The sequence below is a fragment of the Sus scrofa genome, chromosome 12, assembly GCF_054392235.1.
Source record: "Sus scrofa isolate SSC_HxYL_T2T_F1_AM1 chromosome 12, Sscrofa_HxYL_maternal_Yorkshire_Landrace_v2.0, whole genome shotgun sequence".
In the NCBI taxonomy this organism is placed as follows: Eukaryota; Metazoa; Chordata; class Mammalia; order Artiodactyla; family Suidae; genus Sus; species Sus scrofa.
The window spans coordinates 23,338,243-23,447,935 of NC_139394.1; the positions used below are offsets into that span (position 1 = coordinate 23,338,243).

The following is a 109,693-nucleotide window of genomic DNA, read 5'->3' on the forward strand; positions in this document are numbered from 1 at the left end:
TCACTGTCTTAGAGGCAGGGGCTTGTTTTTCTGCTCCTGCGGCCTCATCTGCGCCCTCCAAGCCTTGGGAGAGGGAGGGGATGAGCTTCCGGCTTCCTCCTCTGAGGCCCCCATAGACACCCCAGCGCTTGTAGGAGGGGAAGCGGTCTATTGCAGGGGTGGGAAGAGAATCGGGAACTCTTCCCTGTCCCAGGCAGAGAAAGGTCAAGAGAGAGAAGAAAGGTGGCCGTGCCTTCTGATGGTTATTACTGCTGTTGCCTGTACCCTGCCTCACACAGCACACACAAACCATTTCTCCACTCTCCTGGATCTTGTTTTTGGGGTGGTAAACCTGGAGGACTAGAGCGCCTGCCCAAAGTATGTGTGTGTGTGTGAGAGAGAGAGAGAAAGTTCCTGCTGTGGCTCAGTGGTAACAAACCCGGACTAGTGGGTTCTATTCTTGGCCTCTCTCAGGGAGAGAGAGATCTGGTGTTGCCGTGAGCTCCAATTCAATTGCTAGCCTGGGAACTTCCATATGTCACACCCCTAAAACAAACAAACAAAAACCCTAAAGTGTGTGTGTGTGTGTAGAGGGCAATAGACATCCAGACCCCCCCACAGAAGGGGTTAGTGAGCCCAGGAAAGAGGAACTGGGCAGGCCCACAAGTCAAGCGCCTGGCACCATCCATAGGGCGGTGATGGCAAAGCTAGCTCTGCTGGGACTGGAGCCCTGTCTGCCTCCCATTATAGTGCTCTTCCTACTGCCTTTCTGTCTGGTTTTTTTTTTTTTTTTTTTTTTTTTTGCCTTTTTAGGGCTGCACCCTTGGCATGTGGAAGTTCCCAGGTGAGGGGTCTAATCGGAGCTGTAGCCACCGGCCTACGCCACAGCCACAGCAACGCAGAATCCAAGCCTCGTCTGTGACCCACACCACAGCTCACGGCAACGCCGGATCCTTAACCCAGTGAGCAAGGCCAGGGATCGAACCTGCAACCTCATGGTTCCTAGTCGGATTCGATTGCCGCTGCGCCATCATGGGAACTCCCCTACTGCCTTTCAATGGAGTCAGTCCTTCTTTTCCTTCTTTCCCATGTTTGTTCATTGAACAAATATTTAGGAGTTCCCGTCGTGGCTCAGTGGTTAACGAATCTGACTAGGAACCATGAGGTTTCGGGTTCGGTCCCTGCCCTTGCTCAGTGGGTTAAGGATCCGGCGTTGCCGTGAGCTGTGGTGTGGGTTGCAGACGCGGCTCGGATCCTGCATTGCAGTGGCTCTGGCTTAGGCCGGTGGCTACAGCTCCGATTGGACCCCTAGCCTGGGAACCTCCATATGCCGCGGGAGCGGCCCAAGAAGTGGCAAAAAAAAAAAAAAAAAAAAAATATATATATATATATATATATATATATATAGAGAGAGAGAGAGAGAGAGAGAGAGAGAGAGAGCGCACCTACTATATACTAGACACAAATCTAAGTGGAGCAATTCAGTACAGCATACCAAGCTCTCTGATGGGGGAAGCACTGGGTCCTAGGAGAACCTGGAAGATCAGGAGAGGCTTCCTGGAGGAGGTGAGGCGTGAGTGGAGCCTAGAAAGCTGGTTAGGAGTTAACCTGGGTGGGGAAGGAGGGGAATTGCTTCAGGCAGAGGTAGTAGGTGACATGACTGACACCACTGGGCAAAGTGTGCCAAGTGGTAAGAGAGGGGTCAGCAGGAGCAGGTCACGGTGGGCCCTGAGTCACATTAAGGAGTCTGGGCTTTGTTCTGAAGCTGGCGTGTAGAAATTGAAGGATTGCAGGCAGCGATGGCAAGAGTGCCTCGGTTGCAGTCTGGAGCTTAGATCTGAGAGTGGTCCAGCGTGGAAATGGCTGCTATACTCCAGGTGAGAGGTGAGGAGGGTTGCAGTGGGATGGGGAAGGAGGTGATTTTTTTTTTTTTGGTCTTTTTTTTTTAGGGCCACACCGGCGACACATGGGGGTTCCCAGGTTAGGGGTCTAATCAGAGCTGTAGCCGCCGGCCTACACCACAGCCACAGCCACAGCAATGCCAGATCTGAGTCTCATCTACAACCTACACCATGGCTCACGCAATGTGGGATCCTTAACCCACTGAGCGAGGCCAGGGATCCAACCCACAACCTCATGGTTCCTAGTCGGGTTTGTTTCCACTTTGCCAGGACGGGAACTCCTTTCTTTCTTTTTTTTTTTTTTTTTCCCAAAACTTTTTTCTTAAAGTGTAGTTGATTTACAATGTTCCTTTAGTTTCCGCTGTACAGCAAAGTGACCCAGTCAGACATATATACACATTCTTTTTTTTTTTTTGTCTTTTTGCTATTTCTTGGGCCACTCCCGCGGCATATGGAGGTTCCCAGGCTAGGGGTTAAATCGGAGCTGTAGCCACCGGCCTACGCCAGAGCCACAGCAACTGGGGATCCGAGCCACGTCTGCAACCTACACCACAGCTCACGGCGACACCGGATCCTTAACCCACTGAGCGAGGCCAGGGAAGGAACCCGCAACCTCATGGTTCCTAGTTGGATTCGTTAACCACTGAGCCACAACGGGAACTCCTACATTCTTTTTTTTATACTATCTTCCATCATGTTCTCATGTCCAATAGATTGGACATAATTCCCTGTGCTGTACAGTAGGACCCCACTGCTTATCCTTGCTTATCTTTGTGTGTGTGTGTGTGTGTGTGTGTGTGTGTGTGTTTAGGGCCACACCCAGGGCATATGGAGGTTCCCAGGCTAGGGGTTCAATCAGAGCTGTAGCTGCCGGCCTACACCACAGCCACAGCAACACCGGAACCAAACAGCATCTGTGACCTACGCCACAGCTGGTGGCAACGCCAGATCCTTAACCCACTGAGCGAAGCCAGGGATTGAACCCGCGTCCTCATGGATACTCATGGGGTTCATTAACCACTGAGCCACGACAGGAACTCCTGCTTATCCATTCTAAATGTAATCGTTCGCATCTACCCACCCCAACCTCCCCACCCTTCCCCCGACATTTGCCCAGAACTTGCAGGCAGAGGCAAATCTAGGTGGGCTGGAGATGCTGAGAGATGAGGAGAGAGGTTTTCTTCCTCTTGGTAACAGAGACACAAGCCCTCAACCAACACACAGTGAACCCTTTGGTGGTTGGCAACAGGTGAAGATTTCAACAACCATGAAGTCTGCTGGGCCCAGGCTCAGAGAGGCTGTGGTGCTACCGCAGCTGCCTCAGGGACTCAGGAACTGAGATGCTGGGGACCCCTCCTATCTGGTATCCTTCATCTCCCTCCCCAACCAGCTGCTTCTGTCTTTACAGTAGGTCCCATCCCAGAGTAAACTGAGGTCAGAGAGGCCCTAAAAGAAATCAGGAGTTCCTGTTGTGGGTCGGCAGAAATGAATCCGACTGGTGTCTGTGAGGATGTGGGTTCGATCCCTGGCCTCGCTGAGGGGGTTGAGGACCTGGCATTGCCGTGAGCTGTGGTGTAGGTCACAGACACAGCTCGGATCCTGCGTTGCTGTGGCTGTGGCTGGCAGCTGCAGCTCGGATTCAACCCCTAGCCTGGGAACTTCCATATGTTGCAGGTGTGGCCCTAAAAAGCAAAAAAAAAAAAAAAAAAAGTCAGCTGAGTTGAGACCACCAGCGGGGGGTGGGGGGGAGTGGGAAGGGGGGGGAGGCGTGTCTGGGATGGGGTGCCAGCTCGTACCTTTGAGAAAAATCTTGTCTTAGGCCAATAATCACATCCTCGAGAAGGGAGCCTTGGCTCCCTTCTAAATCAGGCCTTCCCACCCACTGTCTCTCAGGGGTTTTTTGTTTTTGTTTGTTTTGATGTATTTGTCTCCCTAATTAGATAGCAAGCTCCATAAGATCCCAACAGGGTCTGTTGTGTCTGCTTGGCATGTTACCTAATTCCTGACTCACGTTTGTCAAATGAATGAGTGCCCCTTAAGATGCAGGCTCTGGGTCTCACAGCAGAGGCAGCTCTTGTGTGTTTACTGAGTGTGCTAACAGAACATTGCTTTCAATTCTGCAATTGCTGTTGGGGGCAGGAGGCACTACGTAGTGCCTCCTGCTCCCCGCCCCCCCAAAACAGATGGTGAAAATGCTTAAAATACTGCTGCTTCCCCCAGCACCTTTCTGCACCCTGACCTTCCCCACCTGGCACAGCCCCAGATCCTTTTTCCCTAGGGCTGAGATGGAAGATGGACTCTGTTACTCAATTCTCCTACCTTTCTTTCTTTCTTTTGCTTTTTTAGGGCTGCACCTGAGGCATATGGAGGTTCCTGGGCTAGGGGGTCAAGTCAGAGCCACAGCTGCTGGCTTATAGCACAGCCGCAGCAACGCAGGATCTGAGCTACATCTGTGACCTACACCGCAGCTCATGGCAACGCCAGGTCCTTAACCCACTGAGCGAGACCAGGAATTGAACCTGTGTCCTCATGGTTCCTAGTCAACACAGTGGGTCCTGGCAGGCTCACTGGGGCTGGGCTCCTCTGTCCACAGGCTCTACGAGATGCCTCGGTCCTGATCTTTGCCAACGAGCAGGATATAAAGGACTCCATGACCCCGACAGAGATCTCTCAACTCCTCACGCTTAGTGCCATCAAAGACCACCCATGGCACACACAGGGCTGCTGTGCCCTCACCGAGGAAGGGTTAGTGGCTGTCCCACCTGGACCTCCAGGGCCTGCGGTGACCATCAGAACCTTCTCCTGTCTCTCCCCTGTCAGAATCTGGCTCACAGTTAGCTCCTGGGTCAAGACAGCCGCGGTTGGTTAAGATGCCCATGGTTAAGATGCCATGGGTGAGCGGTGAGCAAGACAGGGTCCCTGCTCTCCAGGGGCTTGTTTTAGTGGGGATTCCATCTCTTTTAGGTATTGAAAAGTGCTATGAAGAAAGTGAATTTAAGTACCAGGAACGGGGGCGTTCCTGTTGTGGGTCAGTGAGCCTGACTAGTATCCCTGAGGATGCAGGTTCGATCTCTGGCCTGGATCAGTGGGTTAAGGATCCGGCATTGCCGTGACCTGCGGTGTAGGTCGAAGATGAGGCTTGGGTCCCGTGTTGCTGTGCCTGTGGTGTAGGCTGGCGGCTACAGCTCTGATTTGACTCCTAGCCTGGGAAGCTGCGTAAGGCAGCGGGTGCGGCCCTAGAAAGACAAAAGACCAAAACCAAACAAACAAACACACAAACCAGGAATGGCTTGGATTTAGCTCTGGTGATCAGGGACAGCCTCTGCTAGGAGGTGACATTTGAGCTGAGACTTGGATGAAGAGACAGCCAAGGGAAGACAACCTGGGGGACACACCTTCCAGGCAGAAACCACCGACTCGGTCTGGCTTTGAGTTTCCTGATGTGTCACGGGGAGAGAATGATTGTACCTGCTCCCTCCCAGCGTTTCTCCAGAGAAGAAATTGTACCATTCATTTAACAGTCATCGAGCACCTACAGTCAGTCCTCCATATCCATGGGTTCCACGGCCTCAGGGCAGATCAAAAATATTACAAAGAAATGCCAGAAGATTCCAAAAAGGAAAATTTGCATTTGCCAAGGGTCAGCAATAATTTACATAATCTTTATAGTGTAGGCACAACTATTTACATAGCATTTACATGGCAGTAGGTATTATAAGTTATTTAGTTATTTATTTAGCTTTTTAGGGCTGCACCTGAGACACATGGATGTTCCCAGGCTAGGGGCTGAATCAGAGCTACACCTGTCGGCCTACACCACAGCCACAGCAACACTGGATCCAAGCCGCATCTGAGACCTGTACCATGGCTCACAGCAACAAGGGATCCTTAACCCACTGAGCAAGGCCAGGGATTGAACCCTCATGGATCCTCGCCAGGTTTGTAAACCACTGTTCCACTGAAGGGAACTCCCTGTAAGTAATTTAGAGTTGATTTAAAGTATATGGAAGGAGTTCCCCCGTGGTTCAGGGGGTTAAAGATTTGGCATTGTCGCTACTGTGGCTTTGGTTATAGCTGTGACACAGGTCTGATCCCTGGCCTGGGAACTTCTGCCATGGGCATCACCCCCTGAAAAAAAAAAGTATAAAGGGAGTTCTCATTGTGTTTCAGTGGGTTAAGAACCCAACTAGTATACATGAGGATCCCTGACCTCGCTCAGTGAGTTAAGGATCCTGTGTTATAGCAAGCTGCAGTGTTGGAAATCACCCGTGGTGTAGGCTTGCAGCTACAGCTCCAATTTGACCCCTAGCCTGGGACCTTCCATATGCTGCAGGTGCAGCTATAAAAGGAAAAAATAAAATTTAAATAAAAAAATTAAAAAATATGTATAAGAGACTTAATTCCCATTTTGCTGCAATGGGATCAGCAGTGTCTTGGGAGTGGTGGGACGCAGGTTCCATCCCAGGCCTGGCACAGTGGATTAAATCTCTGGCATTGCTGCAGGTGGGGCTTAGGTTGAGACTGCAGCTCAGATCTAATCCCTGGCCCCAGAGCTCCACATGCTGCAGGATGGCCAAAAAAAGAAAAAAAAAAAAAAAAAAAGCGTTCTTGCCGTGGTTTAGCTGTAATGAACCGGACTAGTATCCACGAGGACATGAGTTTGATCCCTGGCCTCGCTCAGTGGGTTAAGGATCCGATGTTTCTGTGAGCTGTGGTGCAGATTACAGACATGGCTCGGATCCCGTGTTGCTGTGGCTGTGGTGTAGGCCGGCAGCTGCAGCTCTGATTCCACCCCTAGCCTGGGAACTTCCATATGCTGCAGGTATAGCCCTTTTTTTAAAAAAAAAAAAAAGTATATGGAAGAGACTCCAGTACTGGAGAATATTGGTGTCTGTGGGCATCCTGGAACCAATCACTCATGGATATGGAGAAATGACTGTACTTTGTGCCAGGCACTGTTCTAGGCATCTGAACAACAGCAGTGAACAAAATAGACAAAAATCTCTACACTCATAGAGCTTACTTTCCACTGGTGGGGAAACAGACAGCAAACAATAAAAATAAGAAAAGTATACAGGAATTCCCGTCGTGGCGCAGTGGTTAACGAATCTGACTAGGAACCATGAGGTTGCGGGTTTGAACCCTGGCCTTGCTCAGTGGGTTAAGGCTCTGGCGTTGCTGTGGCTCTGGTGTAGGCCGGCAACTTCAGTTCCGGTTCGACCCCTAGCCTGGGAACCTCCATATGTGGAGGGAAGCAGCCCTAGAAAAGGCAAAAAGACAAAAAAAAAAAAAAAAAAAGGTGTGGGGGGGATCAATAGGGAAGCTGGAGGTATGTTGGGGGGAATGTCGCAATTTTAGATGAGGTATCCAGGAGGAGCTACTGAAACGGTAGCTGCTGAATAAACACCTGAAGGATATGAAGTTGCTACGTCACAGTCACACAGAAAGAACCATGAATCAGGCCTCTACCCCCTCCAATGGAATCGCTGCAGGCTAGGGGCGTGGATGCCCAGTTGAAAAAGGGGAGACTTCAGGCAGGTCAGCCCCAGGAACCACACATTACTGGTGGTGTCCTTACCAACTCCTGGGTCAGGAGGACCCTCCCCTCCCACAACTCACAGTCAGTTCAATTCAATCAGCACTGCCTACGTGACTCCCATGTGCCATGTCCTGTGCCAACGGATACAGGCATGACCAAGGCTCCACACTTGCTCTTGGAAAAGAGATGGGAGAACTTGCTTATGGAACCTCTTCCCAGGCCTTTGAAGCCATCCATCCTGGCGCTGACCCAGTGATGGAACAGGTGGAAAGGGGGCATTGGAGTCTGGCCCAAAGATATTGCTATGGCGGGGCTCCAGGCCTCTTCCTCAAGGAAGCCCTCCCTGACTGCCAGACGGCCAGAGGCCTCTGTACATCTTCCTAACCTTTATCACAGTGTGTAGTTATAGAATTATGCACTTGATCATTTGTTCTTTTTTTTTTTTTTTTTTTTTTCCTGCTGCTGCAACCCAAGGTATGTGGAATTTCCTGGGCCAGGGATCGAACCCCTGCCACAACTGTAACCAGAGCCACAGCAGTGACAACTCCAGATCCTTAACCCACTGAGCCCCAAGAGAACTCCCTGATCATTTGTTTAAAATCTGTCTCCTCTGCTAGACTGTAAGCCCTAGAGGGCGTGTCTGTTTTTCCACCAGTTAAGTCCTAGCACAGTGCCTGATACATAGTAGGTACATGGTCCGTTTGTATGTAACTGAACATAAATTTGGATCTAAACTTGCTCATCCCCTCAGTCAGCTCCAGGAAGGGGCTGGGGGCTGGGAAGTCATCATTCTCATGGGATATGCTGATCCTTGCCCTGTTCCCCTCCCTGTTCCCCCCCGCCCTGCCCCGCAGGCTGTGGGCTGGGCTCCTGTAGATACAATCTTGGACCACTGCCAACTGATGTCCCAGCCTCAGGCCAACCAGAAACGAGGATTTTGTATGGACTATGTGGGTGCAAAACCCAAGGGACTCTTTATTGCTTTGCTGTGATTCTCTGGGGAGACCAGGGGCCGCTATGGACAGGGAGATACAATGATTCACAACCTCCCACTGGGGAGCTAGACTGAGCACCCTGAATTGCTGCAGACAGCACAGCAGAAAAAGCTGCTCCAGGGAAGCAGGTATCCTTGGAGACCCCAGGGAGGCTGCTGGATGTCGGGGGATTAAGAAGTGGAGCTCCCGCCCCTTAGCCCTCAACTAAGAGTAATGGAGGAGGAATAGAGGGCAGGGTAAGAGACCCCTGAACTGTTGTTTATTTCCTAGAACCCTACCCCTCCTCATCCCCTCACCCCCATCCCAGCTTTCTGCTCCTTCAGCCATCTTGGTCTCTTACCCTTTGGGCAAAGGAGATTCCAGAAAGGTGAAGGGGTGGGCTCAGGGGAAAGAGGGCAGAGCCAAAAGGCGGGAGGGCGAGAGGGTAGAGAACAGGCCGTCCCAGGGAGACAGACCCTCACACTGAGAGAGTTCCACTCCTTCCTCACCCTTCCCTTCCCTCTGAGTCGCTGCCTCTGACCACAGCTTTTAAGCTTTAAGCCACCCCTTCCCTCCCAGTGTCCTTCCAGTCTGAGGCCTGCTCCCCCTACATGTCCCAGATTCCTACAGCGCCCGCTTCGCTTCTCTTTTTGTAAAGATTTTGTTTTCACACTGTATTAGGGTTTAAAAAGGTTTTTTTAATTATAGTTGATTTACAATGTTCTGTCCATTGCTGCTGTATTAGGATTTTTATGAAGGTGGAATAAATGCCATTGAAAATTGTTTACCTCTTATTTCTGCTTGCTCCTTCTGCCTGTGCAGCAAACTGGCTTTTGGTTTTCACACCAAGCTCTCAGGCAGGAGGGATCCACTTTAGAAATGGACGGAGGCTGCCTCTAGGGTCTGCTTGGCTAGGGCACTGGCTCCTTGGCTCTGGGCTCTACAGCCCTCTGCCAGGTGAGTGACTCGGGACTTGACAGGACTCAGCGCTCTGGGCTCTGCCTGGGCCTAGGGGAAGGAGTGACTGATGCTAACTCATGGGGCGGGGGGCTTAGGGGTTGGAAGAGCCCAGGAGTCCTGTCTAGGTAGAGCTGGAAACAGCGTGGAAACCCATCTCCAGGGAGCAGCGGTGTTACCCCAGAAGACCCCAGAAAACCTGCGATGGGTCTCTTCCGTTCTCAAATCAGGTAGGGGACATCTCTGTGAGTCTGAACACAGATATACAGGGCTCAGGATTTCTTAACCTTGTGGTTTCCACGAGGCGTGATTGTGGAGGAAGAATTCAGGAATTCTAAACATTCCTGATCAGATTCTTTATTCTTTCCATTAGGTTTTCATCAAATGGAAACACAAGAAACATCATTCCTTATACCACAGAAACCTATCCTCAGCGCGTCGAGGTTGCGCGGAGGGGGTATAGCTCAGTGGTAGAGCATTTGACTGCAGATCAAGAGGTCCCCGGTTCAAATCCGGGTGCCCCCTTGGCGATCGAGACTTTTCCCGTTTTCTTAGCCCTGCAGTGCAGCTGCTGAAGTTCCCTTACAGGCGAAGAGGGGAAGGGGTTCTCCCGCACTGTTGCTGTCTTTTGCAGGCGGTTGATGGTGGAGTCCCAGGTCTTGCCAGAACACGCCCTCAGCCTCCCAAGGGATTGTTCGAAGGCCCACTTTGGTAGCGCAGAGGCGGGAACATTCGCAGATCGGCCTGCCTCGGAACCTCGACTGCTGTTGGGAGGAAGGGAGGCCGAGTTTCTAAGAGCTGGAGAGTTCTGCGTGAGCGTGTCGGAAGGAGAGATGGGCGCCGAGAGAAACGCTAAGGGGGTCTAGCAGGGCAGGGGAGGGGGACCGGGGCCCATAGGAACGCCCCTGAGGAGAAGAATCTCGAGAGACTTACCCTCCCACTTCCCCAAACTGCATTTTTCTTACATCATTAGAATCCTTTAGTTCAGAGCTTCAGAGAACAAATTGCATCCAGATGAATAATACCTCCAGATTTGTATCTTTTCCATCTTCAGTTTTGTTCTTGAACACGTCACAGCGCCTACGTCGCAGTAGCACTAAGGAGTTATCCGCGCGCTTTGGCCAGCAGAGGGGGTATAGCTCAGTGGTAGAGCATTTGACTGCAGATCAAGAGGTCCCCGGTTCAAATCCGGGTGCCCCCTGGCGCGATACTTTTCTGCCCAGCAAATCCCGATTCTCCAACAATAATGTTCGTTGAAGCTTTTCCTTTTCCTTTTCCTTCCACAGTTTTCGTTGGCATTTCCTTCGCCACCTCTATTTGGGGCAGATGAGGATTGAGAGTGCAAAACATGGAAATTCTAGAGCAGTGGCTCTCAAAATGTGGTACTGGGAACAGCACCACCAACTGGGAACCTGTTAGAAACGCGGATTCTCGGCCTCAGCTCAACTATTGAGCGTGGGGGTGGCGCCTAGAAACCTGTGTTTTAATAAGCCCTCCAGGTGATTCTGATGTACACTCAAGTTCTGGAAGTTTACACTTTTAAACATTTGATGCGTCATTTTCTCCTAATTATTTGCAAGCTGCTGTTTCAGACTGAGTCCTCATAAGAGACCTTTTAAAACAGACCGCGGGGCACCCGGTACGAAGAGATCAGTGCCGGAGCCGGAATTCCATCCTGGGACCTCTCACCTTGACCCCTAGGAGTAGGAGCGAAGATCTGTAAAACTGCCTGCCTGGCATCGGACCTCGTGGGCAGGGTCGGGGCAGGGCTGGAAAAGTGAGGAAAACCGCAAAACACGCGCGTTGCGGCTCGTCACGCGGCCACTAGAGGGCAGCAAGAAGCCACAGCTGGGGGCAGCAGCCTTTTTGAACCTGTGTCTGCAAAATCTCAATTTAAATTAGACAACAAGAAGAACTTACAGACAGACCTCGTGTTGTCCCATTGTGAATGCATAAGGGCTTAGGGCTGGAGGAGGTCGCTTCTGGGACCCTGGGTCCTGAGGAAGGAGGAACTGGCATTCTGAACTTTTAGGGAGTCTAGTTCTCGTTTCCTTCTCTGGTCCCCTCTTTGTCTCAATGCCAGGCAACCCGCCTCTTCCAGCCCACGCTGTTCCTCCTCCAGACCCCGGGCACACCCTTTTCCTGGGGGAATTCCCTCAATGGCGCTCACCTCTGCGTTGTCCAGTCCCTGGGCCCCAGCCTCATATATGTCAGGGTGCCCCCCTCACCGCTCACTCTCTCACCATCCAGCGCCTGAGTTCCATGCCATCGCCCGAAGTAGGTCGGGGAGCGAACAGGTACCTCCGTGTCCTGACCTGATTCCCTGCTGTCTATTAAATCTCCTAAGTTGTGGGTATTTTTATTCTGCTCTGGAAGGGAAAAAAAAAAAAAAAAGTGATCTATCCCTAGAGCCTGTTATAAGTGGTGGCAGTTGGAGTGAGACGTTTCCTTGCTCTGGGGCAGGCTTTGGAGAGTGACTGTGTTGGGCCGTAAGGAGGCCTGGGGTCCCTGAGAGGAGGGTGGCTTCGGTCCCCTTCTGGGTGTGGGGAGAAGTCCAGGTTATTTCAAAGTAGGGATGAGCCAGGCCCCGTCCATCCCCGTGTCTGCTGGCCTGGGGGACCAGAGGTTGCTGGCAGTGGGAGATGGGGGGTGGGGGTGGCGGATAAAGTGGAGAGGAGCCATGGGAGGGCGTGGACTCCAGGCCTCTGCAGCAAGGGGAGATTCCTGGGGCGGGGATGGGTGTCTCCGAGGAACAGCCCAGAAAGTCGGGAAATCTGGTAGAGCTGGGTCGGGGGTGGATGATAGCAGCCCGTGGTCCGAGGAAGGGGCGCGCGGGTTCCTTCCTCGGATTTGGCCCCCTCCAACCTTTGCTTTGCCGCCCGCTCCCCGAGGAGTGGAGGAGGGGAAGGGAGGCAGGAGCTAAGGTGCAGTGTGGGGGCGACCGATGCTCTTTGCGGGGGGTTCTCCCAGCCCAGGGGGCTCCCGCCCGGTCCCCCTCCTCCTCCCTCCGCACCTCCCCACCCCCGCCTCGGGTGCAGCGGCAGGAGCTCTCGGGGCGCGCTGGGCAGAGCTGGGAGGACCCGGGGCGACCGGGCGAGCTCCGGAGGCGCCCCGCCCCCGCCCCGCCCCCTCCCGGGTCCCGGCCCCGCGAGGCTGCTGCGCCCGCTCTCCGCCCGCTGGCTGGCGCTCGGCGGCTCTCGCTGCTCGCGGGCCCCGCGATCCGCCGCCGCTCCGCCACCCACCCCTCCGCCTGCCAGCCCCGGGGACCGCGCTCCCTAGCCCGGGCCGGGGGCAGCTGCGGGCCGGGGGCGGGTCCTGGCCCCCACCATGCGGGCCGAGCTCTGGCTCCTCGTGCTGGTGTTCAGGGAGGCTGCCCGGGCGCTGAGCCCCCCGCCTGGAGCAGGTAGGACTGGCCGGAGTTGGCCCGGGTGGGCCAGGGGGTCGGGGGCGCTGGCAGGCAGGCAGGCGGGGGCATGGGCAAGACCGGGCAGGCTGGCGATGTCCGGGACGCGGGGGATAGTGTCTGCGGGAGGCGAAGAGCCCTGTGGACTGTGGCAGGTGGACAGGGACCCCACTTTCCTAAACACACGGGGTGTATGTATGAGTGAGGGTGGAGGCGCCAGACACTGATGCCCCGATCTCTCCTTCCCTCCTGGAGGGACCCCAGGAGCGGGGGAGCCATAAGGCAGTGAGTGGGCTCTGGCTCCAAAGGGGACAGCGGGAGAGTCCTAGGGACCCCCGGTCACACAGGGTGAGGCTGAATTCTGATGAGTTATGGAGTCTGGGGGTGCCTCCTGACCCAGTTTTGCCTCCTTTTCCTCTTCCCTGCCCCCACTCGCCGGCTGACCCAGGCTGGGGGCTGGGTGGGAGCAGCCAGAGGGATGGAGGAGACCCAGCATCTCTCCTCCAACAAGGGCAGCAGGAGCCTAATGCCTTCCTCTCTCTGGTACTTGGAGAGCAGCCCTGGGCCCAGAAAGAAGCAAGTTGCTTCTTTCCCATCCCCTGGCCTCCAGGGTCCTCCTGTCACTCCTGCTTTGCTCTGCCCTGGTGGCTCTTGGCCTTTAGCTACCCTGGCTCTAACCTGGGGTTGAGGGTGAGCAATCCTATCTTGCACACTCCCTCTTCTCCACCGCAGTTCACTGCAATCATCGCTCCCACTTGGAAGTCCTTTCTGAGCTCTGCCTTGAGTCTCTCCAGTTATAAAAGGAGAACTGTTTTTTTAACAAATAATTTTACATTCTCTTCTTTTCTCCTCATGCACCCAGACCTTCTTTGGGGATGGGGAGGTGGGTTACTGGGGAGCCCCTTGGCATAGATATTCCTGGAATGGGATGCAGGAGGTGAAGGGCTTGGCAAGGGGGTTGCTGGGGTTGGGCTATTGTGTCTCGGGTGTGCTGGCATCAGACACAGTGTCAGTGACAGAGTGCTTAACTTTAAAGGTCCCTGAAGGTAGCTGAGACACGCCTGGGTCCCTGTTGAGAGGGAGGGTGTGGGTAGAGGGCAGTGGAAGCTGATGAGGCTGCTGGTGCAGAGCCACCAGTTTTCAGAGACCACACAGAGAGTGGCCAGAGACTTGGCTTCTAGTCCCAGCATCTCACTTGCTGTGCGACCTTGAGCCAGTTACTTTCCTTCTCTGGGCCTATTTCCTCTCTTACAAAGTGAGACTGTGGGCAAAATCTTTGCCTCTGGGTGGTGGGATTATGAGAGATCCTTTCTCCTTTTTATGATTGGCTTTCCTTTTCAGAACTGTTACGATGTGTTTGGAGTAACTGAAAAAAAATTAAAATCGGTATAGAAAGGAATGGGTGGGGTAGGTCAATTTTTGAGGTTCTTTGCAGCCCCAACCTGGTGGGAATCTTCTGAACTCAGAACGTGATCGGGTTGATGAGAGAGGGCTTTGACTCTGACTGAGTGGGGAGAATCATGGAGAGAGTCGGGGAAGAGGGTCTTGGGGGGGAATGGAGATATGCTGAGAGCAAGGGAACAAGGTATGCAGGCCTGGCTGAGGGCTGCCTGTTCAGAGCTGGGTTGGAAATAGCAGATACCTGGGGAGGCCAAAACGAGGGCGCAGGCAGACACTTGAATCCCATCTCTTAGCAGAGGACAGCCTGTTGTCTCGGTTTGGACAGAGATTCAGCCAGGAGAATTGGACTTTCTCTGCAGCAGCAGAGGTTGCTTAGACCTAAGGAAGCTCTAGGAAGCCAGAGGGGGCAGCTTTGACTCTCTGTGCAGTGCTTTTTTTTTTTTTTTTTTTTTGCATTTTAGGGCCGAATCCACAGCATATGCAAGTTCCCAGGCCAGGAGTCAAATCTGAGCTACTGCTGCCAACCTACACCACAGCCACAGCCACAGCAACACTGGGTCCGAGCCACGTCTGCGACCTACATCACAGCTCATGGCAACATGGGATCTTTAACCAATGAGCGAGGCCGGGGATCGAACCTGTGTCCTCATGGATAGGAGTTGGGTTCGTTACCACTGAGCCACAATGGGAGCCCCTCTGTACCGTGCTTTTTTTTTTTCACAAGGACAGGCTGGATTTGAGGGGGACCCCTGTGTGGAGGTAAGAGGGTGTCCTCCGAGGAGAACAGAAGTGGGGGTGGGACATTCTGGGGGTGGGGTGCAGCTGCTAAGAAGGGACAGCCTGGCTCTGATGGGTGGTGGAGCCCTGGTGACTGGTGAAAGGGCAGTTGGGAGCTGATGGCAGGAGGCTGCCATCCAGCCCCAAGGCTCTGAGTCCTTTGCCCTGTGGGGGTGGGGGAGGGGGCTCAAGAGGGAGCTGAGATCCCCCTTACTCTTGATGAATTCGCTTTTTTTTTTTTTTTGTCTTTTAGGGCCCCATTCCCTCGGCATATGGAGGTTCCCAGGCTAGGGGTCAAATTGGAGCTGTAGCTGCTGGCCTACACCACAGCCACAGCAACGCCAGATCCTTAACCCACTGGGCAAGGCCAGGGATCAAACCTGCATCCTCGTGAATACTAGTCAGGTTCATTACCGCTAAGCCCCAGTGAGAACTTCCCCCTTAGTCTTGATGAATTGGCTTGTTTAGTGGAGCCTTGAAATGTCATTTATCTTAAAACGGGAGCAGGAGAAAGATGAGTGACGCAGACAGAGTCAGGTGGTGGAGGAGAGCAGCAGAGGCTGACAGACAGACAGATGGACAGACAGGAAGATACCAGCGTGCACAGGGAGAGCAGGGGGCCCTCAGGGTCCGGCAGGGATGAACCGAGAAGTGCCTCAAACAAACAGAGAAGGAAGAGGCAGCCGGAGGTGACGTCTGCGCTTGGGAGTCAGGAGACTCGGCCCAGCACCAGCTCCTGGCGAGCCTGGCAACTTCCTCCTCTCTCTGATCCTTGGTTTCCCCGTCTGTGAAGTGGGGTTGGGACTTGATTGCCTCTAGGGTCCCTCAGTGGTTAACGAATCTGACTAGGAGCCATGAAATTGCGGGTCCGATCCCTGGCCTTGCTCAGTGGGTTAAGGATCTGGTGTTGCCATGAGCTGTGGTGTAGGTTGCAGATGAAGCTTGGATCCCGCGTTGCTGTGGCCGTGGTGTAGACCGGCAGCTGTAGCTCCGATTCGTCGCCTCACCTGGGAACCTCCAGATGCCGTGGGCGCGGCCCTGGAAAAAGCAAAAAGAAAAAAAGGCGACTAAAATCCAAACTTCTCACAGTGGCCCTCAGACAGCCCGGCCCCACTCCCACCCCTGCTCTCGCTCTGCCTCCCCCCGCCCCGTCCCCCAATAACACACTCAGGATGCTCTTCCATCGGATCTTCAGGTACCTGACTTCTCTTCATCCAGGTCTCAGTAGGCTCAGGGGCCACAGCTCGAGGACGCTGACCCGACGGCTCTCCAGAGCAGCAACGACCCCACCCTCTCGTCCCTCTGTCTCCCTCCTAGCCCTTCTCACTGTCTCCTATTGTCTCCCCGGCCGAGTTACTCATTCTGTATGTGTCTTTTCCGACTGGAATCTTCATGGGGACAGGGGTTGTGCCTGCTCCTTTCCCGTTGTTGCCCCAGCACCCAGCTTGGGGCCCGGCACACAGCAGGGTCTCAAGAAACTCAAATGGGCGATGAATCAGAGGGGATCACAGACCCCAGTCTGTCCCTTTGAGAGAAACGTGGAGGCAGATGCTTCTCTTTTCCTCTTTTCTTCTGAGCTGCCAGCCCTCCCTCCCTGCCTCTTCTTCGTGCCTCCCCCTCTCTCCCCAGGCCTGGGTCCTCAGTGGGTTCCTGCCTGCCAGCAGGAGGGCAGAGGGTGCCAGCGGGGGCTTTGTAACACAGAGGCAGGATTGCAGCTCCGAGTCTGGAGCCTTCCCCGGGCCCTTCAGAGTGCAATCCAGGGAAGTCAGGAGAACTCTGATGGGTGCTTTGTGGACAATATTATTTTTGCCTTTTTAGGGCCGCACCCATGGCGTATGGAGGTTCCCAGGCTAGGAGACGAATCCAAGCCGCAGCTGCCAGCCTACCCCACAGCCCACGGCAATGCCAGGTCCTTAACCTACTGAGTGGGGCCAGGGATCGAACCCATAATCTCATGGTTCCTAGTTGGATTCGTTTCCGCTGAGCCATGACGGGAACTCCTGTGGGCATTATTTTTGTTAAAGACTCAAAATGACTCGCCAGTTGTAGGGTTTATCATTTCCATTTTACAGATGAGGAAACTGAGGCTTGGCATGATTGTGCAATAGGTCTAATGTCCATTTGTCCAATGTTACAGTCAGGAAACAGTAGATTCAGGGTTCAATCTCAAGCTTGTCTGATTCCAGACCTGTGCTTTTCTTGCTCTGACACGACAGGGAGAGTCAGTGAGGGTTTCTGGTGAGGCTGTGCCCCAAAGGGACCATCTCCTCAGCCCCATGGGCATTCCCCCCCTTTTTTTGGCTGCTCCTCGACATATGGGCATTTGAAGTTCCCTGGCCAGGCATCAGATATGAGTCACAGCTGCAACCTAGGTGAACACTGGATCCTTAACCCACTATGCCAGGCTTGGAATTGAACCTGTGTCCCAGTGCTGCTGATCTTGTGGCGCCAGCAGGAACCCCTACTCGGGGCAATTAAAGATGCCTTCCTTGGAGTTCCTGTTGTGGCTCAGGGGAAACGAACCTGACTAATATGCATGAGGATGGGGGTTCGATCCCTGGCCTCGCTCAGTGAGCTGTGGCGTAGGTCACAGACATGGCTTGGATCTGGCACTGCTGTGGTTGTGGTGTAGGCCGGCAGCTATGGCTCCGATTGGACGCCTAGCCCGGGAACTTTCATACGCTGCAAGTGTGTCCCCCCCCCCAAAAAAAAAAATTCCTTCCTCCCTCCGTCTCTCCTCCCTCCCTCCTTTCCTTCCCCCATCCATCGTCCCTGTGTGCCCGACGAGCATTTGCTCTGAGTCAGGCACCTAGATCCTGTGGCTGCCACAGGTAGCAGTGATATGGCAGGATCAGGGCTGGGACAGGTAGCGTTTGGGGTGAGGGGCAGAAATGTCAGAGGAGGCTCTGAGAAGGGACATCTCGGGAGACTTGAAGGAGGAGCAAGAGCTCATTGGGAGGACGATTTATTCATGGAGCAGAGAAGACTGCATGTGTGAAGCCCTGTGGCCAGAGAGAGTAGGGCTGGGTCCTGGGGAGCGAGCACTTCAGGGAGAGAGGAGGCTGGAGAGGCCAGCATGGATCCAGGCACAAAGGGGCTCTGATGCTGAGTGGAGGAGCTGGGCTTCCAGCTGAAGGGTCGTGGTGAGAGATGGAATGAAGTTTGTTTTCTGGACAGGAGGCTCTGGCAGGCAAGGGGGAGATGGGTCCAAGAGCATTGAGGGTGGAGGCTAAAGAAGCCACCAGGAAAGAGGCGACAGTGGCCAGGACGGAGTGGTGGCCATGGGGCTGCAAAGGCAAGCTTGGGTGATGGGTGGGATGAAGGTGGCTTGGCCCTGGGCTGGGGTGGCATGGCCAGGCCTCCTGAGGTCAGCCCGTTGCTCCCTGCCCTGAAGCAGGGCAGTGGCTCGTGAACAGGGTTGGGGCACAACCACTGGGCCAACCCCCTATATTCCAGGGATTCCAGTCTGCTGGGAAAGCTCCCCAGTTCTGGCCCAGTGACACCCAGTGTGTCCTGCCCTGGGGCTGCCCCTGCCCCTTAGGAAACAGCCTGGCCTTGCCGTCACCTCTTGTACTTTCCGTGGTCTGAGCAGAGCCTGGAGCCAGGCTGCCTGAGTGCAAACCCACTTGCGTGACCTGGAGAGAGTCCTTAGTGTCCTCATGCCTCAGTTTCCCAATTTGTAAAATAGATCTAAAACCAGCACCTCTCGGAGGTCCCGCTGTGGCTCAGCAGTAATGAACTCGACTAGGGTCCATGAGGACATAGGTTCGATCCCTGGCTTCACTCAGTGGGTTAAGGATCCGTCATTGCCGTGAGCTGTGGTGTAGGTTGCAGATGTGGCTTGGATCCCGCGTTGCAGTGGCTGTGCTGTAGGCCGGCAGCTGTAGCTCCAATTTGACCCCTAGCCTGGGGACCTCCATATGCTGCATGTGCCGCCCTAAAAAAAGCACACACAATCCCCCCCAAAACCCCCAAACTAGCACCTCTCTCACGGGGTGATTGTGGGGAATTAAACAAGTTAGTGGCTTTAAAGCAGTCGGAGAAGTGCCAGCACAGAGAGCATTCTCTCAACGTTAGCTGTTATTTTTATTATTACTCTTCCTATTGTGACAGCCCACTAGACCGTATGCTCCTGGGAGCCAGGGGCGGGGGTGGAGTTTGACTGGATGAATACACGAGTAGAGTGTGTTCTGGAAGCTTCTTGCCATCCCTCACAGGCAGGTACATGCACATGTGGAGGCGTGGAGTGGGTGTTGGGAAGAGGGAGCTCACTACCCAGGGCAGCAGGTCGAGCCACGAGTGGGATAGGTGTGTCACACGCGTGTGAGCCGCCGGGAGGAGGGCCCAGGCCTTCAGGCACGTGTGTGTTTGTGTATGTGTGTGTGCATGTGGGTCCCCCGCGACCCCGATGAACCACCAGCTGTGCTGCCTCCTTCTGCAAGCTGAGGGGATGGTGTCCTGTCCCAGCCAACTGGGAGGGGGCAGGGTGGCAGGGAGACAGACGTGGTGTGGGTTGGGAGGGCAGGATTCAGGGTCAGACTGGGGCAGGGCGGGATCCTTGGCAACCTCCCTCTCTGTCCCTTGCCCCTCTCTCCTCCCCAGACTCCTCACGTCTGGTCCTGGCCCTGAGCCTCCCTATATATCAAACCTTCTCATTCACACTTCTTACCTGATGCTCGTGTGGTCTGTGCCGTAGGCCTGATGGTCACCCCCATTTTAGTGATGGGGAAACTGAGGCTTAGAGAGGTAAATTGATGGGTCCAGGGTCACACGGCTCTTGGGTGGCAGGTGTGCCCTCCCTGATCCCACCATCTGGCCGGGCCCCTTCTCTCCCCTCTCCCCCCGGACCTCAGGCACCCTCTCGTCTCAGCTGCGGGATTGCGATGGCTGCCAATCCCCAGCCTCCCTTTTCGGGTCAGCTGAGCTCCTCTGCTCGCTCTGCACAGACTCCTTTCCTGTTCTGGCTCCTGCTCAGGCCCGAGGGCTGCTTGCAGGAGGACCCAGGGAGCCGGGCAGACCAGCCCAGCACAAACAGTTCTGGCTCCGGAGGCAGCTGTGGGCCCCACCCGAGAGGGGCAAGAAAGCCGTAGTGTAGGGTCTGGGCCATGGGCAGGCTGTCTTCCCAGCACTGGGCTCAGGTCCATCTCAGTCAGTGGGCATCCTGGGGAAGGGGTCTGGAGACCACCCTCTCCCCATCTTCTCCAGAGCATCTGGTTGTGATTAGGGGCAGGGGAGTGAGAGGGGGGCCGGCAAGGATCCAGCAGGCGCCAGCAGCCAAGAATGACTTAATTGGATAAAATGTCTAATGACAAACCGGAGCCCCACAGCAAAGAGCTCTGGCCCCAGCCCCAGGCCCAGTCCTGGCCAAGCCTTGTCTCAACCCCTGTCCTTGCTGGCTCCCAAGTCACCACCAGTGTCGTGTCCTCAATGCTGCAGTGATTGAGCACCTACTGTTTGCAGGCACTGAGGATATACATTTACAGATGGTGGGAGAGCCCGGCGGGGGGAAACTCGAGTCCACCAGGGTGACAGACACATAGTTAGAACACCAGGGGATGCTCTGGGAGAGAGGGCTAGGTCCAGGAGCTCTGGGGAGTGGGTGGGGCTGGCAGAGGTGGAGAAGGGCGTCCGATACAGAGCAGGCCTGAAAATGACGAAGGTCGCGGGGCCATCACATCCACCCATCTGGTGGTCTGTGTCCCATGAGCACGTCCATAGTAGGTGCAGCAATTGGAGAGACAAGTATAAGACACATCTTTGGGGACATAAATCTTTCTGAAGTGGAAAAGCACGGTTTCATTGGGAATAAATTGAATGATCGAGGACAAACTGGAGAAAATATCGAGTCGAGGAGTGGCTGCTCGATGGCCAGTCTGCAGCCACTCTCCACACCTGTGCCCATGGCAGACATTACTAATTGATCATGATCATCTTTCCTGCTCAACACAAATGGAACCTCAGAATTCTTCACAATGAGAGGGCTCCTGGCTATCGTTAATTGATTGGAGATGGCTTTTGAGGTGAAACCTCTTTGCCATCCTCAGTGGTGTCTAAGCTCCTTGTTTTATGGGGAGGGTGACTTGCGCAAGGTGTTGGAAGGTAGAGAGAAGACTAACCAGTGGTCCCCATCCTGAGACATCTTTGACTGTCACGACCGGGGAGGAGGTGCTACTGGCTAGTGAGTAGAGGCCAGAGATGCGGCTAAAAGATGCTTCTAGGTACAGGACAGACCCCTACAACAAAGAATTATCCAGCCCCAAATGTCACTAGTAGCAAGGATGAGAAGCCCTGAACTAAAACGACTCTGTTCTCTGGCTTCTAGTCCCTGGAGGCCGCTGGAAGGTGAGATTATGTGCCGTTTCTGGCAGAGAAAGAGGGAACTGATTTGGAATGTTCCAGAGCTGTTGTTCTCACCCTCGTCCTCTGTGTTAGGTCCAGGGGTTCTCAAAAGCTCCCCTGGGGATCACTGAAGAATCCTAATGCACAGGCCACACCGCAGACCAATTATATCCAGAATCTCTGGGGTGAAACCCTGATACCAGGAATTTTTAAAGCTCCCAGATGATTCCAGTGAAATTGAGAATAATCAATTTCTTTGGGGGCTGATGGGTGTGGGTTTGAAACTTATCTCCATTGCTCTTCTGCCGTATGACCTTTTTTTTTTTTTTATTTGGTCTTTTTTTTAGGGCTGCACCCACAGCATATGGAGGTTCCCAGAGTAGGGGATGAATCAGAGCTGTAGCTGCCGGCCAAAGCCACAGCCAGATCCGAGCTGCGTCTGCGACCTACACCACAGCTCACAGCAATGCCGGATCCTTAACCCACTGAGTGAGGCCAGGGATTGAACCTGTGTCCTCATGGTTCCTAGTCAGATTTGTTTCTGTGGAGCCACGACAGGAACTCCTGTATGAGCTTCTCTAACCTCTGGGAGCTGCTGAGTCCTGGCTGCAGCATGGAGAGCATCCCATCCACGGCAGAGGGCTGGACTGAGGACTAAAAGTGTGACCCGTGTGGAGTGGAGCTCAGTGCTTGCTGGGTGTCTCCTGCCCTGGAGGTCATGTCCCCAAAAGTCAAAGATGGCATGGGGTCAGGGCTTCTGCAGAGGAAGCGGACTGGTCCCCTCTCGGACCTTCACGCTGATGGCCGGGACTCAGCTTTCTGTCCCCTTCTCCCAGGTCAGGATGCGGGCCGAGGCCCTGGATGGGCCACCAAGGGGATCACGCAGGGCTGGAATCGGAGAGCCGGAGGGAGCCCTGGCCAGGTGTCGGAGCCGGACAGGACCCAGCTGAGCCAGGACCTGGGTGGGGGCACCCTGGCCATTGACACACGGCCGGAAAACGGGACCAGGGTGGTGGTGAGTGCTGGAAGGACAAGGAGGGGGAGGGATGTGGGGGCGGGGGGGGGGGCGGGGGGAGTCCCCCGGGGGACCCGAGTACACTCATCAGACACACAGGTGTATCCTTTGGGGTTGGCCCAGGGGGTCAGCGTGGAGAGAGGAATCCCAGGGGAGGGGATGGAAGCGGGGCCCAGCCTGGGTCATCAACTCTTAGTAACTCAGAGCTTCCTAGGCCGCCTCCCTCCTTCTGGACCCAGGTTGGTGAAGTGACTTGGGAGGAGGATGCACAGCATGTCCACAGGGTCCCCAACACTGGACTCTTCCACTTCTTAGGGCTCCACCAAGAGCTGAAGGCAGCCAGTGTTATCCGTCACATCCAGTTGCCACCTCTGGCCCCTTCCCCACCTCGCTTCCACACCATCTACAGACCAGGTGGCCCCCAAAGGGTTAAGGGTGCAAAGGCTGCTCAGCCTCAGGGCAGGGTACTCTGAAGAGAAAAAGCAATTAGGGGAGCTCCTGTTGTGGCTCCACAGAAACAACCCGACTGGTATCCATGCGGGTGTGGGTTCGATCCCTGGCCTCCCTCAGTGCATTAAGGATCCAGCATCGCTGTGAGCTGTGGTGTAGGTCGCAGTCCAGATCCTGCATTGCTGTGGCTGTGGTGTAGGCCAGCGGCTGCAGTTCTGATTCGACCCCTGGCCTGGGAACTTCCATATGCCGTGGGTGCGGCCCTAAAAAGCAGAAAAAAAAAAAAAAAAAGAAAGAAAAGAGATGGAAGGAACGAAGGAAGGAAGGAGGGAGGGAGGGGGAGAGAGAGAGAGAGAGAGCGAGAGAAAGAAAAAAAGAAGGAAAGAAAGAAATGGCAATTAGGGTGATGCTCCCAGAGAAAAGACCCTCTGCCTGGGGCAGTTCTACGGGTGGCGATGCAGGGAGGAGGTGGCGTCCTGGCAGCGCTGGCCCTGCTCCCCAGCCGGCTCTCTGGGAGGTGTCTGTTGGAGAATCTGTAATCCTGTATGTGTGTGTGTGTCTGTGTGTGTGTGTGTGTGTGTGTGTGTGTGTGTTTGTGTGAGTGAGAGAGAGAGAGAGAGAGAGAGAGAGAGAGATGGTTATTGCCTCTTGTATCTATCACCGTGGGCTGCTGGCGCGTGTCTGTAATGAGTGGGTGAGTGTGCCCGTGCCTTGTGTGAAGGTGCCCATGGCTGTGAGGGAAGAGGGTGGAAGATGCAGAAAACTGATGCAAGAAGCAGCAAGAGTTCTGGCTTCTTGGCGTTTTGTTATTTTATAGACACATTTAAAAATTTTACTGGCTCACAACTTAGAATAGATTTACAAGGAGATCCTGCTGAATAGCATTGAGAACTTTGTCTAGATACTCATGTTGCAACAGAAGAAAGGGCGGGGGGAAAAATGTAATTGTAATGTATACATGTAAGGATAACCTGACCCCCTTGCTGTACAGTGGGAAAATAAAAAAAAATTATAAAAAAAAAATTTTACTGGCGTATAGTTGACTTACAATGTTGTATTAGCTTCAGGCATCCAGCAAAGTGAATTAGCGATATAGGCACATCTATCCGTTCTTTTTCAGATTCTTTTCCTACATAAGCCATCACGGAGTATTGGGTAGATTTCTCTGCGCTCTACAGCAGGTCCTTGTAACTTGTTGATTTTGTGTAGTAGTGTGTACATGCCACTCTCAACCTCCCAATTTTTCCCTGCCCCCCAGCGTTTCCCCTTTAGTAACCCTAAGTTTGGTTTTGAAATCTTTTGAGTCTGTTTCTGGTTTGTGAATAACTTCTTTTGGATCATTTAAAAAATTAGATTCCACATATTAGTGATCTCATATGATATTCATCTTTCTCTGTCTGACTTGCTTCACTCAGTGTGATTTTTTTTTTTTTTTTTTGTCTTTTTGCCATTTCTAGGGCCACTCCCTCGGCATATGGAGGTTCCCAGGCTAGGGGTCAAATTGGAGCTGTAGCCACCAGTCAACATCACAGCTACAGCAACGCGGGATCCGAGCCACATCAGCAAGCTACACCACAGCTCAGGGCAACGCCAGATCCTTAACCCACTGAGTGAGGCCAGGGATCGAACCCGCAACCTCATGGCTCCTAGTCGGATTTGTTAACCACTGAGCCACGACGGGAACTCCTATTTTATGTTTTAGTAACTAATTTTTTTTTCTGTCTTTTTAGTGCCGCACCTGCCTGAGGCATATGGAAGTTCCCAGGTAGGGTTCGAATCAGAGCTGCAGCCACCGGCCTACGCCACAGCCACAGCAACGCCAGATCTGAGCTGCATCCGGCGACCGACACCACCGCTCATGGCAACACTGGATTTTTAACCCACTGAGCGAGGCCAGGGATCGAACTTGGGTCCTCATGGGTACTAGTTGGGTTCGTTACTGCTGAGCCACAACAGGAACTCCAATAACTAATTTTTTAAATCCAAGAAGTGCATGCCGAGAGTCAAAAAGGTCAAATAGGGGCTAATACCCGAAAACAAAATACAGCATCTGCCCCTCCCCTCCAGATCTGCCTCCCCCTCCACCGCCCCCGACTCAGAAGGTGTCACTTTGGGCCTTTCTCGTGGAGGTTACCTCTTTATTTCTAAGTCATTTGCTCACACCGCTGCCTCTAGATAATACATTTAGACTTTTTCTGTTGACTGCTTATTGTGTGGATGAAGAGTTGCTTTTTACCTACTCCCCCAGGCGTCTTTAATGCTCCCAACATTATTGTTAAATCCATTTGCTGTGCTTTTTTATCATGATAATAATGTAAATACTGCTCACCACTAATCCAATCAGGGTTTACTTTCTTGCATAATTTTTGTTTTTTCTGCCCTAGGCTTGTTTAGTATTTTGTCCTTACCACTGCTATACAGTCTTTTTGTTGTTGTTAGTTTAATTTTTTTTTTATTAAAGTATAGTTGATTTGTATTCTTAAACATCCACTCGCCGGAGTTCCTGTCGTGGCTCAGTGGTTAACGAATCCGACTAGGAACCATGAAGTTGTGGGTTCGATCCCTGGCCTCACTCAGCGGGTTAAGGACCCGGCATTGCCGTGAGCTGTGGTGTAGGTTGCAGACGAGGCTCGGATCCGGAGTTGCTGTGGCTGTGGTGTAGGCTGGCGGCTATAGCTCCGATTCGACCCCTTGCCTGGGAACCTCCATATGCTGTGGGAGCGCCCAAGAAATGGCAAAAAAAAGACCCCCCCCCCCAAAAAAAAATCCACTGGCTTCAACTATAATTTTTGGTGTGGTGAAACCTGATTGGTTTTCTTTTTTTTTTTTTTTTTTTTTGGCCATGCCTGAAGCATGTGGAAATTCCCAGGCCAGGGATCAAACCCGAACCACAGCAGTGACATGAGCCACAGCAGTGACAATGATGGGTCCTTAACCACTGGGCCACCAACGAACTCCAAACCTGATGCTTCCCCCCTTCCCCCCGCCCCCGCTCCAACCTCTCACCCCTCATCTTCTCCAACCTGGGCAGGTGGGTGAGCCATCCCGTGGCCTCCTTCTCCTTCATCTTGGAACTCCTTCGTATCTCTCATTTCTGGTCGCCCTTTTCTTTTAACCCTGTATCTCTCTTTTCCCAAGTCACTCCCTGGTTTGTTTAGTTTCCTAAGAAAGGTTATGGAAGAAGAGAAATTCTTGTGAGAACTTGCCTGTCTGAAAATGCCTTTATTCTGTCCTCACACCTGATGGATGGTTTGGCTGAATATAGAATTCTAGGTTAAAAATAATTTTCCTGCACAAGTTTGCAGGCATCTCATGTGGTCTCCTGGCTTCCGATGTCACCGCCGAGAGGTCTGATGTCATGCTTGTGCCCGATCTTTGTAGATGCCTGCTTTCCCCTGGCCTTGGATATTTTTAGGGTGTGCCTTAACCCCAGCATTCTGAACGTACCGTGATATCCCCGTTCTGGCTCTTCCTCTCTCATGGCGCTGGACACTCGATGGACTGTTTCAATGCAGAGACTTATATTCCACCCGTTCCTGAAAATCTTCTTGTTATATTGCTTTGATCGTTTTCTCTCTACACATTCTCTTCTTTCAACAAGACCCCTTGATCAGGGAGTTCCCATCATGGCTTAGTGGAAACGAATCTGACTGGCATCCATGAGAACACAGGTTTGATCCCTGGCCTCGCTCGGTGGGTTAAGGCGTTGCCATGAGCTGTGGTGTGGATCGCAGATGAGGCTTGGATCCCGTGTTGCTGTGGCTGTGGTGTAGGCCAGTGGCTACAGCTCCAGTTTGACCCCTAGCCTGGGAACCTCCATATGCCGCGGGTACAGAACTAAAAAGGAAAAAAAAAAAAGGCTTGATCAGGGATTGATCCATTGATCCCTAAGCTTTCTTCCCCCTTCCGTTGCCTGTCCCTGTGCATTGCTTGTTATTGTTGTTGAGCCATTTTCTGGGAGATTTTCTCAACCTTACTTTTGTAAGGTTACTGATATTTGTCTACTATTGTATTTTTCATTTCCCAGAGCCATTTTTAATTTTTCTGATTATTTTCTTAAAAAAAAAAAGTCTCCTATTGTTCTTGTGTTATTGATGTAATAGCTTCTCTCTCTAAGGATATCTTTAGAAGTGTAATATTTTTTCCTGCATCAGTTCTTTTTTTTTTTTTTTTAAGAGTTTAGTGCAGGGACAGTGTGCATGAAGACAGGAGTGGGCAGGATGAAGGAAGAGAGGACAGCAAGCGGGATGCGGAAGCCTGGTTTTGTTTTGTTTTTTTCTTAGGGCTGCACTCACAGCATATGGAGGTTCCCAGACTAGGGGTGGAATCAGAGCTGCAGTTGCCGGCCTACACCACAGCCACAGCCACAGCCACACCAGACCTGAGCCTCATCTCTGACCTACACCACAGCTCACTGAGCGAGGCCAGGGATCAAACCCCCATCCTCATGCATACTAATTGGGTTTGTTATTGCTGAGCCACGATGGGAACTCCCATGGTGAAGCCTGTTGAAAAAACTGCAGCAGGGAGCAGCTAAGACCCCTATGCATGAGCTGGCAGGAAGAGTGGTTCCCCACACCTGCAAGAGCTGTAACTGCCCCTGCAGGAGAGGCTGCTGGACAAAGGCTGTAGCAGTGAGAGTGGGGGTGGGGAGAGGGACCAGGGCCAGCCTGCAGCCTGGTAGGGAGGAGCAGGGTAATAATACACACTCTGAACTCTTTCTCTTTCTGCATCGTTTCTGTGACTTATTTTACTGTTTGCCTCTGCCTCTGACATGGCTTGGCACCGTTACTGATCCTGTCTTTTCTTTTGGCTGTACCCACAGCATATGGAAATTCCAGCGCCAGGGATTGAACCGGTGCTGCATCTGCAACCTGCGTCACAGATGCAGCAACACCAGATCCTTAACCCACTCTGCCACAAGGGAACTTCTAGATCCTGTCTTTATTTAAAATGTTGATTTAAAAAAATTTTAAAAAAATTTTTATATTTTGTCTTTTTGCCTTTTCTAGGGCCACTCCCGTGGCATATGGAGGTTCCCGGACAAGGGGTCCAATCGGAGCTGCAGCCACTGGCCTACACCAGAGCCACAGCAACTCGGGATCCGAGCCACATCTGCGACCTACACCACAGCTCACAGCAATGCCAGATTCTTAACCCACTGAGCAAGGGTGGGGATCGAACCCGCAACCTCATGGTTCCTAGTTGGATTTGTTAACCACTGCGCCACAAGAGGAATTCCTAAAAAGTTGATATTTCGGAGTTCCCTGGTGGCTCAGCAGGTTAAGGATCTGGTGTTGCTACTGCTGTAGTGCAGGTCTGATCCCTGGCCTGGGAACTCCCATATGCCGCAGGTGCAGCAAAAAAAAAAAAAAAAAAAAAAAGAATCTTTCCCCTGATGACTTCGTGTGTTGGTGTCACCACTCAAAATGTTAAACCTCATGTCAGGGCCTTACTTACCTCACTCTGGTCCCAGCCCTGAGGTGGAACCTCAGAGAAGGTAGCCCACTCACTTCGCATTCTGCCCTGTCTTCTCCATCCTGCGGAACCAGGGAGCCACAGGTGAGATGAGGGGCTGGAAGGCCAGGACGGGTCCGGTACTGAGGCAGGAGCTCAGCCCTCCCCCAACCCCCAGCTTTGCTGGGCCACAGGTTAAAGAACTGGTACTTTCTCTGGACCAGACACCATGGTCAGAGGACCGCGGCCCCCGTCCGTGCAGAGAGGACCCTGCGGAAGAGAGCCACAGAGCTGTGGCTTTCTGGAAGCAATTGTCTGTGGGCGCTCAGAAAGGGCAGTGGGGATCATTAAGAGCCAATTTGGATTCAAGAACCTCAGAGCTTAAAAAACAACATGACTTCTCCAGCTCCACCCTGGACTGACTGGGTCGGAAACCCTGGAGATGGAGCCTGGGAATGTGTTTCTTTAAAAGTTCCCCCAGGAGTTCCCATCGTGGCGCAGTGGAAACGAATCTGACTAGAAACCATGAGGTTGCAGGTTCGATCCCTGGCCTTGCTCAGTGGGTTAAGGATCTGGTGTGGCCATGAGCTGTGGTGTAGGTTGCAGATGCGGCTCGGATCTGGCGTTGCCGTGGCTGTGGTGTAGGCTGGGAGCTACAGCTCCGATTAGACCCCTCGCCTGGGAACCTCCATATGCCACAGGTGTGTCCCTAAAAGGACAAAAGACAAAAATAAACAAAATAAAAAAAAAGTTCCCCCGTGTGATGCTAATGGTTATCTAGGAATGGGAACTTTGGTAACATTTCAGACCAATTTTAAAATTGGTTCCCAGAGTGGTCCCTGGAAGGTGAGGCTTTCTCGGGCACCACATCTCTGTGCTGGACCCCAGGGCATCCACCATCCTGAGAGCGTTGTGGTCCCCACAGACATCAAGGGCCAGCCACACACCAAGAACCTGATTAGTATCCATGAGGATGTGGGTTCAATCTCTGGCCCTGATCAGTGGGTTAAGGATGTGGCATTGCTGTGAACTGTGGTGTAGGTTGCAGATGCGGCTCAGATCCTGTGTTGCTGTGGCTGTGGTCTAGGCCAGCAGCTACAGCTCCCATTTGACCCCTAGCCTGGGAACTTCCATAGGCTGCAAGTGCAGCCCTCAAAAGACCAAAAACAAAAAGTCCATGGGAAGGAGCAAGGCCACCCTGGCAGGAGGCCTCTCTGACCTCGCTGGGGGTGTCCCCCACTCTGCCCAGAAGATGGGGGGATCAGACTTTCAGATGAGACTTCTCCCTGGGCCAGAAGAGGGTTCAGATGTCAGATTAGGAACCGGACGTCCTCCCGGGCAGGCTGAATGATGGTTGACCTTGTTCGTGCCAGATGAAACTACCGGATAAATATAAATCCTGGCACTTCAGTTTACCCTAAGGTGGGAGAGATGGAGCTGAGCAGCGGTTCATAAGGAAATGGCTTGGGGCTGTCCTGCCTGTGGGCTGGGATGAGTCAGGCGTGTGGAGCGGCTGCCAAGGACGGAGGTGGGAAAGCCAGCTGTGTTCATGGAAACCCATGGAAACCCGCAGAAACCTGGGGACTGGGGTTGGGGCTCTGGGGAGCCTGTGGGATTTTTCTTGTTCTGACCACAGCTGAGGGGCTTGTGCCCTCTTTCAAGTGACTCTCTAGAAGCAAGAGTAGTCAAAAATGGTTGAAGGAGTTTGGGGTATTTAGCCTGGTCCAGAGAAGGTTCTAGATGTGACGGTTTCTCATAGCTGCAGGCCTGTGACTGGGGTAGAAGGTCTAGGATCTTTTTTTCTCCGTAGCTCATATCCTTTCCTGTACAGAATTCTCTCTTTATTTGTTTGGATTGCCCGTCTGCTCCTGAAACCAGGGCACCCTGAGACCTGAGACTGTCCTCTCACTCTGTCACCAGTGCCTGGTCCAGAGAAGGTTCTAGATGTGACAGTTTCTCATAGCTGCAGGCCTGTGACTGGGGTAGAAGGTCTAGAATCTTTGAAGGAACAGAGGAAGTAGGGGGTGCCCCATCTCCAGAGGCCTTGAAAGACAGGGTCATTGAAGAGGCTGTGCCCTGGGTGAGATGTTGGAACCTGGTGGCCTCCGAAGACCCAACTCTGCTGACTCTTGGGTCCCCCCACACATGAGAGAAAGCCAGTGCTTCTATGTGTCATTCTGGCCAGAGCACGTGTGCACACCCTGTGACTGGGGGGGGGGGGGGGTGTCTCCTGCCAGAATCTTCAGAGGGGCCTGTGCTTCAATCCTGCCCAACCTTAAACCCATCAGGCCCTGCACAGAGCAGTGCTCAGCGGGGTACGGAAACAATCTCCACGCCGCACAGAGCCAGACGTCGACTCCACCAGGGCTGGGTGCCCCCTCCAGTCGGGACAGCAGCCCACCTTGGCCCCTGCAGGTGCCCCCCGAAGGGGCCCAGAGATGCCTGCTTCTGCTGTGTCTCTGGTCAGCTGAAGCTCTCTTTGGCCTAAGCAAACCCAGTCTTGGCAGCAGAGGGCTGAGCAGGAGGGAGGTGGCAGGAAGGGGACATTTCAGCATGTTTGGGTTGGTCTGCTTCAGAAAGTTTCCTCGAGTCTCAACAAGAAAACTTTTCCACTGTTTATCCGTATCCCTGTCTAATCCGTGCCCGTGGGAACTAGGCTCTGGTCCCTTCTGCTCTGGGGCCATATCAAGGGGCTGAAGGCCTGGCAGGTGGACTGCCATCCCCTTTGCCTCACCCCACACCCATCCCCGAGTCCTCCCCCCCCCATCTTCCTTCACGGATGCTCAGCACACCCTCCTGGCCCCAGCTTCCCCTCTGGCCCAGCTCCCTCAACTCAGCCCCTCTGCCCCTGGGCCTTCTCTGGCCCAGCACCCTCTGACTACCTTCTTTCCAGCCCCTCTGGTCCAGCTCCTTCTTCCTAGTCCCTCCTGCCCAGCCCCTCCTACCCGGCCACCTCGCCACACAACCCTCCTTCCAACTCAGACCCTCCTGCTTTGGAGGCGCCTGGCCTGTGCTCCCAGGGTGAGCTGGCAGCGCCAAGGCCGCTGGTCTAGAGCCATCTCCTTGCATTTGATTCCCACGCTCACTCTACCACCACATCCCGGGGGAAATTGGAGTCTTGTCTGGACTCAAGCAGTCCAGCCATTTTCTGCCATCCCCACTCCCGAGGTCCTGGGGACACTGGGAATTTTGTCGGGGAGGGAGGGATCGGGCAGGGCCATAATGCTAAGTCAGAAATCTGAGAAGGATCACAATTTTGTCTTCAAGAGGCTGAAGGGGGATGTTCTTCCAGCCTGGGTATTTCCAAATCCAAATGAAAGGTTTTAGTCATTCTGTGGTTCGTGTCTGGGCCAGAGGTTGGGAGGAGCTAAGTGTAAGAGCATTCAGATTCGGAGGTTTCCCCTGTAATAGAACAGGTTCCCTCCATAATAGAGAATTCTGACTCCTCTCTCTTACCCCAGTCTCTCCCCCCACCCCCCACCTTCCCTAAATTCCTCTTCTTTCTGGCCCAAGCAAAGCTTCCCAGCTCTGAGTTCCCCTGTGGCACAGCAGGTTAAGGACCTGGCATCACTGCAGCGGCTTGGGTTGCTGCTGTGGCGCAGGTTCCATCCCTGGCCTGGGAGCTTCCACATGTGGAGGGCTTGACCGAAAGCAAACAAGCAAGCAAACAAAACCTTCCCAGCTCATCCACGGCAGGCCCAGGAACGCTGCAGTTATTCAAAACAGTTGGGTAGCCAGAGCGGCAAGTGAGTGCAATACCTGCTTGGTTTCTACACCCTCCCAAAGGAGGCAGTTCCCAAAGGGAGACCTCCAGACAGCCTCTCTCTCCAGATCTAAGGGTCTAGGGGAGATAGGATAGACAGACCTGTGGCACGGACACACGAAGAGCCCCAAGCGGGGCCCGTGGAGGACTTCCCGCCACGGCAGTGCGCTCAAGGGAAGGGAGGAGGTGAGGAGGCTGACGGGAAGACTCCTGGGAGAAGAGGGTGAGGTGGTTGAAGAAGGAGTGTGGAGGGAGACGGGAGTAGCATCTAGGTGATCAATTTTCAGCACTGGGGCGAGTCCGGCAGCCCTGGTTCCTTGATCTAACATATACCAGCTGACCTTGTGCTGGACGCTTAAACCCTCAGTGGATGAACCTGGCGTTCAAGCGCCTACTAGCTTCCAATTTCCCAAATAGGGGGGTGAGTACCCGTCCTAACAGGGCTGAGACTCAGGAGCAAAATGCGAGGCACGTGATGGATTCTCAGTGCCGCTTGTCTCCCCTCCGCGCCTCGGTAAGGGCGCCACAGCGCCCTCTGCTGGCAGGTAAGCCCCAGGCGGCCCGTCAGCCACGCAGTCCCTTTTGCTCCCAGAGGCTGGGTGGTAGGTTAGTTGGTTTCCTTTCTTGTTGAAGTGAGAGTCACAAAGGAGAAAAAAAAAAAAAAAAAAAAAATGCCATTTTAAGATGAAGTGCATTTAATACATTCACAATGTTGGGCAACCATCACCTCTTTTAGCTCTAAAACATTTCATCACCCACCAGCAACGCTCAAGGGTTCCAATCACTCCACATCCTTGCCACCACTTGCTATTTTTCTTAAAAAAAAAAAATTATAACATCCTAGTGGGGATGAGGTGGTATCTCATTGTGGTTTTGCTTTGTATTTCCCTAATGACTAATGATGTTGGGCATCTTTTCATGTGCTTGTTGGCCGTTTGTATATTTTCTTTGGAGAAATATCTCAGTCCTTTGCCTATTTTTTTTTTCATTTTGTCCATTTAAAAAATTGGGCTCTTTGGGAGTTCCCATCGTGACTCAGCGGTAATGAACTCAATTAATATCCATGAGGACGCAGGTTTGATCCCTGGCCTTGCTCAGTGCGTTAAGGGTCTGGGCATTGCTAAGAGCTGTGGTGTAGGTCGCAGCTCCAATTCGGCCCCTAGCCTGGGAATTTCCACATGCCACACATGAGGCTCTAAAAAGACAAAAAAAGTAAATAAAAAAGTTTGAGAAGTGCTGCTTTCCATTGAAGGCTTTGAAGCAGGGGCCATAATCCTGGATATGCAAAGTGTATCAATAAATTCATCACAGTAGTATTTAAAAATAGAGCATAAAAGTTGGATGCTACCTAAATAATAAGGAACCCAATAATGAGAGAGTTAAGAAAATTGTGGGTTTTCTTCTTTTTTTCTTTTTCGGCCACAGCCACGGCATATGGGATTTCCTGGGCCAGGGATTGAATCTGACCACAGCTGCCGCAATGATGGATCCTTAACCCACTGCACTGGGCCAGGGATGGGACCCATGCCGCTGCAGAGACAACGCTAGATCTTTAACCTACTGTGCCACTGCGGGAACTCTTTTTTTTCTTGGTTTTAGGGCCGCACCCTTGGCATATGGAGGTTCCCAGGCTAGGGGTTGAATCAGAGCTGTAGCTGCCAGCCTGCACCACAGCCTCAGCAATGCCAGATCTGAGCTGCATCAGCGACCTATACCACAGGTCAGGGCAACGTCAGATCCTTAACTCACTGGGCAAGGCCCAGGGATCAAACCTGCGTCCCCGTGGATACTAGTCAGATTCGTTTTCGCTGAGCCACAACAGGAACTCCCCCTGTCCCACCCCGCTTTTTTTAAGCTTAACTTATGTTGCCACTTAAAAATTGTATGTATTTGCTAGCTGTGCGCCTGGCATGTGGAAGTTCTGGGCCAGAGATCAAACCCACACCACAGCAGTAACCAGAGTCACAAAACTGGTCCTGCTGAGCCACCAGGGAACTCCTAGAGGGTGCTTCTTAACCAGCGCTTTTCAACTTTATTGTGCAAAATAATCCCCTGGGAAGCTGGTTCGAATGTGGAATTGGATCCAGCAGGTTTGGCGTTGGGCCCTGGATTCTGCAATTCTAGTCTGCTCTCAGGTGCTGCTGATGCTGCCGGTCCCTGAGCCAGATTTGAGTAGCAGAGATCTAGAAAGTATTCGTGTTGGCCTTGTAAAGGCTCCTGGAACAGTGGAGGCAGGGAATGGGGTGTCCCCTTCCCTCAGTAATCCCCTCCGCAGGTCCTGGGTTGGACCCCGCTGCCTGGCACACCATCCTCACCAGCCTGGCTGGCCAGGCGTCTCCACCAGGCCCTGCAGGATGCCCTTGGTTGCCTGCCCCAGCATTTGCACCTGCCAGTTGGCTGGCAGGTGATGGGGCCCATGGTGACAGCTTAGCCAGGGTTCCTGTCCAGAAACGTCTTGAGCTCAGCCAAGGTAAATGCTGCCCCGCTGTCAGCAATGAAGCGCCTGGCGGGCTCCGGGCTTGAATAATTGAGAGAGAAGAGACACTGTAACAGCAGGCGTCTGAGCTGGAGCTGCGGATGGTTTTGAGCAGGCAGCCTCCCCAATCAAACCTTGCCTGGAAAGGTCCACAGCCTCATCCTAAGAGCTCCCATTTTCAAACACCTACTGTGGCCCAGGCTCTAAGCTAAGAGCTTTATATTGATATGTTTTGTCTCATCCTTTTAAGAACTCTGCAGAAAGGTTACTGATGAGGGAACTGATGCCCAGAGAGGAAAGGAATGTTTGGCACCAACTGTTCTGTAGTGGAGCTAGTGTTTGAACTTGGGTCTGCTAACGCCACAGCCCCTGCCCTTGACCCCAGAGCAGTGGTTTCCCTGAGGGCTCCCGGAGGTGTCCACGAGCCACTGGGGGATGGAAGATGTGGAGAAGGGAGTGACACAGCAGCCTGGGCTCCAGGTCCTTCTCTCTCCTCCCCCGAGAGTGGCCTTACTTTATTGCGATTTATGTATTGAGCTTCCATGGAAGATTAATTGGGAGAAAGGATTTCATGGCCCAAAGTGTTTGAAATCGCATCACGCTGCCTCCCAAAAGGAATGTGGCTTATTGACTGGGGCTTCTCGAAAGCATGTCAAGGAAACACCGTTCCCTTTGGCAGACTTGCTCATGCCTAGGCTCCCCAACCCTCTGTAATGGCAGGTCCCCCCCTCACAGCTTCTAGCCTCTAATTCATGGTGCCCGGAGGGGGCTGCCCTCTGGGTTAACAGGACTGCTCCACAGACAGCAGATCAGATACGGTGATGGCTGTGAAATGGGTGAATTTCTCAAGGAAGTTCACTGCCAGGCATGCCTCTAAATCCTTGTTAAGAGACATTATATGGAAGTTCGTTAGACACTGAAGTTATGTCGTGAAGAAGGCTCCGGGTTGACTGGCCTGAAGAGGACACTTAGGCCCTTGTATTAATTAGGACCCAGATTCAGCTGTTGTAAAACCTGCCCAACTGACAAGGCACTTAGACACGAAAGGGATTTATTCTTCTCTGATAGGTAAGCGGGGGGTTGGTATAAATGTCTCTCAGCTTTCCTCTACAAAATGTGCCTTGTGTATGATGATCCCGAAAGCCTGTTTCAGGAGTTCCCATCATGGCTCAGCGGTAACAAACCTAACTAGGATCTATGAGGACGCAGGTTTGATCCCTGGCCTCGCTCAGTGGGTTAAGGATCTGGCAATTGCTGTGGCTGTGGTGTAGGCAGGCATTCACCCCCTAGCCAAGGAAGTTTCCTAAGCTGTGGGTGTGGCCCTCAAAAGACAAAATGGCTGTTTCAGCTCCTACCATCACATCTGCATCCCAGCCTGTGGGACCTGGTCAAAGTGAGCCCCTGCCCCACCCAGTTTCTATTGAGGGCAGTCATTCTGCTCCTCTTCCGTCGGGCAGACACAGTCATGTAGCCACAACCTAGCTGTAAGGAGGGCCGTGAAACAGTCTAGCTGGGTGTCCATGTGCTTGACGAAAGCTGGGAGATTCTGCTACTAAAAGAAGAAGGAAGGAGTTCCTGTTGTGGCTCAGTGGTTAATGAATCTGACTAGGAACCATGAATTTGCGGGTTCGATCCCTGGCCTTGCTCAGGATCCAGCGTTGCTGTGGCGTAGGCTGGTGGCTACAGCTCCGATTCAATCCCTAGCCTGGGAACCTCCATATGCCACGGAAGCGGCCCAAGAAATGGCAAAAAGACAATCAATCAATCAATCAATAAAAGAAGAGGGAAGAATGGTTTTTGGGAGTTAAGTTATTGGTCTCTGCCACAAGGGGACTTCCACAATCAAAACTGTGGGTGCTGGAGTTCCCGCTGTGGCGCAGTGGGTTAAGAATCCGACTGCAGTGGCTGAGGTTGCTGTGAAGGTGCGGGTTTGATCCCCAGCATCATGGGTTAAAGGATCTGGCATTGTCGCAATTGCAGTGTGGGTCGCAGCTTATGGCTTGGGTTTAATCCCTGGTCTGGGGAACTTCCATATGCTGTAGGTGTGGCCATTAAAAAAGAAAACCAAAAAACTGTGGGTGCTGGTGGCAGCAGGATCAGGAATCTGCAGGGGCAGATGGGCAGCACCCCCAAAGTTGATGAATTCCAAGCCACTTGACTCTTTTCCCCTGTGTTCAGTCAAGAAGCCAGCGGTGACTGACTTTGCAGAAGAAAAAACATGGCGGCCAGGGTGTTGCCAGGGAAATTTCTCCCAGAAATTTGGTTCCTCACTTCTCTCTTCTCAGGCAGATTCTCGCCGTCTGTGCTGATGAAGGACTGTCTGGGGTATCCCTGGAAGTCCTTCCCCTGATCATGCCATGAGCAAGACTGTTCTCATTAGGGCTCTTTTGGTTCCAAGGAGCCATTCGAGCTGCTCAGGAGAAAGGTTTATACAAAGTGTGCAGAGACCTGTCACAGGAGCCAAGGGCTAGAGAGGAAGGACAGCCTGACCTCAGGGACCTTGGGACCCGGGAAGCTGTTAGGAACCAGGGCTGCTTTCTCTGGGTTTTAAGGCCCTCCTTAATTCTGTCTCTTTTTTACTTACCCAGCCTATGTTTCTTTTTCTCTTTTTTTTCTCTTTCGTCTTTTCAGGGCCGCATCTGGGGCATATGGAAGTTTCCAGGCTAGGGGTCACATGGGAGCTGCAGCTGCCAGCCTATGCCACAGCCACAGCAAGGCGGGATCTGAGCTGCATCTGTGACCTACACCACAGCTCACGGCGACGCTGGATCCTTAACCCACTGAGCGAGGCCAGGGATCGAACCTGCGTCCTCATGGATGCTAGTTGGATTCGTTACTGCTGAGCCACGATGTGAACTCCCCAGCATATATTTCTTGAAGCGAGATGCCTATGAGGGCGGGCGTCCTTCTCCTTTCAGTGAACCACTTAGGACAATGCCCCGATGACACCAGAGGGTCCTTGTTCCACACAGGCTGCCCTGCTGGACTCTCAGTCACGTGATCAAGTACACATCCCCTGTGTCTGAGCAGGTGGAGGCAGGGTTTCCCTTCCTGGGGCTGCAGGCACCTCCCTTGTTATTCACTTCCTCAGAGACGAGCCTGCGGAATCAGGAGACGCCCCCCGATTCCTCTTGCCTTCTTCCTTCCCCCTCTCCTTCCTGCCTCCTTTGACGGAGAACTATTTCACTTTTTAAAAAAATTTTTTTAAATTCATTTTATTTTATTTTTTTAGGGCCATATCTGAGGCACAGGGAAGTTCCCAGGCTAGGGGTCGAATTGGAGCTGCAGCTACCAGCCTACACCACAGCCACAGCAAGGCGGGATCCGAGCCGAGTCTGCCACCTACACCACAGCTCACGGCACTGCTGGACCCTTAACCCACTGAGTGAGGCCAGGGATGGAACCCATATCCTCATGGATACTAGTCAGGTTCTTTACTACTGAACCACAGCAGGAACTCCCACAAGTGGCTTTTTTTATTTGGCCTCCCTTGTGGCATGTGGAATTTCCTGGGCCCGGGATCAAACCTGTGCCACAGAGGTAATCAGAGCCTCAGCAGGGACAACTCCAGATCTTTAATCCACTGAGCCACCAGGGAAGTGGCTTTTGTGTCACCTGCCATCAGTGATGGGGAGGATGCCGTCCTTGTTGGTGTCACACTGTCCATTTTCAGCACAGCCTCTGCCACCATCAGCTGTGGGATCCTGGTGGTTGAACTCATTCAGCAAGCAGATCCCCGGCACCTCGCTGGTGCCAGGTGCCAGCCCTGTGCTAGGGGTGAGGACATGAACTGAACACGACCCCTGAGCTCTGTGTGCTAGAAAGGATCCACTCTGGTTCTTCTTCTTCTTCTTCTTTTTTGTCTTTTAGGGCTGCACAGCAGCATATGGAAGTTTCCAGGCTAGGAGTCAAATCAGACCTACAGCTGCCAGCCTACAGCACAGCCACGGCAACCCCAGATCCTTAACCCACTGCGCAAGGTCTGGAATTGAACCCGCGTCCTCCTGAATATTAGTTGGGTTTGTTAACCACTGAGCCACGACTAGAACTCCCAGTCTGGTTCTTCTGATAGGAGAAATTTTAACTGGTGATTGGTGAGCAGTCCGAGCAGACCGCTTTTCAGTGGGGCAGTCACTTAAAGACCTGAGAAACAGCGGACGGAAGCAAAGCATCGCCTTTGAGTGAGACTGACCTGGTTTCAGATGGTTATATGGGCTTCGGTTTCCTCACTTATAAAATGGGACTAATTTTAGTGCTCACCTCCCAGGGTTGTCACGCACAACTGCCGCAGCTCTGCAAATGCCAGCTTCCCTTCCCTTTGCTCTCATTTTCCCAGGCACCGCACTGCACCGCACCCCAACCCCCGAGGACGTCATTCTCAGCTCTGCCCAGGAGTGACCCCAGCTCCAAGTTGTCCCCTTCTCCCTGGGCTGTGGTTTGGCCTCACCCATCACCATGGAGCCTCCCCAGGCTGGTGCTGGGAATAGATACCGCTCCCAGCCTGAATAATCAGTCACCCCATGCTGGGGGGTGGGGCTGGGGCTGTCTGCTGGGGCCTTTTAGGAACTTGTGGAAGATTCTGCATGGCGATGACCCCTGAGGCAGTCCTTCCCCTGGCAGGTCAGTTGCTCTTGGCACTTTTTTTTTTTTGCTTTTTAGGGCCCCAAGTGCAGCATATGGAAGTTCCCAGGCTAGGGGTGGAATCAGAGCTGCAGCTGCTGGTCCACACTACAGCCGTGGCAACTCAGGATGCTGACCTGCAGCAACACTGGATCCTTAACCCACTGAGCGAGGCCAGGGATCGAACCCACTTCCTCATGGATACTAGTTGGGTTCTTTTCCACTAAGCCACAACTGAAACTCTGCTCTTGGCACTTTTGAGGCCTGAAGCAGAGCCTCAGTTTCGCCCACCTGGTCTGAGCAGGGGATCCATGGGCACGGAGGCCTGCGCTCTCCAAGGGATCTGCTGACACGTTGGAAAGAATATCTACCTGGAGTCAGAAGCAGCAGCTCCTTTAGATTCTGACTCTCTTGGAGTCAGCACAGGAGAAGACTTTTTTTCCCATTAAGAGGTAGCCTTGGAGTTCTTGTTATGGTGCCTCGGATTAAGAACCTGACTAGTATCCACGAGGACACAGGTTCCATCCCTGGCCTCCCTCAGTGGGTTAAGGATCTGGCATTGCCACAAGCTGCAGTGTAGATTGCACATGTGGCTCGGATCTGGCGTTGCCATGGCTGTGGTGTAGGCCGGCAGCTGTAGGGTCGATTCAGCCCTTAGCCTGGGCACTTCCATATGCCAAGGGTGCAGCCCTGGGAAAAAAAAAAAAAAAAAAGGTAGCCTTGAAGGGCTCCTTGGGAACTCCAAGAATGAGACAGTTCTAAGGATTCCCCTAAGAGCACGCAGCCTGGCTCCTCAGCAGACCAGCACCAGCTGGGGTAGGGGACTCTTTGCCCTTCAGGGACAAAGGACTTGGGAGCAACAGGCTGCTGAGACGTGTCCCCAGTCCCCCCACCCTTTGTCTCTTAGATGAGGCAGCAAAAGATGTGCCAGCGTCTGTGTGGGCATCTGGAGAGCGTGGCCCCCTTTCCAGCACTTGGAGGTTTGGTGAACGCTCTCACCAGGCGAGTCCCAGCAAGCAGATGATGGAAACCGGACCCTTTTCCAAGCCTCCAAGCGGCTCTTGTAAACACAGGCCTCTCAGGATGTTAGATGGGGGCTGTGCTGACTCACACGGCACCTGACAGCACCTGTTCCCCATTAGCTGCCGTGCTGCGTTGTTCGGTTGTCCCATCCCGGTCACTAGAATGCATGGCGGTAGCAGTCAAACAGACAAAGGATGAGCAGGCCTTTCACAAACTATGCTTTGAATGTCAGGCTTTGAAACTCTGATCATCCATTTTTTAACGTAAACTCTAGGAGTCCCCTGGTGGCCTAGAGGTTAAGGATTGGGCTTGTTACTGCTGTTCAATTCCTGGCCCAGGAACTTCCTCATGCCACAGGCATGGCCCCAAACAAAAACAAAACAAACAACTCCATTCCCTCCAATTGAGCGCACCCTCGGGTGCTTAAACACCGTAGGTAGGAGTTACTGTGGTGGCTCAGCAGAAGCAAATCTGACTGGTATCCAGGAGGATTCAGGTTCTATCCCTGGCCTCGCTCCGTGGGTTAAGGATCTGGCATTGCTCTGGCTGTGGGGTAGGCCAGCAGCTATAGCTCTGATTCCCTAGCCTGGGAATCTCCATGTGCCTTGGGTGCAGCCCTAAAAAGCCAAAAAAAAAAAAAAAAAACAAGAGAGAGAGAGAGAGAGAGAAAAGAATCTGAAAAAGAATGATTGTGTAGATACATATAATAATCACTTTGTTATATAGCAGAAATTATCACAACCTTGCAAATCAACTGTACTTCAATAAAACTTTTAAAAAAACGGAAAAAAAAATAAAGAGGGAGGCATGACTATGGGTTAGGCAATGTCAAGAGTTTGCCCCACAGGTGCTTATAGATCATGGTAAGGACCATGGCCTTCCATCTGAAATGCAGCTAGAAAGCCACAGAATGTTCTAAGCCTGGAGTTCCCATCGTGGCTCAGTTGTTAACGAATCCGACTAGGAACTATGAGGTTGCGGGTTCGATCCCTGGCCTTGCTCAGTGGGTTAAGGATCTGGTATTGCCGTGAGCTGTGGTGCAGGTTGCAGACGCGGATCGGATCCCATGTTGCTGTGGTTGTGGTGTAGGCTGGCAGCTATAGCTCCGATTGGACCCCTAGCCTGGGAACCTCCATATGCCGCGGGAGCGGCCGTAGAAAAGGCAAAAAGACAAAAAGAAAAAAGAATGTTCCAAGCCAGGCGGCGATATGGAAAGAGGAGACAAGACAGGTGGCCCCACTTGAGCCACAGCGTCTCCCACCTGTGGACATCTGTATTAGCTTCCTAGGGCTGCCATGACAAAACACCACACACTTGGAGGTTTAGAACAATAGAAACTCATCCTCTGGCAGCTTTGGAGGCCAGACGCCTGAAGCAAGGCCACCTCCCCCTGAAGGCTAGGGAAGAATCCGGCCTCGCCTAGTTCTGGTTTCTGGTGGCCCCTGGCAAATCCTGATGTTTCTGTCTGTTTTTTTTTTCTTTCTTTTTCTTTTTACAGCTCCACCTGTGACATATATATGGAAGTTCCCAGGCGAGGGGTTGAATTGGAGCTGCAGCTGCCAGCCTATGCCCCAGCCACTGCAAGGGTGGATCTGAGCCGAATGTGCAACCTACACTGCAATTTGCGTCAATGCCGGATCCCTAACCCACTGAGTGAGGCCAGAGATTGAATCCTCACAGACATTATGTCGGGGTCTTAAGCCATTAAGCCACAACGGGAACTCCTCCCCCGACTGGTGTTTCTTGGTTTGTAAACTGCATCACTCCAGTCTCTGCCTCTGTTGTCACCTGGCCTTCTTCCCCACGCCCCTTCTGCATCTCTGTTCTAAATCTCCCCTCCTTTCTTTTATAAGAACACCTGTCATTGGATTTAGGGCCCACCGCCATCCAGTATGACCTCACCTTCCCTTGAGTACATGAGCAAAGACTCTATTTCCTTATAAGGTCACATTCAAGGGCCGGGGATGGGGTGAGGGTGGGAGTTAGGACTTGCACCCAGCTTAATGCAGGGCACGATGAAATCTCCTGTGCTGTCGAAAGGACCGCAGTGCCACCTACACGTTGCTTTGGGCCACTTATGACCCCCTCCCTCACAGATCATAAAAAGACAGCCCAGGAATTAAGGAGGCAGGTTTACTTCCAAAATTCTGATTGTACTAGGCACCAGTCCCTCTTCCCCCTATAAAAGGGCAAAAGGAAGGTTCTGGGCTCCCTGCACAGGCCTTGGCTTCTCCTCAGCAAACACTTGAGCATCAAGGATTCCAGGACCTTGAGCCATGGGTGCAGAGGTGACCTTGCCCGCCCCTGGGTATTGTGGGCTCAGAGTGTGGGGTGGAGTGGGGAGGGCAGTGGGTATTTAAATGATGGGCTGAATAGCATCTGAACTTTGTTTCTTTTCTTTGGGCAAAATTTTAGGTTAGCTGATGCCTTTTAATAAAGGACTTCTTGAAGTTCCCACTGGGGCACAAGGGGAACAACGGTGCCTTGGCAGTGCCAGGATGCAGGTTCGATCCCTGGCCTGGCACAGTGGGTTAAAGGATCTGGCATAGGTCACACCTGTGGCTTGGATTGGATCTGATCCCTGGCCCGAGGACTCCATATACCATGGGGTGGCCACAAAAAGGAAAAAAAACAAAAAAAACAAAAAACAACACTTTTGGAAGTTCCCTTGTAGTGCAGCAGGTTAAGGATCTGGCATTGTCACTGCAGCAGCCCATGTAGCTGCTGTGGCGGGGGTTTGAGCCCTGGCCCAGGTATTTCCACCTGCTGTGGGTTGAGATCCAAAAAAATTAAAAATGAAAAAAATGAGTTCCCATTGTAGCTTAGCAGTAACAAATCTGATTAGCATCTATGAGGACAAGGGGCTCGATCCTTGGCCTTGCTCAGTGGGTTAATGATCCAGGGTTGCCGTGAGCTGTGGTGTAGGGTGCAGACATGGCTCAGATCTGGCGTTGCTGTGGCTGTGGTGTAGGCCGGTAGCTGCAGCTCCGATTCGACCCCTAGCTTGGGAACGTCCATATGCCGTGGGTACAGCCCTAAAAAGACCAAAAAAATTAAAAAAAAATAAAAAATAAAAAAAATAAAAAGTGACGCTTAAGCCAAGCATTGGAGAAGTAGGAAACTGCCAGGGGGAGAAGGCAAGGCCATTCCAGGCAGGAGGATCTGCCTGTGCAGAGGCGTGAGTGAGCACTGGTGAAGGGCGTGGCAGTGGCCAGCGGGGGCGGGGGGGTCCATTCTGGTGGGTGGTACACAAGGGTGCATAGTCCAAGGAGAGCGGGAGACGGGGGCGAAGCTAGAAAAGAGGTGGGACTGGCTCATAGGGAGGCTTCCTGTGTGAGGCAGAGGTTTGGGTTTGGGGAGCCCCAGATGGCTTGTGAGCCGAGGGCTGTGGCCTCCTGTGTGTTTTAGATTTGTTCAGATTCCCTCATCTGTGCTAACAGTGCAGGGAGGGGCGGGTGGGCTAGAGGCTGGAGGGGAAGAACCAGGCAGTGGCCGTGGACCATCTACCCCCTCCACCCCGGTTTCTTCGGCTCATCTTCCCCTAGCCCTGCCCCGACCCCAGGTCCCCAGAGTGTGTCACCTGTCAGAAGAGCAGAGTCTGCCTCCGGGCGGATGGAGAGTGCAAGCATCCTTCAGCCCTGCTCATGCTGGGCGCAGGGCAAGGGCTTGGCTGGGCAGCTGGCAGCTTGGCAGGAAGAACACGGTCAGCTCTGCTGTGTCTGCAGCCACTGCCTCGAGCCACAGCCTGATTAATGACCCGCAGTGCCCAGGGCTCTGCACGGGTCAACAACCGCATTTCTGTGGCAGCGGCCAAGTGGACCTGCCCGCCTGGCCTCCTGCCCTCCGACGGCTGGCGCTCCCGGATGGGCTGAAGTGCTATGACCTCTTCCCCAGGCTCTCCCACTCTTTCTGCTATTTCCCAGCCTCCTTGAAGTCCTGCTCCTAAAGGCGCCTATGCAGGCGAGGCTTTACAGACAGGTGCTGGCTTGTTCTTTATTTTGTCTCCATTGGGCACATAGTAGAGCTTAAAAATACTTCCTTCCTACGGTACAGTGTAGGGAACTATATCCAATCTCTTGGGATAGAACATGATGGAGGATTGTATGAGAATGTATGTATATGTGTGACCGTGTGACTGTGCTGTACAGCAAAGATTGGCACAACACTGTAAAGCAACTATACTCTAATAAAAAAAAAAAATGAGTTCCCCTTGTGGCTCAGCAGGTTAAGAACCCAGCTGGTGTCTATGAGGATGCAGGTGTGATCCCTGGCCTCGCTCAGTGGGTGCAAGGATCTGAGCTGTGGTGCTGGTTGCCAACGCAGCTTGGATCTGGTGTTGCTGTGGCTGTGACATTGGCTGGTGGCTGCAGCTCCGATTCGACCCCTAGCCTGGGAACCTCCATATGCCACAGGTGCGGCCCTAAAAAGAGAAAACAAAACAAACAAACAAACAAAAACGTGTCTTGAAGGAATCGTTGCCGCTTCTCTCCCCTTTCTCAACTTCTTGTGACAAGTATGGGCCCTGTCTATCCTTCTGCTTGAGAGTCTGTGTCTGTTTATTCTGTTTGCATTATTCCCACCTCCTCCATCAGACTAGCAATGCCCCGCAATCAAAGGTCTGCCTCCAACTTTAGGCTTCTGAGATCCATTTTTTTTTCTTTTCCCCTAAACTGGGCACTCCCCAGGGAAGGGGGCTACGTCTCCCCCTCAGTCTGGGAGCTCCCTGATGACAAGGGCTCTGGGGCTGCCCGACCTTTCTCCCTCGTGTCCCAAGTTGAGCTCTGCCTTGCGTGTGCTCTGCAGGGACTCAAGGGCTGTAGGAGAAGCCTCCTGGCCGGTCTGGGAATGGCAGGGCTGAGCAGGGAAACAACACGTATGGAGTTAGCTGGGGTCAGGGCTCTTGGGGGCATGGCTAGGGGCCAGGTACTGAGTTGTCTGGGACCCAGGGGAGCCAAGGGACTCCCAGGCCAGAACCAGCTCTCGGGGCCACTGTCCAGCACCCTGGGAGGAACATGAGTTTTTGGTTTGTTTTTTAGGGCTGCACCCATGGCATATGGAGGTTCCCAGGCTAGGGGTGGAATCGGAGCTATAGCTGCCCGCCGCAGCCACAGCCACAGCAACGCGGGATCTGAGCCGTGTCTGCATCCTACACTACAGCTCACGGCAATGCCGGATTCTCAACCCACTGAGTGAGGCCAGGGATCGAACCCATATCCTGATGGATACTAGTCGGGTTCATTTCCACTGTGCCACAATGGGAACTCCTGGAACATGAATTCTTTTTTTTTTTTTTTTTTTTCGCTTTTTTTTAGGGCCACACCCAAGGCATATGGAGGTTTCCAGTCTAGAGGTCTAATTGCAGCTGCATCTACTGGCCTACACCAGAGCCACAGCAACTCGGGATCCGAGCCGCATCTGCGACCTACACCACAGCTCATGGCAACGCCGGATCCTTAACCCACTGAGCAAGGCCAGGGATCGAACCCACAACCTCATGGTTCCTAGTTGAATTCATTAACCACTGCGCCACGACGAGAATTCCAGAACATGAATTCTTGTATCCAGACCCCTGGGTGGGGGAGGTGCAGAGGGTGGTTCCTGTCCTGGCGATTCCTCATGCCTCCCATGGGCTCTGTCTTGGGTAACAACAGGAGGACAACCACAGCTACTATGTGTCTCATCTATACGGTCCCAGCGAGCCCCGCAGCCAGGACCTGTGGGTGGACGTGGCCAAGGCCAACCAGAGCCAAGTGAAAGTTCACAGGATCCTCTCCAACACCCACCGGCAGGCTTCAGTGAGTGCCCCGTCCCTGCCCACCCCGCCTGGTCAGCGAGCATGGCTGCAGCCTGAGGTCTGTGGTCTGGGAAGTGTCTTCTAGGAGATCCTGGGGGCCTTGATCAGAGTTGGGCTGCGCACCTCTCGTCCTGGGGGCCTGCCCTGGGCATACCTGCCCTGCCCCCCCGACCCAGGCAGGCATGGGGCAGTGTGGGTGCGGGTTGGCCCATGCTGACTCTCTCCCATCGCCCGCAGAGAGTGGTCCTGTCTTTTGATTTCCCTTTCTACGGGCATCCTCTGCGGCAGATCACCATAGCAACCGGAGGTAAGGCTTTGTCTGTGGGGGGTGGGAGAGGGCTTGGAGATTGCAGCCAGAACTCAGGACCTCTCTGGGGAGGTTCGCTGGAGACAAGGTTTGGCAGATGGAGTGGGGACAGTCCCACATCTGGCTCTCTTGGGGACCCCACTCTTGGGATGGAGGTCATGAGTGTTTCAGATCACCTCCCTCGCATCAACTGACTCTGCGTGTGTGTGTGTGTGTGTGTGTGTGTGTGTCTTTCTCTCCCTCTGGGTCAGCGCAGGCCAGTGTGGGCAGTCCCTGTGGCCTCTGTGTTTCTGAGTCTGTGGATGAGAGAGAGGAGGCTGTGCTGAGAGCCTGCATCCCGGGACCAGGCTCCCCGTTGATATGAGGCGTCCGTCTTTGATTCCCGTGCACGTTCCAAGGAGCGGAGAGAGGTGGGAGGGCCAGGGAGGAGATCCTCCACTGGTCTGAGGCCCTTTTGCTCCAACACACGCCAGACCCATGCCCGTGATGTGGGGCTGGGGGGCCGAGGTCCAAGACTCGCTTCCAGCTCCGTCTACGCTGCGCCCTCCTGCATGAGGAAGCAACCCCTCTGGGCCCTATCTGATGATTCATCTGCACGTCTTTCCACCCCAGGCTTCATCTTCATGGGTGATGTGATCCATCGGATGCTCACGGCTACTCAGTATGTGGCCCCTCTGATGGCCAACTTCAACCCCGGCTACTCCGACAACTCCACAGTTGCTTACTTTGACAACGGTGAGGTCAGATCTCAGAGTTTAAGTCACCCACCTCCAGGGATCCCTCGGTCCAGCCCTTTTAGAGGAGCCCAAGGCCCACAGAGGGCAAGGGACTTGCTCATAGTCACACAGCAAGGCAGCCGCCCCACCATTCTCGGTTTATTTTCCTCATCTGTAAGATGGTGACAAAAATGCCCGCTACCTGGCAGGATCTGATGAGATAATGAAATGAAAGCTCTTGGCTGGTGTTTCTGCTGTGGCGCAACAGGATAGGCAGCGTCTCTGCAGCTCCAGGACGGCGTAGGTTCCATCCCCAGCCTGGCATGGTGGGTTAAAGGATCCAGCATTGCTGCACCTGCAGTGTAGGTCGCAACTGTGGCTCAGATCCGATCCCTGGCCTAGGAACTTCATATGCCATGGGACAGCCAAAAAAGGGAAAACAAAACCAAAAACAAAAACCAAAACCAAAACCAAAAAAAAAAAGCTCTCTTGGCTCTTAATAGAGGTGAAATAAATATTAGAGACCTATTATGGTTTCTTTTTTCTTTTTCTTTTCTTTTTCTTTTTTTTTTTTTTTTTTGTCTTTTGTCTTTTTAGGGCCACACCCACAGCACATGGAGGTTCCCAGGCTAAGAGTCGAATCGGAGCTGTAGCCGCCGGCCTACGCCAGAGCCACAGCAACACCACATCTGAGCCGTGTCTTTGACCTACACCACAGCTCACAGCAATGCCGGATCCTTAACCCACTGAGCAAGGGCAGGGATTGAACCCACAACCTCACGCTTCCTAGTCGGATTCGTTAACCACTGCGCCACGACAGGAACTCCCTATTATTGTTTCTGCTTTCACCAGGTTGTCCCTTGAGCACCTACCTTTCACCCCAGGAGGACAGGCAGTTCTCCTGTTTCGCCTCCTTTTCATCCCAAGGGGTCAGGTTAGACAAGAAGGAAGAGGTGTGCTTAGGGGGAGCTAGTCAGTCCCAAACAGAACCTGGGTGGGTGGGAGCAGGAGGCTGAAGCAGGGTCTTCTGGTTCCTCTTCAGCTTGGAAGCCAGACTGTTTGTGGGCTGCCCAGCTCCTGCCTCCTGTCTCACTTGCCAGCTGCCCCCATGGTCCCTAAGGAAGCCCACCTGTGGTCCATGCACGCTAGCCACCTTTCCCGCTGGACTTTGTCCCCTGCACTGCCGCCCTGTCCAGCCAGGTCTCTGCTCTCCTCACCAGGGACAGTCTTTGTGGTTCAGTGGGACCACGTCTACCTCCAGGGCCGGGAGGACAGGGGCAGCTTCACCTTCCAGGCAGCTCTGCACCAAGACGGCCGCATTGTCTTCGGCTACAGAGAGGTGAGTGGGTGCAGCTGCAGAGACAGCTGGGTCTTGGAGCCTTTTTTCCATTCAGCAAATATCTGGAGAAGAACCTCCCATGGGCCAGATATCGGGTGTCGTGCTGGGGACACAGCAGTTAGAAAGATGGCTGCAGGCCCTACCCTTGTGGCGCGTCTGACTGGCAGGGGGGTGGTTAGATAGTACTTGTGGGGACAAGTATAGAATTGCCACTGTGACAGGTACTTCTGAAAAGGAATGTCAGAGAGCCTTTCATGGGGTTCTTTACCAGGACAGAAGTCAGGGGAGGCTTTCCCAAGGAAAAGAGTTGAAATCTGCAGCGTGGGTAAGAGTTAAGGAAGCGAAGAGGAGAGTGAAGTGTGTTCCAGGAGCCAGAAGAGCACATGCAAAGGCACTGTGGCAGGACAGAACGTGGCTGGTACAGAGCACTGAAGGAAGGCAGCCTGGCTGGAGGGGAGAGAGTGAGGGCGAGACAGGGCAGGGGCACGACTGGATTTGCCTTTGAAAAGGCCACTCTGGGAGTTCCTGATCGTGGCTCAGCAGTTAACAAACCCAACTAGTATCCATGTGGATGCGGTTCGATCCCTGGCCTTTCTCAGTGGGTTAGGGATCCGGCGTTGCTGTGAACTGTGATGTAGGTTGCAGATGTGGTTCTGATCCCGCATTGCTGTGGCTGTGGTGTGGGCCAGCAGCTGTAGCTTTGATTCGACCCCTAGCCTGGGAACCTCCATATGCCGCAGGTGTGGCCCTAAAAAGACAAGAAAAAGAAAAAAAGAAAGAAAGAAAGAAAAGGCCACTCTGGCTTCAAAAGGGAGAATGGGAGTTGGGGCTCTGAGGGAATTCTGGGAGGTGATGTAGGGGGCGGTGCAAGCTTGGAATAGGGTGGGGGCGGCTATTAGCAATTATCAGGCTGATTCACAGGACTGGAGATGAAGTAGAAGGAGGAGGGTGGGGGGAAGAGAAATGAAGGAAATTTGGGGAAGGGGAGAGGAGAGGGAGGGGGGAGGGAAGGGGGAAGGGGAGGGGGGAGGTGGCTCCTAGTCCTCTGTCTTGCTTGGAGATCTTTACAAAGATGGAGAAAAGCAAAAGGAAGTGTTTGGAGTTGGTGTGGGGAAGACTTGGAGTTTGGAGTGGCCCCATTGGCTTTATTTTGTTTTGGTTTTGCTTTTTAGGGCCACACCTGTGGCATATGGAATTCCCAGGCTAGGGCTGGAATTGGAGCTGCAGCTGCCGGCCTACACCACAGCCACAGCAACGGCAGGATCTGAGCCACATCTGTGACCTACACCACAGCAACGCTGGATCCTTAACCCGCTGAGCGAGGCCAGGGATTGAACCCGCATCCTCATGGATACTAGTCGGGTTTGTTACCACTGATCCACAAGGGGAACTCCCCCCACTGGGTGTGAGATGTCCTTGAGTCCTCTAAGAGGCAACCAGGAGCAGGCAGATGGGTCTGGTGCTCAGAGGGGACGTCTGGGCTGGTCCAAGTGCGTTTGGGGGTAGACGAGCCTCTTCTCCTCCCTCCCCCCGCTGCAGATCCCTATGTCTGTTCTGGAAATCAGCTCATCCCAGCACCCCGTCAAAGCAGGCCTGTCAGATGCCTTCATGATTCTCAATCCATCCCCGGACGTCCCAGGTGAGTCCCCAGGGACCCACGGAGATCCTTGGATGGGGTTGGACTCAGCTCTGATTGAGCTGGGCTGGGGATGGGGGGGCAATGGCGGCAGCAGTGGCAGGGAGCGCATGGATAGAGAGTTGGTTGGGAACTGGGGGAAGAAAAGGGGCAGAGGGCGTTAAAGCAGAGGAACTATTTTTCCCCAAAAAATCTCCAGTGGGAGGCACTGCTCGGCGGCGGAGGGGGATGGGAGCCAGGACTCCGCACTCTGTCCATTTAGAAAATCTCCAGGAGTTCCCGTCATGACGCAGCAGAAACGAATCCGACTAGGACCCATGAGATTGTGGGTTTGATCCCTAGCCTCGCTCAGGGAGTTAAGGATCCGGTGTTGCTGTGGCTGTGGTGTAGGTCGCAGCTGTAGCTCCCATTCGACCCCTAGCCTGGGAACCTCCATATGCCTTGGGTGTGGCCCTCAAAAAGACAAAAAAAAAAAAAAAAAAAAAAAAAAAAATCTCCAAAGACACCTCTCAGGATACAACCATAGTTGCCCCCCTCCCCAGATGATAAGAGGAGCCTCATGAGGGGTTTCAGAAGACAGGAAAATTTGGTTTCTCTCCTGTCCCTGATCCCCGTCCTCCAGTTCCCCTTCCTGGAGCCAACCAGGTTATTTCTAGAGCAACAAGCTCTCGTACATCATACGTATATGTAACACAAACAATGGCATAGGGTGTCCTTTCTTCTGCTCCTGAACAAAGTATATTCTGTCCGTCTTCTGTATCAGCACACATTTCATTCATTTTTTTTTTTTTCTTTTTAAGGCTGCACCTGCGGTATATGGAAGTTCCCAGGCTAGGGGTTGAATCTCATGGCAATGTCAAATCCTTAACCCACTGACCTGTGGAGGTTCCCAGGCTAGGGGTCGAATGGGAGCTACAGCTTCGACCTGCATCACAGCCACAGCAACACCGGATCCTTAACCCCATGAACGAGGCCAGGGATTGAACCCACAACTTCATGGTTACTAGTTGGATTCATTTCTGCTGCGCCAATGGGAACTCCCATTTCATTCTTTTTAATCGCTGTGCATGGATGTACCTTAATTCAACCAGTCCCCTGGGCATAGACTATTCACTTGTTTCAGCCTTACACGACAGCAAATAATACTGCAGTGAATATTCTCGCAAATAGTTACTTTCATGCCCCTGTGTGAGTATTTCCCTAAGGTCATTCCCACCCCTTCACCTGCCCCTCTACTGCCCCCCTCCCCTTGAATTCCCAATGCTCTAGCAAGGGGCTCAGAGTGCTCCCCTGACTCCATTGTTCCAGTCAGAACCTGCTGTAACTGGCTGGTTAATGCCTGCACTGAGCTATTTGTTAAAGAGTTTCAGTATCACCCTGATCATATTAGTTAGCTACTGCTGTGTAACAAATCATGCCAAACTTAGAGGCTTAAAACAACAAACAGTATTTCAGGGTTTCTATGGAATAGGAAATAATGCATGACTTAGCTGGGTCCTCTGGTTCAGAGTCTTTCACAGGCTGCCCTCATGGTGTCTGCCAGGGTTGCAGTCACCTCAATGATTGATGAGGGACAGATCCATTTCCAAGAGCTTTCACATGGTTGTGGCAAGATTCAGTTGCCCCCTCAGCTCCTGCCGTGTGGATCTCCCCACAGGACGGCTCAAGTCACCAGATCCAGATCCAGCCCACACTCAGGACAGGATTGCACAGGGTGCGAAGTTTTGTTTTTGTTTTGTTTCCTTTTGTTTTTGCTTTTTTTTTTTTTTTAGGGCCGCACCACGGCATATGGAGGTTCCCAAGCTGGCCTACAGCAACACAGGATTGCAAGCTGCATCTGCAACCTATACCACAACTCACTGTGACACTGGATGCTTAACCCACTGAGGGAGGCCAGGGATTGAACCTGTGTCCTCATGGATACTAGTCAGATTCATTTCTGCTGAGCTACAACAGAACTCCCTCTTCTGCTTTTTAAACCCAGGGGTCCATCATGGGACGTTCTCAATCTGACCCACTCCCCATTCCACCCAGAGGGGTGAAGCCTTTCCCCCTCAGTTCCCCAAATGCCTTGTATGCACAAGTCCAGGCTGTTTTGTAGGAAGGACCGTTCTTGGCATCTGTGCTCCTCTCCCCACGCATTACTGCACCCTGGAGGCAAAGTCTGTGCCTCCCTCACCCGGCTTTGTGCCCAATGGCGGAGTCTCAGGAAATGTGTGCTGGATCCAGCTGTTGAATGAGGGTGAATTAGAGGAAGTCAGATCCCCTGGGAGTGGCTGCATCTGAGGCTCCTCTGTGATTCTGGAATGAAAGGCTGTTTCAGAGCAAGCCAGGGAGAGGTGGGGAGGTGGGGCTCAGGGCTGAGGGGGAGGAAGCAGAGCCCACCTGAAATAACAGGAGGGCCGCTGCGCCTGTTCTGAACTGGGGGGGCACCCAAGGGTTCTGTCGCGGGAGCTGCTGCATTCGGTGACTCCAGGTACTGTTCACCAAGGTGCTGGGTCCCGTAGCCAAGCGAAACTCACGACGGGACCTCCAGCGAAACCCACTCCAGACCCCCAGTCACTGCCCAGCCTTGTCTCCCTGCCTCCATCCCCCATTCCTCTGGTCCCCGCCAGACAGATCTCATCATGTCCTTCTCTGGCTCCTTGTTGCCACAGCATCAATTCAAAGTCCTTAGTGTGGCATCTGGGCACAGCCTGCCTTTTTTTTTCTTCTAGTTTTTTTCTTTTTTAGCCTCCCCTCGGCATGTGGAGTTCTTAGACAGGGAACAGATCCGAGCCACAGTTCTGACCTATGCTGAAGCTACAGCAACGCCGGATCTTTTAACCCACTGTGCCGGGCTGAGGATCGAACCTGCATCCTGGCACTGCAGAGATGTAGCCAATCCCATTGCACCACAGTGGGAACTCCTTCTTCCGGTTTTATTGAGATAGAATCGACAAACAACACTATGTAAGTTTAAGGTGTACAGCATAATAATTTGATTTACATGCATCATGAAATAATTACAATAAGTTTAGTGAACATCTACCTCCTCATGGAGATGCAAAATGAAAGAACTAGAAAAAAATAGATTTTTTTTTTCCCTTGTGAGTAGACCTCCCAGGATTTACTCTCCTAACAACTTTCACATGTAACATACAACTGAGTTAGTTGTATTTCTTATGTACATTGCAGGCACAGCCCACCTTTGCAGCCTTGTCCCCAACCCCTCCTGTCACTCCCCAGCTCTGTCTGGGCAGCCCTGATCTGTGTGCCCTGTGTTCCCCAAACATGCCAGGGGCTCTCCGCATCTTTCTGACCCAGCTCCCTGTATGAAATGTCTCCCACTCCAGTCCTTTGACCACTTGGCAAAATCCTCTTCATTCATTGGTCCGACTCCGGGTTGCCTTCTCTTCGCCGCAGAATGCATGGCTTCCTCCTCCAACCCCATGACACTTTGTAAAGCAATTTAATATAGAGCTCATTGGACTTCCTGTGTGGCTCAGTGGGTTAAGTATCCAGTGTTGTCACTGTTGTGGCGCAGGTTCAATCCCTGGCCCGGGAACTTCCACATGCCGCAGGTGCGGCCAAAAATGAAAAAAAAAATATATATAGAATTCATGACACTGTCCTTCTCATCCATCTTTTCCCCAACAAACTGCGAGCTCCTTGGGGGCTCCTGATGGCTCCAGCGTTTAGCCCAGTGCCTGCAGCAGGGCAGGAGCTCAAAAAATGAGTAGCAGCTCAAGAGGGATTGCTGAAGGGGGAATGGGTGTAACAGAGACCCTGTCCTCTGTCTTATGGTGACCCTAGGTTAGAACAGGACCTGACATCTGAGTTTAGGGGTGAGTGCTTTGGTAATTGCATCTCTTTTTGTCAGAGATTTTTAGCTCGAGGGTGTAGGCAGAGACTTTAGAAAAATATTGAGGTGCACGTAGAGCATATTTACATGGACACATTTTTCTGGGTCCATAGCAGCAACCCAAGCCACTGCAGTGACAATGCTGCATCCTTAATCTGCTGCACCACAAGGGAACTCCTTCACTGGGTTTTAAAATGGGTGGCACTAAAGGTTCCTCGTGGCTCAATCCCAGGTTTTGCAACAACAACAAAAAATGGGCTACAACTTCTGTTTGGGGAATAATAGCTTTTATGTGGCTAAGAGATCAGATTCCTCCAGGTCTAATAGTCAACCCAGCAAGTAGGGGATTAGTTTGAATTAAACTGAGCTGCAAATAAACACTAAATTCCAAACAACCATGATAGAAGTTCAAGGAGAGCCCTCTGGTCTGCCGACCGTATTATCACCACGGATATTCCCATTGTCACAACGCACCTGTCCTGCAGAATGGGTGACGGCGCTGCCCTTGTACACAAGCTTGGCTCCTCCATGCCTGGGGCGCTGTGAGGAATGGAGTTTACTCCCCGCATCCGAGAACCCCTCAGCCACTGAACCCGCCTCCCCAGGCTCCAAACACTTTCCTCCCACCTCTGTCTGGGGGTGGAGGGAATTCTGTATAATTTCATTCCTGGGGTTGAGGGCAAAAAATCCTGAAAACAGCCAGGATTTCTCTTACTATTGTTTCCTTGCAGAAACTGCTCCACAGGCTTTGGCAAAAAAGGTCTGCAGAGCTTGCTTTGATGCAGAGAAAAGATTCGTGTCGGATTAGCAGTATCTGTTTGCAGAGGCATGTGCAAAACATAGGGGGTAGCTTACACACTCTTTATTTGACTGGAGGGGCCCCAGAAGTCAATATCATTTCCTCCATTCGTTTGTTTAAGAAACTCTTTCTTGGAGGTCCCGTTGTGGCTCAGCAGTTAAGGAACCCAACTAGGATCCATGAGGACGCAGGTTCGATCCCTGGCCTCGCTCAGTGGGCTGGGGATCCGGCGTTGCCGTGAGCTGTGGTGTAGATGCCAGGTTTGCATCCCGAGTTGTTCTAGCCGTGGGGTAGGCCAGCAGCTGTAGCTCCGTTTCAACCCTGGGAACTTGCATATGCCGCGGGTGTGGCCCTCAAAAGCAAAAAACAGTGTGTGTGGGTTTGATGCCTGGCCTCGATCAGTGGGTTAAGGCATTGCCACAAGCTGTGGCCATGCAGGTCACAGATGCGGCTTAGACCTGGCGTGGCTGTGGCTGTAGTGTAGGCCATCGGCTGCAGCTCTGATTCGACCCCTAGCCTGGGAAGATCTACATGCCTTGGGTATGGCCCTAAAACGATGGGGAGAGGAAAACAACGTCTTTGTTTCATGGGACAGTATGAAAGCGACTTGTGTGTAGCCAGCGTCAGCGCTGACAGAGATCTGAGTTAATGGCATCGGTTAATGAGAATTTCATCAGGAAGGGCTCCACACTGCCGCCTGCCCCTTGTCTGGCTCCAGAATGGCCTCGGAGGGCCCTAACCCTTGAGCTGTCTTCTCAGAACTTGCCTTTCCTTTCAAAGGCAGACTAGAGAACCCAAGTGTGGCAGAGGCCTGTGCTGTCCCCTTGTGCTGGGCTGCTGGGTGTGGAGTGGGGAGGCCGGAGAACTGGCCGCAGAGGCCTGAGAAGCCCCAGCTAAGGGTGGGGGGGTGGGGGGGTGTTGTCCCCAGTTCTGGCCCATTTTGTCTTCTCCCTGATCCTGATAAAGGATCCTTTACAGGAGTTCCCCGTGGCCTACTGGTTAAGGATCTGGTGTTGTCCCTGCTGTGGCTAAGGTCATTGCATGGGCTTGGGTTCGATCCCTGGCCGGGGAATTTCCGCATGCCGTGAGTGTGGCCAAAAAAAAAGATCCTTTAAGGCTCTCTCCCTTGTAGGTTCTATCCATCCTAGGGCCCTCCCCCGGACCCGTTTTCCCTTTTCTATTTCTCCCTCTACTCTGCTCCCTGAGCCTTGCTTCCGCTCCTCTCTCTGCCCTTTGCTACTTTTCTTCTGTGCTGAAGACCCTCCCGCCTCCCCGCCTGGGCTGAAAGCTTCTTGGGGTACAGGACTCTCATGGTGTTTATCTCCAGGGGACCTCTGCTGGGGCTCCACTCATCGTTATGAAATGAATAACCAGTTGAGCAAAGGACAACATGAATGAGTAAATGAAAACTTCCTGAACCACCACCACCATATATATATATATATTTTTTTTTTAAGTATTTTTTTCTTTTGTCTTTTTTTTTTTTTTTTTTTTTTTGGCCGCCCCATGGCATATGGAGTTCCAGGGCCAAGGATCACATCTAAGCCACAGTTGTGACTTATGCTGTAGCTGCAGCAGCACCAGCAGCGCTGGATCCTTAACCCGCCATGCTGGGCCAGGGATGGAACCCACGTCCCAGGGCTCCAGAGGTACCACTGATCCCTTGTGCCACAGCGGGAACTCCACCGTCTTTTTTTTTTTTTTTTTTTTAAATATCTTAACCACTATTTTGGAAAGAAGTTTGTGGCTGGACCTGCAGTCTGATTTCTTCCGCCCAAACCAACCCTCCCCCATGGGTGTCTGGTGTTGAAACAAAACAGGACATGCACATGCTCTGTCGAGCCATGGACAACTCTTGATTACATGGCAGCGATTTCTGTGTCTGGACTGTAGTATTTCTGAATCCTTGATGAGTGGAAGCAGAGATAAGCAGAAACGTCTCAAAGAGCCTAAAATGCGGCCGAGGGGCAGCCGCCGTCTCAGTTCCGGAAGGGATGTGTGGGTCATGCCGACGGACGTCACTGTCCCTGGGCGAGCCCCAGATGTTGACGAGCTCATCCAAAAGCAAACAACACAGGCGGGGATATTAAGGGTTCTGTTTATAGAGAAGTAAAAGTATTACCAAACCATACACTTTTTTTTTTTTGGCTTTTTAGGGCCGCACCCACAGCATATGGAAGTTCCCAGGCCAGGGGTCAAATCGGAGCTACAGCTGCCAGCCTCCACCACAGCCAGAGCCACGTGGGATCCAAGCTGCAAACCATACACCGTTAAATGAGTACAAGCTGGCAGCTGAAGTGAGCAAATATTTTTAATCAGAGATGTGTTTCCGCCCGCCCACCCGCCTCCCCCTTCCCACCCCCCCACCCCCCACACACACATGTCCCCCGCCCTGCTGGTAGGGCTGGGCTGGGTTTTGGAGAACATGTGACCACCTCTGGCTGCACCCTCACTTGAGGCACATTCCCCACCTCCGCTCCCCCGCTTGCTGGTGGGGAGACTCATCCCTAGATTCTGCTGTGGGTTTTTTGTTTTTGTTTTTGTTTTTGTTTTTGGTCTTTTTAGGGCCGCACCCGCGGCATATGGAGGTTCCCAGGCTAGAGGTCGAATCAGAGCTGCAGCCACCAGCCTACACCACAGCCACAGCAACTCGGGATTTGAGCTGCATCTGCAACCTATACCACAGCTCATGGCAACCCTGGATCCTTAACCCACTGAGCGAGGCCAGGGATCGAACCCGTGTCCTCATCGATGCTGGTTGGGTTCGTTAACCACTGAGCCACAACGGGAACTCCCTGGTGTGGGGTTAAGTGGGAGCTCCACCTTCCCCAGCTGCTGCTTGTGTCTTCCTCCCTGAAATCGGGTCGATTCACAAGTCTGTGTCTCCATTTGTGTCCAACCTGACCCGCTTTGTCCCATGTCACCTTCTTCCTGAGCGCGGGTGAGCTCTCGCCTACATGCTTGCAGGTGGAGAAATCCTGAAAATCAGTTCTCCTCCTACTTGGAGTTTTAACTTCAGGAGGGGCCTGTCTGGCTTTCTCTGGCCCCCTTGGGGCTGCCCTTCTGAGAAGAGCCATAGTCTGTGGTGAGCTGGGGAGGAAGGGCATTCTTCCTTTGTGCTTCAGGCTAAAGTTATAATAAGTTGCTGAGCTCTTCCTGCTTGTAAGCCATTCATTCATTTAGTCATTTTTTTTTTTTGGCTGTGGAAGTTCCCCGGCCAGGGACTGAACCTGCGCCACAGCATCAGCCTGAGCCACAGCAGTGATTACACGGGATTCTTAACCCGCTGCGCCACAAGAGAACTCCTCCTTGTTCTGTGCAGGGCCTGCTTTGAGGGGCTGCAGGGACAGAGACAGATAACTTGCAGACTCTGCCCTTGGGGAGCTCACAGTCTTGGGGGGCAGGTGGCCGGCAGAGTAAATGTGGACCGAGCTGTGAGACAGGTGACACTGGATGTTGCCCAGGGGTCTGCACAGCTCAGAGGAGGGGCTACTAACAGCCCCCGAGGGGGGAGGATGTTTTCAAGCTGTCATTTGAGCTGAACCTTGAAGGAGGAGGCAGATTAAGGAAGACATGTTTACAGAGAGTCTAGACCCCATGGCCTCAGGCACTTTGGAAGAAACCTAGACAAAATAAAACATTTATTTTTTTATCCTATTACATTTTGGTGCTAAAAGGGGTGGGTTATTTTTTTTTTAAGAGAGGGCCCCTGGGGGTAGTGGGTGGGATGGAGCTGTGAAAAGCTGCCTGGAACTTCCCCTGATGTCTTATATCCCCCAGGCTCTTGGCACAGAACTTGGGGCCCCACAGCACCTATAGGCTTTGGAGCAAATTGATAATTGTTGCCTCTTCTGGGCAGGTGAATTACAGAAAGTTGTCCCAGTCTCTTTCAGACACACCCCTGCGTGAAAGGAGCCTTTCTTTTTTTTTTTTTTTTGATCTTTTTAGGGCCACACCTGTAGCATATGGGGTCAAATAGGAGCTATAGCCGCCAGCCAACACCACAGCCACAGCAATGCCAGATCAAAGCCATGTCTGTGATCTACCCCACAGCTCACAGCAATGCCAGATCCTTAACCCACTGAGCGAGCCCAGGGATCGAACCGGTGTCCTCGTGAACACTAGTCAGATTTGTCTCCATTGAGCCAAGATGGGAACTCCTGTGGCAGGTGTTTCTGTCTTACCCCTTCACAGACAAGAAACTGAGGCCCTAAGATTATCCAGCTTGTTGGGAACAGAACTTGACTCAGAACTCAGCTCTCTTGGAGTTCCTGTTGTGGCTCAGTGGTTAAGGAATCCAACTAAGAACCATGAGGTTGTGGGTTCGATCCTGGCCTTGCTCAGCGGGTTAAGGGTCTGGCATTGCCGTGAGCTGTGGTGTAGGCCGCAGATGTAGCTCAGATTCTGAGTTGCTGTGGCTGTGGCGTAGGCTGGCAGCTGCAGCTCCGATTTGATCCCTAGCCTGGGACCCTCCATATGCCACGGGAGTGGCCCAAGAAATGGCAAAAAGACAAAAAAAAAAAAAAAAAAAAAAAAGTGAAAGTGAAAGAACTCAGGTCTGTCGACTCAGGTCCTGTGGGAAGATTCTACAGGGACTGAGACAGCTCAGAAGCCTGGCTCCAGGCCCTGAACCTTGCTCTCACCTCCATCTAGAAGGGCATAGGTTCTCCAAGGTCAGCCTTTCCCCTTGCAGACGTTGGCAGAGTGCTCATTGTGGGGGAGGTTCAGACCCGATGACCACAGACGAGTGGTCCCCACCCTCCAAACTGACCCTAATGATCACACAAGCCAGTGTATGGGCAGAGAGCCTGGGGAAAGCTGGTGGGGGGAGGGCACGGGGGGGGGGGGAGCTGGTCAAAGGGAGCTGCTCAGGTGAAGTGGCCCTGAGCTGGATCTGGAAGGATGAGCTAGATCAGGAGAGAAAGGGTGGAAGAGCATCATGCGTCAAAGGAACAGTCACTGTGAAGGCACAGAGGCATGGGCAAGTGGGGAATTCTCCTGTGTCCTGACCCCGGGAACAGTCGGACCTCTAGGTTATTAACCTGCTCGTGGCACAAAACTCTTCTCTCTGTCCTGTCTCCCACAGGTTCAACATCATTATCCCAGGGTGATGGGTTTCCTTCCTGCCCTCGGTGGCTGCGTGCTAACTCCTGGTTCCACTTACTGCAATCTCTGGCCCACCAGGGCCCCAAGGCCCTCTGGCCAGGAGATGCTCCTGATGACCGGCTTTGTCTCTGTTTCAGAATCTCGGCGAAGGACCATCTTCGAATATCACCGTGTGGAGCTGGACCCCAGCAAGATCACCAGCATGTCTGCCGTGGAGTTCACCCCTTTGCCGAGTAAGTAGGGGTCATTCCCACTGATGCGGGGAGGCATCGCGCCGTCCCAGAGAGAGCTTTGGAGTCTCAGACTGAGGTCCATCCCAGGCCCACCCGTGACCCCTGTCTGGGTACAGCCACCGAACTTCTCTGGGCCTCCGTTTGTCTTTTGTAACGCGGGCCTAACACCACCTCCCTCCCAGGGCTGTGGCGAGGGTTAGAACCCGCAGTCAATAGAGCTGCGGATGGAAATGGCAGCTCTGACACTAACTGGCATATCCTGGGCTGAGGCCATAGCTTGTGCTTGATCTATGACAGCTATTGTTATTAACATGAAATTGAAACCCAGGAAGGAGGCACCTCTGAGAACTTAGACTGAGCGCCCAGAAAAGATAATCCAGGAATTGAATTGATCCATAAGTTTTTCACTGTATTTTTCTCAGAGGAGGGGTGATGCTGGAGTCCATGGGCAGAAAGCAGTAAAGGGAGTTAGTCAGCAGCCCTCCGAGAAACAGGGGCCTGGTGGTCCTGTCTTCTGCACCCCACTCACCTACAGCTGAAGCCGCACCATGGCCAAGGCCCCAGCTGCTGCACAACCCCTAATATCCCCCCCAAGATCGGGGTTGGATGCTCTTTAGGATGTGGTCAGGACGGTTGGGGAGAGTGAGGAATGGATGGCACTCCCATTCACTCCCATTCTTATTTTTATCTTTTAAATTTTTTTTCCTTTTTACGGCTGCACCTGCAGCATATGGAAGTTCTCAGGCCAGGGGTTGAATTGGAGCTGCAGCTGAGGCCTACACCACAGCCACAGCAACATCAGATCTGAGCCGCGTCTGCGACCTACACCACAGTTCATGGCAACACAAGATCCTTAACCCACTGAGCAAGGCCAGGGATTGAACCTGCGTCCTCATGGAGATAAGGTTGGGTCCTTAATCCATTGAGTCACAATGGGAACTCCTTGTTTTTGTTTTTATTTTTTATTTTACACATTTTTTTGGCCAAGCCCATGACATGCAGAAGTTCCCAGGTCAGGGGTCAAACCTGAGCAGCAGTGACAATGCTGAGTTTTTAATTGCTAGGCCACCAGGGAACTCCATCCATTGTATTTTTTTTGTTTGTTTTCTTGTTTGTTTTTTAGGGCCACACCTGCAGTATATGGAAGTTCCCAGGCTAGGCGTCAAATCAGAGCTACCAGCTGCCAGCCTACACCACAGCCACAGCAACACCAGATCCTTAACCCACGGAGCAAGGCCAGGAATTGAACCCACATCCTCATGGATACTAGTCGGATTCGTTACTGCTGAGCCACGACAGGAATTCCCCTTTCTTGTATTTTAAAGAGAATTTGAATTTCCTCTCCTGTTTCATGGTACCTCCCAGCCTCCCTCTGAAGCCAGGGCCTTCTCCCTGCCTTCTGGGGAGGTTCTTGCCTCTCTTTCCCCCTCTTCCTCTTCATTGGAGGTTCTGGAAGCAGGAGAGGAAGAAAGAAGAGGAGTTGGAAGGGTCTTCTCGAAAGCTAGGCCACGTCCCAGCGTGTCCTCCCCTGGAAGAGAGGACCTTCCCAGAGACCTGGTCACAGGGCTAGGACACCTGCTGTCACAACCCCACCCCCACCCTAGTTGCCCGCCCTTGAGAACAAGCGAGCGCAAACCTCTGGTCCCAGGAATGAACAAACTGCATTTAGGAGCAAGGACATCCGAGGGCAGGACTAACAGCCCGGGTGGAAGAACGAAAACATCCTGGGAATGCATTTCTGGGACGCTGTCTGTACGTTTAAGCCACTTCCCACCCTTTCAGTGAATTTTGTGAGCATTTAATAATAGCACACAGGGCGTCCGAAATGCAGCTGAGAAATAAAGGTCAGTGGATTTTATGAATACCAGGGTTTTTTCTCAGTCTGACTGGAGCCATTTCAGGGCCCCCCAGCGTCGCCAGGAATGGCCGGGCCGTAGGCTCCCATGTGGGGGAGGGGCAGTGCCACCAAGGCTGTGATTTGAGCCCCTGGGAGGCAGGTTAGCTTTGTCCTCAGAAACCTCTGCATCTCCCTACCCTAGGCTTTCTCCCTTACCTTCAAGTAAGGGAGGACTTGGCCAAAATTCTCGCACGAGTGTGGACAGGCTGTCTGCAAGCCATCACACTGCCCAACTGGTCCCTCTTCTAGAAGAGGCTCATGAAAACGTGGCCTGGGGTGAAGGTGGGAGCTGAGGAGGGGGAATCCACAGCAGGACCTCAGGGCTAAGAGCTCAGGGTCTCAGCTGAGACAGACCTTGGTTCAAACCCAGACCTGCCACTCTTAGTTCTGTGACACTCTCCAAGCCTCAGTTTTCTGCTCTGTAAAATGGGAATAACACGCATCCATGCGGAGTTCCCGCTGTGGCTCAGCGGTAACTAACACAATTAGTACCCATGAGAAGGCAGGATGGATCCCTGCCCTTGATCCTTGGGTTAGAGATCTTGTGTTGCCGTGGGCTGTGGTGTTGGTTGCAGACACGGCTCAGAGCTGGTGTCGCTGTGGCTGTGGTGTAGGCCAGCAGCTATAGCTTCGATTCAACCCCTAGCCTTGGAATGTGCGGCCCTAAAAAGACAAAAAAACAAAAACTAAACAAAAGCACCTATGCCTTGATTCCCTAAGCTTTAGTTACCGTCTCACCACAGAGGGCGCTGTTCTAGACCCTCTGGTGTGCCTTTGTTCTCCACGGGCCAGTCCCTGCTGACTTCCTGCCAGTGGCTTTCCCTCCACCCCTCCAGGGCCTACGCAGCCCTGGCAGACAAAGGGACACAGCATTTACAGCCAGTCCCTCCCACAAGGCGACTGAAGGTGGCCACGCTGTGCCCACAGCAGCTTTTCTCCCACGCACTGAGGGCTGGTTCCAGCTGCCATCTCATTGGGGATCCACAGAAGGCAAACGGATCCCCTACTTAAGGGACTGGGCTAGCGTCCCATGAACACTCACAGTAAAGAAATGCCTGTGATGTTTATTGAATGAGGGGTCGTTTTCTGTAGCTAGTGCCCACTTACTGCTGCCACCAACATGTTCTGCTCGGCGGCTTATCAGACAAGCCCTTATATTGCACAGTTATTCTGGGTCAGCATCTGTCTTCTTTTTTTTTTTTTTGGTTTTTTTAGAGCCGCAGGTGCGGCATATGGAGGCTTCCAAGCTAAGGGTCTAATCGGGGCTTTAGCCACTGGCCTATGCCACAGCCACAGCCACAGCCACGCCAGATCCGAGCCATGTCTGCAACCAGCCACAGCTCACGGCAACACAAGATCCTTAACCCACTGAGCGAGGCCAGGGATCCAACCAGAATCCTCATGGATGCTGGTTGGGTTTGTTTCTGCTGAGCCACAACAGGAACACCTGTCTGTTCTTAGGATAAAATGAATGGGCTTTGTGACAGCTGCTTGCCACTCCAAGGTCATTTTGATTCACTCGAGTGGGTAGTGTGTAAGGGCAAGTGACCAACTCTTCAAATCCAGCCCCCACCCCTCCAGCTCCCCTGCCCCTCTGCCAGGTGTCCATGCACCTTGCAGCAGCCGCTCCCACTAGCTTCTCTGTTCTCTGATGCTGCCCTGCCTGGGCTAGGCCCCCCGCTGCCATACCGCCTCATCCTGCCACCTTCCACCTCTCCACTCTGCCCAGCCCGTTAGCGTCCCGGCTGCTGTTGGGAGCAGCCCTGGGACGTGTTCCTTCCAGCCTCTGCGCACAGGGGCCCCTCTGCTTGGACTGCTCCCCCAGGAGAGCTCCCCAGCTGGGTTCCTCCCTTCTCTGTCCCCAAGGGCCTTCCCCGAGCTCCCTGAATAAAACACATCCGCACCATCATTTCACCTCCCTGTTCTGCTCTACTCACAGCCCTTCTCACCACTGGGAACCCTAGGGTCCATTTATCTACGTACTTGTCGGCCGTCTCTTGCCCTTGACTGCAGGTTCTATGCAGACAGTGCTTCTGTCTTTTCCTGTTCACGCTGCATCTCCAGTGCCAGGCTCGTGGCAGACGCTCGATAAGCATTTGTTGAAAGAATGAATGAGGAGTTCCCGTTGTGGCTCAGCAGGCTACGAGTCTGACTAGTGTCCACAAGGATGCAGGTTTGATCCCTGCCTCCGCTCAGTGGATTAAGCATCTGGCGTCGGTTGCAGACACGGCTCAGATTCAGCATTGCTGTGGTTATGGTGTAGGTCGGCAGCTGCAGCTCCCATTCAACCCCTAGCCTGGGGGTTTCCATATGCTGCAGGTGTAGCCTTGAAAAGAAAAAAAAAAGAAAGAAAGAAAGAAAAAGAAAATTAAAAGAACAGGAAGAATGAATGAGCACCTGATAGGTACATCGAGGGGGATGATAGACCATAGTTGATGCCATTCGCCAGCTCCCCGTGTGGCCAGCACCATGGTAAATGCCCTCTAGGTGCCTCCTCCTCACAGCAGGCCTGCCACACAGACAGCATCCTGATCCCCCTTTTACACATGAGGTCCCGAGGCACCAAGCGGTCGGGTGGCTTTCCAGGGCAGAGTTAAGCCTGGATGAGCAGAGAGGTGCGCACACCCCTGGGAATAGCTCCCTTCCTGAAGGAGAGGGAGAAGAAAGGCATGAACTCCATACGCCTGGTTGACCCTCCCAGACTCAGCGCTCGGACTTCCCTGGGGAGGAAGGGAGAGGCGCCGGAGAGGCCAGGAGCCCCCTTGGCCGGCAGTCCTGCCACGCGCCTGTCCTCGGGGGTGGGGAGCGCGGGCTCCTGGCTTGTACTTGACGGAGTCAAACCAGGACATCTTAAAAGATCCTTTGGGGTGATTGTAAACAACATAAACGTCAAACTTGCTGAGGGACTTGATCTTAATTTTTCCCAACATGGGAAGGAATGCTTCTGATGTGAAATGATGACGCTACAGAGGCGATCAGACGGCCACAGAAATGCGTCAAATCAGTACGTTATACACCTTAAACTTACGCGATGTTATATGTCAAATATATCCCAATTTTAAAAATCCTTTTCAGGAGTTCCTGATGTGGCTCAGCAGTAACGAACCTGACTAGTGTCCATGAGGACTCGGGTTTGATCCCTGGCCTCCCTCAGCGGGTTAAGGATCCAGCGTGGCTGTGGCTGTGGTGTAGGCCAGGCAGCTGTAGCTCTGATTGGACCCCTAGCCTGGGAGCTTCCATATGCCTTAGGGTGCGGCCCTAAAAAGACCAAAAAAGAAAAAGAGAGAGAGAGAAAGAAATAAAAAAATCCTTTTCAACCCTGTACTTCTAGGCAACAGGCCAGAAGTGTAATTTCCCAGACTAGGTAAGGTTCCTTTGTCAATGCTTATGGCACCCTGTAATTTTCCTTCATATACCTCATCACAATGCTAATTACGTAGGTTTTTTTAAATTTTTCTTTCTTTCTTCCTTTCCTTTTTTTTTTTGGTTCTGCTTGCAGCTTGCTGAAGTTCCTGGACCAGGGATCAAACCTGAGTCATAGCAGTGACAATGCTGGATCCTTAACCACTAGGCCACCAGGGAACTCTTTTGTAGTTTTTGATGATCTGTTTAGTGTCTGACTTCTCATGTGACTGTCAAGCCCAAGGAGGCAGGTACTGGATTACACTGCCAAATTGCCAGCACCATCTCAGGGTCTGACCTCCTGGTAACAAAAGAAAAGAGGGGAGTTCCTGTCTTGGCGCAGTGGAAACGAATCCAACTAGGAACCATGAGGTTGCAGGTTCGATCCCTGGCCTCGCTCAGTGGGCTGAGGATCCAGTGTTGCCGTGAGCTGTGGTGTAGGTTGCAGACAGGGCTTGGATCTGGTGTTGCTGTGGCTGCGGTGTAGGCCAGTTGCTACAGCTCTAATTGGACCCCTAGCCTGAGAACCTCCGTATGCCACAGGTGCAGCCCTAAAAAGACAAAAAGACAAAAATAAAACAAAACAAAAAGACAAAAGAAAAGAAGGAAGGAAGGAAAGAAAGAAGGGGGGGCGAAGGGAGGGAGGAGGGTGGGGGTCAAGGCGGGGGAGGGAGGGTTGGAGAATCAGGGCTGGACTCAAGTGAGGGTGGCATTAACCACCTCTAGGGTCCCTGATAATAGAACCTCCAGAGTTCTCAAGGACCCAGCATTCAAGATAGTTCCACCTTTTGGAGCCCTGCACAGGGACTGGGGCTGAGGGGCCGCTGCCTTCTTCTCTCTTGCAGCCTGCCTGCAGCATCAGAGCTGTGACGCCTGCATGTCCTCAGACCTGACCTTCAACTGCAGCTGGTGCCATGTCCTCCAGAGGTTTGTACCAAGGTGACCTCTGGTTCCCGTAGGCAGACTGTGCAGGGGACGGGGGCTCGGGGCAGGAGAAGGCAAAGGCCCAGCCCTACTCCCTGCCTCGGGCCTCGTTGTCAACATGAGCGTATCTGGGGCCACTGCCACTCTGACGCTTAGGACAATAATATGGCAGAAGTGAGTTTCTTCCTGAGGCTTGTGAGCCATCAAGTTGTCTATGCGTCACTCTGCAGTGATGCTAGCCTTCTAGAAGACCATTCAGAGATTGCTGCTACTGCAGCTCCCTCTTCATCCTCAGGCAGGCCTTCTCAAAGAGTGGTCCACTGCTGTGAGCATCCCAGAATCAGCTGGGGCTCATGCTCAACATGCAGATTCCTGGCGTCACCCTCGGGCCTCTTGCATCAGGGTCTCTGGGAGAGAAGCCCAGGAGCCTGCATTTTCACAAGGTGCCTCACCGTAGACAAGTATGAGCTCCACCAGCTCAGAGACAGGGGATGAGCCAAAGACCCATTGCCATGGGGCAAGAGCCCCAGAACCCCAGAACCCCCAAACCCCCAAACCCCACCTCAAGATCTTTCTTCGTCAGGCTGCAACACGGTTTCCTGAGAACCCGGGGTGTGGAAAACACAGGTGTCAGTGGAAAGTTGGGGCAAGCTGCAAGGCTACAAAGCTGTGTTTGCTTGGGTTGGGACGCGGGGAAAATTCTGGATGAGATTCAGGTTCAGGGATGAAGTTTGTAAATCCAACTCATCTTCCCCTCCTTGTTCTGAAGTCATTTCCTCATAGATTAGACTCAGAATCTGAGCCCTGTTCTCCTGTCCAAGATAAATACACGGGGAGGGGGGTTCTTGGGGGACAAGGGCTCCCATGAGAGTGGAAAGACCTATGAACTCTAAGAGCCTTTAAAGCAATTTTGAAAATTGCAAATTACAGACGCTCTGAGTTCTATGCAGCTGTCTGCATCTGTCACTGTTTCCTTTGCTCCTTTCCAATATCCTGGGGCAGAAATAGAAGCTCTTGCCTTTACGGGCGGCCTGCCTGGCGCACAAGACCCAGCTCTGGGCCGGGAGGAGAGAGGGACCCCTCCTCAGGCCTCCCAGGTGTTCTTTCCACCAGCTGTGCTCTTCCCTCACTCTCTTGGGGCCTCAGTTTGTCTTCCCTGTAAAATGGGCTGGGGTTATGTGATTCCAGGGGATGCGGGTGAGGAACATGCCTGTCGTTTGAACTCCTCAAATACCAAAGAGCATTTCTGCAAGGTGCCCTTCACACGAAAGGCACAGAGCCGCAGAGAGAGTATGAGGGGAGGTCTCAGGATGCTTCTTCCCGGCGTGGAGCTTGGCGGTGTGGTCCATCTTGTCCACTTTCAAGTTGGAGAGCCGCCGTCTGAGCGTGGAGAGATAATCCAGATGACCTCAGATGAGCCCTGGAATGCGGGGGCTGGGTGCCACCGCATGACTCAGCGACCAACAGCGGCTGAGCCATGAGAACTGCAAAATGGGTCAGATGAAATCAAAACCCTGGCTTGATACATCCCCGTTTAATGCATACGCCCAAACCCAGAAAACCACGAGTTTCATGAGGGTTGGTCGGGGGGAGGGCAGGGCCTTGAATGTGGACACTGTGCCTTTGGGGTCATGTCAGCTACAGGACAAAGAAACGCCAACCAGGGATCCTGGATGTCCGTGGGTCTGGGCTTTTACCCCAGGACAGGCCCCTTCTTGACAGATCTCTGGAGTCGAAGCTCCAACTGAGAGCTGACTCCAGGTTCCTAAAAAGTCAGAGCTCAGGGAGTTCCCGCCATGGCACAGCGGAAATGAATCCGACTCGGAATCACGAGGCTGTGGATTCAATCCCTGGCCTCGCTCAGTGGGTTAAGGATCTGGTGTTGCCGTGAGCTGTGGTGTAGGTTCACAGACGTGGCTCGGATCCCGTGTTGTTGTGGCTCTGGCGTAGGCCGGCAGCTGTAGCTCTGGTTCGACCCCTAGCCTGTGAACCTCCATATGCTGTGGGTGTGGCCCTAAAAAGCAAAACAAAAAATTAGAGGTCAGGCTGGTGCAAGCGGGTGGGCCGCCACGGTCTCTTCCACCAACAGCTGCTTGCAACTGCCACTCGGGTTCTCGGCTTCCATTCCGGCTGCTCTGCCCTCAGCAGCCTTGCTGAGCTTCCCCTCCCTGCACTGTGGCCGGATCTGATTCAGACTATTCTACTTGCCATGCATGTATCTTCCTTTCATTCCGCATTGCCCTTCAGTGGCCCGCTCTGGAGTCTATGGGTGACCTTGACTGTGAAGTTCATAAGCCTTGTCTTATGGTGTCGTGAGGGTCCCGTGAGATAGTGCAGGAGCAGCATAGGACTGGGGCAGCACCTGCATTCAGGAGGCGCTCAAATAACGACCATTTCTCATGTCCTTCTCCTTGGCATCTGGTTGGTTGGCATAGGGCTTGGAATGGAATGCTCTTAGACTGATATTAAAGACTTGGTTTTTGGTTTTTGCTTTTTGCTTTTTAGGGCCATACCCACAGCATATGGAAGTCCCCAGGCTAGGGGTCGAATTGGAGCTGCAGCTGCCAGCCTACACCACAGCCACAGCAATGTGGGATACAAGCCATGACTGTGACCTACGCCACAGCTCACGGCAACACCGGATCCTTAACCCACTGAGCGAAGCCAGGGATTGAACACGCCTCGTCTAGCCTGTCCTAGTTTTCATGGATACTCGTTGGGTTCATTACCGCTGAGCCACAACGGGAACCCTAAAGGCTCAGTCCTTGAAGCCTTGAAGGAACCAGTTAGTTTGGCCTAAAAGAAAGATTAGTCCGTCCCCACCCTGCCCGCCGCAGTGTTCTTTTAATTTTCCATCCCTCGAAGTAGGGGGCACAGAGGATTGAGAGGGGATATGGATGGCTGCGTTCTCCTGGCCCCGCTGCAGGAGGAGGTGCTCGGAGGTATCATCGGAGGAAAGGCTGATGGTGCCTGGAAGCCTCGGCCTCGCCAGGTCTCGGACAGACAGGCCGGTGGTGCAGTTAACCGCCACCAGTCTTTTCTTGGCACTGGTGGCTCGTGATCCTATCCTCCCCTGCAGCTGTCCCTGTGCGTGAACAGGGCTCGATGGATTCTCCCAGCACCAGCCTGGAGCACGGAGCTTTGAGTGCGATGCCTTAGAGAACATTTTCTGATTGATCCTCCCCGCCCCCACCTTCCCTAGGGAAGCGCTTGACGTCTTGCAGCTCAGCTGAACTGTGCCACGTCCTCTCCCGGGACTCTTGTTGGCCAGTGTTTATTCTCTCGCCGTCTCTGGCAGGACCCTTGCTTCTGTCCTTTTATGATCACACAAGGGGTGTTGGCCAGATTGGCTGACATCTGCCTTCAACTCTGTTTCTCTTTGCCAAGTTTAGCGCCTCCATGGGGTGGGGTGGGGTGGGGGCGGCGGTGCTTAGTGAAGGCGCAGGACTTTCCCCAGATGAGAACATGTTTGCAAATCCCCTGGATTCTCAGCAAGTTCATGGCCTCCTGGAGTCAGAGGGGCCTTAAAGGTCCTTAGAGGTCAGGCAATCCATCTGGGCAGATGTGGCTTCCCCTCCTCTTGGGGAAGGAGTAGAGCGGGCTGGGAGGGTCTGACTCTCCATCCCACAGCCAGCTGGTGCCAGGGCACCTGCCCAGTGGTCTTGGGGAGGTTCGACCCCCTCCTCACTATCATTGAAGAGCCGTTACTGAGCAGGGGGAGGTGAAGGGGTGGGCCTCTCTGTCAATCTCATCAGACCTTTTGGTTCCCCCTGCAGATGCTCCAGTGGCTTTGACCGCTACCGCCAGGAGTGGCTGGCCTACGGCTGTGCCCAGGAGGTGAGAGGCTTAAGTGAGCCAGATGTGGGGAAGGGCAAGGCTGCTAGCCTGCCCCTCACCTGGTAGCTCTTCTTAAGGTACCTCTGGCTCTCGATGAACTGGGGCTTGTCTGAGCCATTGAGACCACGATGGGAGGTTTTCCAGGGCTCCATGGGTCCCTGAGACAAGCACATTTCCTGGTGACTTGGCTTTGAGTGGCAGCTCTCCAGGGCTCTTTTGGTCCTTGCAGAAGGCACACTGGGTGTGGCCCTGGCCTCAGCAGGATCTCCTGGGAGGCTGTGCACCTGCTGATGTTCCGGAAGTAAGAGCCCTGGTGCCAGCCCTCCTGCATTTGAGGAAGGCAGTTGTGCTGGGCGCGAGGAAGGTTGTTTCCAGCACCTTCCCTTTAGAATCCCTAGAGTTTCCTTCTCACTGCTGGAATTTTCCAGAATGCTCAGCACTTTGACTTGGATGGGGAGTGTCCTATTCTCACACCTGATACTGACACAGGCAAAACCAATTTAACCATGCATTCTTGGTGTGTGTGTCTTTTTTTTTTTTTTTTTTTTAGGGCTGCACCCATGGCATATGGAGGTTCCCAGGGTAGGGGTCGAAATGGAGCTACAGCTGCCGGCCTACGCCACAGCCACAGCAAGGCCAGATCCGAGCCACATCTGCAACCTGCACCACAGCTCACGGCAACTCTGGATCCTATGCATGCGTTCCTTCTCCTCCCTTCCTCTCTCCATCCCTTCCTGCAGTGCAAGCACTTGACGTGCGCCCAGCCCTTCACGGCATGCTGCCCAGCGCTTGCTCAGACTTAATCCTAACTCAGCCCCAGGCGCTGGGAGCCAGTGCTTCCACTGATCAGAGTGGAAACTGAAGCTCTGAGAGGCTTAGGGATGTGTCCTGCATCCGGGCCCAGCGTTTAACTGTAAACCCCCAGATTACTGCTGTGCACTCACCACCATCTGCTTTATCGGTAAGGCTGGGTGAATGTTTCTGGCCTTAAAAAAAAAAAAAAAAAAAAAAAAGGGAAAGAAAAACCTTGCCTAGTAGCTTCTGATGCTGGTCTGTTGGTGAACGTACAGATTTGCTTTATGTATTTAAGATCGGTATCTCAGCTCCTTCCTTTAGGAAGGCTTCCAAGCAGCTGACAGATAAATTGCCCTGTAAGATAAGACACTTGCAGGATAAAGTGGAGCCCTTAAATGCACTCAGAGCCCTGCTTTGGTTAGATTACCACCCTTGGACCATGCACTGGAATTTTCAATCTCCAGACCGCTGAGGGATCAAAGTGCCCCCACTGTCCTGTGTGTGGCCGGGCTGCTGGTGAGGCTTCTGTCCAGGGCAGCACTGGGTCTCTTTTGCAGGCAGAGGGCAGGACGTGTGAGGACTTCCAGGACGAGGACGCCTCATCCTCCCCCGATAGCTCCTTCAGCCCCTTTGACAGAGACCTCACCACCACTTCCTCCACCCTCTTTGTCGACAGCCTCACCACGGAAGGTAAGGGTGGGGAGGATTGAGAAGCAGGGGTGGGGGTGTTGCAGGGGGGTGGGGAGCATCACGGGCCCTGATTGTCTCAGAGAATGGGATTGCTCCATCCTTTCTCCCCTGAGGCTCGAGAGCCTGGGGTCACTTGCTCCTAAGAGGCAGAGTCAGGTTTAGAGTGAATGGACTCCATGCCCACGCCTGGGCTGGGGGAGGAATTCGCTGTGTGGAGGGGGAAACGTCCTAGCATAATGCCAGGTATTTTATATAACATCTCCATGCATCTTTTTTTTTTTTTTTTTTTTTTTTTTTTTTTTTGTCTTTTGTCTTTTTAGGGCCGCACCTGAGGTATATAGAGGTTCCCAGGCTAGGGGTTGAATCGGAGCTGTAGCTGCTGGCCGACACCACAGCCACAGCAATTCGGGATCCAAGCCACATCTGCAACCTACACCACGGCTCATGGCACCGCCAGATCCCCGACCCACTGAGTGAGGCCAGGGATCAAACCTGCATCCTCATGGATACTAGCTGGATTTGTTTCATCTGGCCATGATGGGAACTCCCTAGAGGTGCTTTTAAAATTAAAACAATTTTTTGGTCGCTCACAGCACATGGAGGTTCCTAGATCAGAGATCAAACCTGAGCCACAGTAGTGACAATGCTGAATCTGTAACCTCTAGGCCACCCGGGAACTCCTAAAATTCAACTTTTTAATAATCATGTAATAGTTAAATGATAATCACTGTAGTTCCAGAGTCAAATCTACAAGAGCAGGTAGAGTCGAAGAAGTTTGGTCCCTAGTTTTCTCCCCTCCACTCTAGCCCCCTTTTCCTCTATGGGGAACCATTTAACATTTTTTCTTATGGTTTCTTCTTCCATTATCTAATGTGATTTTTTTTTTTTTCCGCTTTTTAGGGCCGAACCTGCGGTGTATGGAGGTTCCCTAGCTAGGGGTTGAATCAGAGCTACAGCTGCCGGCCTACACTACAGCCACAGCAATATAGGTTCCAAGCCGTGTCTGCAACCTACACCACAGCTCATGGCAACGCTGGATCCCTAACCCACGGGGCGAGGCCAGGGATCGAACAGGCGTCCTCATGGATGCTAGTCAGATTCGTTCACCACTGAGCCACAACAGGAACTCTCTGTGATTTCTTTTTTTATATTTGAAGATTTATTGTAAATGTATTGCAGAGCAGGATGCCACGTCCAGGTGCTGGGAGCGTAAATAGGTTGGGTGTTGAGAGGCTCACAGTTTATGGAAACAGTGGGATCTAAGATGCTGTAGAAACAGATACCAAATGCAATGGGGCCCAGAGGAGGACACACCCATCTGTCCTCTGGCAAGTGACAGGGCTGGGACTGGGGCTAGGGTAAGGCCAGTATAAAATTTAAGGAGGCGTAAAAAAGGCAATAATTAAGATAAATAATACTTTAATGCAAATAGTTATAAAAATCAAAATTAATGCCCCAAATTCTATGATGAATAAAATATCAAAAATTTTCAAAACGACACACCCTGTTTCACTTGTGTCACCCTACCCCTGGCCCTGCAGAGGGCATTTCAGAGATGGGACTTTTCAAAGACGAAGAGTAACGGGGAGGAAGGGCGACCCCTGCAGGAGGAACAGTATGTGTAGCAGCTCGAGATCTGAAAGAGGAGTTCCCATTGTGGCTCAGCAGAAACAAACCCGAGTAGAATCCATGAGGGTGCAGGTTCGATCCCTGACCTCACTCAGTGGGTCAAGGATCTGGCGTTGCTGTGAGCTGTGGCGTAGGTTGCAGATGTGGCTCAGATCCCAAGTTGCTGTGGCTGTGGTGTCAGCCAGCAGCTGCAGCTCTGGGAATCTCCATATGCCGCAGGTGCGGCCCTTTAAAAAAAAAAAAAAAAAAAAAAGCAGCAGCGATCTGAGATGTCCCCAAGGTCTGGAGAGCCTGGGGTAGCTTGTTACAGCCACTATCATGGCGTTGCATTGTGGCGAGAGACAGGACGAAAGATGATTGGTACGAACTGCAAAAGGACTTGAACATCCGTGAACAACGGGGAGCCAATAAAAGCCTTTAAAATGAATAGGCGGAGGAGGTTCGGGAGGGGAAAGACGAAGGGAGAGCTTGTAACAGACCCTAAATTGTGGACGGTTCCATTTGTTTAACATTTCGAAGCTGGCAGCAGTCATCTCTAGTCCTCTAGAACATTCTTCTGACGTGGACCGCTTGCCTTTCTTTCCCCGTAAGAATCTGTGGGGAGGGAGTTCCCATCATGGCACAGTGGAAACGAATCTGACTAGGAACCATGGGGTTGAGGGTTCGATCCCTGGCCTCGCTTAGCGGGCCAAGGATCCGCCATTGCCCTGGTGTAGGTCGCAGATGCGGCTTGGATCTGGCATTGCGGGGGCTGTGGCGTAGGCTGGCAGCTACAGCTCTGATTAGACCCCTAGCCTGGGAACCTCCATATGCCGCAGGAGCGGCCCTAAAAAGACAAAAAAAAAAAAAAAAAAAGAAAAAAGAAAAAAAAATCTGCAGGGAAGAACCACAGGAAGGACCAACCATCGGCACTTATTTAGGAAGCCGCAGGATACTTGCCTTGAGGTGGAGAGAGCGTGTGTTGGCCTGGAAATCTGCTCCCCACGTTGTACCCCGGGGAGGGCGGTGTCTCCAAGCTGATTCTCTCTTGTGACACACCCACCCCTCCCCCAGTCCTTCCTCTGCTTCCCGCTGCCCCTTAGGAGACTAGGAAAGGCCCTCAATTTGGCTTTCCAGGCAGCTGTCCTCACACCGCCAGCCTCTCTCATCACCCCCACTCGCATCCTCTCCTACCTCCAGCTGCACTGAACCGCTTTTTTTTATTTCTCAACTGGCGAAGGTCTTTGCCACCTGCTGCCTCCTCTGTCTGGAACCCTTTTTCTCAGCCCCATAGTTCATCCCTCCTTCTTGAGTCCCTTTTTCGGGGTGAGACCGCCCAGTCAGAGCTTCATTAGGCTGGATTTTCATTGTCCCCCTGCCCTCCCTCCCATCTGTGACCTTCCTGGGGGCAGAGATCACCTCTATTCCCAGCACCTACTCCCAGTGCTCAACTCATAGTAAACACGCAATAAATATTTGTTGAATGAGCGAAGACTAAGAAAAGCTGGCGGAGTTCCCGTCGTGGTGCAGTGGTTAACGAATCCAACTAGGAACCATGAGGTTGCGGGTTCGATCCCTGCCCTTGCTCAGTGGGTTAAGGATCCGGCATTGCCGTGAGCTGTGGTGTAGGTCGCAGACGCGGCTCGGATCCTGCGTTGCTGTGGCCCTGACATAGGCTGGTGGCTACGGCTCCGATTGGACCCCTAGCCTGGGAATCTCCATATGCCGTGGGAGCGGCCCAAGAAATAGCAAAAAAAGACAAAAAAAAAAAAAAAAAAGAAAAGAAAAGAAAAGCTGGCTTGTCCGTGGCCTTCTACCTTTACGCTGCTGTGTGACTTTGAGCCAGTCACCTCCCCTCTCTGCGCTTTGGTTTCCTAGCCTTCAAAAAGAAGAGTTGAGGGAGTTCCCACTGTGGCCCCGTGGTACCTAACCAGACTAGTATCCGTGAGAATGTGGGTTCCGTCCCTGGCTTCGATCAGTGGGTTAAGGACCTGGTGTTGCCGTGAGCTGTGGTGTAGGTCACAGACACGGTTTGGATCCCGAGCTGCTGTGGCTGTGGCATAGGCCGGCAGCTGCAGCACTGATGCAGCCCGTAGCCTGGGACCCTCCATATGCCGCAGGTGCGGCCGTAAAAGAAAAAATAAATAAATAAAGGGTTGGACTGAACGTCTCTGAGTCTCTGAAGTGACAAAGGCCATCATGATTCCACTAATGCTGCCCCTTCTCTCCTTTGCCTTTGAAGATGACACCAAGTTGAATCCCTATGCAGGAGGAGAGGGTGAGTACAGAACTGCCCGCCCCTCTTCAGCAGCCTCTGGGACCCACCCTGGAAGAGGGTGCAGCCGTCAGCTGGCCTCTGCTTTTACTCCGATGGGGGAGGGGGAAACAGCAGCAGCCTGAGCTTCCTGGACCTCCTGCTTCTGGGCCCAGACACCTCCCGCCACCCCCCGCTACCCCCCTCACCCGAGACCAAAGGGACAAATCTCCATGTAGACATTGTTCATCTCAGCTGGGAAACTCCAGGAGTTCTCCTGGCCTCTCTGTTCCTGAATATCCACCGCCCTGAAAGGAGCGAGGAGGAGAGGTGGGCTGAGCTAGGGTGGGCACGGAGGCATGGCCGTGTGGGCCCGTGGCCGTGACCTTGGTCCCCAGGGGCCTCCCAGTCAGTGAGGGGTGGAGAGCAGCTGCTCTCACTCGGGTTGCCTTTGATTCCCTAGCTGGGTTGGCAGACACTACACAAAAAGTGTCCACCACAGTTTTTATAGGTCCCTGGCCCCACGACTGCCAGCGGGGTGGGGGGGGTTATTCTCCTCTCTGGGAACCTGAGGTGACTCCACCTCCCCTCCCCTTTGGCCAAAGCCAGCTTAAGCCCTTGCTGCACAACCACCGCAAGAGGGAGATGGAAAAGCCTTCCGGGAGTTCCTGTTGTGGCTCAGGGGTAATGAACCCGACTAATATCCATGAGGACCATGGGTTCGATCCCTGGCCCCATTCAGTGGGTTAAGGATCCAGCATTGCCATGAACTGTGGTGTAGGTTGCAAACACAGCTTAGATCTGGCATGGCTGTGGCTGTGGTCAGCAGCTGCAGCTCCCATTGGACTCCAAACCTAGGAACGTCCATATGCTGCAGGTGCAGCCCTAAAAAGCAAAAAGAAAAAAAAAGAGGGGGATTTCCCAATGTGGCTCAGCGGAAACAAATCCAACTAGGAACGATGAGGTTTTGGGTTCAATCCCTGGCCTCATTCAGTGGATTAAGGATCCAGTGCTACTGTGAGCTGTGGTAAGAGTCGCAGACAAGGCTCGGATCTGGTGTTGCTGTAGCTGTGGTGTAAGCCAGCAGCTGCAGCTCCAATAAGACCCCTAGCCTGGGAACCTCTCCATACGCTGTGGGTGCAGCCCTAAAAAGCAAAAAAAAAGAAAAGAAAGAAAGAAAAGCCTTCCAACTCTGGGCTGGGAGACCATCGTTTGGGCTCCAGAAGGATAGGAAAGGCTATTAACACAGTGCAGTTTGACGGGGACTCCACCGACACGGAGCCATTGCTTCTCTGTGGGCAGCAGGTGTGAGTGTGCGTATGTGACTGTCAGGCTGAGGGGAGGCAGGGGCGCTGGGCCACATGCCCCTTACTCCACACCGTGTGCTCATCAGCCCAAGCCCTGACCAGGTCATCCGGGTCACTGAAGGCTGCGGGCTGACTGCCAGGGCAGGAGAGGCCAGCGTGGGGCCTGTCATTGCAACTCCCCAACTGTTGGCAGATGGAGGCATGAACCATGCACGGGAGTGCCCCAGGGTAGTTTCTCTCCTAGGTTTTTTTTCTGCTGGAAGAGAAAAGGGGATGGGGAACATAATGATTTTGGACGCATGCAAGATCTTATTAAAAATCCCCACCCAGGAGTTCCCATCATGGCTCAGTGGTTAATGAATCTGACTAGAAACCATGAGGTTGCGGGTTCAATCCCTGGCCTTGCTCAGTGGGTTAATGATCCAGCGTTGCCGTGAGCTGTGGTGTAGGTTGCAGACACAGCTCGGATCCTGCATTGCTGTGGCTCTGGCGTAGGCCAGTGTCTTTACAGCACCAGGAACCAGGTTTGATCCCCAGCCCAGCAGGTGGCTGCAGCTATGGCATAGGTCTCAACTGAGGCTCAATCTGATCCCTTGCCCAGGAACTCCATATGCATCAGGGCAGCCAAAAAAGAAAAACAAAAAATGCCCACGTCCTGTTGACGCCCCTTCCAGCCACCAGTGCTGTAAAAAGGGTTCAGTGTTTCTGTGGCTTACATGTGCCTCTGTCTTCTCCGTGTCATTATCTCCACATCCTTTTAGGGTAGAGAGAGAACGCAAAAAGCCATCCCAGGTAACATCAGGGAACAGGTTTCTTAGTGGCTGGACAAATCACTTCACCTCTCTGCATTTCCATTACTTCAGCTGTGCAAAAAAGGGGCTGGACTGGATGAGCTGGAAGCCTGATAGTCTGTGGAAAATATCCAATCTTCTCCTCGGAATGTATTTCAAGTTTTGGGGACACTCAGAGTATGTCTGCTGGCTTATTAGCCCTCAGAGGACCTAGTTCATTTTTATTGAATTCCTTTGATGTGTCTGCGATTTTTTTTTTTTTTTTTTTTTGTCTTTTTGCCTTTCCTAGGGCCGCTTCCCATGGCCCATGGAGGTTCCCAGGCTAGGGGTCTAATCGGAGGTGTAGACGCCGCCTACGCCAGAGCCACAGCAACTCCGGATCTGAGCCGAGTCTGCAACTTACACCACAGCTCACAGCAATGCCGGATCTTTAACCCACTGAGCAAGGCCAAGGATGGAACCTGCAACCTCATGGTTCCTAGTCGGATTCGTTAACCACTACGCCATGATGGGAACTGCCAGCAGCTGAGATTTTTTTCGAAGAGATGAGGACACACAGATGAATAAGATACTGTCCTTGCCCTCCATGAGGCTATAATCTGGGGGTGGGCAGTGACAGGTAAAAATGTGGTCCTTTGGTTATAATAGCTAACACTTACTGAAGTTGACCAAGAAACCACGGGGTTCTCAGCAGTTGACATGAATCCTCTTTTTAACCCTCACAATAATGCAATCAGGTAGTTCTTATTCTATAGAAATGATATCTGGGCCACAGAGAAGTTCAATCATGTGCCCAATGTCACACAGCTAGTACGTAGCAGAGCCTGGATTTGAACCCAGGCAGCCAGACTCCAGATTCCCAACTCTTTTTGTTTTCTTTTTGGCCACCCTGTGGAGTTCCCAGACCAGGGATCTGATCCAAGCCGCAGCTGTAACCCCAAGCTGCAGCTGCGGCAACACCAGATCCCGGACCCACTCTGTCGGGGATGGAACCTGCATCCTGGTGCTCCCAAGATGCCGCTGATCCCTTTGCAGTGCAGCAGGAACTCCCAGTTCTCTTAACCATCGTACGCTCTTTGCACAGTCCTTAAAAGTACTTATGTGGGCTGGGTCCTGGAGAGAAATCGTACGATCCTTATTAGACGTTTGGGCGACTCTTAAGTGATTCTGGAAAACCACCTGAGCCGTGCTAAGAACAGCATTAAGTCATCCGCATCATGGGTCCTCCCAGTCCCGCCCCACCTTTCGGTGTATTTGGTTAAGTAGACTTGAGGGTTCTGTGAGCTTTCATCTCGGGGATTGGTCAGAACCCAGGACTCCAGCGCCTCACCTTCCCTGCTCCCTGACCTACTGGTCTCTCCCTAGGCCTTCAGAACAACCTGTCCCCTGAGACCAAGGGCCCCCCCGTGCACCTGGGCACCATCGTGGGCATCGTGCTGGCCGTCCTCCTTGTGGCAGCCATCATCCTGGCTGGGATCTACATCAACGGCCACCCCACCTCCAACGCTGCCCTCTTCTTCATCGAGGTGGGTGCAGGATCAGTCAGGCTGCAGCTCCACCATCCGCGACCACATCAGCCTTTCCCCAGCTGTTCAGTCCCTGCCTCTCTCCATCTCATCCCGTCACCCACCCCATGCCAGACTCCTGTTTCCACCTGAGGGGCTCCATCCGCTCCATCCCCACACATCTAGAATTGGCAGGCGCCCTTTGAGTCCCTCAGCCCCAGGGCTGGCACCTCAGAACTCCTGTGGCCTTGGTGTCCTGTTGCTTTTTTTTTTTTTTTTTTGTCTTTTCTAGGGCCGCTCCCGCGGCATATGGAGTTCCCAGGCTAGGGGTCCAATTGGAGCTGTAGCCGCCAGCCTACGCCAGAGCCACAGCAACTCGGGATCCGAGCCACATCTGTGACCTACACCACAGTTCACGGCCACCCCAGATCCTTAACCCATTGAGCAAGGCCAGGGATCGAACCTGCAACCTCATTGTTCCTAGTCGGATGCGTTAACCACTGAGCCACGACGGGAACTCCCTCAGTGTCCTATTGATCAGCCTCTGCTTTTACTCCCCCTTTTGTGAAATCAGAAAGGTCCCCAGAGGAAAGAAAGAAGGCCAGATGTGCCACACATGCCCCATTAGTGTCTGTGCAGCCATCCCTGAGGCTATATGGTCTCTCATACCCAAATTCCAGGCCTGGTGTTTGTTGAAAGCCATAGTGGATCTGAGGTCTCTGCCCCTTTGCCTGCTCTGTTGGTTTTTATTTTTATTTTTTGCTTTTTAGGTCTGCACTCACAGCACATGGAAGTTCCCAAGCTGGGGGTCAAACCAGAGCTATAGATGCCAGCCTGCACCACAGCCACAGAAACATCAGATCTGAGCCACACCGGACCCTTAACCCACTGAGCGAGGCCAGGGATCAAACCCACATCCTTATGGTTCCTAGTTGGATTCATTTCCACTGCACCACGACGGGAATTCCTGTGTGGGTTTTTAGATGAGATTTGACAGGCCACAGCAATCATAAGAGTTGCTCTGGGAGTTCCCTCTGTGGCACAGTGGGTTAAGAACTGTACTGCAGTGGCTCTGATCACTGCAGAGGCATGGGTTCAATCCCTGCTTCTCTCAGGGGGTTAAGGAAATGATGCTGTTGTGAGTTGTGGCTTAATTCACAGACACAGCTGCAATCCAGTGTTGCCATGGCTGTGGCGAGGGCCCCAACTGTGGCTCCAATTCAACTCCTGGCCTGGAAACTTCCATATGCTGCAAGTGTGGCCCTTAAAGGAGAGAGGGAGTTGCTGTCTGGGAAGTTTCCTTGAGGATGCTGCCGTTACCTTGGCTTTTCCAGAGCCTCCCAGATCATTCCACCTCTTCCTCACCGCCCCCCTTTCCACAGTCTCAGGGCTCTACTCTGTGTGTTGCTAAGCTTGTCACCTTCTATCCTTCGGTCCACGCAATGAGGGATAAAATGACCTCCTGTCCCTACTCCCTGGGCTCCCAGCACGTTTCCCAGTGGGAGGTGTCCCAGCGGGGGGCCTTCTGGGGAGAGGGCCTTAGGTCCCCAGAGCCCTAAGAAGAGAGTCAGAACTGTCCCCAGCACCCTTGAAAAAAGTGCTAAGAGCCGTGCCCCCAGGGGGAAGGGGCAGGAGGGTCCCCCACGTGGGTGGGATTGTGCCCGCTGACTCTGTATCTGTGCCCCCACAGCGGAGACCGCACCACTGGCCTGCCATGAAGTTTCGCAACCACCCCAACCACTCCACCTACACAGAAGTCGAGCCCTCGGGCCATGAGAAGGAGGGCTTTGTGGAGGCGGAGCAGTGCTGAGAGCTCCATTCTCCCTTGGAAGCCTAGGAAGGAAGACCCGGGACCTCGAAAAACAGGAGTCAAAGCAAAGCAGAGAAGTAACTAATGTTCCTTGGCCTCCTCTGAACACAACCCGGATGGGAAGATGCGTCCAGAGCCCCCGTCTGGCCGTCACATCCCGGAGGTCGAAGCAGAGGGCAGAAAAGCAGCCACGTTGAGTTTTTAAGGAACAGTAACCTAACTTCCCCCTGTTTAATGCCAGGGGTCTCCCCCTCTGAGTCTCTCCGTGGTCTCCTCTGCAGCTGCCCCAGAGGTCCCCTCCCGCCTGCAGATGGCCAGACGCCCTGCCCGGGTCACCTAGCACCCCTGCCTGTGACACGAGAGAACCAAGCTCTAGAATGGGGCTGCCGCATTCCAGGGTCCATAGACTCAGGAGCTGGTCCTCATGGCTATGGATTTGCTGTATTTTGCCCCGGCTTCTGTGCTCTGGAAGTCTCTCCATCTGTATGGCTGCTCCCAGCCCTTTCGGCAAGTCGCTGACTGGCATGCTGGCATCAGCAGAAAGCCAAATGGGAAGAGAGGAACGAACTTGTAGACAAATCACATTTTTAGGCTTTGCTCCCTCAGCTTGCCCTTTCTGCCGAGAACCAGTACTTCTGCGTCAAACCCGGGGGCAGCCCATGCCTCGGGCTTTAGCCAACCGTGGCCCAGCTTGGGCCTGGCGAGCCGTGCTGTGCGCGGCCACCTCTACAGTGTGGGCTCTTCATCCTAGTGGTATATTTGGTGTCCCCTGTATTCACTGGCCTGGTCTCCTGTCAGTGCCAGTAAATACCTCCAAGGGCAGGGCCTGCGGGATGAATATCTGTCCTCATCTGAGCTGGATTTTTATAGAGAGGGCTTCTTGAAACACACCCAACAGGGAACCTCAGTTAGATTCTGTTGAAAAGCAAAGCCTCCAGAATGACTGGGATGGAGGAAGCTGGTGCAGGAAGTAGGGACTTTAGACGCAAGACCTTGGCCTGGAGAGCTGCTCTGCCGGACGTTCTTGGGGGCAGAGAGTTTAGGCTTTCAAACTTAACCTGGAGGGAATGCTGTCCCTGGTTTGAAGGGATGGTTGGGGTCGCTTCTGAAGAGCATTTCAAATGAAAACCTATAGTTTACCCTCATTCAAAGTAAAAAAAAAAAAAAAAAAATAGCAGCAGCAAATAAATATTAACTCACATCCTACATGGTCATGTCCTTTTATGCGTGTCACCTGGAGGCTGCCAAAGACTTTCAAGTACAAGGCCTCTTGAGGTGGGGGTAGGGAGTCTGCAAGTAACCAGACACAGCCAAACCCTTGACTGATGGTTTTCCAGATGCTCCGTGATTTATCCTTGACAAGGTCACTGGGAACCGTCATTGTAGGAAACACGCTGGACCTCGGCTGTCATATCATATCATGCTTCATAAACCAGACAAGGAAGAGCTATGATTTTGAGACATCATATCAGAATTTAAAAAAAAAAAAAAAAAAGATAATGCAGGAGTTCCTGTTGTGGCTCAGCAGAAACAACCCCGACTGGTATCCATGAGGATGCAGGTTCGATCCCTGGCCTCCATCAGTGGGTTAAGGATCTGGCATTGCCACGAGCTGCGGCGAAGGTTGCAGATGCAACTCAGATCCAGCAATTGCTGTGGCTGTGGCATAGGCCGGCAACTACATCTCTGATTCAACCCCATGCCCAGGAACTTCCATGTGATGTGGCCTTAAAAGAAAAGAAACAATTTTTAAAATTGGTGTGTGTTGGAGTAAACCCGGTGGCACAGCAGATTAAATATCCGGGGTTGTCACTGTAGTGACTCAGGTGGCTGCTGTGGCTCAGGTTCGTTCCCTGGCCCAGAAACTTCCACGTGCCATGGGCATGGCTTTAAAAAACGTGTATGCGTTTTGCCATGGCTCCCCTGTGCAGTGCATCCCTGTGTGTGTGTGTGTGTGTGTGTGTGTGTGTGTGTGTGTGTGTGTGTGTGTGTGCACGCACTGGCCCCCACACTTGTGTGTTACTGCTGAAAACATTGAAAAACCTTGTAGCTGTGCTTAGCTTGTAGCTTGGTTTGTTATATTAAGACAGTGGCGGAGTTCCCACTATGGCACAATGGGATTGGCGGTGTCTTGAGAGCAGTGAGACTGAGGTTTGATCCCCAGCCTGGCACAGGTAGTTAAGGATTCGGTATTGCCTACCTGTGGCTCAGATTCAGCCCCTGGCCCGGGAACTCCATATGCCACAGGGAGACCAAAACAAACAACAAAAAAAGACACTTGATAAGACAGTGGCAAAAGCTGCCAGCACACTTGAGATTATTGCTGCTCTCATGGGCAGAGCTAAGACTCTCCTCTCAAGTTACTGGAACAGATAACAGATTTGCACAGAGCCCTGGTGAGGGCTCACACCCAGACTCCCTACACCAGGTAGAGTCACAGATTAAATGCAGCCTCTCTCTCACACACACCATCTCCCACTCTCCCACATGCTCCCCAACAAAAAGCCACCTGAGGAGTTCCCGTCGTGGCGCAGTGGTTAACGAATCCGACCAGGAACCATGAGGTTTCGAGTTCGATCCCTGCCCTTGCTCAGTGGGTTAAGGATCTGGCGTTGCCGTGAACTGTGGTGTAGGTTGCAGACGCGGCTCGGATCCCGTGTTGCTGTGGCTCTGGCGTAGGCCAGAAGCTACAGCTCCGATTGGACCCCTAGCCTGGGAATCTCCATATGCCACTGGAGTGGCCCAAGAAATGGCAAAAATACAAAAAAAAAAAAGAGAGAGAGAGAGAGAAAGAGCCTGGAAAAAGACTCCAGTATTTATTTACTTGGTGTTTGTAAGTCCCTGGAAGTAACCTCATGGGTTTCCAATCTACTATCTAGAGATACAAAATAAATCTGCTTAGTGGATGCTGCCACATTTCTGGAGGCATTGCGATTCGAACCACTTTGGCAGCCTCCTTGTGTTTTTATTACTTTGCATTTTTCACTCATGGTTAAGCAAACCAAAACAAAGAGAGGAAAAATTTGAACTCCTCACAGCCAAAATCAGCGATGCCAAATTTTAGGCTCCAAACAAGCCAATTTATAAATAAACATGGTGTGTTTGCCAAATAAAGGAGAATGTGTTGGAAAAAGCCAGGCAGACTGATGAGGAAGCCCTGGGCTGCTCCGAGTACGACAGAAGGTGGGAGCTGCCGTCCCAGCCCCAACCCCGAGGTGCTGTGTGTCGTGAGCCAAGTCACCCAATGTCTCTGAGCCGCTGCGAAATATGGGGTAGGAGGACTAAATGGATCTAAGGTGGGGATGTTTTCCTCTCTTTAGCAAATATGCTCATCTGTTTTTGTTTTTTCTTTTTCTTTCTTTCTTTTTTTTTTTTTTTTTTTGTCTTTTTAGGGCTTCACCTGCAGCACATGGAAGTTCCCAGCCTAGGGGTTGAATAGGAGCCACAGCTGCCATCCTACGCCATAGCAAAGCAATGCCAGATCTGAGCCACATCTCAGATGCCATAGCTTGTAGCAATGCCAGATCCTTAACCTACTGAACAAAGCCAGGGATCGAACCCACATCCTCATGGATGCTAGTCAGGTTCATAACCCACTGAGCCCCAACAGGAACTCCTGTTGTTTTTTCCAGTTCACAAGCAGTTCAGACCCAAGCAACCCTTTCGCTTCCATTAATCTGGTGTGACCGGCTTGTTCAAGTTTGCCCCTGACGTCCCTGGTTCTGAGAGTCCCCGTGTCCCAAGAAACCCTCCAGCTGAGGGCCCGCTGGGACAACTGGTTAGTCAGTCCTTGGAGTCTGTCACATCCCCAGTGGCTGAAGAGGTTAACAATCTCAAGTACTTGCAGAGCACTAGTCTTACCTGTTACCTGTTCAAAGTGCGGTCCACACAGGCATCCCCTGGGGGTTAGCTGGAAATGCAGAACTCAGCCCATCCACCCCCAGACCTACTGGGTCCCAATATTCACTTGAGCAGCTCCCCTGGTGACTCAGGTGAGATGCCTGAACATTTGAGAAGCATTTCTAAGAAACAGTTTAACCAACATGATCGCATCCTCTTGGGGAGGCATTATTCCCCCATTTCTCAGATGAGGAAACTGAGGCTCAGCCAGTAGCTTCCTTGTTTATGTATTCATTTGATCCATACTCCTTAAGCACCTACTGTGTGCCAAGCACCATTAAGTGACTTGCCCAGGATCACACAGCTAGTGAGTAGCTGAGCCAATCTCCCAACCCACGTGGCCACGGTTTAATAGGGAAGATGATGGTGGATTAAACAGAGCCCTCCCAGGCCTGTAGAGAGTCTCAAAACGATGCATAACATTGGAGTTCCCATGGTGGCTCAGCGGCAATGAACACGACTTGTATTCATGAGGACATGGGTTTGATTCCTGGCCCTGCTCCGTGGGTTAAGGATCCCGTGTTGCCCTGAGCTATGGTGCAGGTTGCAGATGCAGTTCAGATCTGGCGTGGCTGTGGCTGTGGCTGTGGTGTAGGCCTGCAGCTGTAGCTCCAAATAGACCCCTAGCCTGGGAACTTCTATATGCTAAGGGTGCGGCCCTAGAAAGACAAAAAAAAAAAAAAAAAAAGCATAAATTGACTTCAGATGCACACTCTGGGCTTCTGAAACTGAGCTTATCAGCTATGTATTTACACAGCCCCAAGAGCTTAAAAATGTCTTCATTAGAGTTCCCGTCATGACTCAGTGGTAACGAGCTCGACCAGTATCCATGAGGATTTGGATTGGATCCACAGCCTTGCTCAGTGGGTTGAGGATCCAGCATTCAAAAAAAAAAAAAAAAAAGATCCAGCATTGCCGTGAGCTGTGGTGTAGGTGTCACAGGCACAGCTCAAATCTGGCATGGCTGTGGCTGTGGTGGCAACTGCAGCTCCAATTCCACCCCCTAGCCTGAGAACTTCCATATGCACGTGTTGTGGGTGCGGCCTTAAAAAGACCAAAAAAAAAAGTCTTCATCGTTACTACCTCCTCCTCATCCAGATGTTCCACTCCAGTGACCCTCCCACACTGAGATTTGGAAACACTCAACCATAAGGCTTTGCAGGACACCAGGGCCTGCCTCCGCACTATTTACTTTCTTGAATGGAGGACAAATGAATAGTTGAATAGTTCATTTTCCAAGATGTGGCCAGGGCGGAGGGAGCTGGGAAAGGGAGGGAGAAGTCTCACTTGAACTGCTAACACCAAACAGAAATTCTCGGGGGGGGGATGATTTTTCTGATGTTCATAAAACATGTTTACACTTGGTCCCTAGGGCTAGCTAAATCATACCCACAGTTCTCCACAACGTCACAAGCGTGGAAGAAGAAACATCTGGCAGTTCCCCTCGTGGCCCAGCAGTTAACAAACCCGACTAGGATACAGGAGGATCCGAGTTCAATCCCTGGCCTCACTCAGTGGGTTAAGGATCTGGCGTTGCCATGTGCTGTGATGTAGGTTACAGATGAGGCTCAGATCCTGTGTTGCTATGCCTGTGGTGTAGGCTGGCAGCTGGAGCTGCGATTCGACCCCTAGCCTGGGAACCTCCATATGCTTCAAGGGCAGCCCTAAAATAGCAAAAAAAGAAAGAAAGAAACATCTGAATATAAGCCAATAAAATCTCATCATACACTCCCAGGCGTGGGCGAGAAACTTCCCTACCAGCTTCAGTCTTTCCTCTTCACATTTTTCAATTCGGAAATTGACGGTCCTGCTCGGTTCTGCAGCACACATACTAAAATTAGAACGATGCGGAGAAGATTGGCACCCCCGTGCAAGGATGACGCGCAAATTCGTGAAACGTTCCATATTTTTAGAATTGTGAGAGTGGGAATCACACATACATACTGCTGTAAAAAATAGATGATGAACGGAGTTTACCTTGTGGCTCAGCAGGTTAAGAACCCGACTCATATCCATGAGAATTCTGTACACCTGAAACTAAGATAATAAGTTAACGCTACTCCAATAAAATTAAATTAAAAAAAAAAAAAAAGGCGCTCCTGCTGGGACACAATGGGATTGGCGGTGTCTTGGGAGCGCTGGATGTGGGTGAAGGATCTGGCGTTGCCCTGGGCTGTGGTGCAGGTCACAGACGTGGCTCGGATCTGCCGTTGCTGTGGCTGTGGCGTCGGCTGGCAGCTGTAGCTCCAATTCAACCCCTGGCCTGGGACCTTCCATATGCAGTGGGTACAGCCCTAAAAATAAAAAAATTAAAAAAAAGAAAGAAATTGACTGTCACCACCCCGGGATCAGATGGAATATTCAAAAGTTGTAAGATTCACTGTGTCTGGCTCAGAAGTCAGCAGAGCCTCCAGAAATAGCAGATCCAATCTCTCCTCCATCGATCTGCCTCACAACGGTGCCCTTAGTTTAGACCCCATTTCGAATTCATGGTTTTGCTGCTCTCAACAAACTCAGATGCAATGGGCCAGGTGCTTAAAGGGGACCATTTTGCCTTGACTCTTCTCCTGCAAGGAGCAGAAAGTAATTCCAGGACCAGGAGCTCCCTTCAAGGTCAAAAGGGCAGCCTGCCCCAGGGCCCATTCGCTCTCCTCTCCAGAGCTGTCAACACCCCTCTTTGTTCCTTGGGGCTCTTCTCCCCAAGCCCCATGCACTCACTCTCCCTTCTGCCTCCAGAGACAAAGGCCCTGATCTGTTTACTTCTGTCCCCTGTGATAATGATGGCCAGGACCAGGGCTCGTACTTACCAAGTGCAACCATGATCCAGGCACTGTTTTGTTTTTTGTTTTTTGTTTTCGTTGTTTTTTGCTTTTTAGAGCTGTACCCATGGCATATGGAGGTTCCCAGGCTAGGGGCCCAATCAGAGCTGCAGCTGCAAGCCTACACCACAGCCACAGCAACACAGGATCCGAGCCACATCTGCGACCTACGCCAAAGCTCACCACAATGCCAGATCCTTAACCTGCTGAGTGAGGCCAGGGATTGAATCCGTAACCTCATGGTTCCTAGTTGGATTGTTTCTGCTGGGCCACAAGAGGAACTCCCGTTATTTCTTCTTTCTGGAGGAGGACACTGAGGCTCCGAGCGTGAGGGAATTTGTTCAAGGTCACCAGCTAGGTCACTCAGGCAAGGCAACTAGAACTCGGCAAAAGTAACTAGAAGTCGGGAGTTCCCTTGCAGCACAGTAGGGTAAGGACCTGGTGTTGTCACATGAACCCTCTCGGGGGTGTTCCTCCTATTCTCTGGGCCTCACATTTTACAGGCTCTTACCTTGCTGTTTTCTCATCTGTAAGAGCCGAGTATATAAGAATGGCTCTCTTGTCCAATCCCCCAACAGATGGAAAGCTGAAGTCCCATAAAAGCCAAGAACCACACCCAAGACCACACAGGAACTGCGAGCTGAGGCTGCTGGTTCCCAAGCAGGAGTGGTGGGTAAGCGCGTGGGCTCTGAAGCCCCCCGGCCTGAGTTGGATCCTGGTGATGCCACATACCACCTCTGTGACCTCACAGAGTTACTCAGTGTCCCTGTTCACTTGAGTTAAATGGAAGCGATGAAAAGCATAGCACCTGCCTCCTCCGGCTTTGTGAAGATTAAACATTCCAGTGTCTGGAGCCAAGCGTAGCACTCAGCAAGGGCTCCAAAAGTCTTGGCTTCTTTTTTACTTGTTAGGTATGGAATGCAATGCAACCTATTATCCAGGGCAGTGAATGGATTTTCTGGTGCTTCCTGCTTTTTCTTTTTTTTTTCTTTCTTTTTTTTTTTTTTTTTGTCTTTTTGTCTTTTTAGGGCCACACCCACGGCACATGGAGGTTCCCAGGCCAGGGGTCTCATTGGAGCTGTAGCTGCCGGCCTACACCACAGCAACGCCAGATCTGAGCCTCGTCCGTGACCTACACCACAGCTCATGGCAACGCTGGGTCCTTAACCCACTGAACAAGGCCAGGGATCAAACCCTCAACCTCATGATTCCTAGTCCGATTTGTTTCCGCTGTGCCACGACGGAAACTCTGCTTCTCTTTTCTCTTTTCTTTTTGTTCCTGCTTTTTTAAAAATTAAATTATAGTTGATTTTCAATGTTGTGTTAATTTCTGCTATACGGTAAAATGACTCAGTTTTATGTTATATTCATTTCCATTATTGTTTATCACAGGATATTTCCTGCTGTCTTCCTACCAGACAGAGGTGCTTTGCTGGGCAACCTGCTCAGAAAGCATCCCTCTCAGAGTGCCTCCCACTTTCCCCAGGATGGGGACAGACACTGCCACACATCTTTGCAAACAGGCACTGAAACGCTTCATTCTTAGCTTTCTATATTTATCTTTAAAGCCCTAAGCTCATTTTCATGTCCTTTAAGGGAAAAAAAGGAATAGGAGAAAGGAATTGTGCAGAAATCAAACCCTGGAAATGTCTCTCTGTGATTAATTTTTGTTTGTTTGTTAGCCTTCATTTATTTCCCTCAGGATAATGCCTTCAAGGGTCATCCACGCTGTAGCACGTGTCAGAATTGTACTTTTCAAACTTATCTCCCTCTAGACCCCATCAGAACCATTGCTGTTCTAGCCAGGCTGAGCTGTTGTCACCCAAAATGCCGTCCACACATCTGCCTATGATCCATTGCTCATCCTATTCCTTCCTTCTGGAATGTTCTTCCTTTGTTCTCACTAACTCAAGCCATGCTCATGCTTGGAGCTCAGCTCAACCCTAACTGCCTCCAAGGAGCCTTCCTAAATAAAACCTTTATCCCCAGAGGGGGCTTTCTCTCTCCCGGGGGTCTCTCAGCACTTACAATCTGCATCCAGCAAGCTGGGCTCTCCTCTCTGTGTGCACCCTGCTTCCCAGGCTTTCTTTTTTTTTTTTTTTTTTTTTTTTTTGCTTTTTAGCACCGCACCCAGGCTCTATGAAGGTTCCCAGACTAGGGGTTGAATCAGAGGTACACCTGCTGGCCTACACGACAGCTACAGCAACGCAGGATCCGAGCTGCTTCTGCAATCTACACCACTGCTCACAGCAACACTGGATCCTTAACCCACTGAGTAAGGCCAGGGATGGAACCCGCATCCTCATGGATACCAGTCAGATTTTTTTTTCACTGCGCCACAACGGGAACTCCTCATTTAAGTTTTTTTATCCACAAAAGTGTATTCTTGAAACAATTTTTTTCAATCCTCCTCATTTTTATCAAGGATCACCACAAAACGTTTGGGATGGAAATGCTGTAAAATTTGGTTGTGATGATTGTTGATACCTATAAATATAATAAAATTCATTAAGTAATTTTTAAAAAAAGGATAACCACAGTAAATTATAACCGTTTTTAAACAGACCAGATGAGGCACTGGGCTTACTATTCTATTTCTTTTTAAACCTAAATTAGATGAATTGTGGCAATTTCTTTTGAAAAACAGATTAAGCTAATAAAGCACCTACAGTGAGTTTAGAAAAGGTACTTTGCATATTTGTAGAAAAGATAAATGTAGAACAAGAGGCGTGCCTCTTAACCAGAAACTCTTTTCCTCACCTGAGAATCCCTCTCAGGGATATTCTGATGGGAGGAAAAAAGGTGAAAAGGCTTTAAGCGTTTTTCAAAGTCACATGAGGACAAGAAGAGGCCAAATGTGGCTCTCCTGAGGCTTGAGGGAGGCTGGGATGAACTCTCACGCCTGGCTGAAGAGGGAGCCTCTAATCAGGGAGCCTTTAATCACCAGGCCCACAGAACAAGCCAAAAACCCAAATTTAGAATCCTCCTGGGAGTTCCCAGTGTGGCTCAGTGGTCCAAGAGGATGCGGGTTCTATCTCTGGCCTCGCTTAGGGGGTTAAGGATCCAGCGTTGCCATGAGCTGTGGTGTAGGTCACAGACGCAGCTCAGATCCTGCGTTGTTGTGGCTGTGGTGCAGGCCTGCAGCTGTAGCTCTGATTCAGCTCCTAGCCTGGGAACCTCCATATGCCTAAAAAAGCAAAAAAAAAAAAAAAAAAAAAAAAAAAAAAAAAAAACCCAAACAAACAAACAAAAAAGACTCCTCTCTTCCCCTTCTCTTGCTTCCTCTCCTTCCTTAGGGGAGACGGGAGGTGGTCAAAGTCCCTGGCAGCCCTAGAAGCAGGACAATGGGTCATTGGACTCGGAAGCATGTCCCACTCACACAGGTCCCCAGGGCTGGGTCTGCCAGTTTCTGGTTATTTGGGAAAAAAGGGCAAATTAACTTTTAGTTCTGGGCACCCAAATATGACTCATCTCGCTGCCTAAAGGACACGCGATGAGGAAACGCAGAGCAAGGGCCAGGGGCATTTCTGGAACAAACTCCTTCCTGGCCAGCCCATCTTTGTAAGCCAGATTCTCCATTTCTGGGTAAAAGCACTTTCTGCAGTAGAAACATCCCAGCTGGGTGGGAGGCAAGGACGGGTTCCTGACCCCCCACGTGGATCAGAATCAAGCATGGAAAGGCTCCAGAGGAATTTCCCCTTTCCTTTGTTTATGACGATTTACAGTCCCTTGGAGGAAGTCATTGGGCCTCTGAGGTCTCCAAGAAGCAGAAAAGCTCCCACGAGCCTTCGCCTTCTCTTGGGTTTCCCCCAGTCCTTCCCCTGGAAGCTGACAAATAAAGAAACGTCCACCGCGGTGGTTTCTGTTATTTCCACCTGAGTTGCTTCTTTTCAGGCTCTGTTCTTTTCAGACTCTGTTGATGTGACAACCAGCAATTACAAAAACCTGCATGCGTACAGCTCTCTCCCAGCGCTCGCCTTGCCCCACCTCTAATAAAACAAAGGTCCTCACCCATTTGGCAAACGCGGGGCTCCCTCTCCCGCCTCCACCCTCACTCCTGATAAAAGGTTGCTCCTTCAGGGCTTTTCACCTTTCAAAACATTTCCACTGTTCAGGTCTCCTGCCACTGGGGTTATTGGGACGGCCTGCTGCTGTCCCTTCCCCAACTCCCAGCCCACCGCTCCCCTCCCCAAGCAAGATACCCAGCCCAGTACTAGTATAACCATATGTTATATTGATGGGTCTTGGATTTCAAAATACTTTCTCAGGAGTTCCCGCCACAGCTGTAATGAACCCGAAGAGAATCCACAAGGACACGGGTTTGATCCCTGGCCTCATTCATTGGGTGAAGGATCCAGCAGTGCCATGAGCTGTGGTGCAGGTCGCAGACTCGGCTCAGATCCTGTGTTGCTGGGGCTGTGGCCTAAGTCAGCAACTACAGCTCCGATTCAACCCCTAGCCTGGGAACTATCTCAGGTGCGGCCCTAAAAAGGCAAACAAAACAAAACAAAACAAAAACAAACCAAAAAAAAAAAACACGTTTTCTCAATATGGTATCTCGTCTGAGCATCATAGCTCTCCTTTGAGATTGGCAGGGTGGAAACCTGCATCTCATACTGATGAGAAAGGAAAGTGGAAGTTCAGTGGGCTAAGGATCTGGCATTGTCACTGCTGCGGCGTGGGTTTGATCCCCAGCTGGGGAACTTCTGCATGCTGCAGAACATGCCTAACTAGATGCTTAGCACTTTATATGCCTTATTTTTTAAAATGCATTTTATTGGAGGATAGGTGACTTACAATATTGTGTGAGTGCAGCGTAGTGAATCAGCCACAATATACATATACCTCCATTCTTTTTCAGATTCTTTCCCCATATAGGCTCTCACAGAGTACCAAGAGATTTCCCTGAGCTATCTAGTAAGTCCTTATTACCGATCTATTTTGTATAGAGCAGTGTGTGTGTGTCAGTCCCAGCCTCCCAATCCATCCCTCCCACCCACATTTCCCCTTTGGTAACCACAAATTTCATTTCAAAATCTTTGAGTCTGTTTGTTTTGGGAATAAGTTCTTTCGTATCAATTTTATTAGATTCCACACATGCGTGATATCGTAATGGTATTTGTCTTTCGCTTTCTGACTTACTTCACTTACCATGATAATCTCTAGGTCCATCCACGTTGCTGCACATGGCATTGTTATTATTATTATTTGCTTTTTAGGGCTATGCCTGCAGCATATGGAAGTTCCCAGGCCAGGGGTCGAATCAGACTTAACAGGTGCCAGCCTACACCACGGCCACAGCAATGTGGGATCCTTAACCCACTGATCAAGGCCAGGGATGGAAACTGCATCTTCATGGATGCTAGTCAGATTCATTTCCACTTCACCACAATGGGAACTCCCTATATTTTTTTTATTTTTTATTTTTTTGTCTTTTTGCCTTTTCTAGGGCCGCTCCCACGGCATGTGGAGGTTCTCAGGCTAGAGGTTGAATTGGAGATGTAGCCGCCAGCCTACACCAGAGCCATAGCACCTTGGGATCCGAGCCGCATCTGCAACCTACACCACAGCTCACTGCAATGCCGGATCCCCAACCCACTGAGCAAGGCCAGGGATCGAACCTGCAATCTCATGGTTCCTAGTCGGATTCATTAACCACTGCACCACGACAGGAACTCCCCTATTTTATTTTTTATGGTTGAATAATATTCCATTGTATATATGTACCCCATCTTCTTTTTTTTTTTTTTTTCTTTTTGGTTGCACCCACAGCATGTGGAAATTCCTGGGCCAGGGACTGAACCTGTGCCACAGTTGCAACCTGTGCCACAGCTGCAGCAATGCCAGATCCTTAACCCCCTGCTCCACACAGGAACTTCCTACCACATCTTCTTTATCTAATCCTCTGTTGATGGACATTTTGGTGGTTTCCATGTCTTGTGTGCCTTCCCTTATTTAATCTTTACATCATCTCCACAATTTCATTGTCATTCTGTTTTACAAATGAGGAAGCTGAAGCTTAAAGGAGTTAAGTATATATAGCTATTGGAGTTCCATATGCCATGGATGTGGCCCTAAAAAAGTACATAGCATTTTCTTTTTTCTTTTTGTCTTTTTAGGGCCACACCAGCGGCATATGGTGGTTCCCAGGCTAGGGGTAGAATCAGAGTTGCAGCTGCTGGCCTACGCCATAGCCACAGCAATGCAGGATCGGAGCCGCATCTGCAACCTACACTGCAGCTCATGACAAGGCCCGATCCTTAACCCACTGAGCGAGTCCAAGGATCAAACCTGCAATCCTCATGGATACTAGTCAGATTTGTTTCTGCTGAGCCATGACAGGAACTCCAATACACAGCTTTTAAAAAGGAAAAGTTAAAACTAAATGTATTATGATGGAAAAATGTCCACTAGTTGTTTTTGAACAATAATGGATCCATTATCAGAAAAATAAAACATGCCTATAACATTTATTTTATGTATTTATTTTTTGTCTTTTTTCTTTCTTTCTTTCTTTCTTTTTTTTTTAGGGCCACCCACATGGCATATGGAAGTTCCCAGGCGAGGGGTTGAATGGGAGCTGTAGCTGCCTGCCTACGCCACAGCCACAGCAATGACCTCCATTTCAGCTTGTGGCAATGCCAGATCTTTAACCCACTGAGCAAGGCCAGTGACTGAATCCACATCCTCATGGATTTTAGCTGGGTTCCTTACCACTGAGGTATTATAAATGTCCTCATTTATTTTAAATAAAGACATTAAGTGACTTGCCTGTGGCCGTCCAACTAACCGCAGGGCCAGGACTGAACCCTGGGCCTGTGATGACCCCAAGTTCATCTCTTATCCCATGAGAAAGGTAAAAAAGCTTTGGAGGGTGTAGGAGCTAAGCTTCCCGTGACAGGAATTCTCTCTGCGCTATTCCTGGAAAACGGCCAGCTAGCACCTGCTTGAATACCTATGGCAATGGGGAGCTCATTACCTTCCTCGGCAGCATGCCCCATTGCTGGCTACAAGGTTATTAGGATTTTCCTCCATTAAATAAGGAGGAATCAGAGTTCCCGTTGTGGCGCAGTGGTTAACAAATCCGACTAGGAACCATGATGTTGCGGGTTCAATCCCTGGCCTCGCTCAGTGGGTTAAGAATCCGGCACTGCCGTGAGCTGTGGTGTAGGTCGCAGATGCAGCTCAGATCTGGCATTGCTGTGGCTCTGGCGAAGGCCGGCAGCAACAGCTCTGATTAGACCCCTAGCCTGGGAACCTCCATGTGCCGCGGGCACGGCCCTAAAAAGACAAAAATAAATAAATAAAATAAAAATAAATAAATAAGGAGGACTCTGTTTATCTTAAATTCTGTCCTCGAGTTCAGGATCCTCATAGTGGAGGGGGCCCCCCTTGAGCTAGCCCGAAAGGATGGACTGGTTTGCATGGGTCTCTAAGGAGAGGCCTCAGGTCTGGGTCCAGCAGGTTCCTCACTGCTTCTTGGGGGAAGGGAGCCCTAATTCACTTACCCCCTCCTCCCACCTCCAGCCCCCCCCCCCACTTCCTGCAGACTCACCCAAGCAGACCTTGCCTGGTTGGTGGGCACCGCCTCCGTGATGTGGCTTCGGGGCCACAGCTGCAGTGAACGCCTGCATTTCCATTCATGGTAAAGCCTCCCTCTGCAGAAAAGGATAATCACCTGCCTGCTGCGCTGACAGGTTCTCATCGGCTGAGGGCTGAACGCTGGGTCTTTAAAAAAGGCAAGCTCCTGGCCCGGCTTTGACAGATTCCCTCAGCTACTCTAAAGGCAAAAAAGAAATGACTGGGGTGGGAGGGGGGAAGAGACATAGAGAGGAAAGAAGAATCCGGGGTGCTAATGAATTCCTTGTGATCTCACTTTTCTTCTTCCAGCACAGGCTCCTCTGCAAAAATTGATGGGGCTGCCTTGCCAGCCAGAGCCTGAAAATGTGCCCAGATAGACAGAACCCCAAGTCCCAGAACAGCCTGTGAAATGCTGGCTGCCAGTGGAAAAAAGGGCAGGACAGAAAACAAGAGGAGGGAATCTGCAAATGTGACCCTCCCACACACGTGACATTGTATTTCAGGGTCTATTTTCCTGGCCTCGTAGAGCTGTGAACCCAGGAACACTGACAGTCAAGAGAAGGGGTACAACCAAACTCTGCCACTGTCTCCTCCCTCTTCTCACTGACACTTTATCAAAAAAATAATAAAATACTGGAGTTCCCGTTGTGGCTCAGTGGTTAATGAATCTGACTACGAACCATGAGGTTGCGGGTTTGATCCCTGGCCTCGCTCAGTGGGTTAAGGATCCTGAGTTGCTGTGGCTGTGGTGTAGGCCGGTGGCTACAGCTCCGATTGGACCCCTAGCCTGGGAACCTCCATATGCCGCGGGTGCGGCCCTAGAAAAAGGCAAAAAGACAAAAAAAAAAAAAAAAAAGGATCTGAAGCCTGTAAATTGACTCCCAGTTCCATTTCACCTGCTAAAGCTGTACCAGGCTCTGCAGGCAAGACCGCAGGCCAGCTGCCTGCCAACAACCACAGTTATAGGTTATTCCTAAGATTTGGTATGACCAGCATAGTTAAGCTCAGGTACATTCCTAGAAGCATTATTGGCTACTAACTGTGTGCCAGGCTTTATATACTTGCAGCAAATTTGTGAGCCAGGAATGATTCCCATTAGCATTTTAGGAATGGAGAAATTGGGCTCAGAAGAGTTTAATGGGAGTTTCCATTGTGCTGTGGCTCAGAGGTTTAAGAATCCGACTAGTATCCACGAGGATGTGGGTACGTTTCCCTCAGTGGGTTAAGGATCCCGTGTTGCCATGAGCTGCAGTGTAGGTCACAGATGCAGCTCGGGTCTGGCATTGCTGTGGCTGTGGCGGGAACTTCCATATGCTGCAGGTGCAGCCTTAAAAAAAAAAAAAAAAAAAGTTAAACTACAAGATCACCTGGCCAATAAATAGCATGAAGGCATTTGAACCCAGACCTGTCCTGCTCTAAAATCTGTGCTTTCTTTTTTGTTTGTTTTTTGTTTTGTTTGTCTTTTTAGGGCCACGCATGTGGCATATGGAAGTTCCCAGGCTAGGAGACGAGTCGGAGCTACAACTGCTGGCCTGCATCACAGCCACAGAAACACCAGATCCAAATCACATTTGAGACCTAGACCTACAATGCAGCAAGCAGATCCTTAACCCGCTGATCAGGGCCAGGGATCCAAGTCACATCCTCATGGATAATGGTCAGGTTCTTAACCTGTTGAACCACAATGGGAACTCCTAAAATCTGTGCTTTAAAAGAGCAAAACAAAATGTTTATTGTGGAAAATGTCTAACACACAGAAAAACACCGCAACTAGTACCATGAGCTGCCATATACCTCTCACCAAGTTATGTTGTGAGCCACACGGGAAGTCCTATCTCTCGCCAAGTTATAATGACCATCACAGAGCTGTCACAGGACAGCCAACACAGGGCTGACCTTATGGCAGTCTACACCCCCTGGTTTTCCTTTATCGGGTTATTTTGGAAGAAAACTTACATCATGTTATTTTATTTAGTAAATAGTGCAGCCTGTATCCCTAAAAGAGAAGGATGCTCGGGAGGTCCCATCGTGGTGCCGTGGAAATAAATCCAACTAGGAACCATAATGTTGTGGGTTCGATCCCTGACCTCACTCAGTGGGTTAAGGATCTGGCATTGCCGTGAGCTGTGGTGTAGGTCGCAGATGCAGCTGGGATCTGGCGTGGCTGTGGCTGTGGTGTAAGCTGGAGGCTGCAGCTCTGATTTGACCCCTAACCTAGGAAGTTCCATATGCCGCAGCTGCAGCCCTAAAAAAAAAGACAAAAAGACCAAAAAAAAAAAAAAAAGGATGCTCAAAATCTGTGCTCTTAACTCTCTCAAAATAATGACCCTGGAGAGTTCCTGCCATGGCTCAGTGGGTTAAGAATCCAACTGCAGCAGCTCAGGTCGCTGCAGAGGTGCAGGGTCAATCCCCGGCCCAGTGCAATGGGTTAATGATCCAGCGTTGCTGCAGCTGTGGCTGGCATTCAACCCCTGGCTCGGGAACTTCCATATGCTGAGGGTGCGGCCATAAAATACAAATTTAAAATAATCCCAATAATAATAACCTTGGGTGAGAGATGATGGAGAAAATACCCAGAAAAATTGCAAGATTTATATCCCCGACAGAGGGGGATGAAGCATTCCCTGTTCCCTGGCTGCCTTTGGCCTTTCTGTATAATGGGGGGAGGGACAGTCATTACCTGCGACGTCCAGGAACGGCCGTCTGGCCGCCCAGAACCACGAGGACCTGGCTGCACGGACAGCTCCTTCCTGCCTGTTACCCCTGAGAGTTTCTGCTTCGAAACATGCCCTAATCAGTTCTTTCCAGCTGCACTATCTCAGAAATTATTACCTTATAGGCTGTGCATGGAATAAAGTTAACATTAATTCAACACACCTGCTATGTGTCAGACACTGAGCTAGGGGTTTCTGTATATGTCAGGACCCGAACGCTTGATTTTTTAAAAAATTGGGACCTGGTTTTTGTCATCCAAATTTTGCTTTGGTTCAGAATTCCAACTGCACTGGAATGTTATAGAAAGGGCTGAATCCTCACAAGGGCTGAATCCATCCATCAGCAACATTTCTTGAGAACGTGCACACGTACATAAGTCACGCTGTGAGTCACCCTGGAGGTAGCAAGAATAGAATGTGGTTCCTGCTTTGCACTGAGAGAGAAGACATTTCTCTGTATTCAAGTCTCCAAATACTTAGTCCTCTCCTTCTCCTAAGCCGCAGGGCTTGCAACCCCCAACCCAAGGAGCCTGGAAGTCTAGTCGGATGGCTGACACAAAGTACACAGGAGTTCCCGTCGTGGCTCAGCAGTAACGAATCCAACTAGCATCCATAAGGATGCGGGTTCAATCCCTGGCCTCACTGAGTGGGTTAAGGATCCGGCGTTGCCTTGAGCTGTGGTGTAGGTCGCAGATGAGGCTCGGCACACGGCATTCAATCTTTGTTTCCCTCGTGCCGGACATATAGTAGGTGTTCAATAAATATGAATGCCTAGCACATAGTAGGTACTCAATAAATATTTGGTGAAAGAAAAAGAGAGGGAGGAGGGAAGAAGGGAAGGGAGAAAGAAGAAAAGCTGCATCTGTGATAAGCTGTGGCGATGGTTTAGAGGTGAGGTAATGAGGCCTTTCTGCAGGGGTGAAGATGGTAGAAACGGTACAGTGGGGAGTCACAGATATTTCAGTAAGAGCATCTGTGGGGCTCGGCAAGTGCCAGGATATTCGAGGAAAGGCAGAGCAAGGAATCTAGGATGACCGGGAGAATGGTAGGGCCATTAATGGAAGACAAACAGGGAATTTCCTGGTAGCTCAGTGGGTTAAGCATCCAGCATTATCACTGCTATGGCTCTGGTTACAGCTATGACATGGGTTTGATCCCTGGCCCTGGAACTTCCACATGCCCAGGAGCACAGCCCAAAAAAGCTTTGTTTTGTTTTTGTCTTTCCAGCAACACAGGATGCAAGCCATGTCTGCGACCTATACTACAGCTCATGGCAACACCAGATCCTTAACCCACTGAGTGAGGCCAGGGATCGAACCCGCAACCTCACGGTTCCTAGTCGGATTCATTTCTGCTGTGCCATGATGGCCACTTCCTAAAAAATTTTTTTCTAATAAAAAATAAAAATTGAAAAAAATGGATATTGGAGTTCCCGTCATGGCTCAGTGGTTAACGAATCTCACTAGGAACCATGAGGTTGAGGGTTCGATCCCTGGCCTCACTTAGTGGGTTAGGATCCGGCATTGCTGTGAACTATGGTGTAGGTCGCAGACATGGCTCAGATCTGGTGTTGCGGTGGCTGTGGCTGTGGTGTAGGCCGACAGCTGTAGCTCTGATTAGACCCCTAGCCTAGGAACTTCCATATGCTGCGGATGCGGCCCTAAAAAGACAAAAGACATATATATATATATTATTGGATCACTATACTGTACAGCAGAAATTGGTACATTGTAAATCAACTATACCTTAATAAAAAATAAATTCCTGGGAGTTCCCATCATGGCTCAGTGGTTAATAAATCTGACTAGGAACCATGAGGTTCTGGGTTTGATCCCTGGCCTTGCTCAGTGGGTTAAGGATCTGGCATTGCCATGATCTGTGGTGTAGGTTGAAGATGCAGCTTGGATCCCGAGTTGCTGTGGCTCTGGCTTAGGCCGGCGGCTACAGCTCCGATTAGACCCGTAGCCTGGGAACCTCCATATATGTGGCCCTAGAAAAGACAAAAAGACTTAAAAAATAAATAAATAAATAAATAACAATAATAATAAAAAAATAAATAAATTCCTTACATGCTCATTGTAACACATCTGCATGCTGAATGACATGCCCACAGGAGCTATGATAGTTCTGCTGATGTGTTACAACAAGCGTATAAGGAAGCTCAAGGGCCACTGGAAGTCAAATCCTCCACCATCTTGGACCTAGTTGTTTCTGTCTTATCCTCTAAGACCAAGTCTCTTTTTGGGGGGTCGGGGGGCTACACCTGCAGCATATGGAAGTTCCCAGGCCAAGGATCAAATTGGAGCTGCAGCTGCTGGCTTACACCACAGCCAAGGCCACACAGGCTCCCAAATGCATCTATACTGCAGCTTGTGGCAGCGCCAAATCCTTAACCTACTGAGCAAAGCCAGGGATTGAACCTTGGTCCTCATGGATGCTATGTCAAGTTCTTAACCTACTGAGCCACAACAGGAACTCCTCAAGTCATTCTTTTAAGAGTCGTGCCCTGCCTCCTTCCCTCCTGTTTCAGTTTCTCTTCTGTCAAGAAAATCATGCCTCTTTCCCTTTCTCCAAGGACCCCCTACCCTATATGCTTACAGGAAGATTTTCATTTTGGACCTTTTTGTCATGGTCTGTGCACACAGGTCTGAAAAGAATTTCTGGACTTCTACCAGGGCGAAAAGAAGGAAGAATTTATTGAGCGTGGTGAGGTGGAGAGGAAGTAGAATTTACTGAGATAAGAAATGCTGGAGTTCCTGTCGTGGCGCAGTGGTTAACGAATCCGACTAGGAACCATGAGGTTGCGGGTTCGGTCCCTGCCCTTGCTCAGTGGGTTAACGATCCGGCGTTGCCGTGAGCTGTGGTGTAGGTTGCAGATGCGGCTCGGATCCCGCATTGCTGTGGCTCTGGTGTAGGCTGGCAGCTACAGCTCCGATTCAACCCCTAGCCTGGGAACCTCCATATGCCGCGGGAGCGGCCCAAGAAATAGCAACAACAACAAAAGACAAAAGACCAAAAAGAAAAAGAAATGCTGCCAGTGCAGGGGGATGACTTTCTAACAATCAGGGAGAGCCAATCCTTGAGCCCGAGGTCATGTCTGTTTTTATAACCCAGGGAGAGGAGACAGCTCACGATACACCTGCTGACCTGCTGGCTGTTTGGAGAAAGAAGGGTCTTGCCAGGCCCTTGCTGGTTGGTTGGGGGCATATAAGGCCTATAGGGGTGGGGTGAGGAGTTTGGATCACATGTCTTTCCTAGAAGGGGGGTAGGAAGGAGTAGGCCAGGTTGCTCAAGGTGGGGAAGGGGCATTATAATGAGATAGGTGGGTGATGACAGGGGTCTGGTAATTCTCTTGGCCAGAGGCTTTGAGTTCTGTCTTCTCGAAGAAGCCTTGAAGCCCAACAATTTGAAGTTTCAGGTCCCAGCAAGGCCACCCACAGCAAACAGGGAGCAAAAGTTCAGGAAAGGAGCTTGGTACTAAAAGTACAGACTGGGAGTTCCCATCGCGGCTCAGCGGAAATGAATCTGGCTAGTATTCATGAGCACTCAGGTTTGATCCCTGGGCTCCCTCAGTGGGTTAAGGATCCGGTGTTGCCATGAGCTCTGGGGTAGATCACAGGTGTGGCTGGGATCCCAGGTTGTGGTGGCTGGAGTGTAGGCCAGTGGCTACAGCTCAGATTCGACCCCTAGCCTGGGAATTTCCATATGCCAGGGGTGCTGCCCTAAAAAGAACCCCCCCCCCAAAAAATTATTTCTGCTAAAATACAAGAAGGTTAAATAACTCACCCAAGATCACTCAGCAAATAAAGAGAAGAACTTGGGATCAGAAAGTTAATCAAGAGACACTCACTGATTAAAATGCCTGCTGTACCCAGCACCATGTAAGGTGCCAAAGATCCCAAAGAGAGCTGGAACTAGCTGCTTCCAGAAGCTCACAGCCCAGTAGATCAAGCTCCACATTACTGACAAAGAGGCTCCAAGACATAAATGTGCTCAGCAGAGGGCACTAATTCAGACCAAGGAAGGGAGCGGTTTGCAAGAGGAGGTACGACTGAGCTGAGTCTGGAAAGATAAGCAGGAACAATCTGGCTGAGCAGTGAGCAGAAAGAGGAAAGTCCTGCCAGCCAAGGAGGCTGGCATGCAAGGGCCCAGAGCCTTTGGGCATTGTGAGCTATTCACTCTGCTGGCACACAGGGCAGGTGTGTCCAGGTACGGGAGAGGCAGGTGCGAGGATGGGAGGAGAGCGTGCAGGCTACCCTAAGGGATTCCAATGTGTCCCCAAAGTGCCCCAGTAAAGGATTTTGACCAAGGGAAAGGTATCAGACTTGCATGCTAGAATCATCACTCTGGGGGACCCCAGAGGCACTGTGGAGGATAGATTTGAGGGGGATGCCCCGGGAAGCAGGAAGATCTGTTTAAGATGCAAATGTAGGAGTTCCCACTGTGGCTCCACTGTTAGCAAATCCGACTAGCATCTGAGAGGACACTGGTTTGATCCCTAGCCTTGTTCAGTGGGTTAAGGATCTGGCGTTGCCATGAGCTGTGGTGTAGATCGCAGACGCAGCTCAAATCCACCTTTGCTGTAGCTCTGACGTAAGCTGAGGGCTATAGTTCCGATGGGACCCCTAGCCTGGGAACCTCCATATGCAGCACCGAAAAGACAAAAATACCAAAAACAAAAAATATATGCAAATATAGTGGCCTAAGCAAGAAAGGATAAGGGCCAGGCTGGAAGGGGCAGTACCATTTGTAATGGAATAGAGAATGAATATGTAATATAATGTGTATTTTATATGTTATAAATATAAATGTAAATACAAATATTTATATATTTACCAATTAATATGTATATTTATTATATAATATAATATATTTGTATTTATTATATTTTTATATATTTATATAAATATAAATACATAACAATTAAATATTTTAAAATAAATTTTAAATAAATATTTTAATAGATACATAATATTAAATATACATATACAATATCTATATTTATATAGATATAAAGAAAGAAGTGGCCAGCCTTTGAAGAAGGAGATAAGGTAGTAAAGAAATAGAATTGTCCAGAATGATCACCAGGTTCTGGCTAAAACAGAAGCAGGTCGAGAAGCAGATATCAGTGGAGGTGGAGAGCTGAGTGGAAACAAGTTTGGGACATACTGGGTTGAGGAGGTCGTGGCTCCACTTCAACCCCCAGCCTGGGGACTTCCATATGCTGCACCTGCAGCCCTAAAAAAAAAGAAAAGGAAAAGAAAAAAGAAAATGGTCTCTCACACAACCTTAAGGAGCATTTAAGGAGTAGGTAAAGAGAAAAGATCTGAGGAAAAGGAGAGAATGAGAAGCCAGAGAGATAGGAGAGGAAAAAAAGGAGAAAATAATGTGTCTGGAAACACTGACATGGAAGCAGTTCACCTGGAAGGATGCTCTTGAGAGTAAGAAGACTGTCCTTTTTTTTTGGCCACACCCATGGCATGTTGGAAGTTCCCAGGCCAGGGAGCTAACCCAAGCCACAGCAGCAACCCGAGCCACAGCAGTGACACCACCAGATCCTTAACCCACTGCACCACCAGGGAACTCCGAGTACCACCTTTGTTTGCTTTCAGGAAGAAGAGAGATGGCTTCCTCCAGGTCAGAGGTTTTAGGAAATAGAAGGAAAGTGAGAAAAAGGAAGGCCCATTCAAGTTGAGAATAAGAAGAAAGAGTTGGGAGTTCCCGTCGTGGCTCAGTGGTTAACGAATCCGACTAGGAACCATAAGGTTTCGGGTTCGATCCCTGCCCTTGCTCAGTGGGTTAACGATCCGGCGTTGCCGTGAGCTGTGGTGTAGGTTGCAGACGCAGCTCGGATCCCGCGTTGCTGTGGCTCTGGCGTAGGCCGGTGGCTACAGCTCCGATTCAACCCCTAGCCTGGGAACCTCCATATGCCGCGGGAGCGGCCCAAGAAATAGCAACAACAACAAAAAAAAGACCAAAAAAAAAAAAAAAAAAAAAAAAAAAGAAGAAGAAAGAGTTGAATCCATTCTCCTCTCCTCTTGACTCTTGCTGCAATAATCAGTGCACTCAGAAAATAAATCACGTTATTTGATGAAATGTGGGAAATAAGATGTTCAAAATGCTTCCATCATGTGCTTCAAAACGAGACGATCCAATGTGAGCATGCTGTCCTTACAAGTGTTCCTTAGATAAACACTGAACTGCTCTGTTTACTAGAAACGTTAACAAGGAAAATCAACAGGGCTATTGAGGAGCAGTTAAAAACTGAAGTTTAAACCATGAGAGAAAACCAGAGGCAAAAAAATGATCAAAAGCTGCATCAACACCGCAGACCTCAGCTGCCTTTGAAAACTTTTTCTCTGCCTGACGTTACGTAATTCTTCATCAGCCAAAGGTATCAGTTTCACATGCTAAAATTCAATGAGTATGTGTTATGGTTAAAGCATAAGGTGTTAAAAGGAAAGAATAACAGAAAGAGATGGAAAAAGGTTTGGCACATAAAAGCGATGCACGTAAAAACCTGAGTATTTTCTAAAGAAACTTTAAGAACATGATTGAAAAATAAGTGATACAGACTTCCCTCGCAGATGGTATCACCCTCCCAGCCACCCTACCTCATTCCTCTGCTGAAAACTAAAAATTCTGGATAAAATACTAAAAATAGCTTCTTCTAAATTTGTGAGTGAAGATAAGGAATATTCAGCCAAAACCAAGTGACAGTAGGAATCTAGAGAGATAAATGGAGAAATGGCCAAGCCAGTGAGCTCTCAGTTTTCAAGATCTCAAGGAACTCCAGGGACAGGAGACAAGAGCCCCAGGTCTGCTGAAGGTAGAGATTCTAGCTGGATACCCTGTTGTACAAGTGAGGCCTGAAAGGCTACGTGTTCACTGTTAGGCTAATCTTTTTTTTTTTTTTTTTTTTAAGGCTGTACCTTCAGTGTATGGAAGTTCCCAGGTTAGGGGTCGAATCTGAGCTGCAGGTGCCAGCCTATGCCAGAGCCACAGCAACACCAGATCTGAGCCGTATCTGCAACCTACACCATAGCCACGCTGGATCTTTAATCCACTGTGCAAGGCCAGGGATTGAACCTGCATCCTCATGGATATTAGTTGGGTTTCTTTCCAACAAGCCACAGCGAGAACTCCTAATCTTGAAAGAAATCTAATCCTTCTACCTGGAAGATATGCATCCACAATGCGTTGTCTTTTTTTTTTTTTTTTTTTTTTTCTTTTTATGGCTGCAAGTTCCCAGGCGAGGGGTCAAATCGAAGCTGCATCTGCTGGCCTACACCACAGCCACACCAGACCTGAGCCACATTGGTGAACTACGCCGAAGCTCGAGGCCACACCGATCCTTAACCAGCTAAGCGTTAGGGGATTGAACCCACATCCTCATGGATACTAGGTTTGGTTCTTAACCTGCTGGGCCACAACAGGAACTCCTATCTAATTTACTATTGACGACATATAACGATAGTAACTTTCTAAGGCGTTATGCAACTGACAAGAGGGTGTATGCTGCCATTTGGCCACCGGGACTGCAGTACAGGTCCAGCCATGGCTCTGTGGTACCCGGGGGCCACGGCTCAACAGGGCCCAAAAGGTGACCAAGATCCTGACCCAGCCAAGACAGCTGTGGCCTCAGGCACCTTATCGAGCCCACCAAGTTCCCTCAGGACATGATCCAAGAGGTGCACAGCTCTGCCTTAAATGACCAGCGTGCCATGGACCTGCTCAAGGTCTCCAAAGACACGCAGGCCCTCAAGTTCATCCAGAAAACCTTGGGGACACACATCTGTGCCAAGAGGAAGCAAGAAAACTGAGCAATGACTTAGCCACCAAGAAGAAGGCAGTTGCCAAGAGACCAAGTCCCCTTCCCACTCTGCGCATAATAAAAACTTTACAGAAAAAACAAACAAACAAACAAACAACTCAATGAGGTGGAACTAAAAGTTCCCAGAGTGGCTCAGCAGAAGTGAATCTGATTAGTATCCATGACGATGTGGGTTCGAACCCTGGCCTCACTCAGTGGGTTAAGGATCCAGGGTTGCTATGAGTTGTAGTGTAGGTTGCAGCTGCGCCTCGGATCCCACATTGCTGAGGCTGTGGTGCAGGCAGGCAGCTACAGCTCCTATTCACCCCCTAGCCTGGGAACTTCCCTATGCCACAGGTGTGGCCCTAAAAAGAAAAAAAAATAAGGTGGAAATAAAATGCACAACCAGTAACATAAGTCAGTAGGTGAATGATCAGAGAGTTTCCGTTGTGGCACAGTGGTTAACGAATCTGACTAGAAACCATGAGGTTGCAGGTTCGGTCCCTGGCCTTGCTCAGTGGGTTAAGGATCCGGCATTGCCGTGAGCAGTGGTGTAGGTCGCAGACACGGCTCAGACCCTGTGTTGCTGTGCCTCTGACATAGGCCAGTGGCTGTAGCTCCGATTAGGATTAGACCCCTAGCCTGGGAACCTCCATATGCCATGGGAGCAGCCCTAGAAAAGGCAAAAAGATCAAAAAAAAAAAAAAAAAAAGAAGTTGAGTGATCAGAATTTCAAGTGTTTTAAGATCCTTACAGTGTTTGGAAAAGGCAAGATGATAATGATTTACTTTGGACTTTGACGAGTTAAGTACTCATGATAAAATTTTTTTTATTCTTTTTAAATGCTTTTTTCTTCCCCTTCCAGTTTTATTGAGATATAATTGTGTTTTCTTTTTTAATTTTTTTGGCGCGCCCATGGTATATGAAAGTTTCCAGGCCAGGGATGGAATCCCAACCACACCTGTGATATACAGCATGGCTGTGGCAATGCCAGATCCTTGACCCAGGGCACCACATCAAGAGCTCCTCATGATAAATTTTTAAATCAACCACTAAAAGTCTAAGAATAAAATATTTACCTTCCAAACAAACAGAAGGGAGGAAATGCAGTGATAAAAAAGTATGCAATCAAAACAAGATACCTGAATTCTCCTCATGGTGCAGCAGAAACGAATCCAACTAGGAGCCATGAGGTTCCGGGTTCGATCCCTGACCTCGCTCAGTGGGTTAAGGATCCGGCGTTGCCATGAGCTGTGGTGTAGGTTGCAGACATGACTCGGATCCCGCGTTGCTGTGGTTCTGGCGGAGGCCGGCAGCTGTAGCTCCGACTGGGAAACTCCATATGCCAAGAATGCAGCTCCAAAAAGACAAAAGAAAAAAAAAACAAAAAAACGAACTATGGATTTTCAAATCAAACTTATGGTTACCACAGGGAGAACCGTGGTGGGGAGGATAAATTTGGAGGATGGAAATAGCAAATACACACTACTGTATATAAAACAGCTACATTCACGATTTTAAAAAAGAAAAACTATTAGCAAGCATAATGACAATATATAAACATCATTTCCTTTCAGGCTGGAAACAAGACAAAACCGGATGATTTTCTTTTTCTTTTTTTGGTTTTTTTAGGGGTGCACCTAGGCATATGGAGGTTCCCAGGCTAGGGGTCTAATTGGAGCTGTAGCTACCAGCCTACACCACAGCCACAGCAACATCAGATCAGAGCCACATCTGCAACCTACACCACAGCTCATGGCAATGCTGGATCCTTAACCCACGGAGTGAGGCCAGGGATCCAATCAAGGTCCTCATGGATGCCAGTTGGGTTCGTTAACTGCTGAGCCACGACGAGAACTCCCCAAGTTAAATTTTAATTTCAGATAAACAACAAATAATTTTTAGTAAGAGTATGTCCTATGCAAAAACAGACGTTTAGTGTATGTCCCAAATACTTCTGCTCATGCTAAAACCTACTCATACTGAAAAATTACTTATTGTTCATCTGAAATTAAAATTTAGGAGTTCCTGTCGTGGCGCAGCGGAAATGAATCCGACTAGGAACCATGCGGTTTCGGGTTCAATCCCTGGCCTCGATCAGTGGGTTAAGAATCCAGCGTTGCTGTGGCTGTGGGGTAGGCCGGCAGCTGTAGCTCCGATTCGACCCCTAGTCTGGGAACCTCCATATGCTGCGGATGCAGCTCTAGAAAAAAGTCAAAAAAACAAAAAAAATAATAAAATGAAATTAAAATTTACCTGGATGTCCTGTATTTTATCTGGCAGCCCCGGTTAATGGAAGTACCCTGCTCCTCTACCTCTGTGTGCCAGGGAATGGGTAGAAAAAGGAAGTAATGTTTATTGAGTGTCTGCTAAGTATAAGCTGAGTGCATTATGAGAATGATCGCATGTATTTTATTTTATTTTATTTTATTATTTATTTTGCTTTTTAGGGTCGCACCCGAGGCATATGGAAGTTCCTGGTCTAGGGGCTGAATCGGATGCAGCTGCCGGCCTACACCACAGCCACAGCAACACAGGATCCGAGCCGAAGAGGGATTTAATTTAAACCTCACAACAACTCTATGGGATACATATTACCACTCCGTCTAAAAGCGAATATAAAGCTTAAAGAATTTATTCCAGATGAGATAGCGGAAATGAGAAGAATAAAGAATCAAATTCAGGTTTGCTTCCCAAATCTGTACTTTTTCCTTGTCGGTGCACCTCCCATCAGAAAGCTTTCAGATGGCCTTTAAAAATAAATAAATAAATAAAAAAGGAGTTTGGGAGATACTCCAAAGGCTTTTCTACCAAAACTTAGTATATTGTGTGAAATATTGTATTTTTTCACATCTAATTAAATTTGTTTGTTTTGAGGGATAGTGTTATTACAAGTGAAATTTGTTTCAAGGCCTTAGGAAATTTGCTTCCTGCTTAGGAAGTTCAGGTAATCTCGCTGAGCTCAGTTTCTTCACCTGTAAACAGATGGTGTTCTGGCACAGCTAAAGCACTTTGCAATTCCCTACCTTTAAGGGTTTCCCCTTATTTGAAAGACATTAAATTTTACACAGCTCTCTGCTGCCATCTGCTGGAAAAATTACAGCACCCATTTCTGTTAAAATGCACTCTATTCAGGAGTCTGTGGCTGGTTTACATAGTAATTTCAGTCAACTAATGAGAACTATAGATTTCAGAGTTTTCCCAGTTTCAGTATTTTTCATTTCTAACACATTCCAAATGAGTCAAGCCATATGAGTGGACAATTTTGAAATTAATTTTTTAGCAGTTTTTTCCCGGAGGGGAGTATTTTCCATACTTGTCCAATGTTTTCCGTTGACTGTCCTCCCAAATCTACTCACACAAAATTTGCTGTTAGGGGAATGCGAGGTTAACGAATCTGAATAGGAACCATGAGGTTGTGGGTTCAATCCCTGGCCTTGCTCAGTGGGTTAAGGATCCGGCGTTGCTGTGAGCTGTGGTGTAGGTCGCAGACGCAGCTCACATACAGTGTGGCTGTGCGGTACCGTAAGGTCGGTGGGCTGTAGCTTAGATTTGACCCCTAGCCTGGCAACTTCCATATACTGCAGGTGTGGCCCTAAAATAGCCAAATAAATAAATAATTTTAAAATTGCTGTTAGGGTTGCAATAATGAGGTGTGATAAGAAGGATTTAATATAGCAGAAAAAAATAGTTTTCTTAAAGTATAAAGATTTCTGAAACATTAAAATTTTATCTTCTAAAACACAAAGGTCCAATGCTCATCTGCTTTCACCCACTCACACACAACCTAGGATAGATGCACGTGTGTGTGTTTTTTTTAATTTGACTGCTTTTATATCCAAAAATTCTAGGTTTTTTAACTAGAAAAATATTCCTAAATTAAAGAGTCAATGCTGGCCTTAGTTTTTTTTACACATAGAATTTTTTAGGAGTAGTTTTGGGTTCACAGTAAAATTGAGTGAAAGGCAGAAAAGAAACTCATGGACTTGGGGAACAGATTTGTGGTTGCCAAGGGGGAGGGGGAGAGAGTGGGATGGACTAGGAATCTGGGGTTAATAGATGCAAACGATTGTCTTTGGAGTGGATAAGCAAGGAGATCCTGCTGTATAGCACTGGGAACTATATCTAGTCACTTATGATGGAAGATGGTGGAAAATAATGTGAGAAAAAGAATGTATATATGTATGTGTGACTGGGT

At 51.2% G+C, this 109,693-nt stretch overlaps 1 protein-coding gene and 3 non-coding genes across 7 annotated transcripts; all 4 read left to right on the forward strand.

Annotated features, from left to right (window-relative positions):
- Positions 1–9,803: 9,803 nt before the first annotated feature.
- TRNAC-GCA (transfer RNA cysteine (anticodon GCA)) lies at positions 9,804–9,875 on the forward strand. Its single transcript has one exon. It is a non-coding gene; the product is annotated as a tRNA-Cys (tRNA).
- A 604-nt stretch (positions 9,876–10,479) lies between these two features.
- TRNAC-GCA (transfer RNA cysteine (anticodon GCA)) lies at positions 10,480–10,551 on the forward strand. The gene has a single exon. It is a non-coding gene; the product is annotated as a tRNA-Cys (tRNA).
- Positions 10,552–12,119: 1,568 nt separating this feature from the next.
- PLXDC1 (plexin domain containing 1) lies at positions 12,120–81,874 on the forward strand. Of its 4 annotated transcripts, XM_021067058.2 has the most exons (14): positions 12,120–12,753; positions 22,107–22,285; positions 45,726–45,869; positions 46,106–46,175; positions 46,788–46,910; positions 48,112–48,230; positions 49,770–49,869; positions 59,753–59,848; positions 65,993–66,074; positions 69,848–69,908; positions 71,261–71,393; positions 75,244–75,279; positions 78,719–78,879; positions 80,549–81,874. In XM_021067058.2, the coding sequence occupies exons 1-14, from the start codon at positions 12,678–12,680 to the stop codon at positions 80,666–80,668; spliced, it is 1,500 nt and encodes a 499-aa protein (XP_020922717.1). In that variant the 5' UTR covers positions 12,120–12,677; the 3' UTR covers positions 80,669–81,874. The 4 variants fall into 4 exon arrangements, with proteins under 4 accessions (XP_020922717.1, XP_084840791.1, XP_084840792.1 ...); XM_084984665.1 differs by lacking the exon at positions 75,244–75,279 and having other exon boundaries at positions 12,472–12,753; XM_084984666.1 differs by lacking the exon at positions 22,107–22,285 and having other exon boundaries at positions 12,472–12,753.
- Positions 81,875–86,375: 4,501 nt separating this feature from the next.
- On the forward strand, positions 86,376–86,479 carry LOC146398140 (U6 spliceosomal RNA). Its single transcript, XR_014822174.1, has one exon. It is a non-coding gene; the product is annotated as a U6 spliceosomal RNA (small nuclear RNA).
- Positions 86,480–109,693: the final 23,214 nt, after the last annotated feature.

Coding starts and splice junctions, on each gene's coding strand:
- PLXDC1 (XM_021067058.2), top strand. CDS start 12,678: ATGCGGGCCGAGCTCTGGCTCCTCGTGCTGGTGTTCAGGGAGGCTGCC. Junction 48,231..49,769: donor TTGTCTTCGGCTACAGAGAG/GTGAGTGGGTGC, acceptor CCCCCGCTGCAG/ATCCCTATGTCTGTTCTGGA. Junction 78,880..80,548: donor CTGCCCTCTTCTTCATCGAG/GTGGGTGCAGGA, acceptor GTGCCCCCACAG/CGGAGACCGCACCACTGGCC.